At 39.4% G+C, this 144179-nt stretch overlaps 2 protein-coding genes and 1 pseudogene across 4 annotated transcripts; 1 reads left to right on the forward strand and 2 right to left on the reverse strand.

The window, feature by feature from the left end:
• Positions 1-2082: 2082 nt before the first annotated feature.
• Positions 2083-118590, reverse strand: GLCE (glucuronic acid epimerase). 3 transcript variants are annotated; one of them, XM_034660762.1, is made up of 4 exons: positions 118389-118590; positions 14672-15267; positions 11249-11494; positions 2083-6081 (listed from the first exon to the last, which is right to left on the reverse strand). In XM_034660762.1, exons 2-4 carry the CDS (start codon positions 15252-15254, stop codon positions 5057-5059), a joined length of 1854 nt encoding a protein of 617 aa, XP_034516653.1. In that variant the 5' UTR covers positions 15255-15267; positions 118389-118590; the 3' UTR covers positions 2083-5056. The 3 variants fall into 3 exon arrangements, with proteins under 3 accessions (XP_034516653.1, XP_034516654.1, XP_034516655.1); XM_034660763.1 differs by lacking the exon at positions 118389-118590 and adding an exon at positions 87512-87676; XM_034660764.1 differs by lacking the exon at positions 14672-15267.
• Positions 23841-25724, reverse strand: LOC117802445 (annotated as a pseudogene).
• Positions 74124-74690, forward strand: LOC100479733 (peptidyl-prolyl cis-trans isomerase A-like). The gene has a single exon (XM_034661696.1). It carries the CDS (start codon positions 74124-74126, stop codon positions 74688-74690), a length of 567 nt encoding a protein of 188 aa, XP_034517587.1.
• Positions 118591-144179: the final 25589 nt, after the last annotated feature.

The following is a 144179-nucleotide window of genomic DNA, read 5'->3' on the forward strand; positions in this document are numbered from 1 at the left end:
TCAAGTGTAAATTTCTGCCCACCTAATGTCCCCTAAAGTTCTCGGAGTTTTGGCCTTGGCTGGTTATCGACTAATTAAATGGCAATGCTTGCTCATTCCGTTTCTTTGCACTTAAGAGTGAAGACTGGTTGTTATGAGCCTTACTTCCCCCAAAATCCATGTTGAAGTCCTAACCCCTAGGACCTGATTGTGACTGTGTTTGGAGATAGGACCTTTAAAAAGGTAGTGAAGGTAAAATGAGGTCATATGAATGGGCCTGAATTCAATATGACTTGTGTCCATATAAAAAGAGAATAGGACACAGACGTGTGACCATGTAAGGATACAGCAAGGCAGCCATCCACAAGCCAAGAGGCCTCAGAAGAAACCAAACCTGCTGACACCTTGATTTTGGATTTAGCCTCCAGAGATGTGAGAAAATACATTTCCGTTGCTTAAGCCACTTAGTCCGTGGTATTTTGTAACGGCAGCCCTAGCAAATACAGTGGTCCAGATTGGAGGAAAATGTATGTAATGCAGAATTTACATTATACATTTCTCTGTAACACACTGTGTTATTAATCAAGGCTTGTTATTTAGAATAACTTAGAGTAACAGAAATCAAATCCAGCCAACTTCAGCACACGTAAGGAATGCATCCTAAGGGTACGCTGGTAGCTCCCGACACTGGAGGGACACAGCTGGCCTCAGAAAGGCACTGGATCCAGGGCTCGGAGGTCTGTCAAGATTGTTTTCACCTCTGCTGTTCACTGTGTATCTGGTTTCAGTTTTCTAATCTATCCCAATTTTGGGTTCCTGGGGGAGACTCATTGGCCCGGCTTGAGTGAGGAACTCAGCCCTAGCCCGATGGTCCTGGCTAGAGACGGCAGGGTCACAGGGCACACAGCGGCTGTCGGGCCCCATGGAGGAGGAGGAGGCATTCTTAGGAAAGAAGAGCTCATCAGACTGTGGAATAAGCCCTCCACGGCACGGAGGGTCTGTCCCCTCTCAAGGGCAATGGGGAGGCAAATATATGATGTTTAGTGTGCGAAAGCGGAATGGCCAATGAATGTATCAAGTTTGGTTATAAATAGCAAAATCAAAGCAAGAGCAGACTCAGACCTCATCCATACCAAGAACTGCTTGCAACCTATGGCTGTTTCCCAACTGAGGAGAGAGAAAAAAGAGACGCCAATGATGTTGACAAAATAGGTATACCCATCAGCCAGAAGTTGGTTGGTGATCCACTGGAATTCCATTATGCAAAGGGTGCAGAATGCTTATAACCCCCAAAATAATGTGCAAGTTAACATAACATAAACTCAGACTGGCCTCCGGTTTTATATGTATTTGGGGAGCCTATATCATTACTCTGAGAAGAGGGGGAAGATTAAACAATGCTTATCGTTCTGGAGAAGAGGCAAGTATAGAAAATAAAGGAAGGACAAACTTTCAAATAAATCCAAACCAGACAAAAATGGTGACCAGCCTGAATGAGCCTAGGAAAGGGCACCCTCACAGTTGCCGTGCAACCTGTTTTTGCTCCCGTTACCCCCTCTTCTTCTACCCGGTACCCAGGCCTGAAGCCCCCACTTAGGCTCTGTCTCCTCCACACCTTCCCTGACTGACCACATGATCTGGCATTTTATCTTTCTGAAACTGTTCTGTGGACACTGTATCCCCATGTACCTTACACCTCCTAGGGCTGAGGACCACGTGACAGGGTCTTCCCCACTTTGGCTTACAGGGCCTCATACACCTCTTGTGAACATCTGCCACCTGACTAGATGTCACCAGTTGAAGAGAAAATGATCAGAAATTACTTGCTGGGGGACGCCTGGGTGGCTCAGTCGTTAAGCATCTGCCTTCGGTTCAGGGCGTGATCCTGGAGTCCTGGGATCGAGCCCCGCATTGGGCTCCCTGCTCTCCTGGGAGCCTGCTTCTCCCTCTTCCACTCCCCCTGCTTGTGCTTCCTCTCTTGCTGGCTGTCTCTCTCTCTCTGTCAAATAAATAAATAAAATCTTAAAAAGAAAAAAAAGAAAAAATCTACTTGCTGGGCACAAAAAAATCTGAGATTAGAGAAGGAACAAGTATCCAGGTATATTCCTTTTAAGATAAAAACTTTATTTTACAATTTTATAAAGCAGCTTACATGAAGCACAAACAATCCATTTACTTTGTATAGAAACAAAATACCTTTCCATCTGCAAAAAATCAAGTTTTGCTGTATAGAAAACTAACATGTGCACATTGTGCTTAAACCGCAAAGTCTGTACAGCTTTACAAAGGACCACCCTTCAGAAGGGCATCCAGTAAACACTTTATTGCATATTTGACACATGGTCTCTAACCCACATGTACAATGGAGGAGAAACAAGAACAACAATTGCAACAAGGATGAAAACAGCAGCTTTCAGCGAGAGTCCACGCGCTGGCGAAGGAAAGGACTGCCACATCTGGAGAGTTGTGCTTGTGCCATTTGTGTTTTTGCTCATGTACACTGGATGGTTTTTGGATGAAGCCTTTATGTACAACAATTCTAAAGGGTCAAACGTGACCTTTATCTGGAAACTTTTGGCTGGTTTTACAACTGAAGTGGCAACATATTTAATTTAACATCAAAGTTAACTCAAGGTACTGTAAAAAACAACACCCATTATCTGGAAACAAAGAAGAATTTAAAGAAACAAAACAAAACTTTAAAATACCTTCCCCATTCTCTCTAAGCTCAGAATAAGTAAACATTTTACATGATTTAAAACCTAAAGAACGCTGTAGGTGTTTCAGAACAGAAATGCAATCGATGGTCTTGGGCAGTGTTCCTCCACGTCTGCCCCGCAGATCACCTGCAGCCAAATTATCTGAATGCTTGTTAAAAGTGCAGACTACCATGCTTCGCAGGCAGACTTAGTGACTTCCGGCATCTGTAGCTCAGTGAGCTCCCAGGTGACTCGGAGGCACCGAAGGCTGGAGAACCACTGGGGTACACTGGCGCGGCTGCCGCAGGTTCAACTCATCCTCTTGGAAAATTCTGGGATCACAAGAAAAATCGAGTTGCTGTTGCAACGTGGAAGGCAGTGTGAAACCAACAGCAGTGAAACAGCAATGCCATTTCTAGATCAAAATGTCTTTCCTTTTTCAGTGGAAAAGGACAGCCACATTGTTAAGGCACTGATAATTTGTCGCGGAAGCAGTACCATGCTGTTTTCATGGATTCCCTTCGTCTGAAGTACCAGTATGCCAACACAAGGCAGAAGTCTGGACCGCTCTCACTAATAACAAGATGAAGGGCAAAGGGTTTCCCGACTGGAGAAAGTTTATGTTGGGGCACTGAAATAAAAAAAGGAGTCCGGATATTCTTGTAGAGATATCTAATCATGTCTAAGAACGACAAAGATCAAAAGCCAGGGGGAAACTTAATAAGCCACAACTGTCACGTTGTGGGCAAAAGAGAGTTGTGGTCACGTAACTTCGGAGTTTAAGCTTCCTTTTCCGTGGCCAGTTTACTACTGTCTTCAGTGTACATCCATATTGTCTTCTCTGTTCCTGCTCCCTCTGCCACGAATACATATATTTTGCATGTTTATTCTATTCATATATATGTATATATTTTCTGGTTTCTAAGTAGTGTTGGCAGGCTGAGTTCAATTTAAGATGCAGTATGTAGGCAAGTGCCCACGTGGCTCCTGATGTGCATTTAATACAGGTCACAAACTGCGATGTGTTTGTCAGACTCAGTCTCCTGAAAGTGTGGGGTCTCATATTTCAAACTGTAAGTTACAGTATTGATTTAGTGTACTGTCATACATTCAAACAAAAACAACAAAATCAACCTCGCTTGATTTTGAGAATGCCTGAAGCCCTATAGCAGACACTGCCCAGGGGTACGAGGGCTGTGAAACCTATTTACGTGAGGTAAGGTATAGTGGGATAGAAAACCCAAATAAAGGTCTGGTTACACACGTGCAGCAAATGCGGTAGCATCAATCACTTCTACCCAAGAGCTGAAATAATTTAAAATTAAAATTGCAAAGTAAAAACTCATGTGCAGAGTCAATGGTCTGGAAAGTTGATGACCAAGAATGATCTAAAAGTAGGGGAAAAACCTGCTATGATTCTTTTATGTAATATCTGACATAGTGTTTTTCTTTCAAGAGGGAAAAAAAAAGCCTTGAAAGGGCAGTGGGAATGGATTAGCTCCTTTCTCCAATAAAATTTCCACAACGTCCCAAAAATGTCCCCCGAAAACAGATAAAACTCTCAAGTATAGTCTGAAATGAAATACAGAATTTTAGACAGTGACAAAAAGAAACCATCACAGTGGGGGTGGGGAGGGATAGACTGATTATCAAATCTTTACTGATTGTAGATCAAGTTTCATAAAACATAACATTTTTGTGATTTCTTGTGCAGTCAACAAGTTTTGTTTTAGTTGTGCTTACATTATATAACTGTGAAGCCTGAACACTGGTTGTGTTTTTAATTTACACATTTCAAGAAAACCATACATTCAAAATATTCTTCATATATAACAAATTCAAGAAACGCAACACGAAATTCGCTAAGAAATTAATCTGTAGAAAAGAAACATCATTTTTAAAAGTTGCACACAGTCAACTATTCAGGCTGCGAGTACACATTTACTGTATTACAGCACATTATTTTTTTAAAGTTTGCTTCCAACATAAACATAAATCATCACATTTTAAAAGAGACCCATACTAAGTTTTCAGGTAAGTGCCGGACACTTGGCCAGTAACAGCTACTTACCAGTGTCTTCCCCAGACCCAGAGGGACTGGACTGTTTGTGGAACTGTAGACGGTGATAAGCAAGACAAAGTTAAACATCTCTGTTCAGCCGTCGAGTAAACACTTTTCTGCTCCAAGCGCCACCTATATTTCGAAACCCCCAACTCATAGAATGCAATTATCTCAGAAGACTGGTTTCATTTATCACTTTGATGTAATCCACAAAAACCCAGTATACAACCTTTTAAAATGCGCCTAAGCTCTGCTGAGATAGAGCCCATGGTTTTTGTGTACAACAGAGGCTGAAAGAGGATTTTGGTTCTGAGCTCTAGTTGTGCTTTGCCCTGCTGCCTTTAAGGTAGCTTTTCCACCTCTTGACAAATTCTTTGAAGATTGGGGACTCATCGATGGTGCTGAGTAGCTGCAGCTGATTGATGTGGGTGGTGTGGTAGTCCCAGCGGGCCAGGTTGGGGGCAATGCCAAGCATGAAGTGGCGGAGGTCATAGATGGTCCCTGAGCCAGTGTCATACAAGGGGAGCATGGCTTTAAGAGATTCCATGCCACGCTCGTACAAGGACCTCGCTTCTTTCCCGAGTTTTTCCCCTGCGGTTTCTTTTAAGTCATACAGCCCAATTAAAGAGTACATAAAGCCATTTAAAACGAAAGAGCTTGGTGTGGTTGGATATTCTTCATACCAGTCGTGTTTATTCATAAACACAGCCTTAACTCCATGCTGCTCTGACAGAAACTTGTAAGGGGCTGTTGCCCTTAAAGCTGAACTGAGGAATAAATGGTCTTTTGTCAACAGATAGGCCCTGACTAATGTAGAAATGGCTTGCCCTTGGGCCATGGCAGAGTACCACCCTGGCTCTAAAGACTTGAACCCCTCTCCTAACTTACGGGTCACCATAATTGGCCAGCCACCCTTCTCATCCTGGTTCCTCACCAGCCAATCACTGGCAGCAAAGAATGCAGCCATGTGGGCTGTGGTGGAGATGGTAATGTTGTCGAGGAATCCTTTCCCTTTTGCAATCAACCTAACCACCTTTTTGGGCATGATTTTGGTTGGCTTGACAGCTTTTGTGTTGGAAAGACCCACTCCTTTCCTGAGGTCAGTGACCAGGTCCCTTGTAACCGTGCTCCATGAAGTTCTAGGCCCAATGCCATAGTATATGTCTCTTTCTTTAAAAGCAATTAGTTGGGTATTTGAGACATAATGTACAGTGAAGAGCTGATTCTTTTCTGTGGTCTCTAGAACCACGGACACACTTCCATTTGTCAAGAACTTGAGGTCAAATGAAATAATAAAATCTTTCGTGTTCCCCAGTTGCAAGGATACACCTTCACTGGTTTCTGTAGGGGGAAAATATGCCAACAAAGACTAGTTAGAAGGAAAGCTCTTTGTATTAAAAGTTAATTGCAATTCATCTTTGATAACCACTAACCATACAAAATTAACACTTAAAATATTTTGTGTCCGATCATCATCATCACTACTTATTTTACTAAAGTTACCATAAACAATTGATAGAACTGATGAGTTCATGATGGCTTGCGAGCATCAGGCCCGTCTAATTTACATTAGAGGGTTAAGAGCTAATGGATAAGGTACTTTTGCTCAAACTGCCTTTTCTAGATCAAATGCTGACTGATCAATAATCAATGACTGTTCTAATATATCCATTTTATAAAAAGAAAAAAAGAACCAAAATTGGCTCAGCACATATTGTGAAAAGCTAGAAGGATGGCTTACATATGAATTAAAATTGCTTTATTCAATTAATATTCAGGAGGTATTTATTTACTATGTTCTAATTTGTATATTATATTAACTCATTTAATCCTCATAACAATTACAAGAGTAGTGTTATTATTACTCTTACTTTATGGCTGACAAACTGAGACACAGGCAATTTAAGTAACTTGCTAAGATACAAAATGTTGAACCTAGGTTGCCTACTAGTCTGGCTCCACAATACACACTCTTCTTTCTTTTTTTTTTTTTTTTAAAGTTTGTTTACTTTTTTGTTAATCTCTATACAATGTGGGGCTCGAACTCCTGAACCCAAGATCAAGAGTTGACATTCTCCAGGCTGAGCCAGCCAGGTGCCCCTTCACAATACACACTCTTAATTACTAACTGATGCTGAAAATGATAGGTTTGTTTTCAGATATTTGCTGGAATTGTGAATAAAATTTCTGAAAATTAAGTAATGGGCTCAGGTAGTCAACAAAAAGTGATGGATACTGGGAGAGGATGAGGAGAAGCATAGGCTTTGGAGTTAAAAAAAAAAAAAAAAAGCCCAAACCGCACAAAACCTTGTTTGAATTGTTTCTCTTCTACTTCCTAAGCTTTGAGATGTTCAAGAAGAAATAGCTCTTTGAACTTCAGTTTTCCTCGCATGTTAAATAGAGATAATATTACTTTGCAAGGTAATTGGGAGGATTAAAAAAAAGAAGACAGTGGCTTAGAACAAAGTGCAAATTGATAGTGATTATGATGATTATTATTCTGAAGCCATTGGCCTTCAGAGGCTGATAAAATAGCAACAGCTGTTTTGTCTGGCAAATCATCAAATAGGAAATTTCTCTTGCGTATCTATAGTACAATAATGGTGGATACCAGGAAGTTGACTTTCTGAATACTGTTGGTCTGAATACCAAGAAAACAAACAGCATATTATAACCTCACAGCAGCAGCAGCAGCAAGAACAAAGACAACAACAACAACAACAAATAGGCAGTACACATTTTATAAATAACCTTGAAGGTAAATATGAATTCCTTGATCTCTATGAAACTTACATTTTCGAAACACATTCACACGTGTTATCTCATAGGAATCTTAGAATAATCTGAGGCTGGTAGAGCAGGAACTAGTACTTCCATACTAGAGATGAAGATATGGAACCTTTGCACGGTTTAAAGTTTGCCCAAAGCCAAATGCTAATTAGTGGCAGAGTAGGCACCAGAAAGCAGGATTCCTAGACCCAAGTTCAAAGACTGTGAAAAAGGAATGATACTGGAGATGGAATTCTCATGAGCATAATCAGTGGAAGAGTTATTTCTCTTAAACATAGCCACAGAATCAGATTCACTTTGAGTCTTCGAGGAAATCTTCAGTGTGTCACCAGAAGCAAAGACGAAACGTGGACTGATGATAGTGTATTCAATGTAATTAGCTTGGAGAGCCTTAGCATGTTAAGTCAGTTGCTCAACTCCCCCACCACCGGACTCTACCCGTGTGGATATAATTGATCCAAGGCCCTTAATGATTTCATTTGATGGAACAGACAATCATGGAAGTTGTATAAGGAATGAGAACATCTTGATAGACTTATAGATCAAATGATGCTTTGAGTGACTTTTTAAAAAGTGATTTCAGAAGCATACTTTTGATAAAAATCCATTTTATCTGGAAAAATGTCAACTTGCAATCTCTCTCTTAAGCATTTTCCTACATCTATAGTAAAATGGAATCTGACGCTCAACACAACATTTCTGAAACACTGCAGGATTCTGAACTGACTGATGAATCACTCAAGTTTCAATTATATTCAGTAGAGAAGGCCATCTTGAATGCTACTTATTTTTTCATTCTTAGGGTGATGCCTCATTAATAACGCAATATTACTAACCACGACATCCATTCTCAAGAAACTGGATTAACAGTGATCCAACTTTAGAAGTCCAAATGGAAGGAAGCTGAAGAATTACCTATTTTCCTGCCAGAATTCCATTCTAATTCACTTTATGAATACAAATCTAATGAAAAGATATGGTCTCAATTACCTTATGCTTCACTATAACAGATGAGTTCAAAGAACTCAGTAACGAAAGATGCCATGGGATGTAACCTTTCAAAAAAACTATTTTCCTAAAACCCCAACACCACCAGAGGGGGTTACTGAGCCACAAAGAAGGAGACGAAGTCCCAATCCCCTACATGAATCAACCAACAGACAATCCTAGTCTTCACAGCAGTCTTCTAAGTCCTTTAATTTCCATTTTCTAGATATACAGGTTAAAGTAGTCAGCATCGCCCAAATGTAGCAAATGTGATGTGAGTGTGGTTGTGGCAACCACTCTGGAAATGTAGCAGGCAAGGTCTGAACTCTACTGAAGGTATTATGCTATCTGGAGACCCCTGCTTTAAATCTATTAGTAGAAAGTTCTGGGTTTTCCATTTTTTGAAATCCATGACTCCTCCTCTCTCTGAGCAGTTAAATCTGGGAGTCACTACAAGTGTTTATTTTTGGCATATGTGGTACTGTATATGTCTCTTTAGGCAACAAAGGATGATAAACATTTAAGAATAATCTTTAAATCAATGTTTTCACCTGTAACACAAACCATTATCATTCATTTGTTTTAATGAACAGGTTTACCAGGTGCAGTGAGAAGTCCTCTCTACTCAGAACCTTGAGGAATAATACCAAGAGATAAGGGCCAACCAGAAGAAAAGAAGCTCACAAGAGATCTGAGAAAGAACGGCTACACAGAGACAGGGGAGAAAGTGAGGTCATGGAAATGAAGTGGAGAGAGTGCTTCTGGAAAAGGAAAGTTAATTTAATAGAGTACAACAGGTATAAAGTTTCAGTTCACTCAATTTTAAAATTGTGCAGGAGAACAAAACATTATTCAACAACAAAACAATAAAAATATGATGTAGACCCATGTTCCGGTTCTTTCTCCTAGATAACTTTATTTCCTTTCGGGGAAAAAAATTCAAGGCCCAAAAAGAAAAAAAGAAAAGGCCAACAGCATTTGGCTCCTGGTCCTCCAGAGACTCACCTCATTGAGGCCTATGCTTTTATGTACAGTTTCAATTTCTTTTCCACAGCGATTCCCTGAATCTATCTCCCATAAGTCTATGCCCTCTGAAAAGCCTCATTTCCCTATACTTGTGCTTCAATACAATGTCTCACCTCTTTGATTCCTTTCTCCTGCTCTGAACAACAACTCCCATGTAATTTCAACTCACTTGCCCTCAAACACGTGGATCAAATCCACCTCCAAGCATGCCCAAGATATCAGAACAAGCACCCCCATTCCAGTTAGCACACTCCCACCAACAGGGAGTTCCAACTGTGAGTAGCTTGTGTTCCCCTGGCAGAGTGACCGTTACAGAGTTCTCTCCCCCATCTATGTAAAACCACCTTAGGAAGCAGTTTTATCTCCAGCCATGCGCTGCAGAATGAAGAGGTAAAGGGCGGGTCCCTCACATAGATAAGGAGACTTATCTTTTGTATTATCCAGGGCATCCAGAAGTACACAATGAAATCTATTGCTTTAAATCAGATAAAGTTCAAAGAACTGTTCTGGAAAACTTCCTAGCATTTGCGGAGATCAAGATGAGGACTGCTGTTTTCCACCCTAATCCAGACATTATTAATTAGTGCAAAAATTAGCTCCTCAAGTACAAACAAAACAAATGTCCTTTTGCAAAGTCTAATTTCCTGCTACAATAACCTCTTAGGTATCACAAACTACATATTCTTAAAATATCTCCACATACTTTCTCACCAGTCAAGCAGAGATGCTCTATGTAGTGGAATATCACAGAATACCATAGGAGAAAAGAAGTTCTAGTCACAGAATAAAAACTAAAGGTCACCCATTATTTGCACTGCATTAAGCACTCATAAATCCATTACTTAAGGCCATCTAGAATGAGTAGATTTGTATTGTGGCTTTCAAGGTCTGTGAATTACACAGTCATCAATAAAGGAGAAGGAGAGAATACAAAAGAGGTCCTATAACCTTTTCTCTCATTTTATTTACCAACTGCAAGGTTGGTGGGGCGGGGGCTGGGGGGGTAGAAGGAGTTCTGTTCTTGACAACATTTCCCCACAGAGAATTAAGCCTACGGTGCTAACTAAAATTATTTCACTGTCTTTTTAAGTAATGGACTCATTAATTCTCATGGATATTGATTAGTGGAGAAAAATACATTACATCCTAATTAATGAGACTGTCTTACTAAAAGGGGAAATGTTGCATAAAGTTAATTTGATTTTATAAATGATTTTATTAATGAAATGGTTTTATATGAAGTTTGAGACAATCTACTACATTAACAAACCTCAGCAGGAGAAGTAGGCCTGGTTGCTAATGCTGTAATACCTTGAAAAAATAAAAAGCTGCTGATAAAAAACAGGCAAAGGAAAGGATGGCTCACTCTATAAAGAAAAATTTCCACCTTAATGCAAAATAGTTGAAAAGTTAAAGTATTATGGGACACAGATCCTTGGAAGGAAATACATACCATGTAGTAACCTGGATCTTAATATTCAATCTATGGTTTGGCTTTTCACACAGTAAATATTTTTTTATAACCTTGAATTTTTAGCTGTTCTTTTTCTAGGGATTTCACTTGGGTGACACTATTTGTTTCTTTATATAGATATAAAGGGTCTGCTAATGTGCTTTTTAAAACCATAAAAACAATTTTAAGGGAGTATCAGGTGCCATAAATCAACATAAAATTAGCGGGCATATATAATAATACATCACTTACCTGGAGCAATGAACTGTTTAACATTGGTGAATCTAGACTTATCAGCCACACTAGCCATAAAGCACCCCTTTGGCACAGTCCAGTCATTAGGCTTGCTGTTTTTGTCTCTGTCTTCTGCTGTTTCATATACCTCTATGTGAGGGGGTTTCTCAGTTAGATTCTTGCTGTAATGACTTAACCCATACTGTGCAATCTGGATTGGGTAGAAATAGCCTTGAGGTCCCCACTGTGTAGATAAAGGTACACCTATAAAATAAAGAAACAAAATAAATAATCATGTCTGGACACTGACAAGCGTATTCTGAACTCCACTCTACTGGTTTACCTCTGAGGCATGTTATAGGCTTCTCTGCAACTTTTAAGCTTCTGTATTATACTGTTTTCATAATTATTAAAAACTAGCACTAAATCAGATATGAAAAACAAATGAAGGCTTATTCACTCTCATTTCATATTTGTTGACAGACAGCAATGCAATGTTGTAGATTATCTTTTAAGGACTGACTTTTTACATGTGTAACTTTTGCTCATAGGTATAGATGTCCTGTTTCATAACCCTGTTTGACACAAATTTTGTACAATTTAAATACATGTAGATAATGTTACCACAGGTTCACCCTAAATATTGTGAAATTTACTTAAATGTTTGTATTAATATTCAAGTTAATTACATACTCATCTCTCCCTCCAAAGTCAAGACACGGTCTAATACCTACGTCATCTGATGACTAAAGTAGTTGCTTAAGGAGCCAGTTATGACTAGGCAACTTAAAGTATAAACACAGCTCGTAATTCTTTTTCATATTCTTCATGTCAAAATGTAATTCTTGAGAACAAGGTGTTTTTAATGAATTAAAATTGCCCATTTAACTATAGATTTTTGACGTAATTCATTAATGGATTACCTCTTATAAGAAGGTTCTAAGCAAAACTTTTAAATGTTCGGTATTAGTGTTTTAGTAATTTTCTACATGGGAAATACAGTAATATTACATTGCACAGAGTACTGTATTGTTGCATCATGGTCTATGTGTTGACAGATGAGATCCTCTCTGTAGTTCTAAAATAAATTAACAAGCATCAGATGGGCATAGCAGAAGCTAAGCACCTACAAAACCATATGTGTGATGTAGTTTCAAAACAGTTTAAGGATTTCAGAACCATAAGGGCTAAGAAACCTAAGCTACAGATAAGCTCTTGACTTGTATTTTTTCTCCAAGGGGAGGCTTTTTCCCCCCAAAATTCAAATAGAATTATTTTCACTTAATGAAAGGAAGGTTTATACAATATCTCATTAAAGATGGGTGAAAACTGCAACAGTGTGCAACCAGCATAAGAACTGATAGACTGATCAATGAACAAGAATAGTAGGCCAGAAACATACTCTGTTATTCAAAATGTTTTAACATAACGATAAAGACTGCATCATGAATCACGGGGGGAAAAGGTCATTCATTATATGTGAAAGGAAATATCTGAAATTATGCCCTGACCTTGTACCATTTACCAAAATATAAATCAGTTTGGCTGGCCTAAAGAGCTGAATGTAAAAAAACATAATCCTAATACAACTATTTGAGAAAATACGATGAATAGCCAGCTGATCACCGTGTGGCAATGACTTTCTAAGCATAAAAGGAGAAGTACAAAAATAAAAATAAAAACGTGTGTAAGTTCAATAAATAGAACTAAAAACTTCTAAAACTAACAAACCATAAGTAAAATGAAAGACAACCAAATTGAAGAAAATATCTTTAACAAATGCAACAAAGTATCATTATCCTTACGATATATATAAAAAAGGTCACATGATATTTAAAGAACCCACTAATCACATTAGAAAAAGGGGAAGTGAGACAAAGATTTTATGAAAAGGGTATGTGTCCTCACTGATGGTTACAGAAAGAGAATGATGAGATCCTTTTGTAAACAACAGATTAAAAAACAATGTCCCGTGACAGCAAGAACGGGGTGACAAAAACACCTTACGCTCTGCTCCTGGAGGCACAAGTAAGTTCAACCTTTTTGGAAAGCAGTTTAACAAAATAGATCAATTTATATTATTTGACATGGCCGTTTATTTCCTAGGAAACCACTCCTAGACTATAACTAAAATAGCAAACAATGAATTATGAATATCTGTACCATTAAGTATTAAAGCGAAAAAACTGGAAATGACCTAAGTAGCTAAAGAGAAGGTCTGCAAGTATTACACGTACCATGACATATTCTTACTATGAATACTAGTCATTAAAATATTCAATATTCAATAATAAGGGGAAATAATCAAGATATTTTAGATGAGAAAAGGAGAATATAAAATAAAATCGACTATACAGTATGATCCCAACTTGTTTAAAAAATGTATCTCTACAACTACAAAAAGATTGGAAAAACATATCAAAATATTACTTAACAAATGTTATGGGTACTTTTTATTTTTTCTTTAGCATCGAAACATCTACTAATTTTACACATTTTACAAAATTTATGTGTAAAGTTTTGGTGAGGGATATCTTTGAAATCTCTAAGAAAACATCGCCATCCTGAACACTGTGTATCATTACAACTACTTTAAGACACAGGCCTACGTACAAAGACCTCCAGACAATATACAAAAATGGTAATAATTACCTTGAAGTGGTAAAAATATAAGTGAATTTGGTCCTTCTTGTGAACATTTGGTAAAGATATTATAAAAAAACTTAAAATATTAAGATATTGAAATCACTTTTTATAGACTAAGGAAAATAAAATGAAATTTAAACTAAGCAATCTTAAAACACACTAAGCTTTTTCCTCTGGTTATATGCTATATTTTAAAGTCAAATTCAATTTGGCTTTCTGATCAAACTTCGGTTTGAAATATGAATTCTAAAATGTACTGATAATACCCATAAGAAAGATTTCAAAGACAATGAATGAAAATATGTAATAGACTATAGGAGTGTAGTAATATAAAAGTTCAGAGAAAATGGTGCCTATGTGTTGTCTTGTTCTGAGGGCTTTAAACCTCCCTCCGGAGATGATACCTGGCTGAATGTGGCAACAAGACTGAACTGGATAGGCCCACTGGTCTCTCACGTTCCCATCTCCTCTCATAGGACAATTACTGTATATTTTAATGCAAAATTTTTGGAGATGCTGTGCCTTCACCTTACTGGTGAGAATTTCAGATGCTGAGGCAGGTTAATGGAATAATCCTATTTGAGTAGGTATGCTCTTCTTGTAGCCCTTAAATCACATCATCTAGAAAATTGCCCCAGGTTCAGACTTCACCTGTTCCTCCTTGCTAAGTCAGAGTGACAAATGGTCTCTTGATAGTAAGCTATGTATGTATTTGCTAGATAATTAACACCTACAACTTTTTATTCCTCAACACAATCAGGACAGAAAAATGCAGTGGAGCAGACAGATACCAACCTTCAACCCCACTTATGCACTTGACTCTGTCCCGGACTTCCACATTGTAGCCTTCAAAGGACATAAACACACCATCAGGGTGATACGGGGCTCTCTGTGCATAGACTTTGGAATAGCTATGAGAGAATTCAAACCGATCATAGCCATCATACTGAACCACCTTTCCATATACATCAAAATATTTCTCTACCCAAGTGAATGGAAGAAAGACTTCATTTCCCTCTCGTCTCCCTTTAATTGTGTGTTCATCATTTATGAGACAGTCAATTTCTTCATATTTGAGCCCTAACACCTTGCTTCCCCCATTGCTGTTGAAGCTCCCAACAACAGGGGGTGCTTTCTGCTGTTCCTGAGGGAAAGCCTCCTCAGACTGTTTGGCCATGTGGTTCACATAGTTGTTACTCTCAGATGCTGCTGCTCTTTTTTCTAATCCATCCACTCTGAAGCCACTACTCAAGTGCCGTGGAAACTGGATCGCTTTATCACTGGAACATTTATTCCACAAAAGTACTGTGACCAAAGTGAAGAGTGTGCAGATGATAATCAAAGTCTTATAGTTGACCCGAGCTGCCAAGCAACGCATATTCAGACCATACCTATGGAAGCAAGAAGAAAAATTCATGCAAAGATGTACTGCAGACATTTCACAGTCTAAGGTTTTATTTTTTTTATATTGAACTACATTAAGGCAATTTTATCCACTGTAGTAATCTGATCAGATTTAAAATTACTAACTCAAACTTTTCAGCAGAGACAAAAGGCAAGAGGAGCTTCCCCCTCTTAAAATAAGACACTTTAAAACAGATGTTCTCAAACTTTGTTTGTGATTCTCTTGGTATCTTAGTAATTGTTTCAAAGTCTCTGCGCCAAAAGAAATACCTAATAATTTCATTTATTAAGTAGTTGGGCCCAAACAACTTAAGGCATTATTTTTGTCCCAATAAGTTAGCTGTTTGAAAAACATAACAGGTACTGTTAAGGTAAACATTGACATTCATGTTGCCAAATCCAACAGTGAATTTTTAGTGCTCATCCTACTTGATCTCTCAGCAGCATGAATAGTCAGTGACTCTTTCCTACTGGAAACACTCTCTTCTCATGGCTTCCAGGGCACCATCTTCTTGTGGTTCTCCTTACACGCCACTGGCTGCTCCTCCTCAGTCATCTCTGATCATTCGTTCTCATCTCCCTGAACCTTAAGTGTTAGCATGCCTTAGAGTCTCAGTCCTCACGCCCCTTTATCTCTATTCACTTCTAGGTGATCTCACCCACTCTCATGGCTTTAAATACAATTTATATGCTCACTACTTCCAAAATTCCATCTCTAAGCCAGACCTTTCTTCAGAACTGCAGACATACATATCTAAGTGCCAATACAAGTAGCTGACATCTTTACTTGGGGTCAAATGGACTTCTGAAACATCCAAAACTTAACTCCCAGTCTCTTTCCTCATCCTGTTTCTCTTTTCCTACTGCTCAGACCAGAAACCTCTACTTTTTTTGCTCACCCCATAACCAATCTGTCAGGAAATGTTGTTGGCTCTACCTGCAAATTATACCCAGAATCTGACCTCTTTCCCCTAATTCCATTATCACCACCACATCCGAGCCACTGTCATCTTTTACTTGGAATACTGCAGTGATGCATAAACTGGTCTCCTTATTTCTACCCTTGCTCTACTATTCTACCCCCACGTCTGTTCTCAAAAACAGCGATCAGAATGATGCTTTTAAATAGAAGCCAGATCATGTCACTCCAGTTATGATGGGAGAAGAATCTGATGCAGTTGCCCCTGCTGGCCATATGGTATCTCAGTCAGTCGTGACTGCAATTAAAAGTAGTCCTGAATTGCCTGTTGCTGAGGTCACTGGGAACTATGGAAAATTATGGGATTAGTCTCCTTATTATTTGCTACAGTAGTTCTATAATTTATTCTACGGTGTAAATCCACAACGACTTGCTTTTTGTTTGTTGTACTTACTTGACCGTTTGTTAATTCTTCATCCCCTTTTCTCTCTCAATAAACCCTTTTGGCAGCAATGAGATTTTTTAAAAAATCAAAACTCCAAAATGAAAATGTTTACTGAAATTACACAGTAATTTTCTATTTTTTAAGAAAGCCAATGGTGAAAGTGTAATTCCTTATCTATCTAAAGTAAGATTTACACCCAAGGTGGGGCTTGAACTCATGACCCCAAGATCAAGAGTCGCATGCTCTACAGACTGAGACAGGCAGGTGCTCCTCACTCATTTCTTTTAATTCCAAAAGAAGGTAGGTACCTTTGAGTTCTTGTATGTCTAAAAAAAACTTCAGTCTGCTCTCACCTTTGATTAACAGTTTGGCAAGATATAGAATCCCTGGTTACACATTATTTTCTTTTGAAAAGTTGTAGGTAATGTTTTATTGTCTTAAAGCATTAAGAGAATTACTGATGATAGATTTGATTTCAGTCTGATGCTTGTCACTTTGTACATGGCTTTCCTCTGGATCTTCTGGGTGTTCTTGGAATTCGGCTTCCCAAGATAGTACATATGATATCTGATTGACTATTTCAGCACTTGCTGTGCCCTTTCAATCTGAAAACTTGCGTTCTTAATCTTGTTTAATGCGTGTAGAATCTTCCTGCAGCCCTGAGTATATCAGAGTTCATTTCTTGTCAAGTTCTCTCTGATTAGCTCTATTTTCTCCAGGAGCAATTTTTCTGCATCTTAGTCTCTCTTTCATGCCATCAGTTTTCCTTACATCCCTGGTGATGCTGGTTGCTTATTTGTATTTACATCTGAATGACTCATCAGCCAAGCCAACACAGCTTTTCTCTACCATTGCAGAGATGGTCTGATTTTTGGCTAGATTGCTCTCCTGAGGAGGACTCTGTGTGGGCTATGTACAGGCTGAATGGCAGTGTTCCTTTAGGGTGCATGGGTAAGGAGCCAGCAGGCCCTCTAAACGCCAGAATGATGGAGTTTTTCTTTTGTTCTGGAGACATAACTTGTACTCTAGAAGCCTTACCTTTTCCCATTTTCTCTAAAGGAAATCTGTTTGACGTTTTGCTTGGGGGTTATGCCTATCAATAGTCCAAGTGCAGGGATGAGAGCGGTATAGGGAGATGAGATGGTAGAGCTGTGCCTTCTAGTACTTCAACAGAGATTCAGAAATCTGTTCAGTTATCACTCTTTCGTAGTCTTCCTACTTATTGTTACTGGTTTCTTCATTTCTTATTTCTATACATTTTATTTCAGTAGGGCATCAGGAGGGAAAAAGGCAAAGACAGGGTTTGGTCCATCTTGGACACCTTACACAGATTTAAGAGCCAGAATCCAGTAATACTTTTATCATCTGCATTAAGACTATGAGAAAATGTCTTGAATGCTAAAAAACCAAAGCATGGTACAAGGAAACCTTCAGAAGTCACACATTTATAAAGGATTTCCTCATATTGTAGTACAGGCAAACCGATAACACTAAGTGGTGTTTCTTAAAAAAAGCAATCCTTCTTTAAGCATTCCTTAAAAACACTTATGTGCCAACATCTGAATCATTTGTCAGCTATACCTAACATTCAGATCAATTAAAATAGAAATATAAAGATTCTTTTTTTTTTTTTTAAAGATTTTATTTATTTATTTGACAGAGATAGAGACAGCCAGCGAGAGAGGGAACACAAGCAGGGGGAGAGGGAGAGGAAGAAGCAGGCTCATAGTGGAGGAGCCTGATGTGGGGCTCGATCCCAGAACGCTGGGATCACGCCCTGAGCTGAAGGCAGACGCTTAACCGCTGTGCCACCCAGGCACCCCAGAAATATAAAGATTCTGTCCCAACTTTGAGAAGTGCCCTTCCTCCATGACTCAAATGAGAGAATACCTGCTTATGGAACAAGACTACCATTATAATGAGACACATGATGGGAAAGTAACATAAAATGAAAATAAAAAGCTTTTATTAACCTTTATGCCCAGATTTTGTTATCTGATACCACTCCTAATTAAAAGCAATGACAGCTTCTTAGAGAAATGGATGATTCCAGGTCTAGGGCCTTGTTATGCCAGAAAATAAAGAAAACTTTCAAATATCAGTGAGATCATAATCCAGGGGATCAAAAAAGCAGTAGGATATAGAGAAAATGAGACTGGAAACACTGCTATTTGCTGAAGCTGAAAGATACGTTGAAGGTTTACTATGTTACTCTCTGTACTTTTGTTTGTTTGAACATTTCCATAATTAAAAACATAGTTATCACAGCAAAAAGACACAAGAATCAGCTTGAAAGTCCTTTCCCCCTTTGAAAGTCAAAGTTGTAAGAATTATGACTGATGGTGACTGAAACACACTGGAAGAATAAAAATCCGCGAGTCTACAATGATACTCAAAAAAGAGAAAACCAGAAAAACAAAACCAAAACAAACTCTTATACCACCTTCTGACTGAGCGGGTTAAAAGTGGTAACTAAGTGAAATTATTTATTACCTATCTGGCCTCTGCAAGAGAACTTCTAACCAATAGCCCCAGATGATAAAGAATTCTGTTACAGAAAAAGGGTGGTTAATGATGTAGAAGAAAAAATTTTTTAAATATCAGAAAATTAGCATTACGTGATCCCTCATGAAATTTACAAATTTAGACAAGTATTATATTCAGGTATATGTTTGATAGGGACCTACAGATTCATACAGCACAAAGTAACACCAAATACGTTATTTTCTCGTAGCAAGATAAAAAAGCTGAAACTCTACAATGAAGGGATCAGATTCGTTACCCTAATTCAGGCCTCAAATTCAGTCTCAGTAATGGTGACTCATCCAGACACTGTGTTTTTTGATGAGTTAAAATAAAAAGTAAATAACTTGTCATATATCCCAGCCAAAAATGTTTAATATGGATCCCTTAGGCCTTACAATTGGACTTTTAATTAATAGGAAATACATGAGATAGAGGAACAAGTTAAATGCAGATGTAACCAGACACATTTTTTTTTTAAAGATTTACTTATTTATTTGAGAGAGAGGAGGAGAGACCAAGTGTGAGTGTGAGTGGGAGAAGGGGCAGAGGAAAGGAAGAGAGAACCCTCAAGCAGACTCTGAGCATGGAGCTGGACGCGGAGCTCCATCCCAGGACCCTGAGATTATGACCTGAGCCAAAACCAAGAGCTGGCCACTTAACTGACTGAGCCACCTAGACACCCCTCAACCAGACACATCTAGAAGGCAAGACATCCTACAGGAGATGTAGACTGACCTCAATAAGTCAGTCAGTGGTATGAAAAGTAAAAGAGGACTAGGTCAGATTTTTTCCCCAAAGAGACTTATTAGGGCGTATGACAAGCAGATGTTAGACTTGGTCCTCCACTGGGAAATCTGACTGCGGACTTGAAGATGGAAGGACATAGAGAGACTGTTAATTGAAAAAAGGAGGCTGCAAAACAGCACACATAGAATGATCTCACTTTAATAAAACAGGGTACACTGAGGTCTTTATTTTCTCATTTCCCACATTTACTGGGTTTTTAAAAATCATTAAAATAGAAAACTAAGTCAAAGTCACTTTTGATAAAATATTAAAGGAAAAGTAAATTTTAAGTTTAAAAAATGTCTACAAGTATTTAGTTTTCAAAATACAGGAGAAAGGAGGATGGAAAAAAAAAAAGAAAACTCTGAGTATTGACATGTACTATTAACTACTAAATAGGTTTATCTAAAGGTAAACATAATAATTTTATTATAACATTACTCAAATTATAGGAAACTAACCAGAAACTTTAAAACTTCCGAAAGTAGACTGTACTGAATTTTGCTAGTACAATAACAACAGGACCTTTAACAGACCAAGCCAGGGTTTTCTGCTGAGTGGTGATAAGCTTCCTACTTATTTTAAAGCTTTTGCCACATCTATAAACCAGATTAACCTTTCAAGTTAAAAAAAAAAAAAAGTTTAAAAAAAATCAATAAATTCAAAAACCTTGAAACCTTATCTACTGCAGAGCCTAAAGATTTATTTCTTTAGAAACATAATCCAATAAAAATTGATTTTAGTACCTTTAGAGATCTAAAACAGAAAATAACACTCAGCATCATAAAGAAACTGTGGAATATATTCTTTGCAGAAATGGTTAAAAATGAGGGAAAACAAAATATAACTTAGTTATCCTTTGGGAAAGCAAACTGTTCTCTTCTAAAATGATTTATAATTCAAAAAACCCTATGGTGTAGATACTTTACTTTTCAAATTCACTTTTCCAACTGAATATTTCAAGTAGCCAAGTCATTCAAAATATTAAATCACGGATATCACCATGAGTTTTTAAACTATGAAGGTCATATTTCAGTTAAGAACATTTAAATAAATTCATAAAAGATTTCATTGAAAGAAATTTCTTTCCTCTGAATAATGTAGACCAAGGCTTGCTTGATCATTATTTTCTCTTATTTACTTATATATATCTAACAATTTGTATTTCTTATGATACCTTGGTACCAAGTAAACAGAAAAGTGGTTGTGCAATAGATAATCAAACTGACTGATCGGTTCAATCAGCATCTATTCAGCACCTATGTGGCAGGTAAGACACTATTTCTGTCCCTGAAGGCCAGATTATTCGGAAATATGCACATAAAAACAATAATGCTGCGATAAGAACTATAAAAAAGTTACATACAATATGCTATGACACACAGATAAGAAGCCCTATAATTCTCCCTTAATTTTTTAAGGTGTTAAGAAAAGCTTCAAGATGGAATGAACACAACACTGACAACTAAGCAAGCTCCCAAATCAGGTACCTGCACTTGCCATGCCCTCTGCCTGGCATTGTTTCCCCAGATATCCATTTGGCTTGCTCCCTTACTTCTTCAGGTCACTGCTTAAGTGTTAATTTATCAGAGAGGGGACGCCTGGGTGGCACAGCGGTTAAGCGTCTGCCTTCGGCTCAGGGCGTGATCCCGGCGTTATGGGATCGAGCCCCACATCAGGCTCTTCTGCTGTGAGCCTGCTTTTTCCTCTCCCACTCCCCCTGCTTGTGTTCCCTCTCTCGCTGGCTGTCTCTATCTCTGTCAAATAAATAAATAAAATCTTAAAAAAAAAATTTATCAGAGAGGCCTTCTTTCCCTGACCATCTTATCTAAAACAGTATGTCTCACCCCATCATTCTCCAGGTCTTTACTCAGCTTTATTCTTCTTCATAGCATTGACCACACTTGGTATTATACATATTTAGCTTATTATCCGTCTCCAATCCACTAGAATCTAAGCTCCACGAGGACTGGGATTTTGCTTCTTCTGGTCACTGCTGGATCCCCAGTGCCTAGAAATGCGTCTGGTTCACAGTAGGCTTCAATAAAGATTTGTTGAATGAATATATATTGTTAAGTATGCAATTTTATTTTGTTTATTTATTTAAGATTTTATTTATTCATTTGGGGGGGGGCATGACTGGGGTGAGGGATGGAGGGAGAAGGACAAGCAGACTCCCTGCTGAGTGTGGAGCCCAACACAGGGCTCGATCCCATGACCCTGAGATCACGACCTGAGCCGAAATCAAGAGTCAGACACTTAAATGACTGAGCCACCCAGGTGCCCCAAGTGTGCAATTTTAAAAAATAACAGACAACTTTGCTTTCCTTCCTATATTTGGGTATTCTGAAATCATAATCCAAATAAAAATGAACATAACTGAGACAACAGAATATGGACTGTGATGCTGTATATTGGCCAACTCTTTAAAATAGATTTACAATTTAATTACTGCTGTTAGAAATGTTCCATCTGTTTACTGCTTGATAGACCAAGACTTAAATTACACAGTCAAATGGCTGAGTACTCTGTGATAGCTCTAACACAAAAGAGAAATGCCTAATATTTTTGGTGATCAGACTCTTCTAGTAATGCAAAACAAGTAGGAGTATTCTCACTATATGAAGGACAAGATGAGAAGGTAACTTTGGTATCCCATTTTTTTCAAATAACGAAGTTAAAATAATCTATGATATAACTGGCTCACAATGCATCAAATAAGATTATATTTCTAGGCAAACACCCCAAAGAAATTGAGTAGGGGGTATAGAGTACACAGGCATACCTCGGAGATACTGCGGGTTAGATTCCAGAACACTGCAATAAAGCAAATATTACAATACAGCAAGTAAAACAATTTTTTAGCTTCCCAGTACATGTAAGTTTGAGTACACTAGATAATAGACTAATATGATTAGTAGACTACAATGTAGTCTATTAAGTGTGCAACAGAAATACATCTAAAAAAACAATGTACATACCTTAATTAAAAAACACTTTATTGCTAAAAAATGCTAACCATCACATAAGCTTTCAATGAGTCATAATCTTTGCTGGCGGAGGGTCTAGCCTTGATGTTGATGGCTGCTGACTGATTAGGGTGGTGGGTGCTGAAGGCTGGGTGACAATTTCTTAGAATAAGACAACAAGTGAAGTTTGCCACATCAACTCACTCTCCTTTTCACAAATGATTTCTCTGCAGCATGTGATGTGTTTGATAGCATTTACCCACAGAACTCCTTTCAAAACTCGAGTCAATCCTCTCAAACCCTGCTGCTATCAACTAACTTCATGTCATATTCGAATCCTTTGTTGTCACTTCAACAATTTTCACCAGAGTAGATTCCATCTCAAGAAACCACCTTTTTTTGCTCATCCATAAGAAGCAACTCATCCATTAATTACAGTTTAGCTTGAGATCGCAGCAATTCAGCCCCATCTTCAGACTCCGCTGCTAATTCCAGTTCTCTTGCTATTTCCACCACATCTGCAGTTACTTCCTCCACTGAAGTCTTGAACCTCTCAAAGTCCTCCATGAGGGATTGAAAACACTTTTTCCAAACTCCTGTTAATGTTGGTATTTTGACCTTCCCCATGAATCATTAATGTTCTTAATGCCATTTAGAATGCTAACTTCTTTCCAGAAGGTTTTCAATTTACTTTGCCCAGATCCATCAGAGGAATCACTACTTATGGCAGCTACAGCTTTATGAAATGTATTTCTTAACTACTTCTTTTTTTTTTTTTTTTTTTTTTTGAGAGAGAGAGAGAGAGAAAGAGCACATTGTGTGAGCATGAGGCAGGGGTAGAGAGAGGGAGAGAAAGAATCGTAAGCAGTCTCCATGCCCAGCATGGAGCCCAATTCAGGGACTCTTGAGATAATGACCTAAGCAGATATCAAGAGTCGGACACTTCACTGAATGAGCCACCCAGCGCCCCTGAAATGTATTTCTTAAAATAATAGGACTGGGAAGTTGAAATTCCTCTTGACCCATGGGCTGCAGAACAGTTGTGCTTGCAGGCATGAAAACAACATTAATCTCACTGTACATCTCTATCAGAGCTCTTGGGTGACCAAGTGCACTGTCAATGAACAAATAACATTTTGAAAGGAATCTTTTTTTCCAAACAGTAGGTCTCAACAGTGGGCTTAAAAATAAAATTCAGTAAATTGTGTTGTAAACAGTTGTGTTGTCATCTAGGCTTTGTTGTTCCATTTATAGAGCACAGGCAGAATACATTTAGCATAATTCTTAAGGACCCTAGAATTTTCATAATGGTACATGACTATTGGCTTCAACTTCAAGTCACCAGCTGCTTTAGCTCCTAACCAGTCAGCCTGTCCAAAGTTGAAGCTTTGAGGCCAGGCATTGACTTCTTTCTGGCTATGAAAGTCTGAGAAGGCATCTTCTTCCAGTATAAGGCTGTTTCATCGACACTGCAAACCTGTTGGTTAGTATAACCACCTTCATTAATTATCTTAGCTAGATCTTCTGGATAACTTGCTACAGCTTCTGTATCAAGACTTGCTGCTTCACCTTGCGCTTTTATGTTATGCATATGGCTTCTTTCCTTACACTTCATGAACCAACCTCTGCTAGCTTCAAACTTTTCTTTCATAGCATCATCATCTCTCAGCCTATGTAGAATTGAAGAGATTTAGGCCTTGCTCTGGATTGCGCTGTGGTTTAAGGAAATGTTGTAGCTGGTTTGATCTTTAATCCAGACCACTAAAACTTTCTCCATATCAGCAATAAGGCTGTTTCATTTTTCTTATCACTCATGTGTTCCCTGGAGTAGCACTTAATTTCCTTCAAGAACTTTTCCTTTGCATTCACAGCTTGGCTGACTTGTTTGGCACAAGAGGTCAGCTTTTGGCCTGTCTCTGCCTTCAACGTGTATTCTTAAGGAGATTAATCATTTCTAGCTTTTAAAATGAGAGACATGTGATTCTTACTTTCACTTGAAAACTTAGAGGCCATTGCAGGGTTTTAATTGACCTAATTTTGATATTGTTGTGTCTTAGGGAATAGGGAGACCCAAGGAGAGGAAGAAAGAATGGCCAGTCCATGGAGCAGTCAGAACATATACAACATTTATCAATTAAGTTTGGTGTCTTATATGGGCATGGTTCATGGAGCCCCAAAACAATTACAATAATAACATCAAGATCACTGATCACAGATTACATAATAAATTGAAAAAGTTTAAAATATTGTGAGAGTCATCAAAATGTGACACAGAAACAAGAAGTGAGCAAATGCTGTTGGGAAAATGGCACCCATAGACTTGCTCGATGCAGGGTTGCCACAAACCTTCATTTTATTAAAAAAAAAAAAAACACCACAAACTGCAATGTATGTGAAGTGCAATAAAACAAAATGCAATAAAATGAGGTAAGCCTGTATTACATGATTCACATTTTACAGACGAAGAGACTAGGACATAGTAACCCGCAAGAGATTCGCTAACGAGAACAGGGACAAAGCCAAGATGGGTGAGAACTTAAACGTGCTTAAAAATTGTGTTTCTTTGTATTTTACAGATGATGAAACAAACAAGCTTTGTAATGTTAAGTAATTTACCCTAAGTTACATGATGTTCACTTGAAATTTTAACTCATTTGCTTGACTCCAAAGCCTGTGCTCTGACGTGCTATAAACTATCTTTGAGCAGTATATATTGTATTTCAGAAGCTGAATACTATCCTTCTTCAGAAGATATTCTAATTTATAACAGGTTACCAGACTGTGAATTGGCCTCGCCATCAAGGGTCTTATTCTAGACAGAGTTGAGTTTTGACCAGGAATCAATAGCCTGCATAAGTAAAATATAATTTTAGGAAAAGTTACCTAGTTATTCTAAAAATTTATTAATATTTCTGAATGAAGCTACCGGAATTACTAAATTTTCTTCAAATATAACAGTATAATTATATGACATATTAACATTAGAAAAGAATAGAAATGAGTCATAATTATGAATATACATGTATATATCATCCAGTAAAGCTACCTGCTCTCCACATGTATTAGAATAATCAAGCCCTTGAAAATAGGATCACCAGCAGCCCCACAAATCCAGCAACAACTTACAAATGCATTACAACAGCTCATTTCTGCTAATAATTATTGTGATGTACTGGGATAACTTGTCCAAGCAAAATCTTTCTCTAAAGAGAGAAATGGAACTTAGTAACAGTTTCATTAGTCCATGTTAACCTGAGGCTTTGAGAATAATGTACTGGTGTCCTAAAAACCCCAAGGCGGCAGTATATAAGGAAAATAACTAGCATCAATATAAGAAATTAGAGTATAAAAAAGTAGAAATCTTAAGTAAAAAAAAAATTTTTTATTCCACGACTATCTTTTTATTAGCAATAACAACCGCCACCAAACAAAAAGAAAAAAAAAAAAGAAAAAGAAAGAAAAGACAAAATCTGTTACATAAATGCTTTAACTTTTTTTTTTTCCTACTTAGTCTTGGATACAGGTTGTCTGTAATCACCTTCAGAATGAAAATTACCTATGACATCAAAGTCCAAATTTATCTGCTCAGTTACTCAACACAAATATGCTTTGAAGCAAGTTAAACCAATACTTCTGCTTTCTCTATTTTCTTATAAACCTATCCATTGCCAGAAAAGGAAAAAACAAACAATAAAGATGAAAAAGTTAAACCATAGAGATGAAGGAGAACCATCTAATGAAAAATACATTAATTGTATATGTAAAAACTTGGGGCGCCTGGGTGGCACAGTCATTAGGCGTCTGCCTTCGGCTCAGGGCGTGATCCCAGTGCTCTGGGATCGAGCCCCGCATCAGGCTCCTCTGCTAGGAGCCTGCTTCTTCCTCTCCCACTCCCCCTGCTTGTGTTTCCTCTCCTGCTGGCTCTCTCTCTCTGTCAAATAAATAAATAAAATCTTTAAAAAAAATTGTATATGTAAAAACTCAAAACAGAACTCGGCAGTTGGGAGAAGATAAACTTGTGGTACTGTGCTCTATTTGCAAGGAGACCTAAGACCACCTGGTGTTTTCTATTAGCCCAGAGTGTAGAAGCTCATATTTTTTTCCAATTTTTTTTATTGTGCTAAAATACATGTAACATAAAATTTACCATCTTAACCATTTTTTAGTGTACACTTAAGTGGTATTAAATATATTCATAATGTGCTACCATCGCTAGCATTCATCTCCATAACTCTGCATCTTATAAAACTGAAACTCCTATGCCCATTAAACAATAACTCTCTATCCCTCTCTTCCCACCAGCCCTGGGCAACCACCATTCTACTTTCTGTGTCTACGATTTTGGCTACTGTTAAGTATCTTACAGAAGTGGAATCATACAGTATATGTCTTTTTTGTGACTGGTCTACTTCACTTAGCATAATGACCTCAAGTTTCATCCATGGTGTAGTAGGTCAGAATTTCCTTTCTTTCCAAGGCTGAATATTTTATTTTATACACACACCACATTTTGCTTATCCATTCATCAGTTTATGGACACTTGGGTAACTTGTACTTCTCAGCTATTGTGAATAATGCTGCTATGGACATGGGTATGCAAACATCTTTTCAAGACCCTGTGTTCAATTGTTTTGGATATATGCCTAGAAATAGAATTACTGGATCATATGGTAATCCCATTTCTAAGTTTTTGAGGAACGACCATACTGTTTTCCATAGTTGCTGTAACATTACATTCCCACCAACAGCGCACACGGTTCCAGTTTCTTCACATCCTTGCCAACTTGTTATTTTCTGTTTGCTTTGTTTTTAAATAGTCCCCATCCCAACGTGTATGAGGTAGTAACTCACTGTAGTCTTGAAATGCATTTCCTTAATTATTAGTGTTGCGGAACGTCTTTTCAAATGCTTATTGGCCAACTACATATCTTCTTTGGAGAAATGTCTTTTCAAGTCCTTTGCTCATTATGAATTGGGTTTTGTTGTTGTTGTGTTTTTGTTGACTTTTAGGAGTTCTCTATATGTTCTGATATTAATCCTTTATCAAACATGTGATTTGCAAATACTGTCTCCCATTCTGTGGGCTGCCTTTTTTACTCTGTTGATATTGTCTTTTGGTGGACAGAATTTAATTTTCATGAGGTCCAATTTGTTTATTTTCTCTTTCGTTGCCTGTGCCTTCAGTGTCATATTCAAGAAATCACTACCAAATCCAATGTCGTGAAGCTTTTGTTCTGTTTTCTTCTGAGTATTTCATAGTTTTAGGTCTTACATGTAACTTTTTTTTTTTAAAGATTTTATTTATTTATTCGACAGAGATAGAGACAGCCAGCGAGAGAGGAAACACAAGCAGGGGGAGTGGGAGAGGAAGAAGCAGGCTCATAGCAGAGGAGCCTGATGTGGGGCTCGATCCCATAATGCCGGGATCACACCCTGAGCCGAAGGCAGACGCTTAACCGCTGTGCCACCCAGGCGCCCCTACATGTAGCTCTTTGATCCATCTTGGAGTTAACTTTTACATATGGTGTTAGGTAAGGGCCAGAACTTCTTTCTTCTGCACATGGATATCCAGTTTTCTCAGCACTTTTTGTTGACAAAGACTGTCCTTTCCCCACTGAATGATCTTGGCACTCTTGTCAAAATTATCTAACCATATATGCAAGGGTTTATTTCTGGGTTGTCTACTCCATTGGTCTATATGTCTGTCTTTATGCAAATAATGTACTATTTCGATTACTGTAGTAAGCTTTGAAATTAGGAAGTGTGATTTTTCCAGTTTTGTTTTTCTTTTTAAAGACTGTTTTGGCTATGTGGGGTCCCTGGAGATTCCATATGAATTTTAGAATGAGTTTTTCTGTTTCTGCAAAAAACACCTTGAATTTTGATAGGGATTGCACTTATTCTGTAGATTACCTTAGGTAGTATTGATGATACCTTAACAATGTTAACTCTTTCAGTCCACAAACATGAGATATGTTTCCATTCACTTATGTCATATTCTAAGCCAACTGGGCCCTCCACCTGACACACTACTTTTGTAGGAAAAGTTTACTGTGCCAATAGGACACCAAAGCAATGCATTTGCTAAAATGCAGCAACCACAAACTAGACAGAAAGAATAATACAAGGAACGTTTCTTTAAATAATTTTAAGAAGTGAAGTACAGACGTCGACTGGTACCAGATCAACCACCTTTCCATACTACTGGAAAGAAAGAAACTCTGTTTGCATAAAAATACTAAATTAATGAAGTAAAAAAGGAAAACCCCCAATAATTCCTACAGTACCAGTTATGACAATGAGCTAGTGAACAGATTAGTAAGTATTTTACTTGGTATTACTATGTATATAATTTAGCCTAAAATCTGACACTGAGGAAAATATAAAATGTTTACATATGATTCCGTCTCTCAAATGACTTACAACCTCAAAGAGACAAGATCTGAATGTATGGGAAACTAATGAAGTATAAATTTATATTGAAAAGGTGTTAAAATAAATGCAATCATTGAATTCACAAATCAAAAAGTAATGTAGCAGGTAGGTAAGGGAAAGGTGCCTGAAAGAGATGCATGGAAGAACATATACTAAAGCAGAACACAGATGATATACTCGCAGCTATGGATTTCCATATCTATTGTACAAAGTACTTTTATTTTCATTTTCTTCATTTAATTCCTCCAACAATCCAATGAAATAATTCTCTACAAAAGAGAAAACTGAGGCTCAGCAATAGGTTGTCAAAATTGATAAGGTGGAGCCAAGCACAGAATCTAGATCTTTTGATTCAAGCTCTACTTTACCCGTCATTTCCTAACCAGCATATCAATCTCTGGGCTGAGAATGGATGGTTCAAGATCTTCACAGGTGATTCTGATGATTAATTAGGTTTGGGCACCAATATACTACACCAGTAGTTCATTAAGTTTTATTGAGCATCAGAATTACCTAGAAGGCTTGTTCCAACACAGATTGCTAGGTCCCACTTCCATGGTTTCTGATTCACTGAATCTGGGTGAGCCCAATAATCTGCCTGTCTAACTATTTCCAGGTGAGAAATCTATGCTGCTGGACCACACTCCGAAAATCACTATAACACATACACATTAAGTTTATCTAACTAGTAGATACTATTTGCAAATGATAAAATAGGTGTGCTGCCCAAACTCAGAACCATTTTAGGCAATTGTGAAGATTAAGATCATTAGCACACTGATTTTTACAGAATAATTATCCACACACCAGAGAGAATGAATTCAGTTAATGCCTTCCTTTCTAAAACTGACGAACAGTGACTCAAGAGCTCCCTAAACCTGAAGCAAAAAGTCATACTTGGAAAAATGTTCCAACTTCTGGCTTTTGCTTGTATACTGAAGAATTTCTCAGTCAGCTCGAGTATGTTTTTGAACTAATTCTTTCAGAAGGGTAGCTGTGTGGTCTATACTTTGAAACTTTGAGAACTGAAAAGGTGTATTGCTTTGTGGCTGCTAACCTGGCTGGATAAAGAACCCGGGGACCTAAACTTGTCTACAGAACTCCGTAAACAATGCTCAATTGTCCGCTGATGTTTAATTATAAGAACAATCTAAGGCTAGGAGTCTGCCATACTCCCCTTGTGAATGAATAACTTTTGTGTATTTGTTTTCCTCTTTGCCTGGATGCCTCATCATTATTATTATTTTTAACAAGGGTAAGTACAAAGTTTCACCAGGACAGGTTTAGTTGTTAGTTTCTTTTTATTAAATTCTCTTGGTTTTTGGCAACAGGCCTGTTTGAATTACAGACTCAGGTCATCTTTAGCTCAGGAAAATGTTTTTCCTATAGTGTGTTTAATAACTGTTCCTGTTCAATTTGTTTTGGTCTCTTGCAGAATATAAATTATCTATATGTTAGTTCTCTTTCACTCTATCCTTTATGTCTATCACCTGTTCTTCATGTTTTCTTTGTCCATCTCATTTCCCTCTTTCCTCTGCAGCTTTCTAAAATTTCTTTGTTACTGAAGTAATCTTTAATATCAAGGGTATGTTTTTGCCCTGTATTGAGTGCTATGTTCTTCTTTTTTAGTGGTTGTAGGGTCTTATCTCAGATTCCATTCCCAGGTATTTCCTGTAAACCCGCAGTGAGACCTACAGCTTGCTAAAAGTAGGGCTTGATTTTTCAGCAAGAATACTTCATGGTAGAGGCGTGAACTTTCATCAGAAAGCATATAATGTCTGACAGTCTTTCTTTTCGTTATGTTAGGATTAATCTGTATGTTCATGTGTTGTCACATTAATCCAGCCATTTTAAAGTTCCCCGTTAGCAGCCGTCTAATAGTTTTAGCAATGACGACTGTTTCATCAGGGGTTGCGAAATGGTGATATTCTACCAGCCCTTCTTAATATATTAGCTGACATATTTTTGTAAAGAAAATCTTGCCCTTCTTTACCAATGGTTTGGTAATCCTGAGGTATATAGTCTGTACAGTCAGAATTAATGCCTGAATCTTTCCTTTTATTTACCAATTCAAAACAATGAATTGGCTCCCTAATAACCCCCAAAATAAACGAGTTTTTTAAAGTAATATATGAATGAACTCATGAATATTAAATATATTTAATGTGCTTCAATCCATTACAGTTGTTTTTTTTCTCCAAGATTTTATTTATTTATTTGAGAAAGAGAAAGTGAAAGACTTCACAAGCGGAGGGGGAAGGGCAGAGGGAGAGGGAGAAGGAGACTCCCTGATGGGCACGGAGGCGATCTCAGCACCCTGAGATCATGACCCAAGCAGAAGGCAGATGCTGAACCGACTGAACCACCCAGGTGCCCTGAAGTTACAACTTTTTGATGCTCAAATTATCCCATCTTTATTTAGTCAGTGCAAGTCTTTTCAATTTGGCTCCTAAGTCCTTGTGACACAACCCAAGTAGCTTCTGATAGCTTTCTTGCTTTCTTGTATGACAAGATACGCCAGGTTCATCACGTATACTTCTTGCCAAACACACAGCCCTTTTTCAAAGAGTTCTAGCTCTTATAGTGGGAATACCTACATTATTTGATAGAAATTTCTTGACATTTCTGTATTTCAGGATAAGAACACCTCCCCTTTTCCATGTTTAAGTGTCGTACTATTTTATTAAGATATATTTAGTCATTTCAAAAGTTAGTAGATGTGGAGTTAGAGTCAGATGCCTGCACCCAGACTGCTATCTGTTAGGATTAGGTTCTGCGGCTAGTAACAGACACCAGAAATAAATCCTTGTATGCTCCAGCTATAGTTATTTTTCACTCATGTGAAAGAAACTCAGGAGTAGGTGATCTGAAACTAATATGCAGCTACATTATCAAGGACCTAGGCACTTTCTATCTCTTTCTAGCTTTCCACACCACACTACGGCCCAAGACAGTGACTTAAATTTCAGCCATCATGGCTGTTAGAGCCTAGAAAGAAGAGGAAAGGCAGAAGGGCAAAAAGAGTGTAACTCTTAGTTGAATGTCTTACCCACTTATAGGAAGTACTCCAAAAATATTAAATTAGGAAGTGCCTTATTCAGTCACAGTGTTTCTGGTTGCATACACTTTCAATCTCATCTATTGGCTTGTGTAACCTACATGGCAACCCAGTCTTCCCACAGTCTACAGCTTGTGCTAAATATTATCACAAGCAATCATAGATGGGTAGGTCAACCCCGCCACCTATTATCACAAGCAATCATAGATGGGTAGGTCAACCCCGCCACCTCATCTATCCTCAAACCTTAAATGAGACAGACTTAGCCTTAAAAAACAAACCAACAAACACCAAATTACATTTGAATGATAAAGGAAGTTCTTTGGGTTTGAGGGGGAAGAGGGTAAGCTTACAGGGAAAAGAAACATTTAAAGAGTAGTTTTATTATATGCCAGGTGCTATGCACATTTCAGTTACTGAAATCAAACCCTAAGGAGTTCTTGTTATCACCAGCATATAGTTGAAGAAACTGAGTAGTTTTTAAATCTGCTGAAGAAAAATTATTAGCAAGCACATAGTGGGACTTAAACCGAGATTTGCCTGGCTTCAAAGTGTTAGGTTCTTCATATCACTCCACAATAGTATATTATCTGGCTCCAAATCACTATTTACTCTCTTACCAACTAGACTAAGAGCAGAATGATTTGCCCTTGATTTGTGCAGACAGCTTAAACTACTGGCACCTTGCAGCAGCTTCTGAAACTAAAATTCATTTCTGAACAGAGGTTCTAATGTATTCAGCTTAATTCTTCCTAACATTGAAAGCAATAATATAAAGTACTAGGATAGGAATGTTTTTTAAGGAGCAAAGAGCAGCTTTTGTATACGGAAAAGCTGAAGTTACAGTGTAGCTAAAATGATCTTTGAAGTATTGTATAATATTTAAAAAAACTCTGCTTCTTCTGAACAATGTGTCAAACTAAGCATATGTTATGTAAATAAATCAGTTCAAAAAGGAGTCCCAGGCTTCTCCAGCTGTGTAGCATTTCTCCCCTCATTAGGAAAGCAACAGAAAGAAAACCTAATGATGTGTTTACTCCGCATGGTTCATACACAGGAGGATTTTACAGCACAGAATGGTTGAACTACCCTAAGAAGTTCTACAGAATAGCTGTTGATAATTACTTTTTATCAAGTTTGGTGCAAACCTGCAGAACAGGAATGGCAGAAGGGGAAAAGTTCATCAGTTGCTTGCTTAGAGTAATTTTAAACAATCATAAAGTATAAAGTATAGTCTTGACCATGTAGAAACTATGCGGAAGAAACCATATGTGGGCACTGGCCCCAAATGGTGTTTAAATATGACTTATTACTGGGGTAATTGTTAACACAGAAGTAATAGAATGCAGTTTTGAGCTACTTTATAAGCAAAGCAGAACATATCACATTGGAAAAAAATGATTAAGGGAATGTGCTAAAAGGAATCACAGAAGAACAATCTGCTAGGTTGTTAGACTAGACTGAATTCTATTTGCTAGTGGAGTGTTTTTCTAATATTTATAATAAAAAGAAACATCTAATATACTAGCCTTCTGACGTTATATTATCTTTTGCAATTAAAAAGACATTGTGAGCGGGGTGGTACCTGGGTGGCACAGTTGGTTAGGCATCTGACTCTTGGGTTTCAGCTCAGGTCATAATCTCAGGGTTGTGAGATCGAGCCCCACAATGCGCTCCAGGCTCAGTGCAGAGTCTGCTTAATATTCTCTCTCTCTCCCTCTCCTTCTGCCTCCCCGGCCCTCTCTCTCAAATCAATCAGTCAATCTTTTAAAAAAAGATATAAGATTAGCACCCACATTTTAGATTTCTCTTAATAAATATTTAACAGAATTGCAGGGCAGGAGATAGGGAAAGAAGGGCCTTTATAAGAAGGGAAGGAGAGTAAGAGACTGGCAGCTCTGAGTCCTTATTAACATAATCACATTTAATTCTCACAACTACAAAACTGGGTATTATCTTCATCTTCCAGATAAGGAAACTGGTATGGAGTCAGTTGTTGAAGTACCCGCCTACTTACTGGCTTTGCTACCACTACCAGCTACTTCTGTGGATCACAGTTTCTTCCTCAGTGCAATAGGACGAGTACTAGTCTACCACATAGGTACCTCGGGGTGTCTTGAGGACTGAATGAGCTGAAGTATATATCTAAAAAATGTGAAAACCTCGGCTCCATCTTTCTTCTTCAGAATGGTTACTAATTTGTTCAAAGTCACAATTTATCCAAAGTCTAATAAAAGATACAGCTGGAAACTAAACCCACATTAAAGGACTAGAAATCAATTTTCTCTTAGTCCAGTGTTTGCCATTTTACTACATTTTCACTGTACTTGATCTCATATCGTTTATCTTTATACTACTATGGCATCCTAATTTAAAAAAATATGCCTCAAATACCAGAGTACCTTCCCAAATTTTAAAAACAGTCAACAACGTTCTTCATTCCCTAATTTCTAATAGAGTGCTCAGAGGCCCCCAATGAAGTATCCCGTATTTTACATCATCTAAAACTAAGTAATCTATGAACTGGTCATCCAAGAGAATGTCACGTCACTCAAGATAATGCCATACTAACCCTGAAATTTTAAAACTAAACAGGTTAGGAATATGAATGTCTACAGCACTTATTCATAATAATCTAAAACTAGAAACAACCCAAATGTCCATCAACTGGTGACTGGATAAACAGTGGTTCACCCATATAATGGAATACAACTCAGCAATCAACCAATACTTGGTATCTGCAACAATATGGATGAGTCCTAAAAGCATTTTGCTAAGTGAAAGAAGCCAGACACAAAAGATTACTTAATATATGATTCCATTTACATGACATTCTGGAAAAAAAGCAAAATTACAGGGATAAAAATTAGATCAGTAGTGGCAGGAAGGGACTGATGGGCATGAGGGACTTTGGGGGGTAACAGAAATGTTCTAGATTTTGACTGTTGTGGTACAGGTTACATGGCTATATACATCTGTCAAAACTCATCTAACTGTACACTTTAAAAGGGGTGCATTTTGGGGTACCTGGATGGCTCAGTCGGTTGAGTGTCTGACTTTTGATTTCAGCTCAGGTATGATCTCAGGGTCATGAGATTGAGCCCCACAATCGGTTCCGTGTTCAGTGTGGAGTCTGCTTGAGATTCTCCCTCTCCCTCTCCCCCTCCCCCTGCTCTTTCTCTCTAAAATAGGGGCACCTGGGTAGCTCAGTTGGTTAGGCATCTGCCTTCAGCTCAGGTCATGATCTCGGGGTCCTGGGATTGAGCCCTGCATCAGGGTCCCTGCTCAGCAGGGAGACTGCTGCTCCCTCTCTCTCTCCCTCTGCTGGTGCACTTTCTCCCTCTGTCAAATAAATAAAACCTTCAATTTAAAAAATAATTTAATTAAAAAAATAAAAGTGGTGCATTTTATTGCATGTAAATTACACCTCAATAAATCTGATTTTTAAAACCTGTAATCTGTAAAATTAGGCAAGAATAAATGCATTTCTATAGTTTTTTTGAGTAATACATGCTATGAATATACAGAAGTAACTTATAAAATAGGCCATAAACAGAAGGAGATAGTGTCTTTTGGGGGAAAAAGGGCCTAAATTTCAATAGTGGTAATCTGGGCAATCTTGGACAAGTTAGGTAATCTCAATTTTCTCATATGTAAAGCTGAGATAATACCTTCTACTTTATAAAGTAGTTGTAAGATTAAATGAACACTTAATTTGGTTCCCACCACATAGCAAGCAAAGGAAAATGTCTACGGATGAAGTGATACCTTTTTAAAGTCAATAAAGAGTATAAGCTTCACTTAGCTATATCAGTGCATTTAATTAACATATATTTGTTAAACATCTATTATATGGTAAGTTACCATTTTCCCAAATAAGCAATCTGAAAAAAGACATAAGTACAAGTCTCTCCCCCTGAAAAGAACACCTTCCTCTAAGCTTCTGTGACTTTTATTATCTCATAAAAGTTGATAAGAACAGCAATCAAGAAACAAATACAATCTGCCTTTCACAGAATGATATATCATTAGTAAGGAAAATACATTTTATCAGCAATAAATGTGAATTAAGTAAGATTTAGCCTAAGATTTCCCAAATGTACAATTTTCTAAGCAAATAGGAAGGTTACCAAATTGAATTAACTTTAGCACTGTAGGAACTTTCATTTAACTCCTACTGAAGACCTCACTGCATGCTGAGCAAAAGGTATGGATATTTTCTGTTGGTTTTTATTTTTATTTTTTTTTTTTTTAATATTTTATTTATTTATTTGACAGAGATAGAGACAGCCAGTGAAAGAGGGAACACAAGCAGGGGGAGTGGGAGAGGAAGAAGCAGGCTCACAGCGGAGGAGCCTGATGTGGGGCTCGATCCCATAACACCGGGATCACGCCCTGAGCCGAAGGCAGACGCTCAACCGCTGTGCCACCCAGGCGCCCCTCTGTTGGTTTTTAAATTTGAGATGAATGTAAATTACCACACAGAAATCCATTTACCTAAAATAAGGCAGCTGACATAGAAATGAAATGTATCATGGGGCGCCTGGGTGGCTCAGTCGTTAAGCATCTGCCTTCGGCTCAGGGCGTGATCCCGGCGTTGTGGGATCGAGCCACACATCAGGCTCCTCTGCTGGAAGCCTGCTTCTTCCTCTCCCACTCCCCCTGCTTGTGTTCCCCCTCTCGCTGGCTGTCTCTCTCTCTGTCAAATAAATAAAAAATCATTAAAAAAAAAAAAGAAATGAAATGTATCCAAAATAGTATTTCTTAATGAACAAAAACATATTTCTATACATTTTTTAAGGATTGAAACTAACTTTTCACTGACATTTATATGAAGTCTCAGATCTTGGCACTGGGACTATTTATAAAGGTGAAACCTGAATTACAAATATATATATATTTTAAAGATTTTATTTTTATTTACGTGACAGAGAGACAGCCAGCAAGAGAGGGAACACAGCAGGGGAGTGGGAGAGGAAGAAGTGGGCTCCCAGAGGAGGAGCCCGATGTGGGACTCATCCCGGAACGCTGGGATCAGGCCCTGAGCCGAAGGCAGACACTTAATGACTGCGTTACCCAGGCGCCCCTGAATTACAAATATTTGACAAAGCAAATGATATCTTCTGGAATTTTTTCCCCAAATCAAAATCCTTTTCTCCATATATGTGTGTTTATCATATGTATTTCATATACATGTACATATATTTTTTCTTCCAGCAACAAAGCCTATTCTATACCACACACATTGCTTCATGTTTTAAAAAAATTACTCCTTCAGAACAGACTTATTATCCCGGGGTGCCTGAGTGGCTCAGTCGGGTAAGAGTCTACCTTCAGGGTCCTGGGATCAAGTCCCACATCAGGCTCCCTGCTCAGAGGGGAGTCTACTTCTCCCCGTCCCTCCCCCCACTCATGCTCACTCGCTCGCGCAGGACCATGCGTGCATGCACGCGCTCTCTCTCTGGCAAAAATAAATAAAATGTTTTTTAAAAATACATAAAATATTATCCCACATCTCATGACTTTTAGGTTTCTAAGTGTGACAAATACTGATTCAAGAATAAGAAATTAAGGGGCGTCTGGGTGGCTTAGTCGTTAAGTGTCTGCCTTCGGCTCAGGTCATGATCCCAGGGTTCTGGGATCCAGCCCCGCATCGGGCTCCCTGCTCAGCGGGAGGCCTGCTTCTCCCCCGCCCTCTGCCTGCTGCTCCCCTTACTTGTGCTCGCTCTGTCAAATAAATAAATAAAATCTTAAAAAAAAAAAAAGAGTAAGAAATTAAGATGATACACAAATCTTCTCTTTGCTCTTAAGCCAATCACAAAGCAGATATGGCCTCCAAACATCCAATATGAATCTGGGTTATAAACCAAGCTTCTCCTATCATGTCCTAAAATGCACATTTGTAATAAGGATAGAGATCATTCTTCTTTGTTAGTGCTAAACTCCACCTCTAGGAAGCAGAGTGAATTTAAAAAGCTTAATATTGGGGCGCCTGGGTGGCACAGCGGTTAAGCGTCTGCCTTCGGCTCAGGGCGTGGTCCCAGCATTATGGGATCGAGCCCCACATCAGGCTCCTCCACTATGAGCCTGCTTCTTCCTCTCCCATTCCCCCTGCTTGTGTTCCCTCTCTCACTGGCTGTCTCTATCTCTGTAGAATTAAAAAAAAAAAAATTAAAAAAAAAAGCTTAATATTACATACTGAATTTGAAGACATGACACCGATGATTTCAACCTCCTTACTATTCACTGCCTGGGGTAGGGAAGGGGAAAGGTGTTCAAGTATGTTATTGACGTCTGTTTCTTGACTGAAAATTAACTTCTAGCAGTTTCTTGGTATCAATTCACAGTCTGAATGCAGGAATGAAACAAGGGGACTTTATTTTATAAGCTAAAAACAAAGTCAATGAAGCTTTTATTTCTTATTTTCCACTTCAGTCACAAGAATTGGCTAAGGAGGTTACAAGAATTTGGTGGCTTCAAGACTTTTGGGAGTCAAACGGAGTCTTTTACATGCCTTTCATACACTCTTAGAAGTGAAAGAGCACCTTAAAGTTAAATATATCCAACCTGAACATACTTCTCTGTAAGGAACTCCTATAGAGGATTCATAAAATTCTAAGCCAGTATACCTTCCTGCAGTGCTTCCAGGAAAATGAGAAATTATTCTAAAATGCCCAAATATGGATATTCTACAATCTTTTTTTTTTTTTTTAGTTTTATTTATTTATGAGAGAGCATGAGAGCAGGAGGAGGGGCAGAGGGAGAGAAGCAGACTCCCCACTGAGTGCGGAGCTGGGTGCAGGGCTTGAACCCAAGACCCTGAGATCATGACCTGAGCCGAAACCAAGTCAGACACTCAACTGACTGAGCCACCTAGGCGCACCTACAATCTTTAATAATGTCAAATAAGTTATTTCTTTATATTAGAAAATTATTTCTAACTCGGATATTGTCTCATTCCTGTCTGCTGCTCCTTTCCAAACAGCATATCCTCCACTAAAACAGAAACCTTCTCAATTAGTTTACAATTTTAAACTAAAGCTTCTAATTCTCCAAGGATGAATTTCTTATACATCCTTGGTGAGGCATGTATATCAAAAAATAAACTCCTTGAAGGGAGAAACCATGTGTGAATGGATTTTTCTCCCTCCTGAAGTGCCTAAGACAATACTGGGTTTGTTTTCTTTCCATATGATAGTCTAATTATTCCTGAAGTACATTTGAATAAATTCCTATGAATATAATTCCCACCTCAAATTCTACTTTGCTATCCTAAACACTTTTTGTTCTCTGGAAGGAGAAGTAACCAGTTTGGCATATATAAAGGATCCCAAGCTCTGCAACAATGAAATACATTTAAAAGGCAACACATTAACTAAAAAAAAAAAAAAGTATTTGAAATCTTTAAGATAACTGGCATAATAAGATAAAAGTACAACTGGCAATTTCTACTTTCACGACAAATAAACCTAAGAGGAAGGAAGGAAAATGGGTACAAGTTTATACACACACACACACACACACACACACACACACACACACACACACACAACTTCATGTAGTCACACCAATCCCACTGTACCGAGTGACAAACCAAAATATTTACTCGGAAAAACATTTTGTAAATAACACAATATTATGTATCTCATTGAAGGTGCTACTACCTAGAAATGTCACTGATTATTCATAACATAATATTACACCTGGATCAGTGACTATTAGAAAAGCATCAATAACTGTCCGACCACACTGTACTCTTCTACCAGACTGATACTACTGGTTTGACATACAGACGTACTGGATACACACATGAAGTTGCTCTCTAGCTTAAATAATTAGAATTACGTTATTTTTATGCAAATTAAATGAACTGTGATCACTCAGACAACAGCCTGTTTTATTCCATCCAAAGGTATGTATGAAAAGCAGAAAGGATATATGGGAAAAACTCATAGGCATATATAAAGATACTGAGAAGGTCTTTCAAGAGCTAAATGACAACAATGATAAAAGTGAAACGGGGGCACTTGCTGTGTGTTTCAAGGGCGCAATGAATATTCCGCCAAGTCACCTAAAACATGATTTTTTAGGAGTGACTGGAAAAGAAATGCTAGGTGTGGCAAAAACAAAACTCCTGTCTGCTTGGAAAAATTTGGTAAAATTTAGATATTTTGTCTTCAAAAATCTAAAGTATAATGAAATCTGTCTCACCATCCACTTACCCACATCCAAACACAGCACCAGGAGAAAAACTGATTTTTGTCAGAACTGAAAGTGGATTTGAATTCTCAACCATTTGTTTTCTTTTTCAAAAATTTACTCTCACTCTCTCGTTGAATTATCTATAGCAAGTACTCCATCTGAAATACAGGCCTTTTTACTTTAGAAGAGAGCCATGAGCCACAAAACACAGACAGCCTCTAGAAACTAGAAATGCGTGTAATTCAAGTAATAGATACTTCCTAGAGCCTCAAGAGGAACACAGTTCTGCCAATACCTTGATTTTAGCCCAACGAAAGCCACTTTGGACGTCTGACTTCTACAACTGTAAGAATAAATTTGTGTTGTTTTAAGCTACTACATGGTAATTTGTTATAACAGCAAAGAAAACTAATACAACTAGCAATCAGTAAGTCCCAATAAATTACTGTTTTCACTGATCCTTGGTTGGGGATACTTACATAGAATCTACACCTTAACAGCACTTTGATAATCAGGTTTCGTAGGCATAATCTTTTGGCTAATGAGAAAGCAAATGTCAAATCAAAGAAAACATTAAAACTAAAAAGTGGTGATAAATAATGCCTCTCATGGCAGAATACAGTTCAAACATATTACTGAGAGAATGAGGAAATTTGCAACTATAATTGTGCATTTGTCTACTTCTCCTTATAGTTGTACTGCTTTTCCTTCATCTATTTTAAAGTTTTATTACTGGATGCCTACAGATCTAGGACTGTTGTAGCCAGCCTCTTGACGAACTGACCCCTTTTACATTATGAAATAACTTTTGTATTTCTTGTTCTGAAATCTACATTATTAGATATTAATATAGGAACTCCAGCTTTCTTGTGATTATTGTCTACATAGTATATTTTTTCTCATCTGTTTACTTTTAACCTGCATCTTTATATTACAAGTGTTTCTTGTAGACAGTATGTAATTGAGCCTTACTTTAAAAACATCAGGCAATCTCTTAACTGGAGCCTATAGACCATTTACATTTAATCTGATCACTGATATGGCTGGATTTAAATTAAATCTCTGTCTTGCTATTTCTCTATTTGTCTCATCTTTATTTTGTTCTCTTTTTCTTTTTTTCCTGCCATCTTTTGGTGAGTATTTTTTATGATTCCATTTTAGCTCTACAACTTTTAGCTATACTTGTTTTTTTTAATTTATATTATAAACACGATATATTTTTATTCTTGTTTTAAACAATTATCTTGTTTTTCTACAGACTTTTCTATCCATACACATATTTACCATTTCCTATACGATAAATTTCTTTTTGTGGATGCAAATTTCCATCTCATAGCATTTTCTTTCAGCCTGAAGAACTACTCTTAAACATTTCTTATAGTGTAAGCCTGCTAGTAACAAATTCTCTCAGCTTTGCTTATCTTTTATTTTACCTTCGTTTTTGGAACATCCTTTTTGCCAGGTACAGAGTTTCAGGTTGAGTTTTTGATTGTTTCTTTGTTTTTCTTCTTCCAGTAGTGTAAGGATATCATTTCTGGCATGCACAGTTTTTGCCAAATCTGTAGTGATTTTTAAATATTTGTTCATCTGTTATTTAACGTGGTATATTTTCCTCTGGCTGCTTTCAAAACTTCAAGACTTTTGTCACTGGTTTCAACAATTATTGTACCTGGTTCTTCTGCTTGGAAATTTGTAAACTATTATCTGTGGATTTACAGTTTTCATCAAACTTGGTAAATATTTACCTACTATTTCCTGAAATAACTTTTTCTGTCTCCCCGTCTCCTTCTGAAACTTGTTATACTTGTGTTAAATTGCCTGATGTTGTCCCACAGCTCACTCGTGTCTTTTTCCAACTATTTTTTTCTGTTGGTATTTCATTTTAGATAGTTGTTACTGCTATGTCTTCGGGTCTCCTGCAATGTCTAATCTGTTAATCTCATCTGCTGTATTTTCCATTTCAGAAATTTTATTTTTCATCTCTGGAAGTTCTATTTGGGTCACTCTTTTAAAAAATAACTCCCACATCTCACATTGGCATGTTTGTTTTCCTCTACTGTTCTGAACATAAGAGTATAGTTATAATCACTGGTTTAATGTTGTCAGCTAATTTGATCATATGTATCATCTTTCTCTCTTCCAATGCCTGATTTTTATCAGTTATGGGTCATATTTTCTGCTTCTTTGCATGTCTGGTAATTTTTTATAGGACGCATGACATTAAGAATTTTACATTGTTGGGTATTGAATTTTTTTAAGTTTGTTATGGATATATTTATCTTTCATGCTTCATCCGCACTATATGGATATACTGCATAGTTTTAAAGCAGAAATGGTATTTATAAGCAAATATGAATTGACAAATCAATTTGTGCATTTTATCCACAAATTTTTAAGTGTATAGTACAATATAAGTACAATGTTTTACAGATTTCTAGAACTTTTACAATTTGCATAACTGAAACTATATACCCATTATCCTCAAGGTTCATCTATGCTGCTGCATGACAGAATTCCTCCTTTCAAGGACCAACTAATATTCTATTGTACGTACATACCACCTTTTTCTTTATCACCCACTGACAGACACCTGAGTTGCTTCCACCTCTTGGCTTCTGTGAATAATTGCTTCAACAAACACATAAATGCAAATCTCTCTTCAAGATCCTGATTTCAATTACTTTGGATAAATACCCAGGAGTGAGATTGCTGGAACATATGGTATGGATTTTTTGAATTCTTTTAAGTGTTTTTGAGCTTTCTTTTGGGAGTAGTTCAATGGCTAGGAAACAGTTTGATAGTTTCAGGGTTTACCTTTTAAACTTTGTTAGGTGGGACCAGAGTACAACAGTCCCCCCTCATCTGTGGGAGATACCTTTCAAGACTTGCAGTGGAAGCCTGAAATTATAGATAATACTGAAACCTATATATGTTTTTTCCTATATATACATGCCTCTGATAAAGTTTAATCTATAAATTAGGCAGATTAAGAAATTAACAACATAAACTAATAATAAAATAGAGCAAATATAAGTATATTGTAATAAAAGTTATGTGAATGTGGTCTCTCTCAAAATATCATACTATACTCACACTTCTTGTGATGATGTAAGATGATTAAAAAAATTCCTATGTCATGAGAGAAAGTGAGATGAATAATGACATAGGCACTGTGATGTAGCATTAGGCTACTACTCACCTTCTGATGATACATCAGAAAGAGAACCATCTGTTTTCCCACCACAGTTGACAAAGGTAACGGAAACCACAGAAAGTAAAACCACAGATAAGGAAAGGCTACTGTAACTTTTAGTTTAGGGCAACGTTCTTCTTAAGACTATCCAATGCCTTTCTATTAGGAGGTCTTTCCACTTTGGCTAGTGTGGCTACCAGTATTACTCTCTGTGATCTCTGAGGACTTTTCTTCCTACACTCTCCAGTGGCTCTTTTCCTAGTGTTGAGTAGTTATCTCACATGTATGCACAGATTGATAGCCAAAGACTTGAAATGGCACTTTCCAGGTCCCTGGAGCTCTCCAATTCTATAGTCCTTTCCTTTCTAATATTTTGCCCTCAAAATTTGAGCTTGTCATCTCTAAACCCCAAACTCAATCCTGTGAGACTCCTGGGCTGTTTAGGTTCTCTCTCTCAGCACTGTGGCTTGGAAAAACTATGGGCTTACCCCATTAGTTTCTCTTCTGTTAGAGGTCATTATCCTGGATTGACTTTTACCCAGTGAAAAACCACAAGTAGGAAAGGAAGTAGTAAAGCTGAGAAGCCAATTCTTATTATTAATAAATTCCATTTAATTATTATGCCATTGTTTTGCTGCAACCTAAAAAGCCTCATTGTATTTGTAGCTGACTTCACAGGGCCATGTGTTAATTACTGAACTATTGCATAGAGTGTTATTATTCTACAAAGTACATTCTAAATCAAGCATGACTGAGAAGGATAATCTCCATAGAAATGTAAATTTTTCTTTATCTCTTCTTGTCTTACAAACTGAACAGGTTCATTTTTGGCTAACTCTCCAAATATCATTTTCGTTTTTTTAATTAAAGATTTTAAATAAACTTTTTATCACAGTATAATAAACTAGTGTACAGCTTAATTTTCACGAAGTTAATGCACCTCTGTAACCAATACCCAGATCAAGAAATACAGTACAAGAACACAAGACCGGCTTAACATTCAGAATTCAAATTAAAAGCAAAAGAGAGGAAAATTACATCATGTCAACACCTTTTATCAAATAAAAGCATCTGATAAAATTTACCCAGTCATGATTTTATTAAATGCTAATGACAATCAATATAATAGAACTTCCTTAACCAGCTACACAGAAGATCCCATTATTTCCCTAACAAATCTTTCCCCCAACGTAACAACTCTCCTGACTTCTAACACGATAAATCAGTTTTGCCTATTTTTAAATTTTATATAACTGGAATCACAATGTGTACTCCTTTGTGACTGGCTTTTTCTACTCAACATTATGTTCCTGAGGTTCACCCATGTGGCTGGAACTACAATAGTTCATTCATTCTCACTGCTGTATGGTATTCCATTGTACAAATATACCACTATTTAGTTATCCAGTTTGCTGTTTTTGAACATTTGGATTGTTTCCAGTTTTTGCTGTATGTATACTGCTCTATAAACACTCTTACACATTTGTTTTGGAGAACACTTGTTAGCATTTCTGTTGGATATATACCTAAGAGTGGAATTGTAAGGTCATGTATGTGGTACAAGTATGAGTAAATTCAACTTTAGTGAGGGAAAAAAAAAAGTACTAACCAGAGTGATAAGAGCCATTTATATTCCTACCAACTGTGGAAAATGAGTTACAAATGCAACACATCCTCATCAACATATAACACCATCAGTCTTTTAATTCAAGCCATTCTGTAGGGTAGAGTAGTATCACACAGTAGGTTTAATCCGTATACTGCAGATGACTAATGAGATTGAGGATCTTTTAATATGTGTGCATGCTCGGGGCGCCTGGGTGGCTCAGCGGTTAAGCGTCTGCCTTCGGCTCAGGGCGTGATCCCGGCGTTCTGGGATCGAGCCCCACATCAGGCTCCTCCGCTATGAGCCTGCTTCTTCCTCTCCCACTCCCCCTGCTTGTGTTCCCTCTCTCACTGGCTGTCTCTATCTCTGTCAAATAAATAAATNTTGTAAAAAAAAAAAAAAAAAATTTTAAAAAAAAAAAAAAAAAAAAAAAAAAAAAAAAATATGTGTGCATGCTCTTTGAAGATCTTCTTCTGTGAATTGAACATTTAAGTGTTTTGCCCATTTTTTCTATTGGGTTACCTGTCTTCTCATTGCTGTTTAGGAGTTTTTAATATATTCTGGCCAAGTTCTTTATCAGATATATGTAATGCAATTTGCAAATACTTTTTTTTCCAACTGCAAATAACTTTTTCCCACTCCGTGGCCTGCCGTTCATTCTTAACTGTGTATTTTAGTGAACAGAATTTCTTGATTTTTATGTAGTCCAATTTATCATTTTTTCCTTTTATGGTTAATGTTTATGTATTCTGTTTAAGAATCTTTACCAACCCCAGGGTCATGAAGATAATGTTTTCCTAGAGCCATACTAGAAGAATATTATGGAAGAAAAAATTTCATTGGTAAAAGCAAACATATAATAAAAGTAGTAGATCGATCACTTATAAAGCAAGTATGAAGGCCAAAAGACAAAAGTAGTAAAATCAATTACATCTATAATAATTAGTCCAGGATACACAAAATAAAAAGATGTAAAATATGACTTTGAATACATAAAATGTTGGAAGGGGGTAAAAATGTAGTGCTTTTAAAATGTGCTTGAACTTAAGCAACCACCCACTTAAACCAGACTGCTGTAAGGTGCCAGGTGGCTTAGTTAGTTGAGCATCCAACTCTTGGTTTCAGCTGAGGTCATGATCTCAGGGTCGTGGGTTCTAGCCCGGGTACGGCTCCACGCTCAGAGGGGAGTCTGCCTGAGAGCTTCTCTCTTTCCCTCTCCCTCTGCCCCTTGCTCATTCTCTCTCTCAAAATAAATTAAAAAATAAAATAAATAATTTTTTTGAAGGACTGCTAAATATATATGGTGTTATTTATGAACTTTATGGTAGCCACAAACCCAAAACCTATAATAGATACACAAAAAATAGAGAAGGGAATCCAAGCATAACATTAAAGAAAGTCATAATTTCACAAGGGAAGAGAGCAAGAAAGGAAAGAACTACAAAAACAACCAGAAAACAATGAACAAAATGGTGTTAACTACATGACTACCAATAATTAAGTATAAAAGGACTAAATGCTCCAACCAAAACACACAGGGTGACCGAATAAAAAAAAAAATAAAATCTGAATATGCTGCCTACAAGAGACTCATTTCAGACCTAAAAACACATACAGACTGAAAGCGAAGGGATGGAAAGATACTCCACGCAAATGGAAAAGAAAAAAAAAGCTGGAGGAGTAATACTTACATGAGACAAAACAGACTTTAAAACAAACATTGTAACAAGAGCCAAATAAAGGCATTACATAATGATAAACATGTAATCTTCCCAGATGGAATCAGGAAGAAACAGAAAATTTGAACAGATTATTGGTTATAAAACTGAAACAAACAAAAGTCCAGGACCAGATGGTTTCACAGGTGAATTCCACCAAACATTTAAAGACTAAATATCTATTCTTTTCAAGCTATTTCCAAAAAAGTGGAAGAGGAAGAAATGCTACCAAATTCATTCTATGAGGCCAGCATTACCCTGGCACCAAAACCAGACAAAGACACTACAAAAAAAGAAAATTATAGGTCAATATTCATGATGAACATAGATGCAAAAATCCTCAAGAAAATATCAGCAAACGAAATTCAACAATACATGAAAAGGATCATTCACCACCATCAAATGGGATTTATTCCAGGGATGCAACATGGTTCAATACCTACAAATCAATCAATGTGATATACCACATTAACAAAACAAAGGATAAAAATCATATAGGCATCTCAATAGATGCAAAAAAAGCATCTGACAAAATTCAACACCCATTCATGATAAAAACTCTCAACACACTAGATGTAGAGGGAATATACCTCAACATAATAAAGGCTATATATGACAAGCCTACAGCTAACATCATACTCAATGGTGAAAAGCTGGAAGATTTCCTTCTAAGGTCAAAAGAAGACAAGGATGCCCCACTCTCACCACTTTTATTCAACATAATAGTGAGGGTCCTAGCCACAGCCATCAGACAAAAAAAGAAATAAAAGGCACACAAATTGGTAAGGAAGAAGTAAAACTGTCACTACCTGCAGATGACATGATACTATTACCCCAAAGATTCCACCAAAAAACCATTAGAACTAATATAAATCCAGAAAAGTTACAGGATACAAAATTAACATACAGAAATTTGTTGTGTTTCTAGACATTAATAACAAAGTGGCATAACAATCCCATCTACACTTGCATCGAAAAGAATAAAATACCCAGCAATAAATTTAACCAAGGCAGAGAAAGACCTGTACTCTGAAAACTATAACATACTGATGAAAGAAAATGAAAATGACACAAATGGAAATATATATCATGTCCATGGATTGGAAGAATATTGTTAAAATGTCCACTACCCAAAGCAATCTAGAGGTTCAATGCAATCCTTATCGAAACTCCAATAGCGCTTTTCACAGAACTAGAACAAATAATCCTAAAAATTGTTATGGAACCACAAAAGACCCCAAATAGCCACAGCAATCTTGAGAAAGAAGACAAGGCTGGAAGTATCACACACCCACATTTCAAACTATACTACAAAGCTACAGTTATCAAAACAGTACAGTACTGGCACAAAAAGAAACACATAGATCAATGGAACACAACAGAGAGCCCAGAAGCAAACTCATGCTTATATGGTCAATTAATCTTTAATAAAGGAGGCAAGAATATACAATGGGGAAAAGACAGTCTTTTCAATAAATGGTGTTGAGAAAATTGGACCAGTATAAGCAGGTACAAAATGTAAGCCTGAAACCATAACACTCCAAAAGAAAACAGACAATAAACTCTTAAACATCGGTCTTTTTAATATTTCTTTGGATCTGTTCTTCAGGCTAGGGCGACAAAAGCAAAAATAAACAACTGGAACCACACCAGACTGAAAAGCTTCTTCACAGTGATGGAAAGCATCAACAAAATGTAAAGGCAACCTACTGAATGGCAGAAGATATTTGCAAATGATATTCTAATAAAGCGTTAATATCCAAAACATACAAAAAATTCATATGAATTCTCAATACCAAAAACCCTACAATCTGATTAAAAACTGAGCAGTGAACCTGAATAGACCTACTTCCAAAGAAGACATAGCCAGGAGACATAGCCCCAATATGAGGATTTTTAAAATAACTTTATGCCAATGGATTTGAAAATTTAGGTGAAATGGACAAATCCTTAGGAAAATAGAACTTATTATTATTTTTTTAAGATTCTATTTATTTGACAGAGAGAGACAGCCAGCGAGAGAGGGAACACAAGCAGGGGGAGTGGGAGAGGAAGAAGCAGGCTCATAGCGGAGGAGCCTGATGTGGGGCTCCATCCCATAATGCCGGGATCACGCCCTGAGCCGAAGGCAGATGCTTAACCGCTGTGCCACCCAGGTGCCCCTAGAACTTATTATTAAAACTTAAAAAAGGGTGCCTGGCTGGCTCTATTGGTTAAGCATCTGACTCTGATTTCAGCTCAAGTCATGGTCTCAGTGTCCTGGGATCAAGCCCCATACATCAGGCTATATGCTCAACATGCACTCGGCTTCTTCCTCTCCCTATCTCCTCCCCCTATTTTTTTTTTAAGATTTTATTTATTTATTTGACAGAGAGAGACAGCCAGCGAGAGAGGGAACACAAGCAGGGGGAGTGGGAGAGGAAGAAGCAGGCTCATAGCGGAGGAGCCTGATGTGGGGCTCCATCCCATAATGCCGGGATCACGCCCTGAGCCGAAGGCAGATGCTTAACCGCTGTGCCACCCAGGTGCCCCTAGAACTTATTATTAAAACTTAAAAAAGGGTGCCTGGCTGGCTCTATTGGTTAAGCATCTGACTCTGATTTCAGCTCAAGTCATGGTCTCAGTGTCCTGGGATCAAGCCCCATACATCAGGCTATATGCTCAACATGCACTCGGCTTCTTCCTCTCCCTATCTCCTCCCCCTATTTTTTTTTTAAGATTTTATTTATTTATTTGACAGAGAGAGACAGCCAGCGAGAGAGGGAACACAAGCAAGGGGAGTGGGAGAGGAAGAAGCAGGCTCATAGCGGAGGAGCCTGATGTGGGGCTCCATCCCAGGACTCTGGGATCACGCCCTGAGCCGAAGGCAGACGCTTAACGACTGAGCCACGCAGGCGTCCCTGTAAAGGGTTTAGATCAATGCCAGGCACATTGAAAGTACTAAGTGTTAGTAAATCACCACAATCCATCACCTTAAGAAAAAAAGTGAGAGAATTTTTAATAAAAAAGTCTAAGTTCAAAATTTGAAATGTCACAGGAAGTTGTTCATATACTTTTAACCTAATGTCTACCAAAGTTTCAAAACCTTTTTTACTCCACAAAACAATATTATTCCTTATACATGATGACCCAATCAACAAGTATTTATTGAACACCTACTAGGCACTTGGACATCAAGATAAGAGGCATTACAACTGCTGTTTAAAACCTTATAATCATTATTAACAAAAAATTATTTAGAATATAAGACCATCTATAATTAGATGCTGAATTCTGTGGTAAAGAACACACATCTGGGGCGCCTGGGTGGCACAGCGGTTAAGCGTCTGCCTTCGGCTCAGGGCGTGATTCCGGCGTTATGGGATCAAGCCCCACATCAGGCTCTTCTGCTATGAGCCTGCTTCTTCCTCTCCCATTCCCCCTGCTGTGTTCCCTCTCTTGCTCTGTCTCTATCTCTGTCGAATAAATAAATAAAATCTTTAAAAAAAAAAAAAAAGAACACACATCTTGACGAAGGCAACAGAATTCCATGAGAGCTGATGCAAAGATGCCTAGTGGACTGGAGATACTCCCAGTACTAAGGGCTTACTCCACATTATGCCAAGCCTAGAGAGGTCCAAATAATCTAACCCTCCCCTATCTCCTTCCTGCAGAAAAGAAAAAAGAAAAGCTTATAAAGTATTTGGCTAATGTTATAGTCTTTTATTCCTAATGGCAAAAATCACACTTTTTTATGCATTGTGTTAGTATACATTTATATAGTACCATAAGCACTTAAATTCCACCAGCATAGTTGTGCTGGGCTGCTCATTTTGAAAACAAAAAACAAAACAAAAACCCCTATTTACTGGTTGAGAACCAGAAACAAAAGCAGACCAACTGTACCTTTTATGTTAAGTTTAGTACTGACATAATTTCTGGCCTAAGAATCATAGAGCTAGGAATAATCTTAGAAACTACAGTCCAATTACTTAACTTACAGACAAAAAGGAATTCACATCTAGAGAAGTTTAATGATTTGTCCAAAGTCACACAACTAGTATTGGCTATACCAACATTAGAACTCAACTATGCTGATCTCTAAGGGTCTGCTCTCCATTTCAAACTACTGCCTGTACTATCTCTGTGCAACACCAAAATGAACAAATAAATAACTAAATAAACAAATAGACTCAGGTAATGCTTTTACATCATCTTACTTAATATTATAATATACTTTTGCCCTAAAATATAACAAAAGAAATAATGAATTCTGGAGTTTTTCCTTACCAAATATCAACTAATATTTAGCACTTTTTAAACAAAAAGTATAACTTGACTGCTTATATATACTGAAACAACTTCCCATACAATTTTATCATATTTGAAATATTTTCTATGTTTATTGATTTGAGAATTTTAATATGCTAGAAATACTAAATAACTAATGACTTGCCTATAGATGGATTTACAAATGTACAATAAGACCAGTAAAACAATGAACATGTTAAGAAAAACTCTTCAAACCGACAACAATTCTACATACAGTCATTAATTTTGACAGTATAACCTCACTACAGGGTAAAATACCATTAAGATAAAGACAGCTTAATCACTGCACAAATGGAATTTATTGATCTACCATAAAATGAGTTTATTGACCAAACAGTTTAAAGCATTATTTGCAAGCTATACAACAGTTTGTTTTGCAAATGTTATACTAAGTATCATTTCTAAGAGTTTAATTAGACTAAAAGGTTACTAGTACTACAAGTGTGAATTTTTGAGACGAATTATTTTTACTAATAGCAATTCATACATGTACTATTTCTGATTCATACATGATTTTATCTTCAAGAATGCTATTAATATTGTTAATATCATTAGAGAATCCTTTTTGAGACATATATTAGAGACTCAATCATATAATTAGCATTCATGAGTATTCTGTTGGTGGTTCCCTCATGTAACAGGTATAAAATAAGTCTTCTAAAAGTGAAGTCCCTTAAAGGTTGAAGAAAAACTACAAAGGTTGAGATAATGTAAGTCTTATCTAATTATTAGTTTCTCTCCGAGAGGCTTAAAACTTTAGAGAGATTTTCTAATAATTTTCACTATTTTTCTAATTTTAGGAGAGGCAATATAGTATAATGGATAAGTGTTGACTTTTAGCTCAAAAAAAAAAGTTTCAAATTTTGATTCTGCCACTACCAGCTGTGTTACCTTGGATGACTTTATTTGTAAAATGTGGGTAATTATACATACCATGTAGGCTAACTGTGAAGACCAAGTTAAATAATATGGAAATAAAAGTACCTGGTTTGGAGTCAACCAAAGAAAAGCTGCTCAAAAGAAATTAAACTCCTACTTCCTCAATTCCCCAAATTCAGAAATGGTGTTTGGGATTCCTGGGTGACTCAGACGGTTGGCACCCAACTCTTGATTTTGGCTGGGGTGGTGAGATTGAGCCCCACACTGGGCTCCACGCTCAGTGGGGAGTCTGCTTGGGATTCTCTCTCCCTCTTCCTTTGCCCCTCCCCCCACTTGCACACATACTCTCTCAAATAAATCTTAAAAATAAAATCTTCAAAAAAAAGAAAGAAATGATAATTTCAATACTGGAAGATAAAACTGATATTGTCAATCGTTATACATGCACAACTGCTTGTGGCTGCCACTTCTTGGGCTCTCAAGCATACTCAAATCAAGTTGCAAAGTTCACCTTCCTAGTCTTCTATAAATAAGGAAGAAGCTACCATCAACACTTTAGAAAACACCCCCCTTCCTCTTTTTTCCCTGCTGTTCAGGAAAATGGAAGAAGGAAATAAAATATATTTATAGCATTAATATATATATAGTATTTTTTCCCCCTTTCACAAGGCTACTTTGTGTTAACCATAACAAATTTACAAAGAAAGCCTGAAAAGTAGGTCAATATAAGTTATACACAGTGACCAGAGCAGCCACTACAGAAAGGTCTGTATTTTCCAATTTAAAATTTGCTGGTTTGGAGGTGCCTGGGTGGCTTAGTTGGTTAAGTGTCTGCCTTCAGCTCAGGTCATGATCCCGGGGTCCTGGGATCGAGCCCCATGTCAGGCTCCATGCTCAGCAGGGAGTCTGCTTCTCCCTCTCCCTTTGCCACTCTCCTTGTTTGTGCTTGTTCTCTCTCTGTTAAATAAATAAAATCTTTAAATATATAAAAATAAATAAAATCTGCTGGTTTGAATTCAGACTGCCATGAGCATAATAGTAACAACCACCTTGGCTTCAGCCATTACAATCAGTAATGTAATCACACTATCAAACAGGATATTTAAAGAGATAGGCTCATTCTAAAGCAGACAAGAAAGTCATCTTCCCATCTGTAATGACTTCTAATAATACTATTTCCATAATCTGAATATGTAAATAAAATATTCCTGGCCTTCTCCTGCTGAAATTGGGAATAACTCACTTTGTTAACTAGAATCCACATCAACAGAATCAATTATAATTACCCAAGTGATGTGATGTGACAGGAATGTTATCCTTTAAGGCTTATATATATTTTAAGCATACATTTTATGTAATAAGTCCTGAAAAGGTCTTTATATAGCAAACAAACATAAAAATCTATTTAAATAATTTGGCATCCCTGCACATAGCCTAATAGATTAGATTAAACATAGGCCTTTACAAAAGAGAAACAGTAAATATAAAGCTCCAATAGGGTAAAAATCACTCACTAAAACTGTATGTCTTCATTTCATTCTGATAGAAGCTAAATTTAAACTAAGAACTCAGTTACTGAATTACAGGGTTTTTTAACAGTAGTCTTTGAAATGCAAGAAAGTAGATGATGAGTATTCCACACATTTTCATTAATTCAGTTCAATAAAGCAACATCGTATTTTCAAGCTGTCAATTTAAATGTTTATGTAAATTGGGGCAAATTTAAAAATATTCATTTCTAATCTCTTTCACCTAATATTAACTGATTAGTTATAAGAATATAACAAAGGCTGAATATGTTGAAAGACATCCCAAGAAATTATCAGGTTTGCTTGATCATTTGATAGTCAAAGGGGGAAAAGATCTCACCAAAGACTCTAAGATTTCTTTTTCTACAGTGACATTTGTCAATCCAAAGCAATCTTTAACACTAGAAGAATTTATTGCATTCTCCCTTGCCTTGCAAGTGTTTTTAGTCACAGATGTAATCTATGAATAGATTATTACAAAGCAGTCCAGCTTTAGACAATAATGAAATTATCATTCAAATGCTCAGCTATATAAAAACTTATATTCATTCCACTATAAGTACAGAAAGCCAAAACTCATATATGGAAATGTGTATTTATTATAAAATATAGCTAAATAGTAAGATGATAGCAACTAGTTCAATCAAAACTATATTGGAAAAGACTCTACCCACCTGGTTGATCATAAAAGGAGAAAATCAAGAGAAATAAAAGGGACCAGCTACCCATTCACAAACGTGGATAGCATATTATTAGTCATTTGGGAAATGCAAATTAAAACCGCTACACATGTATTAGAACAGAAAAGACAAAAACGAATTGATAATACCAATGTGCTAAAGAGGATACAGAGCAATAGGAACTCTCATACTCTGGTGGTTAGAATGCAAAACTGTATATAGCCACTTGGAAAAAAGTTCGGCAGTTTCTTAGAAAATTAAATATATACTCACAATAAAGTCCATAATCACGCTCCTAGGTATTTACCCAAGTGAAAACAAAACCAAAACCAAAACCAAAAACCACTCACAAAAAACACACAAAAAAAGAAAAAAAAGCCTTCATGTAAATGTAATAGTAGCTTTATTCGTAATTGCCCAAAGTTGGAAACCATCCAGATGTCTCTCAACAGGTAAATGGATAAACAAACTCTGGTATGCTACAATGGAACACTACATGGCAGTAAAAAGGAATGAGTGATTTATACAATAGATAAATGAATATTAAATGCATTATTTTGTTAAGTGAAAGAAGTAGGTCCTAAGAGGATACACATAATGAGATTCCATTTATACGAAATTCTGGAAAAAGCTAACCAAAAGCATAAGTACTTGCTAGGCTTTGGGAGAGGTGGGAAAGGGGTTGACTACAAAAAGGGCAACACAAGAACATTTTGTGGGCAATAGAACTCGTTAGTAGATACAGAACTCTATGCATTTCCATAGAACTTTTGACAACACAAGGAGTGAATTTTATTGAATACAGATTTTTAAAAAACCAGAACAGAGTGTCTGGGAAACTGAAGATGGAATGCAAACTGTGATAAACTGAACCTACCTGTATTACAAATGAATGACATAGCCAACTGAAGGGGATATAGGAGAAAACACCTGAATTAACGAGCTTTGGAAAAGAGCATTTTGACCGGATTCTGTGAGAATAAAGACAAAAAGAACTGTACACAAACAATGTATTCCATTTGGTAAATTTGTTTCTCACAGGAGTATGGGTAAGCAATTCTGAAACTACTATACATAGATATATAATTATACTGCAGATACTGTGAGTCAGGTTTCTGTGTGCAAAATAAGTTACAAATAAGCAAAAGGAAAATGCTAGAATAATCCCTATGGTGCAAGACTGGAGCTGGAAGTATCAGTATCAAATAACATTTTATGTATATACAAACAGTACATACAGAAATAAACACAGATATGTGTATATATGTGGGTTAGTATAACATGCATACATTTCCTAGCTCTGAAAGGCCTAGAAGCAGTCAACGCCTAGGTAGCAATGAGCACACCAGGCACCCAGATGTTGGTTTTTAAATACTATTCTCCAATAAGATGGACCTGGGCTCCTTGGAGATGTGGGTGATTTCAGGCCTGGGGAGGAAGAATGTCAGAGGAGCCTGGAGCATCTTGTGGGACCAGAGAGTAAGGAACAACAACAAAAAGACCTGTTGAAAGGACACAGAAGCAAACTCCAAAGGGCTCCCAGTGACCAAAACAGAAACAATCTGAGCAACAAAAGACCTCAATACTAGTACTGATCCTAATCCAGAGAATAAAATAAAAATCCATGAGTGTGTATGGATGTAAACAAATGATTAAATAAAATAAATCAATGTGGGGAAGGACAACTCTTTCTTACAGAAGAATTATAACTAATAAATGTACAAGGAGTGGAATAGAAAATCACCATCAAAACATCAGACTAATCATTGCTTCGGGCAAGATCCACCAATTAATGCTAAAATTAGAGGCCAAATTTTTAAAAGGAACAGGACATTTGTGTAACTTCAAAGTATTTTCACCAAAATATTTATTAAGGGAAAAACAGTAACTTTACAGTGGAGAAATCTGGCAAACACCTCCATAACCAGGTGATAAAGGTTAATTAAATCACCAAAGAAACATGCTGACATCACATAACCCCTGATTATGAAATGCTGAAAGGACACATCACCTCTCTGGCATTCTTTTCCAAAGTCTCTAAGTTCACTTTAACCATTAGGAAACGCCAAGAAAACCACATTGAATGACACTCTACAAATGTCTACCTAACCAGTCATCTTCCAAAGTGTGAATGAAAGATAAGGAAAGACTGAGGAACTGTCAATAATTGGAAGAAATGAAGGAAACATAACAAATAAATGTAATGTGGGAAAATGTTCCAGGGAAAAAGAACATTAGTGGAAACACTGGTGAAATTCTAATAAAGTCCACAGTTTAGTAGTCTATGTTGATTATTTAGTTTTGATCACTGTACCAAGGTTACATAATATGTTAACATTAGGGAAAGCTGAGTGACTAATATAGAAAAACTATATACTATCTTTAGAACTTATTTTTTTTTTAAGATTTTTTATTTATTTATTTGACAGAGATAGAGACAGCCAGCGAGAGAGGGAACACAAGCAGGGGGAGTGGGAGAGGGAGAAGCAGGCTCATAGAGGAGGAGCCTGACGTGGGGCTAGATCCCATAACGCCGGGATCACGCCCTGAGCCGAAGGCAGACGCTTAACCGCTGTGCCACCCAGGCGCCCCAGAACTTATTTCTACATCAAAAATTATTCTAAAGTAACACACTGTTTTAAAAAGGGAGGATCTTAGCTGTAAGTTAAGGTGGCGGAGGAGGAGGGGACCCCTTTTTCAGCCGGTCCCTTGAGTTGAGTTGGATAGGTACCAGACCAGCCTGAACACCCACAGAATCAGCCTGAGATGCAGGAAGATACATATGGATCTCTACAAATGAACATCTCCAGAGCTGAGTACTGAGGTACGAAGCGGGGAGCCGTGAAACCACGCACAGATATCGGAAGATAAACGGAAGGGGGAGCCACCGTGTCCGGGCGCTGGGAAACGGTAGCCACCTGCACGGGGGAGCGGGTGGACTGTGGACCCGCACCCTTGAGACAGCAGACTGAGACCGTGAGCCGGGAGCATGTGCGCTACCAAGCATCTCACAGAACTCTGGAACTCCGGAACTCCGGTGTGCTCACTGGATCCAGACTGAGACCGGGAGCTCCAGAAGTGCGCATGGGGCGCCTGGAGGCTGGTGGGCCACCTGCACCGGGGAGCAGGAGGACCGCAGACCCGCACCCTCGAGACAGCAGACTGAGACCATGAGTCGGGAGCGTGCGCCACCAAGCATCTCACGGAACTCCGGTGTGCTCACTGGATCCAGACTAAGAACGGGAGCACTGGGGGAGTGCGCGGGGCGGCTGGCAGGCCACCTGCACGGGGGAGCGGGCGGACTCGCAGACGGCACCCGCGAGACAGCAGACTGAGGCCGGGAGCTCCAGGAGCGCGCGCGGGGTGGCTGGCTGTGTTAGAAACGCAAAGGACAGAGACGTGCCGGCCCTGGAAGTGAGGGCTGGGACGTCGGGTGTGGGGCGCACAGCCCGGGATGCTGCAGGGTGGAGCAGCACCAACAGAAACAGAGTTAAAGTGGCCAAAACATCAGTGGAGAATGGACCGCAATCCCTCTGTTCTGTGACAGAGGCTGAATTTCAGCCGCTGCTGCTCTGACTCTCAGAAGAGGCACAGCAGACTGCCAGGGAAAGCCGCCAAAGAACAAAGCCTGGAAATACCGGCTCACAGCGTGCCCATCCCCATCCCCCCTCACAGGGGACACGGAGACTACCCAAACAGGGTTTCCTGAGTATCGGCGCAGCAGGCCCCTCCCCCAGAAGGCAGGCTGAAAAATTAAGAAGCCCACAACCTGGGGCGCCTGGGTGGCGCAGTCATTAAGCGCCTGTCTTTGGATTAGGGCGTGATCACAGCGTTCCGGAAAGGAGTCCCTCATCGGGCTTCTCCGCTGGGAGCCTGCTTCTTCCTCTCCCCACTCCCCTGCTTGTGTTCCCTTTCTTGCTGTCTCTCTCAAATAATAAATAAAATCTTTAAAGAAGAAGCCCACATCCCTAAGATCTCTATAAAACAAGGGCACACGGCCTGGGTCCCAGTCAATAATTTGGGCTCTGGACGACCCCGCAATCTCTCCTCATCAGAATGACGAGAAGGAGAAGTCCCCCCCAGCAAAGAAAAGACAATGAGTCTGTGGCCTCTGCCACAGAAATAATAGATATGGATGTAACCAAATTATCAGAAATGGAATTCAGAGCAACAATGGTCAAGATGATGAGTAGACTTGAAAAAAGTATTAATGAAAATGTTACTGAGAATATAGAATCCCTAAGGGCAGAAATGAGAGCGAATCTGACAGAAATTTAAAATTCTATGAGCCAAATGCAGTCAAAACTAGAGGCTCTGACGGCCAGGGTCACCAAGGCAGAGGAACACATTAGCGAATTGGAGGATGGGTTAGTAGAAGAAAAAACAAAAATAGAAGCTGGTCTTAAAAAAATCCACACCCACGAATGTAGATTACAGTAGATTACTGACTCTATGAAACGATCCAATGTCAGAATCATCGGCATCCCTGAAGGGGTGGAGAAAAACAGAGGTCTAGAAGAGATATTTGAACAAATTGTAGCTGAAAGCTTCCCTAATCTAGCAAGGGAAACAAACATTCGTGTCGAAGAGGCAGAGAGGACCCCACCCAAGCTCAACCACGACAAACCTACGCCAGGTCACGTCATAGTGCGATTCGCAAATATTAGATCCAAGGATACAGTATTGAAAGTGGCCAGGGCAAAGAAATTTCTCACGTACGAAGGCAAANCTACTCATCATCTTGACCATTGTTGCTCTGAATTCCATTTCTGATAATTTGGTTACATCCATATCCATTATTTCTGTGGCAGAAGCCACAGAAATCATTGTCTTTTCCTTGTAAGCCAAGGATCCTTTATCCAGCAAGGCTGTCATTCAGAATTGATGGAGAAATAAAGACGTTCCAGAATCGCCAGACAATAACCAATTTCGTAACCACGAAACCAGCCCTACAGGAGATATTAAGGGGGGTTCTATAAAGGTAAAAAGGCCCCAAGAGTGATACAGAGCAGAAAGTCACAACCGATACAAACAAAGACTTTACTGGCAACATGGCATCATTAAAATCATATCTCTCAATAATCTCTGTCAATCTAAATGGCTTGAATGCTCCCATAAAACGCCACAGGGCTGCAGATTTGATAAAAAGACATGACCCATCCATTTGCTGTCTACAAGAGACTCATTTTGAACCCAAAGATGCATTCAGACTTAGAGTAAGGGGATGGAGTACCATCTTCCACGCAAATGGACCTCAAAAGAAAGCTGGAGTAGCAATTCTCATATCAGATAGACTGGATTTTAAACTAGAGGCCATAGAGAGAGATACAGAAGGGCACTATATTATTCTTAAAGGAAGTATTCAACAAGTGGATATGACAATTATTAATATATATGCCCCCAACAGGGGAGCAGCAAGATACACAAGCCAACTCTTAACCAAAATAAAGAGACATATAGATAAGAACACAGTAATAGTAGGGGACCTCAACACCCCACTATCAGAAATAGACAGAACACCCTGGCAAAAACTAAGCAAAGAATCAAAGGCTTTGAATGCCATACTCGACGAGTTGGACCTCATAGATATATATAGAACACTACACCCCAGAACCAAAGAATACTCATTCTATTCTAATGCCTATGGAATATTCTCAAGAATAGATCATGTTCTGGGACAAAAAACAGGTCTCAGCCAATACCAAAAGATTGAAATTATCCCCTGCATATTCTCAGACCACAACGCTCTGAAATTGGAACTCAACCACAAGGAAAAACCTGGAAGAAACTCAAACACTTGGAGGCTAAGAACCATCCTGCTCAAGAATGACTCGATAAACCAGGAAATCAAAAAACAAATTAAACAATTTATGGAGACCAACGAGAATGAATACACAACGGTCCAAAACCTATGGGATACTGCAAAGGCAGTCCTAAGGGGGAAATACATAGCCATCCAAGCCTCACTCAAAAGAATAGAAAAATCTAAAATGCAGTTTCTATATTCTCACCTCAAGAAACTGGAACAGCAACAGAGGGACAGGCCTAACCCACTGACAAGGAAGGAGTTGACCAAGATTAGAGCAGAAATCAATGAATTAGAGACCAGAACCACAGTAGAGCAGATCAACAGGACTAGAAGCTGGTTCTTTGAGAGAATCCATAAAATTGATAGACCACTGGCAAAACTTGTCCAAAAACAAAGAGAAAGGACTGAGATTATTAAAATTATGACTGAAAAGGGAGAGGTCACGACCAGCACCATTGAAATTGCAAGGATTATTAGAAACTTTTATCAACAGCTATATGCCAAAAAACTAAACAATCTGGAAGAGATGGAGGCCTTCCTGGAAACCTATAAACTACCAAGACTGAAACAGGAAGAAATAGATTTCTTAAATAGGCCAATTAACTATGAAGAAATTGAGTCAGTGATAAACAACCTTCCAAATAATAAAACTCCAGGCCCAGACGGTTTTCCTGGGGAATTCTACCAAACATTCAAAGAAGAAATAATACCTATTCTCCTAAAGCTATTTCAAAAAATAGAAACAGAAGGAAAGCTACCAAACTCATTCTATGAGGCTAATATTACCTTGATCCCCAAACCAGGCAAAGACCCCCTCAAAAAGGAGAATTACAGACCGATTTCTCTAATGAATATGGATGCCAAAATCCTCAACAAGATCCTTGCTAATAGAATCCAACAGTACATTAAAAGGATTATCCATCATGACCAAGTGGGATTCATACCTGGGATGCAAGCATGGTTCAACACTCGCAAATCAATCAATGTGATACATCATATCAACAAGAAAAGACTCAAGAACCATATGATCCTCTCAATTGATGCAGAAAAAGCATTTGACAAAATACAGCATCCTTTCCTGATTAAAACCCTTCAGAGTGTAGGAATAGAGGGTACATTTCTCAATCTCATAAAAGCCATCTATGAAAAGCCTACTGCAAGCATTATTCTCAATGGGGAAAAGCTGGAAGCCTTTCCCTTAAGATCAGGAACACGACAAGGATGCCCACTCTCGCCACTATTATTCAACATAGTACTAGAAGTCCTTGCAACAGCAATCAGAAGACAAAAAGGGATCAAAGGTATCCAAATCGGCAAAGAAGAAGTCAAACTGTCTCTCTTTGCAGATGACATGATACTCTATATGGAAAACCCAAAGGAATCCACTCCCAAACTATTAGAAGTTATAGAACAATTCAGTAAGGTGGCAGGATACAAAATCAATGCCCAGAAATCAGTTGCATTTCTATACACGAATAACGAGACTGAAGAAAGAGAAATTAGGGAATCCATCCCATTTACAATAACACCAAAAACCATGCGTTACCTTGGAATTAACTTAACCAGAGACGTAAAGGACCTATATGCTAGAAACTATAGATCACTTTTGAAAGATATTGAGGAAGACATAAAAAGATGGAAAAATATTCCATGCTCATGGATTGGAAGAATTAACATAGTTAAAATGTCCATACTACCCAGAGCAATCTACACTTTCAATGCTATCCCGATCAAAATACCGAGGACATTTTTCAAAGAACTGGAACAAATAGTCCTTAAATTTGTATGGAACCAGAAAAGGCCCCGAATCTCCAAGGAACTGTTGAAAAGGAAAAACAAAGCTGGGGGCATCACAATGCCGGATTTCGAGCTGTACTACAAAGCTGTGATCACAAAGACAGCATGGTACTGGCACAAAAACAGACACATCGACCAATGGAACAGAATAGAGAACCCAGAAATGGACCCTCGGCTCTTTGGGCAACTAATCTTTGATAAAGCAGGAAAAAACATCCGGTGGAAAAAAGACAGTCTCTTCAATAAATGGTGCTGGGAAAATTGGACAGCTACATGCAAAAGAATGAAACTTGACCACTCTCTCACACCATACACAAAAATAAACTCCAAATGGATGAAAGACCTCAATGTGAGACAGGAATCCATCAAAATTCTAGAGGAGAACATAGGCAACAACTTCTATGACATCGGCCAGAGCAACCTTTTTCACGACACATCTCCAAAGGCAAGAGAAATAAAAGATAAAATGAACTTATGGGACTTTATCAGGATAAAGAGCTTCTGCACAGCCAAGGAAACAGTCAAAAAAACTAAGAGACAGCCCACGGAATGGGAGAATATATTTGCAAAGGACACCACAGATAAAGGACTGGTATCCAAGATCTACAAAGAACTTCTCAAACTCAATACACGAGAAACAAATAAACAAATCATAAAATGGGCAGAAGATATGAACAGACACTTTTCCAATGAAGACATACAAATGGCTAACAGACACATGAAAAAATGTTCAAAATCATTAGCCATCAGGGAAATTCAAATCAAAACCACACTGAGATACCACCTTACGCCAGTTAGAATGGCAAAGATAGACAAGGCAAGAAACAACAATTGTTGGAGAGGATGTGGAGAAAGGGGATCCCTCCTACATTGTTGGTGGGAATGCAAGTTGGTACAGCCACTCTGGAAAACAGTGTGGAGGTCCCTTAAAAAGTTAAAAATTGAACTACCCTATGACCCAGCCATTGCACTACTGGGTGTTTACCCCAAAGATACAGACGTAGTAAAGAGAAGGGCCATATGCACCCCAATGTTCATAGCTGCATTGTCCACAATAGCCAAATCATGGAAGGAGCCGAGATGCCCTTCAACAGATGACTGGATTAAGAAGCTGTGGTCCATATATACAATGGAATATTACTCAGCTATCAGAAAGAACGAATTCTCAACATTTGCTGCAACATGGACGGCACTGGAGGAGATAATGCTAAGTGAAATAAGTCAAGCAGAGAAAGACAATTATCATATGATTTCTCTCATCTATGGAACATAAGAACTAGGATGATCGGTAGGGGAAGAAAGGGATAAAGAAGGGGGGGCAATCAGAAGGGGGAATGAAACATGAGAGACTATGGACTATGAGAAACAAACTGAGGGCCTCAGAGGGGAGTGGGGTGGGGGATTGGGATAGACCGGTGATGGGTAGTAAGGAGGGCACATATTGCATGGTGCACTGGGTGTTATACACAACTAATGAAGCATCGAACTTTACATCGGAATCCGGGGATGTACTGTATGGTGACTAACATAATATAATTAAAAATCATTAAAAAAAAAAAAAGGAGGATCTTAAAAAAAATAATAGTCTTTATTCCTCTCTTTCAAAAGTATGTACACCTTCCTTGATAGCAAACTTAGTGAATAAAAATTAAGAGTTTATTTGGTAGAAAATAAAATATGTATAAAGAAAGGCTTTAAAAAATATATCACTTAAAGTTTAAGAAAATCCCATAGTGACCAATTAAAGTAACATGTTTTTGCATTATCTCCTGTGAGGATAAACCTTAAAGGTTCATTTCCATATTAGTTTCTTTACTGCCCTAAAGACTATTCAATGACATTGATCAGGATCTTTGGAATTAAAAATTTGACCGAATGTTTGTCTCCCCCAGAAATTCATGTTGAAATTTTAACCCCCCAATGTGATGGTACTTGGAGGTGGGCCCTTTGGGAAGTGATCAAGTCATGAGGGGAGAGCCTTCATGAATGAGATTAGTGTGCCATTATAAAGGAGGCCCCAGACAGCTCCCTCATCCTTTCCACTACGTGAGACACAGCAAAAAGACAGATGCTTATGAACCAGAAAGCAAGTCCTTACTAGAAACAAAACCTGCTGGCACTGATCTTGAACTTCCCAGCCTCCAGAACTCTGAGAAATAAATTCCTATAGTTTATAAGCTATCGAGCTTAAGTCAGTTTGTTACAACAGCCCAAAGGGACTAACACATTGACATTCAGAAACAATTCCTAACTAGTCCACCCAAGCCCTTTCTTATCCAGACATATATAACTCTAAACAAGAAGCATATTCAATTTAAAGAAGAAATTCTGACCTGTCTTCAACACACATATCTAACTGCAGTGATACTGTCAAATTAGCAATGACTCAGTACCTGATTTTTAAAATGAAATCTTTTATGACCTAGAAAAATCTAATCGAAGTTTGTATGGAAGGACCACGACAAAACATAAATCAGGGAAGTTAAAAAAAAAAAAAAAAGACATCTACAGATCTGATTTTGATAGAAGCAAAAAGCTTTAGCAGTACCTTCTTATATCATCCATCATTTAAAAGGGAATTCTTACTCATAAGTCTCAGTCTATGAATCAGAGAGGTACTTTCCAAACCAATTCAGTTTAGACCACAGTTAAACATGCATTATACTAAGGTGGCCTCATTCACATATTCAAGCTACCAAGAGACCCATCAATTCTTCCGCAGTCTTATTTTATCCATCTTTCATAATTCAAATATATAAGTACTCTAATAAAGAAAGCCTTGAAATCTATACTGATTTAAATATAAAATGACAATATAAAATAATGTAAAATACTTTTTTCCTATAAATTTCTAGATTTCTCTTCCTTTAAAAAGTAAATTTTTAAAAGTTTTAAATTCACTTTATAAAAACACATCTACCTCACACAGGTCTATTAGAAAGCCAAATGTATCTCAGCTTCATTCATGATATGAGAATGTTTTTCAAATCAAATAGTTCTTATGATATAAAGATTTTAGAAACTTATTTTATTTTGTTAACATTACCTAGAAATTAACAAAAAAGAACTTATTTTTCAGATTTTGTTTTCCAAAAAAGAGTAATTCCTTTATTTGATATTGCTTGGAAATTCTAATTTATATGTCCATGTATAAAAAATATGTTTTTCTTTAGCCAAGAGAATCCTGAGCAGCCTAGCAAACATTTTATAAAGTGTCTAAGCTCAAATTTTGATTTCTCCTTCTATCTTATGTTTTTTAAATGTTCATAATTTTAGGAATCACAAACAGGTATAAGTGATTCAATATAAATTTTAGAAACATAATTCCAACTTTAGCCACTAAAAAAGTTTTATGTCAGAATCATTCTTACTTCAATTAAAACTTTATATACTCTAAAATACTTGTGTTACTAGGACAGATATTAAAACACATGACTTATGATTACTTCCAAAATATTACTAGTTCTGCTTAAATTTCCTAGGAAAGAAAATAAAACTAAATACATTTGCGTGAATTTCTTTAGACAGGAAGAAGCTTGACCTTTATCACATAAACTTTTATTTTTTTAAATATAAGCAAAATAAAGTCTTCTCCTGGAAATAAGCACTTGGCATTTAACTGCACACAGCACTGTCTTATTTTTAGTCAATTACTTCAGAAAATTAACACCTCTTCCTAAAAAATAATGACTAGTTTTCATACATGATGACACTTACTGATAGCTAATCACTTAGCTATCATTTCACATATAATTACACGGCATAGCAAGATACTCTGATTCAGTTTTCTAAGCCAAAAGTCAGCAAACTTTTCTTAAAGAGCTAATTTTAGGTTTGCAGGCAGAGACACTGCTGCAACTAACGAAATCTGCCACTGTAGTGTTAAGGCAGCCAGAGACAATACATAATGTATGGGTGTGACTATGTTCTAATAAAATTTTATTTACCAGAACAGGTGACTGCCTGTGGGCCATAGTTTACTGAGTCCTGTAGCAGCTGTGGCAATGGAGGCCCATCAGGATCCTAAAACTCTTGAGGAAGGGGAGACCTTCTTCTCTGATTAGAGGAGCTACGGTCCAAAGAGGATGTGGTGAATCCCTGTTTGGTTTTTCTCTGTTCTGCCAGTTGGCCCTGGACTTGGGCACAGTTGTAGGGAGTGCACATTAGAGAAGAATAAAGAAAGCTCCACCTTTCTGGTCAGAGAATAGAAAAGGGAGCTGGTCAGAGAATAGAAAAGGGAGCCCCAAGGGAATCAGAAATTACTGGGAGATCCCAGAGAAGGAGTAGCTTAGGAAATCAATGCTTCAAGTTGTTTATGAACTCCCAGGCTCACCCTCAAGCGGCCCATGTGTGGGTCTAACCCGAATAAGCACACGTAGACTTGGAGACTTGAACTATAATACAGACCACTACCCAAGTTCCAGAATGACCCATGTGTGGTGCACATGTAGGATAGATCCAAATAGCATGGCAAAGGCTTTGAAAATTCAACTAATGTTGTAAACACAACTCACAGGAACTACAGTCTTAACCTAACAGGGTTATTTACCTACTAAAACAAATATATCAACATTCTGCACAGAATATGAACAAGAAGCAAAGTCTCATAACATAACAGTCAAACTGTCCAGAATATAACCCAAAATTACTTGGCAAATAAAGAACCAGGAAAATCTCATGCCTACACCAAGAAAACACAGACAGTGGAACTGAGGAACATATTAAAGATATGACAGCAACCATTATAGAATGCTTCACCAAGTAAGAACAAACATTCTTGAAACAAATGGAAAAATAGAAAGTCGCAAAAAGAAGATATAAAAAAAGAGCTAAATACAAATCTCAGAAGTGAAAAAATATCAATAACCAAAATTAAAAGCTCACTAGATGAGCTCAATAGAATAGGGACGACAGGGCACCTGGGTGGTTCAGTAGGTTAAGCATCTGCCTTCGGCTCAGGTCATGATCCCCCACCCTGAGTCAGCCCCAAGCCCGGCTCCCTGCTCAGCAGGGAGTCTGCTTCTCTCTCTCCCTCTGACCCATGGGTTACTTACAAGTGTGTTTTGAAATTTCCTGATCTGTGGAGAATGTCTTGTTATCTTTCTGTTATTGGCATCTAGTCTAATTTTGTTACAGATAACATCCTTTTGTATGATTTAAAATTTTTTGTTTGTAAAGGTTTGTTTTACGACCCAGTGTATTATTTTTCTATTGCTGCTTTAGCAAATTACCACAAACTGTGGTTTAAACAGCACAAATTTATTGTCTTACAGTTCTGGAGCTCAGAAGTTTGAAGCCCATTTCACTGGGCTAAATTTCAGTGGTCAGCAAGACTGTAACTTCTTTCTGGAAGCTCAGTGGGATAATTTATTTCCTTTTCTTGCCACCTTCTAAAGGTGCTCACTTTCCTTGGCTCCTCACCCCTTTCAGCAGTGGCTTACTACTTATGCTATTATAATTAAAGAAAGTTTCTTTGTACTATTCTTTTTTGACTTTAATCGGTGTGTTTAGATCATTTTCATTTAATATAATTATTGAAATATTTGAATTTACCTCTACCATTTTCTTATTCTTTTCTTCCATTTGTTGCCTCTGTTTTTATTTCTCTATTTTTCATTTCCTGCTTTCTTTTGGAGTATTTGATTTGTGTGTGTGTGTGTGTGTATTAGGTATTCCATTATAATTTGTTGACTGTGTTATTACAGTTTGTCTTTTAGTGGTTTTTTAGTGTTTTTAGATATCACAATGTACTTTTCAGTTTACTTAGAATAAGATTTTACCACTTCATGTGGCACATAGAAACTGTACCACCATACAGTCCCTTTACCACCCCTCCCACGTTATGCTATTGTTGTTATATATTATGTTGTATGACATATATTGAAAGCTCCATCACACAATGTTATACTTTGTGCTTTCAACTATCAAACATATTTAAAAAACTCAAGAGGATAATAATGGTCTATCATATTTAATTAGATATTTGACAATTACATTGCTTTTCTTACTGATGTTTCAAATTTCCCTTATGGTGTTATTTACCATCTGTTGGAAGAATCTCCTTTAGCAGTTCTTTTAAAGCACTCCTGCTGTCAACACATTCTTTAAGTTGTCCTTCATCTAAGAATGTCTTTATTTCACTTTCATCTCTGAAGGATATTTTTGCTGGATATGGAATTCTGGGTTGACGGTTCTTTCCTTTCAGCACTTTAAAAATGTTCTACTTCCTTCTGGCCTGCGTGTGTTCTGAAAATAGATTCACAGTCATTTGAACACTTTTCCCCTCTAAGTAATACTAAATTTTTCTGGCTGCTTTCAAGACTTTTTGTCTAAAGTTTTCTGAAGTTTTGTTAGTATGTGGCTGGTCATGGATTTCTTTGTATTTATTCTGTTTGGGGAGTTTGCTGAGCTTCTTAAAACTATAAGTTTGTCTTTCAGCAAATTCAACAAATTCCTCTCTTGTTGGGATTCTGGTATCACAAATGGGGGATCTGAGGCACTCTTCTTTTTTAATTTTATTTATTTATTTATTTATTTATTTTTAAAATTTATCTGACAGAGAGACAGCCAGCGAGAGAGGGAACACAGCAGGGGAGTGGGAGAGGAAGAAGCAGGCTCCCAGTGGAGAAGCCCGATGTGGGACTCGATCCCGGAACACCGGGATCACGCCCTGAGCCGAAGGCAGACGCCCAACTGCGCTACCCAGGCGCCCCTCTTTTTTAATTTTTTTAAAAATCTTTTTCTCTGTTGTTCACATTGGATAATTTCAGTTCATCTATATTAAGTTAATTGACTTCATCTTTTGTCATCTCTTTTTTAAAAAGATTTTATTTATTTGAGAGAGAGAGCGAGTGAGAGAATGAGAGAACGAGAGTGCAAGTGGCAGGGAGAGGCAGAGGGAGAGGGAGAAGCAGACTCGGAGCCGAGCCCGTGGGGCTGACTCAGGGTGGGGGATCATGACCTGAGCCTGAGCCGAAGGCAGACGCTTAATCTACTGAACCACCCAGGTGCCCTGTCATCCCTATACTATTGAGCTCATCTAGTGAGCCTTTAATTTTGGTTATTGATATTTTTTCACTTCTGAGATTTGTATTTGGCTCTTTTTTTATATCTTCTTTTTTGAGACTTTGTTTTTCCATTTATTTCAAGAATGTTTGCAAAGGACATTACTGTCTACACAGAAAATTCCAAGGAATATAAACAAACACCAACCCCCCCAGAACTAATAAGTGAACTTATCAAGGTCAAAAAATACAAGGTCAACACCAATTATATTTCTGTCTACTAAACAATGAACACTTTGGAACCCCCCCCAATTATTAAATAATGCATTTATAATAGTTCCATAGAAACAAAATACTTAGGTATAAATCTGATAAAACATGTACAGGATCTGTATGCTCAAAACTACCAAAAGCTGATGAAGTAAATCAAAGAAGACGTAAGTGAATAGAAGGATATACTGAGTTCACAGACTGGAAAACTCAAAATAGTAAAAATGTCAATTCTCTCCCAAACTGGTCTACAGATTTTAACACAATTCCAATTGAAATCCCAGTATTTTTTGCTGTTATAGCAAGCTGATTTTCAAACTAACATGGAAAGGCAGAAAATCTAAAATAGCCTAAACTATTAAAAACAAATATAAAAAAAGAAAACTGGAGGAACCATACAATCCAATGGAACAGAATAGTGTCCATGAATAGCTCCACACAAACATGACCAACTGATTTTTAACAAAGGTTCAAAGATAATACAATGAGAAAAGGATAGCTTTTTTGACAAATTGTGTTGGAACAACTGAGCACCCAAATATAAAGAAAAAAATGAATTTCTACCTAAACCTCTCACTTCATATAAAAATTAGCTCCAATGGATCATATGTAAAATATAAAACTATAGAACTTTTTACTCCCCCCAAATAGGATAAAATTTTTGTGATCTAGGGCTAGGTAAAGAGTTCTTAGATGTGACATCAAAATACAACCTAAGAAGTAAAAAAGGATAAATTAGACTTTATTAAAATTAAAAACTTCTGCTCTACAAAGTTACCTAACACAATATAAAGACAAGCTATAGAGAGGGAGATAATGTTTGTAAATTACATATTCAACCAAGAATTTGTATCCAGAATATATAAAGAATTCTCAAAACTCAGCAGGAAGAAAACAATCCAATTGAAATACGAACAAAAAGCACACTGATTAGAATGGCTAAAATTTAAAAAACAAACAAAAAACATAGCAATAGAAAATGCTGCCAAAGATGCAGAGCAACAGAAACTCTCATTCACTGCTGGTGGGAATGAAAAATGGCACAACCACTTTGAAAAACAGTTTGGCAGTTTCTTTTAAAGTTAAATTTACACTTATACAACCCAGCAATCAAACTCCTAGATTACTTACTCAAGTGAACTGAAAGCATATTCACACAAAAATCTGTACATGAATTTTTAATAGAAGCTTTACTCATAATCACCAAAAACTGAAGGAACAGGTTGCTAAACACAAACAAAAAATGATTAAAGGAAATAATTTAGGTGATACAAACACATTTTATTTAACACTTTATGAGGTGAACGGTCTCCATTCCAGGAACTGAAAATGGGGCAGAAGACAGGAAGCTTTTAAAGGATAAAGAATAAAGAACAAGGAAGAGAAAAATGGAAAATATCTGATTGGCTAGAACCACACAGTCAACCTCACTTGGGGTGAGAAGGCCCAGAGTTGGCTTGGTGTTTGGGGATTGTTTGACTAGAGAGCCTGCGTCTTTCGTGAAGTGGAGCTTTTATAGAGACACAGTTTCGGCTTCCTGATGTGGCACCTGGAGCAGGAGCAGCTCTATTTTGGGCCTAGAAAGTTATTTCAACAAGATGAATGGATAAAACAACTGTGGTAAATCCATACAATAGAATACTCTGCAGGAATAAAAAGGAGTGAACTACTTGATTCATAAGACAACACGGAGAAATCTTAAATGCACTTGGCTAAGTGAGAAGTCAGATCCAAAAAATTACATATTATATGACTGCATGCATACGACACACTGGAAAAGGCAAAACAACATGAAAAGAAAAGAGATTAGTGGTTGTTGGGGATTGGGGATGTGGGAATGGCTAACTACAAAGCAGGTGTGTGAACTGAGGTGTGGGATGGGCAGTCCTATGGGACTGAGCCCTTAACCTATGGAATCTGATACTATCTCCAGGTAGATGGTGTCAGAACTTAGTGCAATTTTGTGATTTATAACAAATACATATTTGGTCATTCAGATAACCAAAACACATTTTTCATATATATTTGGACTTCATCCATGGTTCCTGGCTCACAGTTCACAAAACCCTTGGAACTTCCTGAGCAATAAGAGAAAAGGGGAACATCCTTTGTTACATTTGGTCTCTTGGCCTCAGTTCCTATAATCACTTCAGAGCTCTAAAGGTGAAATGGGTATCTTGTTAACTTGTAACAAGCCCCTTTCCACCACAACTGGGTTTTCGTTAATGAGGTAACTTACAGAAAGTAACTAAGTAAGGATGGAGGCTGGTTTCTGGAAGAACCAAACATGTGATTAGGGGGTTGGAAATTTAGTTCCACCTCCTGAACCTCCAGGTGCCAATGGCCAATGATTTAATCAATCGTGTTTATGTAACGAAGCCTCCATAAAAATACAACAGGAAGGGTTTCAGAGAACTTCTAGGTGGTGAATACATGGGCAATTGGAGAGTAGTATGCTCTTAGAGGGCATGGAAGTTCTGCACCCTTTTCCCACACCTTGCCCTAGGCATTTCTTCCATCTGGCTGTTTCTAAGTTACATACTTTTTTAATAAGCCAATAATCTAGTAAGTTAAATGTATGAGTTCTATAAGCCACTCTAGCAAATTAATCAAACCCAAGGAGGGGGTCACTGGAACTTCTGATCAAGAGCTGGTAGGTCAGAATCACTGATGACGATCTGGGCTTACAACTGGTGTATGAACTGAGGTATGGAGGGCGTAGTCATATGGGACTGAGCCCTTAACCGATACTATCTCTGGGTAGATGGCGTCAAAATTTAGTTGAATTGTAGTACACCCAGCTGGTGTCCCAGAGCTGCTTGTTGCTGTGGGGAACTCCTCTGCCCTCTCCACATGCACACATACACAGGTTATAACTCGGTCCAGAACCTTTTAACAGGAGAATATTCAGAGCAATGAAACTGTCTGTATGTACTGGGATAGTGGATAATGACCCTGTCTGTGCATTTGTCAAAACCCATAGAACTGTACATTGCAAAAAGTGAATGTTAATGTATGCAAATTTTTAAAAATCAACTAACATGCTAGAGAAGCTTTAAGATAGGATGCAGTGTGTGACAAATGAATCAGACTGCATTGCAAATGAATGGCAAAACCCCACTGAAGAGGTTAGAAGGAAAATGAGCTGACCTAAGAAACTCTGGAAAACAATGTTTTAAATGAAAACTTTAAGGCTAAATACAAAAGGACCCATACATAAACACTGGACTCTAGCTGGTAAATTTATTTCTCATGGGAGTAATGATTAATTCTAAATTTACTTTTTACATGTATACTGGGGTGGAACAAATAAGTTAATAAGCCAGGTTTCTCATTCTCAGAGAAGTTAGAAGTTAAGCAAAAAGGAGAAGACTAGAATGAACCTTATGGTACTGAAGCAGAGCCACAGACGTTGATATGAATTTAACATACATACTGTTTAAAATATAATACAGATGGATAAATACAGAAACAATTATAATGTGTACAGACACACAGATTAGCATACAGTATATAATTTCCACCTTCATCCTCTGAAAAGGCCTAGAAATAGTGACATCCCAATAGTAAGGAGTACACCTACCACCCAGGCACTGGTCTCTGAACACAATTCAACACAAGAAACCACAGCTCAGAGAAATGACTGATTCTAGGAACAGAGTGGAGAAAATACAAGATGAGTCTGGAGCATCTTATAGTGCCAGAAATCAATGCAGTACTCAAAAAAATGTCAAAGGAATACAGGACTCAACAATCAAATAATTTCAGCAACAAAACAAGTAACATAGCATTCATTGGATTACAAGCCAATGTATAAAAGTATACATAATGACCTAAATGAATGAACAAACTAACTAATGAATGAAAGGTAAGGGACAAACTTCCTTATGGAAGAATTCCTAATAATATATGTAGACAGACCCTTATTCATAAAATGAAACCGTCACCCCACCTCCTTGAGTGCAGGCTAGAATTAGTGATTCACTTCCAAAGAACAGGTGACGGAAAGACAAAAATAATGACTTTACAGTGTAGAAACCTAGCAAACACTGCCTTAACCAAGTGATATTATCATATACTTCCTGCTAAAATGTGACGAGAAGGGTACTTCACTATCATACCTTTGATAGTCTTCCCTAAAACCCTTAACCTCAGTCTAATCAGGAGAAAACATCAGATAAACACAAATTGAGGGACATCCTCCAAAATACCTACTAGTATTAATACTCAAAATGATCAAAGTCATGAAAAACAAGACTAACAAACTGCCACAAACCATAGGAGACTAAGGAGACTTAATAAATGCAATGTGGAATCCTTGGAACAGAAAAAGGAGACAAGCGGACAATCTGAGTTTAGGATCTGGAATTTGGTTAACACTAAGGTACCAATGTTGGTTTCTTCATTTTGATAAATGTACTTGGTTGGGTTTATAAGATGTTATCACTATGGGAAGCTGGGTGAGGGACATACAGGGATTCTCTGTATTATCTTTGCAACTTTCCTACAAATCTAAAATTATTCCAAAATAAAGTTTCCATTATTTTAAAAAATGGACAAAAGACTTGGACAGACCCAAAAAGAATACATGTATAACAAAAAGGCAAGTGACCAAGTATTTGATATCGTTAACTATTAGGAAAATGCAATTTAAAATCATTATCAGATATCATTCCAAATCTATTAGAATGGCTGTAATTAAAAAGAATGACCACTTGCAGATGCCTCTGCCCCAGAGCTGCCTTGTGCCCGCCCAGCTGTGGTCACCCCACTGTGTTCTTCGACATCACTATGGACAGCGAGCGCTCTGGCCATGTCTCCTTCAAGCTGTTTGCAGACAGAGCTTCAAACACAGCAGAAAACTTTTGTGTTCTGAGCAGTGGGGAGAAAGGATTTGGTTATAAAGGTGCCTGCTTTCATAGGATTATTCCAGGATTTACATGCCAGAATGGTGACTTCATATGCCAGAATGGTGACTTCATATGCCATAATGGCACTGGCAGCAAGCACAACTATGGCGAGAAATTTGATGATGAGAATTTCATCCTGAAGCACACAGGTCCTAGCCTCTTATCCATGACAAATGCTAGACCCCACACAAATGGTTCCCTGTTTTTCATCTGCACTGCCAAGACTGAGTGGTTGGACAGCAAGTATGTGTTCTTTGGCAAGGTGAAAGAGGGCATGAATATTATAAAAGCCACAGAGCACTTTGGGGGCAGGAATGGCAAGACCAGCAATATGATCATCATTACTGACTGTGGACAAATCTAATAAATTTCACTTGTGTTTTATCGTAACTACCAGACCATTCCTTCTGTAGCTCAAGAAAGCACCCCTTCACCTCCACCTGTTTGAAACATCTTATAACTTTGTGCTCTTGCTGCAATTCTATAGGTTTCATGTTTTCCTTACTCCCCTCCAAGTCTATGGATTACAGTTAACTTTATGATTATGAAATAAAAACTAAACAAACAGAAGAATGACCATGCCAAATACTGGCAAATAGGCAGAAAGACTAGAACTATCACACATTGCTGATGGGAATACAAAGTGGTACAACCAATTTAGAAAACAGTTTGGCAATTTCTTATTAAGTAAAATTATACAATTACGAATAATCTCACTACTATGTATTTACCCAAGAGTAATGAAAACTCGCATTCACAAAAGCCAACAAACAATGTTTATAACATCTCTATTCAAAATAGCTACAAACTTGAAACAACTCAAAAGTCCTTCAATGAATTAAGGGATAAACTGCGGTACATCCATACAATCAAATGCTACTCAGCAATAAAAAGGAATGAAATAATGACATACAAAACAACTTAGGTGATATCTTAAGGCACTATGCTGAGCAAATGCATGTGTAACAATCTCAAATAGCTATATACTTTATGATCCCATTTAGTGGACATTTTTGAAAAGACAAAACTAAATGACAAAGTGGTTGCCACGGATCATGGGTGAGGTAGAGAGAGTACAACTACAAAGGGATAGCGTAAAGGAGTTTTATGAACTGATGGAACTATTTGGATATCCGGATACTGACTGTGATGACTGTTAAGAGAAAATCTACACATGTTAAAAGTTCATCAACTGTACACACAAAAAGTCAATTTTACTGCATGTTCATTAAAAAAATTAATTTCTGATACTTAAACAAATAACCTTTAAGTCATCAAGATTTTTCCAGAATATTTAGTTTGGACTTTACAGTCTATAAAAATCCTCTTGCTTATTCTGGCTACTTTTAAGATAGAACGAATGACAAATTTCTCAGCTCAATCCTAACATACAGAATCACTAGGGTACCAATAGCCTAACAGTTATTTAGTCAGTGTGTCACGTGACCTGCAAAGGAGTCTAACAATCACAGTCCCACCTAACTGAAGAGTAAATCCTGACATGTACTTTAACACCATCGTAAAAGAACTTTCATTGATTTTTTTAAAAAAAAGAATACTGATTTATAGCCAGAGAATTCCAGGGAGGGAAAAAAATGTGATTAACTCTACTTCAAATGCATTGAGAACATTCTAAAAATTGGAGAGCAAAACATAATCATTTGTTTCCACCTTTATTATCAGGGGAAAATTAATTGCTTTACTTGAATAAGAAGGTGAAGCAAGGATGTAAATCAGTTAACACAATATTTCAGAATTCTACTCTTCTGCAAGAGTTTTACCTCAACTAATAAAGTACTACTATAAGCTTCCGTTATACTATACATACACATAGCACAAAACATTCAAATCATGCGCTACGACAACTGGTTTAAATTTAAAAATCTAAGTAGAAAGTCACTACCTTTCCTGAAAACACCTTTATTATTATTTAATCTACCTGATTCCTAGGTTTATCTTAGGTGTTATTTTTAAAAATCATATTCAGGCAAGTATTTTATTTAAATAAAACTCACTGGTTACTTGTTTTTAAAGCATACAATTGTTCTCAGTTGTGCTAGTAAATTTAGCAACAATTTTACATTGCTATACTTTATTTAAAAGAATCGAAGATTTTTTTATAAAGCCAATCTCCAACTGCATTAATTTCAAATGAAAACAGAAACCTCTGTAAGGAACAGTTTTTGCCTTAAGGCTTTCTGTTTTCCTAATATTACATTCAATTAGAAGTGAAATGGCCTACTTCAAGAACTTAGGTTTATTTTCCCCAGAAACAACAGATTTGGAAAAATATATGGCTTACATCTGAAACCGTATCCTCTCAAACTGAAGCCATTTGTATGTCATGGTAATAGTTCACTAAGGCCAGTTTCGTTTTAACACCCAGTAAAACAAGCGCCTACTGCAAATCAGTATGCTTATTCCTTCATGTAATCTTCTCAGCAAATGCTCAATTTACTAAACAAAGGCTGCTTTAGTAATTCAAATCTGACGTCTAAAGATGCAAATGTACCTGTCAAAGCTTCCCGTAAGTCAGCAAATTCCATCTCTCTGTGGCACTGCATGTATTTAAGTCACTGCCACATTTTAATGTCCAAAACCACAGAGGGGGTTTTTTCCCTTCTCTTTTTACAAAAATCAAAAAAACCTCAGTTATTTTCATTATTGTATTGTTGTATTTCCAGCCTCCTTCAAAAGTTTCCATTTAATAAGAATTCTTGCACATGAACAAAATCCAACAGGATGCTACACTTTCCTAGACACTGAAGCATTAAAAAAAAAAAAAAGCCCACAAAAATCAACATTATCTGTTAACACTTTCATGATTACAGGGCATTAAACCACCTCTATAAAATAAAAGTAGCTATCACCTTCCTTGACCCACATTAATATCACCGAAACTTAATAGGACAATACCCATCTTAAGCAAATGAAATGAATTTTTCATCCACTGTTCTAAAATTTCTTTTATCAGAAATGAAATTTCATATAAATATCCTTAGGCTACTTGTTTGGAGACATGAAGGGTCATATGGATAAGATATCATCCATAAATAATGTTAAACTTCCAAAGAATCATGAAGGAATTTTGGTTGGAGCTCTGTATGTACCGAAATTAAGAAGGTGCCCTAAGACCCCATTTGACATTTATGCTTTGTAGCTCAAACATGTGTAACAAGTATATTTAACCACTTGCCAACTGTTCTGATAAAAAGTTCTGTGATGATCAAGTTTGATATTAATGCTGGTATATTATCTCTATGTCTCACATACTCATGTTTATTCCAACCCATAATTACTAAAGTTCCTCATTGCTGCTCTGGGATATTACATAGCCATCACTGAAAAAATTAAGAACCGTCTTTAAAAGTCTTTGAACAATTGGTAAGAATCCTGCGGTTTTTCAGAAAAAACCAGACTGACACTCAGCACAGAGTGGGAACACAACAGGGAGCTGTATATGAAGAAGACAGCTCTAGGCGTAGTTTATTTTATTTTAATTAATTCATTTATTTTTTCCCCATTATTTTAAAAGGCTATCCATCCACGGAAAAGCCACATTGAGAAGTTTATTTTAATGTGCTTCAGGGCTGGCAATTCTTCACTATCTATTGATGAATACAGGGCTTAAAGCAACTGCTGATTTTTTTTTAATTGGGTAGGTACTTTCTGGCTTTCGAACTCAGGGGGAAAAAAGCAAAAGTGACAATTTATATGATGACAGCATTTGTAAAGCTGACTCTGCACTTTGGAGGTTTTTTTTTTTTAAAGATTTTATTTATTTATTTGACAGAGATAGAGACAGCCAGCGAGAGGGAACACAAGCAGGGGGAGTGGGAGAGGAAGAAGCAGGCTCATAGCAGAGGAGCCCGATGTGGGGCTCGATCCCATAACGCCGGGATCACGCCCTGAGCCGAAGGCAGACGCTTAACCACTGTGCCACCCAGGTGCCCCTCCACTTTGGAGTTTTAACTCAGAAAAGGAAGACGGAGTACATGATAATTCTTAAGGCCTTTTACAAAATTCTGCAACAGGTATCTGATTAAATCTTAACTTGTCATCTGAGCCTGGACTGAACTCAAAATTCCTCACTGCTTTTAAAGTAGAAAATATCAGAAAAGAGAGATAAGTCAAGCTCCTAACAATGCAAAGGAAAACCAAAGTAAGCCTTTTGAACAGTATCTGTTAAGCATCTAAGATGTAAAACACTGGTCTAGTGGTGGGACGAGAAAAGGGCCACAACAAAGAACACTAGTACCTGCTTTCAAAGAACTTAACATAAATACAAAGTACATGAAGAATCCTTTATAATGCACTGCTGTGTTTTGTTTGCTTTTGTAGGAATGCTGCTATATACATTCAGGCAGGGCAGGGAATGTGTCTTGTCTTTTTTATTTCAATAGCCCCAGTGCCTATTGCAATGCCTGGCACAATGTAAGTAATCAAAATTTATTTGTTGGACAAATGAAGACTTTCAACAGCTATGTCAATACTGACATTTGCTTTCCTTAACTCCAGGGACCTAGCCCCTTTTGACAGACAGAACGGCCCTCCAAAGATGTCCTTGCTCCTTTCCCTCCTACCCCCAGCCTAGCTTTCCTTACATGGCAAAAAAGACTTTCAGTTATAATTAAGATTAAGGATGCTAAGATGGGGAAATTGGCCTAAATTATCCAAGTGGGTCCAATCTAGTCAACCACAAGAGTCCTTTAAAATGGAAGAGGAAGACAAAAGGTGGATCAGAGAGATGAGACAGAAGGAGGAGGAAATACCTTACGTGTAAAAGGGCCTTGACCTGTTGTTGCTGGCTTTTAAAATAGAGGAAAGAATGCCACGAGCCAAGGAATGAGGGTGGTCTTTAGGGTCTGAGAAGGGTCCTGATCTGACAACCAGCAAGGCAACTGGGATGTCAGCCCTACAACTGTAAGGAAAAGAATCCTACCGGCCGAAATCTTGATTTTAGCCCAGCTGGACCCTCATGTTGTCCTACGGACCTAGAGAATGTAAGATAATAGATGACTGTTGTTTAAGCCACAAAGTCTGTAGTGATTTGCCACTGCAGCAATAGAAAACCAATGCACCCCTATAACCTCTACCTGAATGTATAGCCTCTTGCCATCACCCTGACACTACTTCACAAAGGTCTCAAATCCTTAAAGGCTTCAATCTCATCACAATCTCCTATTAACTCTTCCTACTTCGTGCCGCTGGTACCTGTCATCATGATGGAAATATCTTGTTTAAAGGAAGGGATGTTCTGAAACAAGATGTGTGGTTTACCCACCCCAAATTCCATTTTCTAGTTACAGTGTTCAGTCAGCATCCTACCAAAGAGTGCATGACTGCCCCCACAGAATGGTTATAATAAAACTGCAAATTTCACATTCTCTGCAACATGCAGTACCAAGGACATACACAGAAATGTGTTATTAAACAAGCCAGTGTGTCAAATCCGGATTAACTTACTTTCAAAGGAAAAGCCTTTTGTTTTTAAATCTGGAACCATTTCTTTGCCTCTTTATATTTATACACTTGATGTAAAATATTAAAAACCTCATAAACAATCTGTTCAACAGTAATTAGAATTTTATCTGGTTAAAACAACAGCAGAGCATGCCACAACACAGATGGCAGAAGACTTTCTCCTTGCCTGATCAGTGTCAAAGAACTGTTCTCCTATTTCACGATTAAGAAGAATTCTGTTGCAGGGGCATCTGGGTAGCATAGTCGTGAAGCGTCTGCCTTCGGCTCAGGGCGTGATCCCGGCGTTATGGGATCGAGCCCCACGTCAGGCTCCTCTGCTATGAGCCTGCTTCTTCCTCTCCCACTCCCCCCTTGTGTTCCCTCTCTCACTGGCTGTCTCTCTCTGTCAAATAAATAAATAAAATCTTAAAAAAAAAAAAAAGAATAATTCTGTTGCAGGCTATCTCATTTACAAAACACACGCTAGTGAGTGAAAGGACAGCTTTATTAAGAAAGTCTTTGTTCAGCAAAACTCTTGGCTATTTCTCAATGTAAAGATTTTTCTTACTGCTCAGATAAAACCTAGCCAAATATATGATTAAGGAATCAGAATGGACGGAAGTCTGTACTATTGATCTCATTCTGGTTCCAAGTCCTTAAGCACACTCATTCCTTGTGCAGCAGGTTTCCAAACTTGCAGCTTTTAAAAATCTCAATGTTCAACTTACACCCCATACCAATGAACTCAGAATATCTGGGGATGGGACAGGCATAAGTATTTTTGAAGATACCAAAGTGGTTCCAGTATGATTTATTATTAGTAGTGCAGCTAATACAAACAGTAACTCCTCGCATAAAATATATGGCTCCCAGGACACCCAATTCTCCTGGTTTTCATCTTTCTTATTCTCTTTATAGTTCACTTCTCTTCCCCGTAATTATAGAATGTTCAACTTCAGTCCTTGGACCTCTTCTCTCCTGTGTGATACTGTAATTTATAAAAAGAAATATATATTCGGTCTTCTCCGTTTCTGGCACAAAGCTCCTAAAACTCTTGGAATCTGGAATTTCCTAAGAGATGAGAACAATAAAGGTATCTTTTGTTATGTTAATGAGGTGACTTTTAGAAAGTACCAAGGAAGGGAGCTGGTTACCAGGAGGACCAACCCTGGATTAAGAGGGTTGAAACTTTCAATCCCACCCACTTGACCTCTGGAAAAGAAGAGGGGTGGGTCAGAAGCACAGGTTAACAACCTGGACTTGAGTCTGGCACCTGAGAGGGGGGGTTACTTTTGTGGGACTGAGCCCTTATCCTGTGGAATCTAATGCTATCTCTAGACAGATAGTTAGAATTGAATTGAATTGTAGGACATCCAGGTGGTATCTCAAGAACTGCTTGGTGTAGGGGAAAAAATGCACAGTCTCGAACTGGGTACAGAATAGTACTTCCCATCTACATTCAACTCTCTAGGTGGTCTCCTCCAGCATGAGGGCTTTAAATACAATCTATAAACTGACAACTCCCCAAATTATTTACTGGTAGATAAACAGCCTTGTCTTCACCCCATAATTGTCTTCTAATACATCTGAATCGCCTACTCGACATTTTTTACTTGGAATTTAATAGGCATTTCTTAGCAGGTTCAAAACCAAACTCCTGGGGCACCTGGGTGGCTCAGTCAGTTAAGTGTCTGACTTCAGCTCAGGTCATGATCTCTCAGGGTCCTGGAATGAAGCCTGCATCAGGCTCCCCACTCCCTCTCCCTCTTCCTCTCTTTCTGCCCCTCTCCCCACTCATGCTTGCACGCTCTCTCTCTCTCACTCAAATAAATAAAATCTTTAAAAAAAACAAAAACCAAACTCATAATTAACCTCACCATCACCCAACCCACAAACTTGCTCCTCCTTCCACAGTCTTTCATCTCAGTAAATGGTCACTATAAGCTTCTAATAGCTTAGGCCAAAACATGTATGTACTGTTAGCCCTGCTTTCCCTCTCCCTCTTATTTCTTATCAGCAAAAACTGTTGGCTTCACTTTTAAAATAGAATCCAACCATTTTTCATCATCTCCTCTGCTACCAAGCACACAAAGATTATTGTGATAGTCTCCTAAATTACCTATTTCTGCCTCAAACCCCCCCACTCGCCTACCTCTGGTGATAATTTAATTTAAAAAAAAAGTCAGGCCATGTGATCACTCTGCTCTAAACTCTCTAATGGCCTCCTTTTCTCAGAATAAAAGGCAAAGTCCCCCTAAGTTCAATTAACTAGCTTGCCATTACTTCTCTGACCTCATCTAATACTTTCCCCCATGCTCACTCCACTCAGTGGCAATGGCCTCCTCCCTGTTCCTGGAACAGATGAGGCACACTTTCCTTAGGGCCGGTGAACTTGCTGTTACCTTGGGACAGGAATACTCTTCCCTGAGATAGTGGTTTGTATAGATTGCTCCTTCATATCTTTGTTCAATCGTTGCCTTCTTTCTCTGGCCTGCCCTCCACCAATCCCCATGCCTCCCAAGATCCCCCAACCCCTTTCCATCTCGTATTTTTCTCTACAGACCTACTGTTATCTGGCATACTATGTATCTTATCTGTTATTTTCTGTCTCCCTTCACTAGAATGTAAGTTCTACAAGAACAGGAATTTTTGTCTATTTTCTTTACTGTTGTACACTGCTGTAGAACAGTGCCTGATAATAGCAGGCACTGTTATTAATATTTTTGTTCAATGAATGACTGAACCAACCAAGGGGATTCTCCAACTGATCCATTCTAATATCGTTAGGGGAATAATCTGAATAATTCCAAAGGTACCAAAATATTACATCCATATTTCAATCACTATGATTTAAGTTCTGGCAGATTTAAGTCCCTAATTATATTCATATTGGGCTCACATTCGTTTGCATTCCCTTGGAGGCATACTAATTATGTGGGGAAGAGTAGTACAGAATCATCTTAAACAAGGAGAACCCAGATTGATTTTTTTTTTTTAAGATTTATTGATTTATTTTGGGGGGGGAGAGAGGGAGAGCAGAGGGAGACAGAATCTCAAGCAGATTCTGCACCAACTGCAGAGACTGAGTCAGGGCTCCATTTCATGACCCCGAGATCATGACCTGAGCCAAAAACAAGAGTTGGACACTCAACAGAATGTGCCCTCCAGATTGATTTTTAAAAATAATTTCCCATAAGGACGCCTATGGAGGCTCAGTAGGTTAAGCATCTGCCTTCAGCTCAGGTCATAATCCTGGGACCCTGGGACTGAGGCCCTCGACAGGCTCCCTGCTCAGTGGGGAGCCTGCTTCTCCCTTTCCCTCTGTCTCTACCCTCCACTTGTGTTCTCTCTCTCCCTCTCTCAAATAAAATCTTTTAAAAAAATTTTTCTCTATAGATAATCCAAAGTGGAAAATCCATACACAATATTTCACAGAATATAACTGTTAAGAATTTGCAAAGTCTAGGAGTAGAGGAGAGGTTTAGTAAAAATTTCAATCATTGGGGGTCCCTGGGTGGCTCAGTTGGTGGGGCGTCTGCCTTCAGCACCATGATCCCAGGACCAAGCCCTGCGTCAAGCTCCCTGCTCAGCAGGAGCCTGCTTCTCCCTCTGCCCTCTTGTGCTCTCTCTTGCTATCTCTGTCACTATCTGTCTCCCTCTCTCAAATAAATAAATAAAATCTTTAAAAATTTTTTTCAATCAAATTTTACTAGTACAAAAAAAACTACTTTAAGATTTTATAAATTTTTTCATAGGTCATTTATAACCTTTGCCTAATACAATATCATGTATTCACCATCTATACTCCAACTTACATTTTCCTTTTTCTAAACTATCAATGATAAAACAAATGAACTATTTAGACAAAACTAACAGATTCTCAAAGAACAGGATTTGATTGAGCTGAGATAAAATAATTTTATAACTACATTTTTATATTTGTTTTACACATTTTCCAAAATGCTTTCACATCTATGATCTTCATACTGATATGTACAATAGGCAAGCAGATACTATCACACCCTCCCCCACCTCCCACATACTTACACACTCTTTACAGATGGAAAAAAAATGAGTCTTAAAGAGATTAACTGACTTGCTCAGGGGTACAAAGCTATATAAGTGGTTCAGCCTGGACTGTAACCAAGTTCTTTCCAATCCAAGTCTACTGTTTTCTATCGCAATGTATTACCTCACCCAGTGATTAAAGAAAGGTACCACAGCCTATGTACAAAACTTGACTGTAAAAGCATCTTCCTTCAGGATTGGATTATTCTGACATTCCAACCTATTATAAAATGCTTTGCAGATGGTACAAATGTGCTAACACTCTCACAGGAAAAAATGGAGAAAAAGCCCAAGAAGTCAATAAAATCGAGTAAAGAAAACTCAGTATCCAAAGCAGTAGTAACATGAGATTAATGGTTAGTCTCTGCACATAAAATCGATGTTTTTGAACCGTTCAACTATCAAACAGATACTTAATACCACTGCAGCCAAAAGAAGCTATTTAACAAAACCCATTCCAGGCAAAAATCACTTATTACTGCTAGAACTCATACTAGGTCCCTATCTGAATAACCCTGGAAATCTGGAATGAAAATAAGAATGAATTATTTTTGCCCTTCTCCCCTAAGGCTTAACTCAGGTTTAGATTAACAAATGGCTCCATGTCTCATTTCATCTGGACTTCCTCCTGGTCTCGTCTCACATTCTAAGATGAGGAGAGAGATGGATTCCTTTATCATTCCATCTGTACCCTAAAGCAATATAAAAGTGGGTCAAGAGTTGAACTCAAAAAGAGTACATTCCGTGTGAGATTAAAAGCTTTGTTCTTTCTATCAGAACGTAATTGTGTGTCTCTGACCCATATTAAAAGTTCTCCTTGGGGTGCCTGGGTAGCGCAGTCATTGGGCGTCTGCCTTCGGCTCAGGGGCGTGATCCCAGCATTATGGGATCCAGCCCCACATCAGGCTCCTCTGCTGGAAGCCTGCTTCTTCCTCTCCCACTCCCCCTGCTTGTGTTCCCTATCTGGCTGGCTGTCTCTCTGTCAAATAATAAATAAAATCTTAAAAAAAAAAAAAAAAGTTCTCCTAGCAGAAATCTAGGTTCATTTCTGAAGCCAAGTCAGGTTTACTTGGGACTCTCAAACTGCAAATATGGCTGCCAGCCCACTGAGCAACAGCACATAGGAATTGATAGAACCTGGTCTAGGTAGGGAGAGCCATTCATTTCCAGGGCCAAAAAAGACAACCTAAAAATAGGTAATACTTCACTACACATGGTTTGGTTCTGTGAAACAGTATTTGCTACCACAGATACTCTTTTGTTGCTTCCATTTTTCAGCCAGTACCTAGGGACTGACATGTTACATCAGATTTTATTTGCAGTTCCTTCAAGAAAATAAATGGCTGGAGAGAAGTTAAAATAATTTAGTATGACGATAAAAAAAGACTTAACACTTCTCTAAAGGAAATATGTGATGCAGCTAATAGTGGTTTGGGATCAACGCCCTAAGTAATGAAAATAATCTTTGTCTGGAATATCCCCTGCAAAGTCTGAAATAGAGTAAGACAAGCAAGGTGCCTAGGGCACAATATTTAAGGAGGCTCTGACTCTATAGGCAGTTCAAGTGCAAGACTGGCACCTGGGCGTGAGTGCTTCCCAAATTTTGTATCATAGGTGCCCCACTGTTCACCAATTCAAAGCCCTGATCCACTGTGATATATATTCATCAATAAAATAAATATTCATCAAATATATATATTTATCCACTGTGATATATAAATGTATACATGTTCATCGAGGGCACAGTGGAAGATTCTGTGGCTTTAAGAAGTACCTAAGCAGAATATGAAGTTTGAAATTCTGATCACATTCATCATGACTATCTTCTGAATATAATAAGAAAAGGAGAGGCTTGACATTTTGCACATATTTTGAAAAATGACAATTGCACATATCCTTAGGAAAAGGAAAAGCTTATAGTGTAAGTGGAAAAGTTTAGTGTTTATAGAGATTTCCACTTTGAACATGAAAGACAAAGAAGATCTGAATTATTCTTCTGCCTAAACAACTATAAACTGGACAAAATATAGGAAACAACTGTTTTCAAACACTGAATAAAGGCGACACAGGACTGTGATCCCAGACTACTGCTCTCAAAGGGCAATAAGTCAGAGAAACCTCTAGTTTTCCACTTGGAGGTTATTTCCAGGCAATGGTACAGAGAAGAATAACCCCAAAAGAATCCAGCACTATTGCTGAGTTGAAAAGACACAGATCAAAGTTTAGAGAGGCCAAGGCAGCTAGAATTTTGTGTGTGGGTGCAGGATACAGACTAACTGAGAGGAGAGATCTACCTAAAGAAAGAGGTCCAAAAAAATGCCTGAGGGTCCTATTGGATCTTTGGCTGAATACAATTTGCGCATGTAGAAAGTGAAACCGCAAGAGGCCAGGCAAAATCAAAATCAACCTCTAAGGAAAGAGTATTACCAGGAAGCTGTTAGATAAAAATTGTAAGAGCTCACAAAGGGCCAGGAATTGTTAAAGTTTCCCGTATCCAAAGTGGAAAGATCTTGCTGAACATGGAAGCCAACAGTGACCCCAGAAGGGCCATGCCTTAGAAATGAAGTTAAATTAGTCCCACCACGGGGGCACCTGGGTGGCTCAGTTGGTTAAGCACCTGCCTGTAGCTCAGGTCACAATCCCAGGGTCCTGGAGGCCCTGCCTCAGGCCCCGCATCGGGCTCCCCGCTTAGTGGGGGTCTGCTTCTCCTTCTCCCTCTGTACTCTCTCTCAAGTAAATAAATAAAGTACTTTTAAAAAAAAATAAAAATAAAAAAATAAATTAGTCCCACCGTAAAGGCAATTCTGGGTTTGCCCTGAAACTGCTTAAAAATAAGCCATGAAAGGACCAAACTTACCTGCAAGTAACTTAGCAGTATACCATAAAAATTATGACATTCTTTAATGTAATACAACAAAATCCAGCAAACAACATAAAACAATGATGAGCATATAATAATCAAAAATATAGTAATTATACGATAATCAAAATTATAAAATACAGCATAAAAATAGGCTTATGGGTAAGCAATAAAACATGACCCGTGAACTAGAAAACCATAGCCAATATTAACAGAACCAGAAATGAACAAGATGAGCAAATCAGGAGACGAAGATGTTAAAACAGCTAAAATAAATGTATTTGCTCAACAACATAATAGAATATCTGAATATAATGAGGAGACCAGGAAACCTATAAGAACGAATCAAATGGAACTTCTAGAGATGAAAAATATAATGTCTGAAATAAAATATCATTGGAAGGGATTTATTGTAGATAAGCCACTGCAGAAGTAAACCTGGAGACCGAAGAATAAAACTATTCAAAAAAGGAGAGAGAGGGGGAGCAAAGATGTTCCCCTCCCCCAAATGAACAGACTCAGTGACCTGTGGGACAGTACCAGCAATCTAACATATGTTTAACTGAAGCATGAAAACAAAAGAGGTAGAGCAAGGTTGGAAAAAATAATGGCTGAGAAAATTTCAATTTGTTGAATACCTCAAACGCACAGTTCCAAGAAGTTCAAGGAATCCCACACAGGATAAACACAAACATACATTCACACGTACACATAAAGTACATCATAAACCAATTACTGAAAACAGTGATGAAAAATCTTAAAAGAAGCTGGAGGAAAAAAGGTACATTACATACAATGGAACAAAGATAAGAATCACCACAAATTTCTCCTCAGAAGGTATCCAAGCCAGGGGCGCCTGGGTGGCACAGCGGTTAAGCGTCTGCCTTCGGCTCAGGGCGTGATCCCGGCGTTATGGGATCGAGCCCCACATCAGGCTCCTCTGCTGTGAGCCTGCTTCTTCCTCTCCCACTCCCTCTGCTTGTGTTCCCTCTCTCGCTGGCTGTCTCTATCTCTGTCAAATAAATAAATAAAATCTTTAAAAAAAAAAAAAAGAAGGTATCCAAGCCAGAAGACAACAAAATAAAATCTTTAAAGTTCAAAAAGGTAAAAACAAGGCGACCTACTATGCAGAAGAGAGTTCACATAGCAAACTCAAGACTGCTATCCTTAGAAAACATTCCCTAACTAATACAGGTGGTTTACTGTGCCTACAGTGTTTGTGTAAACAATATGATTCATGCTAAACACCTGCTTTCCTTCTGGAAGACTGGTATTTTGATGCATGCTATGCAGAGGATGCTCACGTGACCAATAAAAACTTTGGATGCTAAGTCTCTAATGGGCTTCCCTGTTAGACAACATTTTTTCACGTGCTGTTAAACATGTCCTGTGTGACTCACTGGGATTAGACTCTTGGAAACCTATACTTTGTTTTCTCCAGACTTTACTCATGAACCTTTTCCCTTTACTAATTTGGCTTTGCATCCTTTCACTGTAATAAATCGTATGTCCTGAGAATTCTCCTAGTGAACTACCAAACCTGAAGGCAGTCCTGGAGACTCCTAACACACTAAAATTCAGTGTCAGAAAAAATAGCTTTCTGAAATGTTTATAAAATACTTTTTTTAGACAAATAAAAGCTGAGAGAATTTGTCAACAGACTTGTACATTAAAAAAATGCTGTGAAAGAATTTCTGCAGAAGAAAAATGATAAACAAAAACATGAATCTATATAAAGGAATGAAGAGCACTAAAATGAGTAAATATGTGAATAAAAATAAAATAGATTTTCTTTCTTATTTTAAAAGAATAATAATCTATTATGGGATTTGTAAAATATACAGAAGTAAAACATGACATTTGGAAAAGTGATGGGATAAGGAAAAATATACTGTGCTTAAAGTCACACATTATATGTAAAGTGATAGATTATTATTTGTAGGAAGACTGTGATAAGTTAAAGGTGCTTATTATAACCATGTCAACCACTGAAAAAGAAAAAAAAGGAAAAAGAGTTACAGTTCATAAGGCAATAGTGCAGATAAAATGGAATACTAAAATGTACTCAATTCAAAAGAAGGTAAGAGTAAAAAAAGCAAAGAGATGGGACATGGGAAACAAATAGCAAGATGGCAGACATAAGCCCAATCACATTATATAACTTAACCTGACTGAAAGGAAGAGATTATCAGATTGTATAAAATGTTGTCTAAAAAGAAATCCATTTTAAATATAAAAAACAAAAAGGTTAAAATTAAAGGATTATAAAAATACACCAGGCTACCATTAATCAATAAAGAGCTGTAATAGCTATCTTAATATCAGATAAAGTATATTTCACAGCTAAGATACTTACCAAAGATAAATAGGGTCATTTCATAATGATAAAGGGATTGACTTAATCATGAAGATATAAGAATTCTAAACTAAACAGCTTCAAAATACATAAAGCAAAAACTGATAGAATTACAAGGAGAATAGACAAATCCACAATTACTGTCAGTGATTTCAACACTACTGTTTCAATATGTGATAGAACAAGTACACAAAAAATGAGTAAGGATATACCAGACTTGAACAATACTATCAACCAATTTGATCTAACTGAATTTAAAGGACATTCCACCAACAGTGGAATATACATTCTTTTCAAGTACACACAGAACTATTACCCAAGAGACTACATTCTGAGCCATAAAACCATTTTCAATAAATTTTAAGAATTTTAAATCATAAAAAATATATTCTATTATCACAATGGAATTAAACTAAAAATTAAAATCTGAACATCTTTAAAATCCCCAAACATCTAGAAACTAAATGATACTCTGTTATCTTAAAAAAGGTCTGAAATCAATGACCTAATCTTCCACCTTAAAAAATTAGTAAGAGTACAGCAAAATAAACCTAAACAGTAAATAAAGTGTTCTCTCCTTTTCTTTAAAAAAAAAAAAAAAAAAAAAAAAAAAAAAAAAAAAAAGTAAGCAGAAGATGAGGGGTGTGGGGGATAAGAAGAATAAAAGGTTACAACCAAACAGAAAACAGGTGGAAAAAAAGTCAATAAGACCAAAAGCTACTTTTTTGAGATTAGTAAAACACAAAATGGTAAAGACACTTTGGAAGACAGTTTGGCAATCTTATAAAACGAAACATATTCTTATACAATCCAGCATTCATACTCCTTGGGTACTGACCCAAATGAGTTGAAAACATATCTCTACACAAAAACCTGGATATTAATATTTATATAAGCCTAATTTGTAATTGTCACAACTTGAGGGGTGCCTGGGTGGCTCAGTCTTAAGCATCTGCCTTCAGCTCAGGTCATGATCTCAGGGTCCTGAGATGGAGCCCCTTATGGGACTCCCTGCTCAGCGGAGAGTCTGCCTTTCCCTCGCCCTCTGCCCCTCCCCTACCAGCTTGTGCACACTCTCTAATAAGTGAATAAAAATTTTTTTGGTAGTAAGTGAATAAAATCTTTAAACAAAACAAGACAGAAACAAACAAAAAATTTGAAAGCAACCAAGATGTCCTTCAGTAGCTGAATGGATAAACTGTGGAACATCCATACAGTGAATTATTCAGGGCTTTAAAAAGAGCTATCAAGCCATGAAAAGACATGGAGGAAACTTAAATACATATTACTAAGTGAAGGAAACCAATGTGAAAACGCTATACACCATATGACATTCTGGAAAAGGCAAAACTATGCCAGGAGTTGGGGAGGGAGAAATGGAACAGGAAGAGCACACAATTTTTAGGGTAGTCAAACTACCTATATATATGCTATGATGGTGAATACATGTCATTAAACATTTGTCCAAACCCATACAACACCAAGAGTGAATCCTAACGTAAACTATGGACTTTGGGTGATAATCATGTGTCAGTGTAGATTCATAGAGCATTGGTGGTGAGAGAGGTTGTGCATGTGTGAGAGCAGGGGTATATAGAAAAATCTGCACTTTCCACTCAACTTTGCTGGGAACCTAAAACTGCTCTAAAAAACAAAGTCTGTTTTAAAAGAAAATTTTAAATCCATGAAACCAAAAGCTGGTTCTTTGTTATAAGTAAAACTGATAAACCTCTAGCAGATTAATCAGGAGGAAAAAAGGAAAAGAGGCAAAACAATATCAGAAATAGGAGGGAGAAATTATAGACATTAAAAGAATAAAGGGAGGGCACTTGTGTGGCTCAGTTGGTTGAGTGACTGTCTTGGGCTCAGGTCATGATTCCAGGGACTTGGGATCCAGTCCCACATTGGGCTCTCCCTGCTCTGTGGGACGCCTACTTTCCCTCTCCCTCTGCCTGCAGCTCCCCCTGCTTGTGCTCTCTCTCTCTCTCTGCGTCGAATAAATGAATAAAATCTTTAAAAAATAAAGAAAGAAAGAAATGTTATGAACAATTCTATGTCAATGAATTTAACAGTTCAGATGAAATAGATAAATTCCTTGAAAGACAAACTACCAAAGCTCACTTAAAAAGAAATAAATAGAATAATCCTTTTATCAGTTAAAGAAATTGAAACTAGTTTAAAATCTTTCCATAGACAGAACTCCAGGCCCAACTGGCTTCATTGGTGAATTCTACCTGAAATATAAGGAAGAAATAATACCAAACCTAAAAAACATCCAGAAAACTGAAGAGGAAGGCGAAGATACTTCTCGACTCATTCTACAAGGCCAGCACTGTCCTGATATCAAAACCAAAGGCATTCTAAGAAACTATAGACCAAATCTCTCATGAATACAGACACAAAAATTCTTAACATTTCTGTAAATCAAACCCAACAATACATAAAAAGTATAATGCATCATGACCAAGTGGTGTTTTTATGAGAAAAGCAAAGTTGGTTTACCAGTTAAAAATGAATTAATGTTTAAAAAAAAAAAAAACCTTTATTTAAGATTCTATCCTTTAATGTGGAATACATGCTCTCATTTTCTTATTCTTTATACACTCATGTTAACACTCTTCTTCATTTGCAAGAAGAATAAAATCTTCCTCAAAGAAAAGATGTAATGATTACATGAAAGGAGTATGAGAAATATAATGAAGGGAGGAGTAAGACAGGGAGGGAGAATGTGATTGATTCCTGGGTTGCAGTAATTTTAAGGTTAGTCTCTAAATTTCAGTGTTTTCCTTTACAAAATGGGGACACTAATACTCTTACATCAGGTTGAAGGAAAAATAAAGTGCATAAATGTTAGGTACTTGGTATGCTTGTACAGAGTAACGAAGTCAACATACGTTAGTTCCCTTTTCCTTTTGAAATCTATATACAATATTTCTCATATAAAAGAAAAAGGCAAACTGCAGAACTAGTCTTCTCATTTAGAAAAGAGATTGCCCCAAATACAACATGACAGACAGAAGCAACTAGGTCAAAACAAAAAGGTAAATGACGTTAATTCAAGAAGCACCTATGTTTCGTTTCACATTTTATTGTAATAAAATACAGAGAGAAACTATATTTAACATAGGTTATTAACATATTCAGATTCCACTTGTACATTAACCTAATGTTAGACATGATGAATATATTAAATAGCATTTTAAAAGTCAAATTCCTCACCATCATCTTAATTTCATTCAACTCCAAATAGGAACTTTTGCCTCATCAGAGTTCTCAGCAATGAATTGCAAATCTCCTTTGGCAATAACAATCAAACTCCACCCACATTTCTGTGGGAGACCTTAGAGGTCTTCAAAAGAATAATGTCCCAAGAAAGCAAAAGTGCATTTGAGAAAACAGTCAATAACTGGAATAAATAAATAAATGCATCCATCATACTCTGCAAGCCGCATAAAGCACTATAGCTTACATTTACTCTATCGCTGCTACCTTCAAAAACTGCTTTAACCAAAACACCGGGACAAAAATTTGAAGTAAAAAAAACTGTAGGCAATACCTGAAAAGTTGCTACTAGAATACACTTACTAGACTCAAGCATTCAAACAGCTGTTTATAATAAAACATCTTTTACTCACTGGGCATCTAATTTCAAAAAAGTTGCACACACCCTTATCTTCTACTGATAGATCTTGAATACTCAAAATCTAAGATCAATTATTTATTTTATAGGACCAGAATCTCCTGTTATTTAGGTTTTCTCCCTTTAAATGCCCACCAGTCTTTAATTAGTGTAAAAATTAAGACAATTTAAAAATGTGTTACTCTACACTTCTCTCATTTCTTTCACAACATTTTACTTGACTCCCATATAGAACTTGGGGAGAAGATACTTCAGCTTATAGAGAAGACAGCTGAAGGTCTGAGAGATGAAGTGATTTGCCCACGATCACACATAACTGGAAAGCAGTGAAGCTAGAATTAATTAGAACCCTAATCATTAGCCCAACTCACTTTCTACTTTATCACAATGCTCCAGGCAATTTTTGAAGAGAGAAAGGAGATACAAATCAAATCACTAAAGTCTCTATGTAAATGGCAGCTAAGTCAATTATCTGTAGGTGAAAGAGGTTAAAACTTATTGGTTACAAGGAGATACAGATTCAAATTTGCCAACTATCTCCAATCTTTTCACTATTTCAACATTCTCTCTTTAAAGAAAGGAACGCTTAATAACTGCCATATTGCTTTATATGACAGAAAACTCTGAACATGGGCAATTAAATCAATAAAATATGACTAAGCACAGTTTGACTCATTATAAAAGTCTAACAGAAAAAGAATGGGTAAGAAACCTCAGAGCACTAGGACACAACCAAAGCTGACACTGTGACTGCTCCAATATCCATTCCACAACTCTAAGTGGCAGCAACTAGGAAAACTGACTTCAGCTCAAGGGTGGGCTTATCACCATCCTCGCTGCCAGAAATTCAGAAATGAGGAGGAATCATGCCAATGAGACATAAAGAAAAGTTTTCTGGTGACGCCTGGCTGGCTTAGTCAGTTAAGTGTCTACCTTGGGCTCACGAATGGGATCAAATCCGGCATCCATTCCGAGTCCAAGCCCAGCTCTCTGCTCAGCAGGGAGCCTGCTTCTCCCTCTCCCTCTGCTGCTCCCCCTGTTCGTGCTCTCTCTCTCTCTCAAATAAATAAAATCTTTAAAAAAGAAAAAAAAGAAAAGTTTTCTGGTAGTTTCTGGTTAAGCCTGTCCTTTCTGTTCAGAGGAAGCTGTGGGGTGTTCCACTGGATGGGGAGGCCACCAAACGTGGGGTGCTCTGATTGGGCGGAGGCTGGTGGCTCAGATGGTCAAAGAATTCACCCAAGGCAGAACAAAGGAGATGAAAGTTTACTGAATTCACAAGGGAGCCACAGGCATGGCAGCAACAGAGCGATTGTCTATGATGAGGTGGTGTAAGGGGCCACAAGTCACAGGGCAGAGTGAGGGAGTATGCAGACATATGGAATTTTCCCTTTTTTGGTAAACTTAGGAACTGCGCCTGGCTGTAATATGTAATAGGTCAGTTAGGGCCTACGGTTATTTTGAGGTGGGTCGCTCAATGAGCCTGTTTGCATTTAGCTCAGTGGTCACTGTGGGCCCTTTTACCTTACTCAGGTTTCCATTGCTTGAACTTGTGGCCTAAAAGCAGCCTCTACAGACGCCAGACTTTTCCTCCTTGTAAAACATATGGCTCCTTACTGGCAACCATCATACAACTACAGAGAAAGTCCTGCCTCTGCATAAAGCCAGTATTATGGAGCCTAAAGTACAATGCAAAGAATCTGAATTCTTGGTGTCTTCAGTAAGGTAGTGACGAACTAATCCTGAAGATTACTGTCCTTTAAGACTTGATTTATGTTAAGACAAAAAACTTCCTTGTTGTGTAAGGCTGTTTGAAACGGGCCTTTGATACTCACATCCTAAAGAAGCCTATCTGAAACAGACACTGAGATAATACATCTAGCTGATGAATTACAAAAGGTGCCTAAAAACTAAAATGAGCTCCTGGATTTTTAAAAAGATTTAAGAGCACTTATTCTATTAGTAGGTAATTTAGATATAGTAATATAAAATGAAATATAGAATTTTGGAAAAGAAATGGAACAACTCTATGCTTATTTTTAGAATTAAAAAATGTACAAGTAATTTTTAATTAATAAAATTTCAATTAATAAAATTAATAATTTTATTATTAATATTTTCTGACTTGGATATTCCTGGAAGATATGGAGGCAGAGTCCATGAGGGGGAGAGGTGTCATTATTTTGCACTGTGATGCCCAACAGCTACAACTAAATTGAGGAGGTGTTTGGGAATCTGCAACAAAAATCATTGTTAATGGTTTAGGATCAGTCTTGGGAAATATTAAACCAACTATTGATTTCAGTCTTGGGTCTGACGTTCATTTTTATGAAAAATTTCTGGATGCCAAAATACAGGAAATGCTTATTAATTCCAAGTGCTACTAAAAGAAATAAGTCTACAAAAACACTGTTAAAAAAAGAAAACCACAGGCCCAAAATGGCATCACTTGGGCAAGGCAAGTAACCAAACCAGGGTTTTAACACCTAACCTAACTACAGTTTCAACCTCCCACAGAAATTAAGTCTTAACCTCTCCATCAGGAATTTTTTGATAAGCACCAGTGAGGAAATCTGTCACATGAGCCCTCTCCACCCCCCAAAGAAGGATGAGGAAATCCACCTAAATAATACCCCTTGCCCTTCTACCCAAGGGAAGGTGACCTTGCCTGGAACAATCCTTTCTTCTTTCACTAACAACTTTCTTGCTCCACTCTCCTTCCTATAAAAAACGTCCAGTTTGTACAGACCCTGGGAGCTCCCCTCTACTTGTTAGACGAGATGTTGCCCAATTCATAAATCACTTAATAAAACTAATTAGATCTTCAAATTTACTCAGTTGAATTTTGTTCTTTGACAATATCAAACAGGGATACACTTAAATTCCTAAACTACACTGCAATTTCTGCTGTTCTCCCACACCAGGTACCTTCTATGCCTCTGTTTATGATATTCTCTCCCTATTTGGGATGTTCTTCACCCCCTCATCTGGCTAAAATGATTCTTGCTCTAACCACCACTTGGCTCTCCCTTACCATGGCTTCCCAGAATCTTTCTCTAAAAGTATAAGGAAAAGGAAATGAGAGGGAATCAAAATAGTACGCTAGAAAAAATAAACACAGAGGAAGGCAGTAATGGAGGAACTGAAGAACAAAAGGGATATATATTTTTATTAAAAACACCTTACCTATAATTACTTTAAATGTAAACAGTTTAATTCTTCAATTAAAAAGAAGGGATTGGGGGGCACCTGGGTAGCCCAGTCGTTAGGCGTCTGCCTTCAGCTCAGGGTGTGATCCTGGCGTTCTGGGATGGAGTCCCACATCGGGCTCCTCCACTGGGAGACTGCTTCTTCCCCTCCTACTCCCCTGCTGTGTTCCCTCTCTCACTGGCTGTCTCTCTGTCACATAAATAAATAAAATCTTTAAAAAAAAAAAAAAAAGCAGGGATTGGGGGTGCCTGGGTGGCTCAGTCAGTTAAGGGTCTGCCTTAGGCTCAAGTCATGATCCCAGGGTCCTGGGACTGAGCCCACATCGGGCTTCCTGCTCAGCTGAGAGTTGGCTTCTCCCCCTCCCTCTGCTGCTCCCCATGCTTGTGCATGTACTCTCCCCCTCCCTCTGTCAAATAAATAAAATCTTAAAAAAAAAAAAAAGGCAGAGATTGTTAGAAAGGATTTTAAAAGATGATTGAACTATATGCTGTCTATAAGACTCATTCTGGATCCAAAGATTCAAAGAGGCTAAAAGTAAAAAAATGAACAAAGACATTCCTTACAAACGGTAACCAAAAGAGAGCTAAAGTGGTTATATTTACATCAGACAAAATAAGACTTACTTTTTAAAATTTATTTGAGAGAAAGAGTACAAGCAAGAGAGCACAAGTGGTGGGGGGGGGGCAGAGGAGGAGGGGGAGAGGGAGAGAGAGAAACCCAAGCAGACTCCAGGCTGAGCGCAGAGCCCCACTCAGGGCTCCATCTCCTGACCCTGAGATCATGACCTGAGCTGAAACCAAGAGTTGGATGCTTAACTGACTGAGTCACCAAGGCGCCCCAGACAAAATAGACTTTAAGTCAAAAATAGTTGTAGAAGACAAAGGAGGGCATTATACATCAATAAAAGGTAAATCCAGCATGAAAATACATCAAATATAAACATATGTACCTAACAACAGATCTTCAAAATATATAAAGCAAAAACTGACAGAACTGATGGGAGAAACATTCTATAGTAATAGCTGAATACTTCAATATTCCACTTTCAGTAGAAAAACCAGGCAGGTTTTTCTGGAAATAGGAAATAGAAGACGTAAGCAACCCTATAAGCCAACTAGACCTAACAGATATATACAGAACATTCCACTCAACAGCAAAACGGGGCATTCTGGAATATTCTTCTCAAGTCCACATGAACACTTTTTTTTTTAAAGGTTTTATTTATTTATTTGATAGAGAGAGAGCATAAGCAGGGGGAGCATCAGGCAGAGGGAGATGGAGAAGCAGGCTCCCTGATGAGCAGAGTGCTGGACATGGGGCTCAATCCTAGGACTCTGGGATCATGAACTGAGCCACCCAGGCACCCTGCATATGAACACTTTCAAGATAAACCATGTTATTAGGCTACATACAAAAATAAGTCTAAATAAATTTAAAAGACTGAAATCATACAAAGTACATTCTCTGAACACAAAATTAGAACTCAGTTAACGGAAGGAAAACTGGAAAACTTAAAGGTATGTGGAAATTAAACAACAACCTCCCAAACAGACTCGAACAACTAATTTATATTTAGTGCAAATATCTACGGTAAAAAAAAAAAGTTTTCAAGTCATTAATCTAACTTTACACCTTACGGAACTAGAAAAAGAAGAGCAAACTAGCAAAAGAAAGGAAATAATAAAGATTAGAGTCCAGGTAAATTAAACATAGAATAGAAAGACAACAGAGAGAATCAATGAAACCAAAAGTTGGTAGTTGAAAAGATAAAATGACAAACTTTTAGCTAGACTAACTAAGAAAATAACAGAAAAGACTCAAACTACTAAAATTAGAAATGAACATGGGACATTACTACTGACCTTAAGGAAATAAAATGGATCATAAAGAATACTACGAACAACTGAATGCCAACAAACTGGAAAACCGAGATGAAATGAACAAATTCCTAAAAGACATGACCTATAACAAGAGACTGAATGAGTAATCAAAAACCTCCCAACAAAAACCTCCCTCCAAAAATTGAAGGAACACTTCCTAACTCATTTTACGACACAAACATTGCCTTGATACCAAAGCCAGACAAAGATACCACAAGAAAACTATAGATGAGTATCCCTTTTAAACAGAGATGCAAAAGTCTTCAACAAAATACTAGTAAACTTAATCCGGCGGCATATTAAAAAGACTATATGCTTTGAGCAAGTAGTATTTATTCCAAGATTGCAAAGGTAGTTCAACATCTGAAAATAAATCATAGTAATACACCCTATTAATATAATGAGGGGGGGGGGAAACATGATCATCTCAATTAATGGAAAAAGGGCATGACAAAATCCAACACCCTTTCACAATAAAAAAAAAAAAATGCTCAGCAAACTGGGTGGGGGGGAAGCTTTCTCCCTAAGATCAAAAATAAGATAAGGATGCTCACTTTCACCACTATTATTCAAACATTATACCAGAAATTCCAGCCAGAGCAATAAGGCAAGGCAGAATAAAAGGGATCCAAATTGGAAAGAAAGAAGTAAAACTATTTCTATCTAGAGATGACATGATCTTATACATAGAAAATCCTAAAGACTCTACAAGAAAAATTATTAGAGCTAATAAAATTCAGTAAAGTTGTAGAGTATAAGATCAACACATAAAAACCAGTTGTATTTCTACACATTAGCAAAGAACAATCTGAAAAGGAAATTAAGAAACAATGTCACTTGCAAGAGCATCAAAAAGAATAAAACACTTAGGAATAAATTTAACCAAGGAAGTACAAGACATGTACACTGCAAGGAACAAAAGACTGTTGAAAGAAATTAAAGAAGACCTAAATCAGTGGAAAGACATAACATGTTCATAGGCTGGAAGACTTAAAACTGTGGTGATAAAATGTTCTAGAAATAGATAGTGGCAATAGCTGCACAACACTGTTAATGTATTAAATGTCACTTATTTGTACACTTAAAAATGTTAAATTTTACGTTATGCAAATTTTACCACAATTATTTTTTAAAAGACTCAGAACTGACACAAATATTAGAATTAGCATACGAGGACATTAAAATAGTCATTATAACCACATTCCACATGTAAAAACTTAAGGACATGGAAGATTTTTTTTTAAGAGTATTTATTTATTTATTTGACAGAGAGAGAGACAGCCAGCAAGAGAGGGAACACACGGCAGGGGGAGTGGGAGAGGAAGAAGCAGGCTCCCAGCAGATGAGCCTGATGTGGGGCTCGATCCCAGGACTCCAGGATCACATCCTAAGCCAACGGCAGACGCTTAACAACTGCGCCACCCAGGTGCCCCATGGAAGATTTTTTTTTTTTTAAGATTTTATTTATTTATTTGACAGAGACAGAGACAGCCAGCGAAAGAGGGAACACAAGCAGGGGGAGTGGGAGAGGAAGAAAGCAGGCTCATAGCAGAGGAGCCTGATGTGGGACTCGATCCCAGAACGCCGGGATCACGCCCTGAGCTGAAGGCAGACGCTCAACCGCTGTGCCACCCAGGCGCCCCCCCATGGAAGATTTTTTTTTAAATGAAAATGTTAGACATGAAAAGTAGAAGGACTTCATCACAAGCAGACCTACATTTTTTAAATGTTAAAGGACATTCTTTAGCCAGAAGAAAACTCCAAATACAAATATGGATCTACATAAAGGAATGAAGAACACCCGAAATGATCATTTCAAGGGTAAATATTTAAGATTTTGTTATACTATTTAAATCTCTTTAAAAGATAATTGTTTAAAAAATAGTAACAATGTAATGAGGTTTTATAACTTGTAAAAGTAAAATGGATAACAATGGCATAAAGGCTAAGAAAAGACAATGAAAGTATACTTTTGTATGGTTCATAATACTATACATAAAACATTATCTTTGAAAGTAGCGAAATGAAAGATGTATACTATAAACATTTATATACTATAAACCTAAGCAACCACTAAAATAACCAAACATGCGGTCACAGCTAATAAGGCAACTGATGTGATAAAACAGAATCATAGAAAATACTCAAGTAAACCAAAAGAAGACAGAAAAAAGAAGGAACACAGAACAGGACAAATGCAAAACAAATAACAAAATGACAGACTCAAACACAACTACATAACCACATCAAGCACAGAGGCATACCTCTTATTGTGCTTCACTTTACTGCACTTCACAGATACTGTGTTTTTTTACAAATTGAAGGTTTGTGGCAACACTGTGTTGAGCAAGTTCATCAGTGCCATTTTCCCAACAGCATTAGCTCACTTCATGTGTCTGTGTCACATTTTGGTAATTCTCACAATATTTCAAACCTTTTATTATTATCCTATTTGTTACAGTGATCTGTGAAGAGTTATTACAACACTGAAAGCTCAGATGATGGTTACCAAGTTTAGCAATCAAGTATTTTTAAATTAAGGTATGTACATTGTTCTTTTAGACATAATGTTATTGCACACTTAATAGAGTACATAGTATATTGTAAACATAACTTTTATACACACTGGGAAACAAAAAATTCATGTGACACACTTTATTGCAATACTCACTTTACTGCAGTGGTCTGGTACTAAACCCACACTATCTCCAAAGTATGCCTGCATATGGTCTATAGACTCTATTTAAAAGACAGATGCTATCAGACTGGATAAAAAAGCATGGTCCAACTAGAAACTGCCTATAAGAAACACTTTAAATATGAAGACACCGAGGCACCTGGGTGGTTCACTTGGTTAAGCGTCCGACTCTTGATTTCAGCTCAGGTCATGATCTAGGGGCCCTGGGACTGAGCCCCGTGTCAGGCTCCACACTCAGCAGGGAGTCTGCTTGAGGCTTCTCTCTCTCCGTCTCCCTCTGTTCCTTCCCCCCCTCATGCTCTCTCTCTCAAATAATAAGTCTAAATAAATAAATGAACAAACAAGAAGATACAAGTAGGTTAAAAATATAAAGACGGAAAAAGATAAATGGAAAAAAAAGCTGGAGTGGCTATATTAATATAAGACAAAGTAGATTCTTATAGCAAAGACTACGACCAGGAAAAAAGACAGTCGTTTCATAATGATAAGCAAGTCATTTTATGAGGAAGATCTAACGAGCCTCAATGTTTATACACCTAATTAACAGAGCTTCAAAATACATGAAGCAAAAACTGACAGAACTGCATAGGGAAACAGACAAATCCATAATTATTACTGTAAGAATTTCCAATACTTCTCTCTCAAAAATTAATGTAACAAATAGGTTTTTTTTAAAAAAGGAAAGGAAAATAAAAATAGCAAGGATAGATTTGAACAACACTATCAACCAACTTGATCCGGTTGACGTTTCTAAAACACTCTACCTGATAGCAGAAGAATACACGTGCTTCTCAAGAGTACAGAGAACACATATTAAGAGAGACCATATTCTGGGAAACAAAATAAGGCTAAACAAATTCAAAATGATTCAAGTTAGACAAAGTATGTTCTCTGCCCCCAGTGTGATTAAGATGGAAACCAATAACAGAAAGATCCTAGGAAAATGCTCAAATACTTAGAAATTAAAGAAAACACTTTCTACATAATTCATGGGTTTAAAAAAGGAGGGAGGCAAATTAGAAGGTGTTATTAACTAAATGAAAAGAAAAGCACAACATATCAGAATTTATGAGATTCTGCTAAAGAAGTACTTAAGGAGAAATTTATAGTAGTAATTGCTTATATTTGCAAGAGAAGTTCTCAAATTAATTATCCTAAGTTTCTAACCTTTTAGAAACTAGAAAAAGAGTAAATTAAATCCAAAGTAAGCCAAAGAAAGGAAATAATAAAGACCAAGGCTGAAATAAAAAACCAGGAAACAAAAATAATAGAGAAAATCAATGAATTCAAAAGCTGGTTGAGAAAAGCAATAAAACTATTAAACATCTACCCAGACTGAGGAGGGAAAAGAGAAAGATACACCAATATCAGAAATGAAAGAAGTGACAGCATTACAGAATCTACAGATACTAGATGGATAACAGGAAACCATGATAACTTCATGCCAATAAGTTTGACAAGTTAGATAAACACACAAAATATTTGCAAACCACTCTATGACAAATGACTCATATCTAGAATAGATAAAGAACTCTCAAAATTCAATAGTAAACAGAAAATTCAATTAAAGAGGCATCTGCGTGGCTCAGTCATTAAGCGTCTGCCTTCGGCTCAGGTCATGATCCTAGGGTCCTGGGGTTGAGCCCCACATCGGGCTCCCTGCTCTGCTGGGAGCCTGCTTCTTCCTCTCCCTCTCCCCCTACTTGTGTTCCCTCTCTTGCTGCCTCTGTCAAATAAATAAAATCTTTAAAAAAAAAAAAAAAGAAAATTCAATTAAAAAAAATGAGAAGAGGGGCACCTGGGTGGCTCAGTCGATTGAGCGTCTGCCTTCGGCTCAGGTCATGATCCCAGAGTCCTGGGATCCAGCCCCACGTTGATCTCCCTGCTCAGCAGGGGAGCCTGCTTCTCCCTCTCCCTCTGTCCCTGCTGACGTGCTCACTCACTCTCTCTTTCTCACTCACTCTCTGAAATAAATTCTTAAAAAAATAATAATTTAAAAATGAGAAGACATGAGACATTTCACCAAAGAGGATATAGATGGCAAGAATAATAATGTTCAACATAATTAGCCATCAAGGCAATGCAAATTAAAACCATAAAGAGATACCTCTACACATCTATTAGAACACCTGAAGTAATAGTGACAATATCAAATGCCAAGGAAGACAGAGAAACTGGGCCTCTCATACAATGCTGATGGAAATCTAAAATGGTATACCACTCTGGAAAATGGGTTAGCAGCCTCTTAAAATACACTTTACACTTTCTTAAATACATTTACCATAATACCCAGCAATTCACACTCCTGGACATTTACCCCAGAGAAATGAAATCTCATGTCTTGCACATAAATGTTGATAACAGCTATTATTTATAATAGCCAAAACTGGAAACTTCCCAGATGTCCAACAATGGGTGAAGATTTAAAAAACTCTGGTACACACAGACCTGTACTGCTGAAACCAATAATACATTATATGTTAATAAAAAACAAAACAAAACTCTGGTACATCCATACCATTGGATATTGTCCAGCAATAAAAAGGAATTACTGATACATGCAACAACTTGGATGGATTCCAAGGGAATTACACTAAGGAAAAAAAAAAGTCAGTCTCAAAGGTTACATACGTTTTTATTCCCTTTATTTATCATCTGGAAATGACAAAGTTCAAAAATGGTGTACAGTTTAGTGGTTGCCAGAGGTCAGGGGGATGGATGGGACTATAGGATGGACGGATGGGGTAGCACAAGGACCTTTGGTGATAGAACAGTTATGTATCTCAGTTGTGATGGTGATTACACTAATCTACACATCTGATAAACCTTGAAAGAATTATATACACACACAAATGAGCACATATAAAACTGGTGAAACCTGAACAAGATCTGTGGGTTGTACCAATGCCCATTTCCTGGTTTTTTTTTTTTTTTTTAAAGATTTTATTTATTTATTTGACAGAGATAGAGACAGCCAGCGAGAGAAGGGAACACAAGCAGGGGGAGTGGGAGAGGAAGAAGCAGGCTCACAGCAGAGGAGCCTGACATGGGGCGATCCCACAACGCCGGGATCACGCCCTGAGCCGAAGGCAGACGCTTAACCGCTGTGCCACCCAGGCGCCCCTCATTTCCTGGTTTTGATACTGTACTACAGTTACCTGAGATGTTACCATTGGGGAAAACTAATAACCTGAATGAAGGGTATGTGGGACCTCTCCATACTAACTCTGAACTTCCCATGAATCATTACAGACTTCAAAATAAAAAATTTTTTTCCAATACAATCTTGACCAATACACACACACACACACACACACACACACACACACGCACGCACGGCATAAAAGTGTACTCAGGCAAACCAAAGTCTTAATGGGATCTCAGACTTCCAACCTCCTAACCCCTCTCTGGAAGCAACTACTTCTTTTCTTGTGTATCCTTCCACAGAAGGAAGGATGTTCATAAACACAGAACCATAAATGTGTTTATTAATGTGTGCATATGTATTTGCATATACACCCACATATACACAACTTTTTTTTCACAACTTACTTTACAGTAATGTCAGCATACCATAAGTACTGTTCTGCAACTTATTTTTTTTCACCCAATAATATGTGTTAGAGATGAACTCATGCAGAAGTACTCCTTTTTTCTTTCTTTTTATGGCCGTGTGATATCCCACGGTATGGCTGTACAATCATTTATTTAACCCATATTAAGAATTATTTAGGGCTTCTGGAAATATAATTAACACAATAATAAACAAAGATAAATTCTTTAAAATTACTGAGTCAGAAAGTATGAACACTTATAATTTTAATAAGTCCTCCAAAGAAAGGCACAAATTTACATTCCTGCCTAGAGTGTATGAGTGATTCTATATATCCTTACCATTGTTCTGTATTATCAAACTTTTTAATCTTTAACAATCTAGCAGCGAAAAATGCTATGCTGTTGTTTAAATTTGTGATTGCCAACATAATAATATGTTGTTACTAACATTTAACACTATATAAGACCATATGGTTCTGAGAATAAGTGATGTACCCAAGAAAATTTTGCTATGGGGAATTATAACCAATGAAGAAACAAAAAAAGACTGGGGGCACCTGGCTGGTTCAGTCAGTGGAACATGTTACTCTTGATCTCAGGGTTGTAGGTTCAAGCCCCACGCTGAGTGTAGAGATTACTTAAAAATAAAATCTTTAAAAAAATAAAAAATAGGAATTGGAAAAGTCCTTAGAGAATAAGAATAGCTTGATTAAATGCTATTCAATACATACTTTACCACGATAATGAGAAACTGTCCACTCTATTTTTATTTCAATTGTTAAAAACATCTTCGTTATGTGCTGATACTTCCCTTCCTCTAACTTTCATTCATTGTTCCTAGTTCTGTCCTCTGGGGATACAAAAGATATATTTAATCCCTTTTCCATGTCCTATTCCTTCATGTTTTTCACAGAATCACAGATGTGAGTCAGGAAGAATATTAAAGATCACTCGATTACCCAATTTGAAAAGCATTACCATAACCGCACTAAAGTCTTCTTTATTTCCAGGCTGAAAATCTCAAATATTTCAATTATTCTGCAAATATCTGTTTCAAGACACTGCTTCATTCTGATCGCTCTCTTCCAAACACATTGTCTATCAACATCCTCCTCAAAAAGCCGCAAACAGAACTGAGAACACTTAGCTAAACGCAGAGTAGAAAAGGATAATCAACTGTGTTTTAAACAACCTGCTTCAAAATAATTTAAGTGAGTATGAGATTCTTTGACTCATCAACTTCAGACAAATAAGGAGACCCAGCCAGGCACACACCTACTTAAAAAGAACAACACACCACCTGTTAGCCTTCCAAGTCTCCAACCCTGTAATTGTGCAGATTAAAAAAAAAAAAAAAAATTACAAGGCTTTGTCTGTCCCTAGCAAATACATACATGTCAAATATAAAATTATTATAACAAATATTTTCTTTCCAATTATTAAAATAAAGAGGGAGGATCCTGATTCAGTCACGTTAACATACTAGCACTCCCTTCCAGTTTGTAATGGATAAACATTTTAAATAGGACATGGGGGAAGACAGGAGCTTGAGGGACACCACTAAGAATGAACTACAATTTAATTTTAACATCAGCCCATTAATCAATCACAAATCCACCTATCTATGCAATTATTCAGACTACATTTCTCTAACTTGTCTATAAAGATATCATAAAAGGCTGTCAAATGCTACCTGTATAACCTCGGGGGGTCCCTTCCCTCATTTGTAAAACAGCACTAAATGAGACAATCTATGTAAAGCATTTAACCCAGTGCCCAGAACAAAATTAAAAATCCAATAAATGTAGCTGTAGTTCTAGATATACTATGGCCAGAGTATCTCCTGTTGTACCTACCAGGTTACTCACCCTATAAGAAAAGAAATGAGGCCAGTCTGACATGACTTGCTCTCTGGGAACCCATGCTGGCTCCTAGTGGTCAGTACCTTCTTTCTTAAGTACCAACAACACATGTTAAAAAAAATCTGAGCATTTGTTCAGGAATGACACCGAGCTCAGCAGTTTATTATTATCTGCAACCTTTACTTGTTTTCCAACACTGTATACACTTCAGCAGCTAAAACACTCCTAAAAGAGTGTAGAGGTAGGTGCTCAAAAATAATTTTTTTTGAGTTTTCTTTTTAAAATCAGGATGAATTTCTTAGTTTTGATAAAAGTATCATGGTTATATAAGATGTCAATTAGGGTAAGCTGAGTGAATGGTATATGGGAATTCTCTGTACTATCTTCACAATTCTCCTATAAATACACTAAGTTTTTCAAAATTAAACATTTTTTAAAAATTAAGATGATTTTTCTCTCCTCTGATAAATTCATTCTTAAAATACCTCAAATATTACCAACCACTATTAGGTACAAATTCTTTAGCAGCCTTTACAGCCTGATAATATCTGGAAGAGAAGGTATGAATTCCAGCAAATAGGAACGTTCATAATACCCCTACTTATCTTGGGCCACAACAGAGAGTTAGTATTCAGTAAACAATAGTCATCCCCAAATTTCCTTTTTGGAAACAAGAGCCTTAAAAAAAAATCTATCCCCAAAGCAAGTATCCTTATTAACATTATCAACATTAACAAGTTTTCTTAAAAACATTAAAGCTCCATAGAATCCAATTAAAACCTCTGACTCTTATTCTTCAAATCACTTATTTAGGAGTAACACTCAAGTCAAGCTTAAAATCTCTGATGTATGAGACCATTACTACCATATAGTACCATTAGCATGGAAATCATTTTAAAAATATATTTATATGATGGATGATTGGTTTCTGAATTAGGTAAATAAGAGTTTAGGAAAATGATAAATTTTATTTGTAGTAATTGAAGCTCAAACTTTCAACGTCAGGCAACAGAGTCATGAAAATTCTGCTAAAACTTGAACTGTCAAGCAGGGAAATCCTAAAATACCTAAGAATAAAGTGTCTTTCCCCCAAATGCCACCAAATAGGTTTTGTACTTTGAAGAGTTTCTTTCAGGTATCAACTGTCTCATTTTTATTTTTTTTATTTTATTTTTTTTTAAAGATTTTATTTATTTATTCGACGAGATGGAGACAGCCAGCAAGAGAGGGAACACAAGCAGGGGGAGCGGGAGAGGAAGAAGCAGGCTCATAGCAGAGGAGCCTGATGTGGGGCTCAATCCCATACGCTGGGATCACGCCCTGAGCCGAAGGCAGAAGCTTAACCGCTGTGCCACCCAGGCGCCCCAAGTGTCTAATTTTTAAAAACCTGGCTTTCCTTTTTGGAACAGTACTACAGAATTGGTACTATAAACAGAAGTGCTATTGTCAAAGAATCGATCCAATAATAAAAAGAGCTAAGGCCACTTGTCTTATAGGAAATTACTGCCAAATGCTGCCAGACCCTGCTTTTCTTCCTTCTGGGCTAGTAGCCAGATACTAATCATTTTTAGACCCTTTCTAATTTTTAGTACACAATTTAGTACATAATACCACATCTGGACTAGACAGTATTTTAATGAATGTTCTCCATAATTTGTCTAATGTTTTGGCATACAAATACACACATACACACATACATGATCTACCATACCTCTGGAAGTACATATAAGAAAGTGATTAACAGTAGATGCCTCTCAGGCAACTGTGTGGGTCCAGGAGTTTTGTGTTTTTGTAAAAACTATTAAAAAAATTAATGTATCCATTAAAAGAAAACATTAATTCCAATTAAAATATTTTACCTTACAAGATAATATATAAGGGATTCTTTTAAAGATATTTTTAGGGGCGCCTGGGTGGCACAGTGGTTAAGCGTCTGCCTTCGGCTCAGGGCGTGATCCCGGCATTAATGGGATCGAGCCCCACATCAGGCTCCTCCGCCATGAGCCTGCTTCTTCCTCTCCCACTCCCCCTGCTTGTGTTCCCTCTCTCACTGGCTGTCTCTATCTCTGTCGAATAAATAAATAAAATCTTTAAAAAAAAAAAAAAAATAATAATAAAGATATTTTTAAAATATTTTAATATGTATGTTTTAAAAACAATTTACAATGTTCGACTTCACTTACAACCAAAAAAACACAAATTAAAGTAAGATCATTTTTGCTCACCAAATTAGAAAAGCTGAATACTGGCATATAAATTGATGCATGACCCTTCTAGAAAGCAATATGGCAATATCTAATCTTTTTTAGGGTCTTACCTTTGACTGAACATTTTTATTCCTATCCTAAGAAAATAAGTATGGAGAATGACTTATGCAAAGATTTTCTTCAATGTCATCAGCAGAGGAAAAAAATGTTCAATAATTGGGAATGGTTAAATCACTATACATCCACTCAACAGAAGTGTGCTACTATTAAGTTAGATTTTGAAACAATTTTAATGAAGTAGAAAAGTCTTCACGATATAATGCTTGGTGGGGTACCAAACAGTATACATATGAATAAATATATTCATGTATTCATGGGAGGAGGAAGAATGTATACCAAGATGATAGTAATGCTTATATTTGGGCTGAGCTTATTTTGCCTTTCTCCAAGTTTTTAAAAGAGTACCTAGAATTTATATAATCAGGGGGAAAATACAATATAAATATATAAAACATAAACGCATACCTTTATTCTTAAGTTTATAACACTGCAAAACCGATGTAGTATTTAAACAGTTGAAATACTAAATCAAAACCTTCTAATTAATACCATTTAGGGAAACCAATGAAGAGTAACCCAAATTACTATGTCCCATTAAGATCACTCCTATCATGCAATAAGCACTATCAGCTAGCTCATTTTTAAATCAATAAAAAAAGAAAACCTCAGACTATTATATTGGTACACAAATGGGCAAAAATTTAATCCCATCAAACAGGGTTAAGAATTTAATTATGAGATAAATTATATTTATTGGGATAAATAATATCCCTGGAAGAAAGAACTGCTTAAATTAACATATAACATCTAAATTAATAAATATAACCAAACTTTTCCTTTAAATGCACTGAGTCTGATACTGGGAAAAACAATAGCTGTTGATGAATAGGTAAATTATCAATTCTCAAACATTAATCTGCATGTTTCAAATGCAGATGGCATACCCCACCCCTAAAGATTATTTCCACCACTACTGCCCACTTAAATCACAAGTTCACTATTACTCTTGGCACCCTTCAGTGGATCACCGATGCCTTAAACCCAAATTCCTTCAGTTGGTTATAAGACTCATTGGATGGTCCTTGCTTTCACTCCCCACTCCTTCCTTTTCATTTGCTTTCTACACCTGAACCCAGGAGACTGCAAGAAAGTTTGATCCTTGAACCAGCAACATTTCCATCACCTGTAAGCATGTTAGAACTCTAAATTCACAAGCCACACTCCTACCAGGAGATTCAGATGCACATTATAGCTTTAAAACCACTGCCCCAGCCTTCCTGAATTGCCTGCAGACCCCCAAATCTGCCCTGCTCCCTCTCTGCAAATGTAGTTGCCTACCTACAGTGTTCTTTTACCTCACTCCCTCTGAGGTGCCCTATTCACCTTGTTTCCTACTCATCTTTCAAGTCTTAGCTTAGAAATCACTTCAAAAGAAAACTGTAAACTTTCCCAGAATTAGAAAAATATTACTCAAGATTTTTTCTATTATTTTAGCTCTCATTTGCATTCTTCACCAACTAAAACCATTTCTAGAATTACTTAAGGCCATCAAAGAAAGCCTTTGCTTAACACACCCCAAAACATAACCAACACATGACAAAAATAAAAAACAGATTCACAGCTTTTCCAGCTGTGTTATGAATGTGCTGGTATAACTGATTTCAGAGTGTACAGAATATTAGAAAAAATATCTACAGTAGAAGCAAACATCAGAAAAAAATGACTTATTGTTGAATAATTAAAGAAAAATAGCCAACCAGTTCTGAAATTCACAACTTGAAATTAATTTGAATTTTCTCCTTCCTGCGCATATTTCTCCCATTTTCTAGAGGAGGGAGAGCAAGTAATAAGAAATATGGCTTTAAAAAAAAAAAGCAATCCCAGATGAAAGAGAAATGTGTAAAGCCTGGATAAAGCCATATTTTAGGTCAGATATAAGAAAAAAGTACAGACTAGAAATGGTTCTCCAGGAGCACCTGGGTGGCTTGGTCAGTTGAGTGTCTGCCTTTGGCTCAGGTTGTCGTTCCAGGGTCCTGGGATCACACCCTGGAGTCGGGCCTCCCTGTCAGCAGGGAGTCGGCTTCTCCCTCTGCCCCTCCTCTGCTTATGCTGAAGCGTGCTCTCCCTCTCTCATTAATAAACAAATAAAATCTTAAAAAAAAAACCAAAAAACAACTCCCCAATATTTTTAATAAGCTTGAGATAATCTCACAGTACATGATTAGTTACTAATTTATCTTCAATCATTTAATGATCATCTAGCACGTGCTAAAAACCATGTGCTTTAAGAATTATGTCTATCTTAGGGTACCTGGGTGGCTCAGTGGTTAAGCGTCTGCCTTAGGCCCAGGGCGTGATCCCAGAGTCCTGGGATCGAGCCCCGCATCGAGCCCACATTGGGCTCCCTGCTCCATTGGGAGTGTGCTTCCTCCTTTCCCACTCCCCCTGCTTGCATTCCCCCTCTCCTTGGCTGTGTCTCTGTCAAATAAATAAATAAAATCTTAAAAAAAAAAAAAAGAATTATGTGTATCTCTATATATGTGTGTGTGTGTGGAGATGAGGTTAACTGCTAGTTATTTAGCCAAGAAATTAATCTTTTTTAAGATTTTATTTATTTTTGAGAGAGAGAGAGAAAAAAACAAGCATGAGTTGGGGGGGGGGCAGAGGGAGCAGCAGACTCCCAGCTGAGCAAGGAGCCTGATGCAGGCAGAACTTGATCTCAGGACCCTGGGATCATGACCTGAGCCAAAGGACGATGCTTAACCAAGTGAGCCACCCAAGTGCCCTGCTTAACCGAGTGAGCCACCCAAGTGCCCTAATCTTTTTTTTTTTAAGATTTATTTATTTATTTGAGAGAGAGAGAAAGAGAGAGAGAGAGGGAACATAAGCAGGGGGAGGGGCAGAGGGAGAAGGGAGAGAATCCTCAAGCCGACTTCCCGCTGAGTGAGGAGGCCCACCCGGCTGGATCCCAGGATCCTGAGATCATGACCTGAGCCAAAATCAACAGTTGGATGCTCAACTGATTGAGCCACCAGGCGCCCCAAGAAAGTAATCTTTATGCGCACCAAAAGACAGGTACAAAGTTGTTCACAGCAGCTTTGTTCATAAGAGCTAAAAACTGGAAATGGCCCAAATGTATCAACAGAAAAGAAAAACATATGTACTCAAACAATGGAATACTACACTACAATGAAAAAGAATGAATTGCTGTTAACTTAAAAAAATACGGATGAACTTTACAGACACAATGCTGACCGAAAGAAACCAGGATGATTCCATTTGTATGAAGTTCAGGAAAATAAAACTAATCTGTTGTGATAGAAGTCTGAAGAGTGGTTACTTTGGGGAAATACTGACTAGGAGAGAACCTGAGGAAGGTTTCTAAGGTCCTAGAAGCGTTCTGTATCTTGATCTGGTTGGTGACTACATGTTTACACATGTAGAAATACCCTGAGCTGTTTATAATGTCTGCACTTACTATATAGGATATTCTTTATTAAAGTCCCATAAATTTTTTAGAAAATGGAAGAGAAAGTTCTATTCCTCTATGCCAGCCAGGAGAAAAAGAAGAAAGGAAAAAAGGAAGGAGAAAACGTTAAATCAAATAATTTTCAAATTCCTGCTTTAAAGTTCAATTGTCTTATTCAACAAAAATTTGAGCACCTACTTTGTAATAGGTACTGTTCTTGGTTCTGGGTATATAGGACTGAATAAAATGGGTAAAAATACCTGCCCTCATGGATCTTAAATTATAGTAGGAGTGGAAGGACAATATAAATATAAAGTATGTTGGATAGCTGAAAGAACAAAATAAAGAAACAAAGCAAGGAAGAGAAATAGGAAAATTATGTGTGGAAGGGCTGCTATAATTCTAAAGAAGGGGGCCAGTAAAGGCCTCACAGAAGGGGCAATATTTTAATTAAGACTTGAAGGAAGTAAAGGAGGGAGACATGTATGTGTGGAAGAACATGTTCCAGGTCTTCTGAAGCAGAGAGAAGGCCACTGTGAAGTGAGGGAAGTGAGCAAGAGTAAAACAAAATAAAATAGCAAGAATTTCAATGAGCTTAATTAAGAGTTTTACTCCAACTCCTTATTTAAAGATTAACTTAGGGACACCTGGGTGGCTCAGTCAATTAAACATGTGACTCCTGGTTTCGGCTAAGGTCAAGGTCTCAGTCATGAGAATGAGTCCCCTGTCAGGTTCCACAGTCAGCATGAAATCTGCTTAAAATTCTCTCTCTCTCTCTCTCTGCCCCTCTCTCCCACCCCCTTGTGCTCTCTCTTCCTCCCTCTATTAAAAAAAAAAAAAAAATTTAACTTAAATCAGGATGCCTGGCTGGCCCAGTCAGTAAAGCACTCCACTCTCGATCTCGGGGTTGTGAGTTCAAGCCTCACCTTGAGTGTAGAGATTACTTAAAAATAAAAATCTTAAGGGGCGCCTGGGTGGTTCAGTCAGTTAAGGGTCTGCCTTCGGCTCAGGTCATGATCCCAGGGTCCTGGGATCGAGCCCGCATCAGGCTCCCTGCTCAGCGGGAAGCCTGCTTCTCCCTCTCCCCCTGCTTGTGTTCCTTCTCTCACTGTCTATCTCTAATAAATAAATAAAATCTTTTTAAAAATTAATAAATAAATAATAAAAATCTTTAAAAAAAAAAAAAAGGTTAACTTAAGTCAAATCTTTTCTACACAGAAATTTCTGTAACCACTAGCTCAATCCACCCTTACTAATCTTCTGAGTTCCTACAAATGTATCACTCATGGCATTTTTACCTACTGCCTTGCAATTAAATATCACTGTCTCCCACTTCCAAATAAGATAAGCCTCTTCAGGATAGTGACTAGATTTTATGCTTTTTTGTATCTCTGTTAGTTGGCTTATGGATAGCACTTAAGTGGTTACTAGTAAGGCTGATGCTAATAACAACTTCACCAGGCATAAGATTAGTTAACTGTGGAAAGACTCTTAAAAAGAAAAAGAGGAAGGAAAGAAACCAAGACGAGGGAACTATGTGAGTAAAGGCACTGAGGCGTCTCCATGTGTCATGATCCAAAGTCTGGATTTTCTCTGAGCCATGTCCTTAAGACTCTGAGATCCTCAACATCACTTTTCTAAAAGCCACTCCAGGCTTTTTTTTTTTTTTTCCGGGGGGAGGGGACCAGGCAGCTGGTATTCCTTTCAAATAATGGTTTTATAACACCAATGTGCATAACTAGCTTAACAAAGAAAATCTTAACCACTTAGCCACATGATCTTGAGCAAGTCATTCAATTACTCTTGTGTGTCAGTTCCCTCATATGCTAAAATGAAGAATTGGATTAAATGATCTCTAACATCCAAACCATCTCAAATTCTCTAGCTTTTTTGAAAAAACTGAATGAATAAACATTACAACCTAACTTCTTCAATTTGTGAAATGAATAAAATATCTACTATTAAGTTTAATACACTGAATAAGCAGTCATATTCAGAAAGCAGTTTAGTATCTGGAAAAGTACAGAACCAGTGCAACAGACCTGAATCTAGTTATAGCTTGTTGCTTAGGAGATAATGACCCTGAGCAAGTTATTAAATCTTCAGCCAATAAACAGACAATATAAAGACACACACACGTTGGCAACAATCATGTCCCATACAAAAAGCAGCCAAGGTAAAAATATCTACCAATCACCGATATCCAAGATCTGAAGTATCAAATTAGTTTATAACTCTCCTAGCAATTTTAGTTAGAGGAACTAGTGCGTGCCTCAAAATCTGCAAGTTTAATAGAGTAACCTTAACTTGTATAGTGCTGGGAGTCTTAACTTCTTAAATAAGAGGATAAGAGCCATAGATCTAATATCAGTTTGTGGTCATAGGGATAAGGGTAAAGTATCTTATTCTATTAATAAGAGAAAGCCCAAAATTTTAGAAAAATAGGTCAAGACCAAGATTTGGGCTTAACTTGGACATTACAAAGATATCAATCTTGGCACTGAGGGTTCCAACCTGTAATGAGAGCCAGCTGTTGTAAAATAAGCAATCGAGGTTCAGAAAGTAGTAAGACAAATATAAACCAGGTTTTGAGTCCAGGAGGACCCAGCAACAGACATAAATAATTACAGCATACTAGCAAACATAAGAGAATGAATGAACAAGACATAGAAAGTGAATAACCCAGTGAGGTAACGAAGAGGGAGGACCAGATGACACAGAAGACTTAAAAAGCAGATAGTGCTTAAGTTGTATCTTGAAAAATCAGTATACTTCGTCAACAAGACAGGAGAAAGAAAGGCATTCTAAGCAGTGGGGAGAATATATGAGAAGGCTTTGAGTCAGGAAACAGTATGACTCTTTCGGTGAATTAACTAGATTAGTACAGTTGGAGCTTCAGATTTACAACGGGGGAAATGCAGGAGATGAGCCAGATGATGAAGGGCCTTGTAATGATAAAGAGTTAGAACTAAACATGTACTGTAGGTAAAGGAGAAGTACGGATTTTAAGAAAAGAAGTTTTGAACAGATCTGCATTTCAGAAAAGTCACCTTGGCAGGAGTGTAAAGGATGGATTAAAGGCGGTCAACCACTAGAAAGCTCATTCTACAACCCAAAGTTAAATAAGGACATTACATCATCACATAGATAATCAACCAGAAATCAGAAATAAAAATAATAATGCTTTAACAAATAAAGCTAAATTATCAAAAGAAAATCATTTACCTTCATGAATGTATAATCTGGAATTAAATATTTCCAATATATCTTAAAAAGGAAGAAGTTTCTAAAATTAGATATCCTAAATGAAAATTACATGGAACTAGTTGTATCCTGAGAACCAGCTACTCTTCAGTCACCTATCCCTTTTTGTAGACATAATACTGCTGACATGCAACATCAAAATCAATGCAATAGAATCCTTGGAACTGGAGCTTACACTGATTATTGACAGGGACTTCTCTTTAATTTTATACATATGGAAACTGAAGCCCTAAGAGTCTAAGAAATTACCCAAGGTCATACGTTAGTAGGACAGTGAAGATTGGAATCCGTGTCTTACGATTTCCTTTCTAGAAACTGCTTTAGTACATCATGCTTATAATTCTAGAATTTTGAATGATAATCCAAATGACACTCTGGTAGTACCATTTTCACTACAGTAAAATGAAATATAAATAGTAACACTAAATTATAGCAATAATGAACCATAAAATTATTTTTATGTTTCATATGCCTCAGAAGAAAAACAAATCTAGTAGATGTATCCAAACATTTGACAAAAAAATCTCTTCTAAGTCTGTGCATCAATAAGAACACCTCCACCCCCAACACAGAGACATAAGGTATTCGTATTCTTGTCTAAGGAGTTGAAAAACTTCCCTTCTCAAATTTGGAAATAATTAAATTTGAAAAAAGAAAGGCCTTAGATTAATTTATCTTTATATAATTAAACATCCGACATCTTTAAAACGTTTTAACATTTTACTTAGGTCTCAGTATTCTTATTCTGTTGTGCTCCCCACCCCCTATAATATTAGATTCTTGAAATATTTTTTCCTTTACTAGTACACACAGTGGAAGGGGCAACACTGACAAAATGCCCTATAAATACTGTACATTTCACAAATTTGTACAGTGACCAAAATGTTTTAATTTTTAGACTTCTCTAATTTGTACTTATGTCTACTCATTGAAATAGATTCAAACAATATAAAAGCATGAAATTAATAACTATCTTCCATGCCTCTACAACCCTCTCTTAAAGAATCCCCCAAACACTTGTAAGTTTGATGTGTATCCTTACAGACTTTTTAATGTTTATACAACAAAAGGTGCTAATCCTCAAAGAGTCAGTATATATTTAACACCCAAACTGTACTGATCATATTTCAATCTTTCTTTAATAATTTAGAAGGTAGATCATTACCTTATTTGGTTTCTGGTTATCACGACAGACATCAATTATATTATTATTTAGGGTTATACAAAAAAGTGAGCTGAACCCCAAGTACCCTGTTTCTTCCTTATCAACATCTCAATTATTTTATGTATTCATTTTATTTGCTTTCTCTCGGTACAGGTTACATGTCAGCTGCAATCACTGTACCTCCAGTGCTGTGACACCTACCAAATAATCAAATATTTGTTCATTGATCAGTATGTTTATTTAGAAATCATGAAAGCTGCTTTTTTTAAAAAAATCACTGAAATTTGCTTAATTTATCATTTGTCTTTCAAAAGTAATGGGGAAAACAAAGGTCTGTTTAGGGTTTTTTGGCTGTAGGTCCAACCAAATATCTGCTCAACTGATCAATTTTTATAGCTATAAGAGTCAATCAGGCAAAAACGAAAAACAAAACAAAAAACTTAAGCTCCTCAATGGGTTAAATATTGCTACGTAGAATTCCCCCCCCCTTTTTTTTAATGATTGCAATACTCAAGGATTAAGTACATTTCCCCTAATCTTTCTGGTTCTAAGATCAAAAGAAATCTCAATCTTAAAAAAACTGTTACTAAGAAAAAGACTAAAGGCAGGCAAAATTCTTTGCTTTGGCATAGTCTAATTTCTCTGTTGACCCAAAATGAGAGAATTGCTGTTAATATGGGTTCCACTGCCTGCCACATCAGACTTCATTTACAGGCCTCTGTGATGAAGTAGCTATCTAACCTGAAGAACTGTCAAGTAAATGCAGACTTCCCAAAGCCATACATTTTTAAAAAACCATGTACACATATACAGAGGTCATTTTAGTTGAATTTCACCAAAGTCTGGGCTAGTTACCGAGAGCTCTGCATTAGAGTCAAGACTAACTCAACCTTTACAATAAAACTGTTTAGCAGGGTTCTCTAAAAGAGCTGTTAGCCATCCTTACAGGTCTCAAATGACGCTTCTGCAGAGCTCTAGCTTTGGGACTTCAAATTCCGATACATTATTTGGAGACTGAACTTCAAGTTATCCCTCTCCACGAACGTTTTGCAAAGGACAGAGAAGCCAGAATGCACCTCCCATCACTACTTGACTCTGCCTAACACTCAGGCAAGACTTCAGGATAGATCTAATAATAATGCAGGATCAGCAAAGCAGACTAAGAAAGCGAAGCCAAAACCACACAGCCTTCCCTATCTTCAGCGGCTGGCGCGCTCAACCTTAGGACACTCGCCTGCTAAAGAACCTCGAGTTTATACCCACCCAAGGTGCTGCCATTCTCTCGCTCCCAGAGCAGCGAGACCAGCACGCCCCCACAGGGATCCCAGGGCAGGGAAAAGAAAACTGCAGAACCAACCCACGATTTCTCCAACTAAGAAACAACGCGTATCAATCCTCCCACTAAGCACCGAATAGATCTCACGTGGAGAGAGACCTGTTCGAGGATGCTGACCAGCCACAGACTGTCTACTGGACGGGCTCCGGATGCCCCTAGAGCCCCCTCCTACTCCGAGCCGACCCAGTAGTGCCTGCTGAGCTGCGCCCTCCAGTCTAGATCTCCCGGAGACCCTCTAACTCGCCCTGTCGCCCCCTTAAAGACTGGAGACCATGCCAAGTTACCGCCCCCCTCTGGGCAAAGCAGAAACCCCAGGAAAGACACCGGTCTCCGCCGAACACCCTTCCGCCGCCAGCAGCCCACCAAGGCGGCCCGCCGGCCCCTGTAGGACCACAGACACATCGCCCTCTCCCCCGGACACCCGGATAAACAGAGCCCCCTCCCCCGAACCCTAATACGCTTTTGTCACCCAGGGATGCGAAACACTCCCGCTCAAAAAACCCCCAAGACCCCAATGATGTGCCCCTTCACAGACTTAGGACCTGCAAAACTGAATTCTCTGCCCCCACAGAGCCTGCGACCACGGTAAGAGGACCCCTTGTTCCGGAACCCCGCTACGCCACCTCCAGGAACCCCAGGACCCTGATAAATCTCCCTTGACCCCGAAGCGGGACCCTCTGCGCCACTACCCACCCCCATGCCAAGCTGGAAGAGCCCCAAGACCCCCCAATAAACCGCCCCCTCACCTCAGGAGCCCCTGCACCCGCCACACCGCCCTTGGGCGCCCGCACTCGAGTCCCACCCCGCCGCCTCCTGCCCCCCGCACTCCCGAGCCCCGCCAAGCCTCGCGCCCACCAGGCAGCGCCGCGCAGCCCGCGGAGCCGCCCCCGTCGGGAGCCAGTCCGCCCCGGCTGCTCCGAGTCCCCGCTCCCCGACCGCTCCGCAGCCGAGACGCGCTCCGGACTTCCTTACCTGGGAACGCCAGAGGGCGAGCGGACCGAGGAGCCCTGAGGAAAAGAAGGCGGCGGCAGGGAAGAGGCGGCCCAGGCCTGCGACTGCCGCAGCTCTAGCCTCTCCGCGAGGAAGCGCTCGTGTGAGAGCCCTCCCGCTTCGCGCGCAGCCGGGAGACCAAGCTACAGCCGTGCCCGCCGCTCTTCCCGCGAGATCCCAGCCACGGCGAGGGGCGGCCGCGGCGGCTCGAGTGACAGCCCGGAGAGCCTGTCGGCGACGGCGCAGGAGGCGGGACTCGGAGCCCATTGTAACCAGTTGTAAATTAGAAAAGGTGATTCGTCCCGCCCACCGTCTCTCCCCTCCCCCGCCCCTCACAATTAACTAGGGGCAATAGTAGCCGTGACCTTAAATAGAGGCGGTGGCGGATCGCGGCAAGTTGTTTCTGATGGCGAGGCTGGGCTCGTGTCTGGTCCTGTTCAGCCTCCGTGGACCCACCTGGTTCAGGGAAGAAGCAGGTCTTCACACTAGTGTAGGCTGAGGCGCCGTTACCCTTGGTTACAGCGCGGCCCGAAGTGCACAGAAGGTTCTCACCTTCCTGGTTGAAGGCGCACCCTCCTGGGGTTACCCGGGTGTAAACCTTCCCCCCACCTCGCCTCTCTTTCCTCTCAGCCTCAAACAGGGCGCCATTGTTGAGATGCCCGTGTTTTCCAAACCCCAAGTCGGGACATCTGGTCTGACAAAGGACTCTCTTCTGATTCGTGCATTGATTTCTACTTGAAGCCTTCTAGGAGAGTAAAAAGTAAATCTCACTTGAGTCCCAGTATAACAAATTCCAAAACTGCATGAAAAGTCGCATCACTGTAGACCCCAGTGTCTGGTACACGCAGGGCACTGAATAAATGTGAAAGGAATGAATGAAGAATGATATGTGAATATTTGAAATCTAGACCTGCCCCAGAAAATTCGGGATTTCTTAGCCTTTTTCTCTGCAATGACAGCCAATCTCCTCATCATAAGTCCAATCACTCCATTTTTATGCCTATCCTGTAGCCTTCATTCATCTTCCCGCCCTCCTTCCGTTGCCCACAGCAAGAAGCGCCCTTTCTCCTCATCAAGGTCAACCCCTGCACCTGTGCACTGGATCGCAGCCATTCCCATATTCTGTTGAATCATCTATCCCTTCTTTCCCCACTATCAATTTTCCCTCTAATCTGGCTCTTTTCTCCTACAAACACACTCAGTCCCCTCCAACCTTTGAACAGAACAAAACCACCCTACCTCTTCCACCCTCTAAAGCTACTCTCTCTCTCTTCTCAGAATCACATTTTGAGAGACATTAAAGTATGTTTGCTGTCTCTACTTTCTCATCTCTTATTTTTCCCACTACAATGTTGCTTTCACCCACACAGTCTGCTCTTCTCTCAATGGTCACAAAAGACCTCTTTCCTAATGGGCAAATATTCTATTTTTGGGCATCTTTCCCAATGACCTCTCTGCAGCTTTTGACAATGCTGGCCATCTCCTCCTTGGGTGCCTGCCTAACTACATTCTTCTCATTCTCTAGCTATTCCTCCGACTTTGGGGGGGAAGGGGGAGGTCCCCTTTCCTGGTCCGAAAATGATTATGTATTGATCTTTCCTTATCTTATAGCCATATCTTGTCCGTAATAAGAAAAATGGCCACACATAGTTGTACACTTCGAATGCCAATAAGTGGGTTAGAAGAGGCCAGAGGAATGCGACATGTGACACATTCACTGAGGCTAGGTCTTAAAACAGTAGTGTGGCCCATACAAATGCAGGACAGAAATGGAGGCCTTTCAGAGAAAAATAGTGTGAACCAAGCACAGAGGAAAGGACGTGGGCCAAGCCTGGCTACGGGTTGACCAGTTTGGTTGACAGAAGATTCTTGCAGAACAACAGTGGGAGGTAAGATTAGAGAGGACTCAATTTTAAAAGGTCTTCCAGGGGAGCCTGAGTGGCTCAGTCGTTAAGCGTTCTGGGATCAAACCCCACATCAGGCTCCTCCGCTAAGAGCCTGCTTCTCACTTTCCCACTCCCCCTGCTTGTGTTCCTTCTCTCGCTGGCTGTCTCTCTGTGTCAAACAAATAAATAAAATCTTTTTTAAAAAATAAAAATAAAAATAAAAAAATAAAAGGTCTTCCAAACCAAGCCAAGCAGGTTCAACTTGGTTCTGTGTTACATAGGGAGCCAGAACCAACCCTGACCTTTGTAGGGTCCACAAAAAGGCTACGTGTAGAAGCCCACAGCGAAATGTATACATATGTAAAAGTTGTAAAACAAGCTAACAAACTGTGAAATTTAATATATATATATATATATTAAAGGATATGTGTGTATATATATGCATATATAAAAGATATATATCCTTTCACTTGGAAAATATACTTTCAATACAACTTGGAAGACTACATTTGGACTTCGAATTCTGGGACTTCTCAGAGTTCCTTGCTAGAACAGGGACAGCTGATTTCCACACAGAGCAGCCTTCCCCACTTCACTTCCCACAGCCAGTTAAGCCCCACACTCCATGGGCACTCCAGCCCACACGTCCACTTTTCCCTCTACAGAACTGCCATTTCTTGGCCACTCCACAGGTCCAGGAGTACATATCAGAAGATCTAGGAGAGAAGCCCACACAGGCCCTGGAAGTGGGCTCACAGCCATTTGGGCAGAGCATTCTGGCTTCTGGGTATCCAGAGTGAGGTCTGAAGAGGTGAAATTGGCTCCAGATGGACACATTCCTTTGGCTTGATGGCCTCCAGCTCAGTATGTAGGAATGCAGCTGGAGAAGGGCCAGAACAGAGCCCCTTAAAGACAGGCCCCTCCCACCTGTCCCTCAAGGTGGTACCAGCACAGCCACCGAATTTCTTTAGGAGGCTAATGACATATATAGTAGGTCTGTATCTTGAAGTATAAATCTGTGTGTTCTCTAGATTTCCTACCTCCTCTTCTCTTGCACTGGTATCTTAATGGCAGGAATATTCCAGAAAGACAACTCTTCTTAACACTGTGGCTATGTGGCATCTTCTCTCTAATGCACAGTTGCATAAATTGTACCATTGTATGATTCCGTTATCAATCAGTATATCAGAAACCTGGGTTTCTCTAAATGTGAGAAAAGAGAAAAGCCCTCTTAGCCTGGACTACAGCTTGGAACACTTACATTCGACTTCTAAATGAAAGTGCTTTGGAAGTAAGTTCTGAAAGAGGCCGTATGTGAAGGGTACACAGGCAGGATGAGTATTGAAAAGGCACTAAAGCCACTGCAGACAGGGGCACCCCTCTCACCATCTGTCTCTGTGGCATGATGCTTCACTCTGTGGCCTGACAGTCATGCTCCATCTCCCAACCTCTCCCCATCTGGCCCCAAGTGCCCCCTTCCTCACGTCGTGCACTCAGGGCTGCCAAGCAGCCAGAGCCACCATGGTCTCTGTTTTTGAGATCCAGGAGAAGAATTCCGCCCATGAATCCTCGCATCTCTTGGTGGTACTGTGGGTGATTTCCGCAGGGCGTTGGCACTTGCTTGATCCTAGGGCTGGAGTCTGCTCACAGCTTCACTCTTACCATCTGTGGCTGGTCTTTTGCCAACCAGCAGTAGAGCAGAACCAGCTAGCTTCTCACTCAGCTCTTGCCATCTGCTGCCTGTATCTGACCTATCCTTCCAGGTGAGTGCAACCAAACACTCCTATCCCTGTTCTGAGTCCATCCTTACTGGTGTCCCACTCTCTGAGCACGCCCTGGGAAAAGCTACCTCCCGGCCACTGCATATTCATGAGGGACATAGAAGACAGCATTCTTTGAGAGGCTGGAAGAATGGGTCTCTCTCAGGCCCAAACTCCGTTCCATCCTTGTACAGCTTCTGGGGGGAGCACCTATCTAGTTAGCTTGGAAGGCTGCAATTCTGCATAAATTACCCCAAGAATGAAGGAGCAGTATTCATCTGTCCATTTGCTGACCACGTACTAAACCTCTGACTTTGGTTTGTTTTTTTGCAGATACCCCATCACAAAGGCAGAAAAATCAAGAAAGTTGTAGTGGATTTAAAATATGCTACAAATTCTACAAATACACATCCCTTCAAGAGGGAGAGCTTAATTCCCCTCCCCCTGAGTATGGCCCAGACCTAGTGATTCACTTTGAGCAAAGAGACTATGGCAGAAATGACAACGGATGACTCCCGAGACTAGGTTGTAAGGGGCACTGCTGCTTCTTCTACGGTTTTTCTCTTTACCCACTCATTCTGGAGGAAGCCAGCTGCCATGCCATAAGGACATTCAAGCAGAGGCCCACATGGCAAGAAACCTAGGCCTCCAGCCAATAGCTGTGTGAGTGAGCCATTTCGGAAACCCTAGTCCCAGTTCAGCTTTCAGATGCCTGTAGCCCCAGCCCGCACCTTGACATAACCTCATGAGAGACTCTCAGCTAGAACCACCTAGCCAAGCCTCGCCCAGATTCCATACCGGAACTGTGTAAGATAGGACACATCTCTTGTTTTAAGCCAGTTCTTTTTCGACATCATTTGTTACACAGCAATAGATAGCCAATACAAGAGCGTTAGAGTAGTTTGGTCTTCTCCTATTCCCGGACAAAAATCTAAAAACTCACATCCTGCCAATCATCAGGCACTAATGTCCCCTAACGGGCAAGAACGCTGAGTTTGTAGCCATACTTGCTACATCTACAATTCAAGGGGTGCTGCTCCAAGAGAAAGTGAAAGAAACCATTTCTTGGTGGGAACAAAGATTCCAGTGCCTTCAGACTAATTTAGAGCACCACAGCAATTAGAGGTAACAACTGTGCCATTTGGAGGCAGTTAATAGTAGGTCTTGAGCAGTAGGCAAACTTTTCACTCAAAAAAGCCTCCAGCGCTTTACACGTCCTACTGTCATCCAATCTTATGGGAAAGTATATGTTTCCATGAAAACAGAGAGGAAGAAAACCCCTCAAACATCCTCTTACCCATCCATATTAACTAAATATGAAAAGTTGAACATTCCATCGATAGGGGCCCTGTCAAAATTAAATTGACATCTTGACACCATTAAGTGCCCATGTGAGAGCAGAGTGTGTTTGACAGCAAGAAGATTGAAATTCTTTCTGAATAAAAAACTGTTTCTGAAGTCTTAACATTGTGAATTAAGATTCAGTGGGAGAGCAATTTCCCTATTAAGTAAAAAATCCGGAAAAGCCATTGAAAAGGGACACCGAGTTCGCCAAATTACCTACACTGCCTGTCTAAATTCATTTTACATATGTAAGAACTATCTAGATGGGCCATAGCGACAAAGAGTCAAGTAATTTACAAGTTGACTGAGAGAGAACTTACAGCCAAGAAGATATATTTGAGATTCATTTGCATCTCCATGATTCAAATGACTGTAACACAGATGTGGGGATCTTCCACTTCCCTTAGCAGCGAGGGCAAAAATGAAGTCTTTACATAAGATCTTAGAAAGACTGAATTCTACACCCTTCTCTCAACCCCTCACCATCAAATTGTGAATATCAGCCAATAGCTATTGAACAGCTACTAAGCGCAAGGCAATTTAAATCGCAAAGCATAAGCCACAGTTCCTGCCATAAAAAAGAAAAAGTCATATGGACTAGATGAGAATCAGAAATACACAGTGCCTTGCATCTGGTTAAGTTCCCAATCGCTAGCAGATAAATTGATAAAGAGGTATCCTAGGCAGCCACTCTTGGTGACCCAGCCAACAGCAAGGACCTCACCCCTTCCTTCTTTCCTTCTAACAAAACCCTGCTTTTGTTCAGCGATGTGCTCAGCCCCAGGAATGAACATTTCATCTGCACTGATCCAATCTCAGCTATTCCATTCCCCTTTGCCTGACATTCATTTTCCCCGCCTCTTTGCCAAGTGATCCAAATTTCTCAGATGGCCTGTAAGGAAGCTTTCCTTTCTCTGGAAAAGTCCTCTCTCCACCTGCCCCCTTCTTCCTTCTGCTTGGAATTCTGGCATTACGTTGTGCTGTCTGGGGCTGTGGCAACCATCTAGTGACCATGGGGAAATAAATACATGAATAGGGTAGCCAGGAAGAGCGACAGAAATTTGGAGCCAGGAGAGACCACACGCATTTGGAGGGGTAGGATGGATTTAGGCTGTCTTTTGCCTGCCTGGCACCCATTCCTCCTTCTTCTTGTAACCGTTTCTCAATTTTCCTTTGGGGAGCCACCCAACTGTCGCTCTCCATGCATGCAGGTCTCTGAGGCTGACCCCACCCATGGATCCCAGGAGCGGACCCATGACCCAGACCTGGTTAATTAGAGCCCCATAGCGGTAGGTTCAGGATGGGCGTGTGACCCACCCTTCCCTGGGACTTCTGTTAGAACTTTTAAGAAAGATAAGTTTGTTTTCCCTGAGGTTGTCAAGCTGGTAGGATGTAAGCCTTGAGTTTCTGGGGCCACCACATGGACCTTAGCATTGCCTGCTCCACCTAACTCAGGGCGAAATCAACAGATTAGAGCAATCCACAGAGGGGCGCCTGGGGTGTCTCAACTAAGTGTCCAACTCTTGCTCTCAGTTCAGGTCTTGATCTCAGGGTTGTGAGTTCAAGGCCCACATTGGGCTCCACACTGGGCATGGAGCCTTCCTGGAAAAAAAAAAAAGGAAAAAAAGAAGAATCAGTAGAATCAGAAGAGACCAAGATTACTAACGATGTTTTACCTAAAATCATACTTAAAGTCTATCACGGACTTATGGATGACACGAACTAATATATATATATTTTTTTACTTAAACCAGTTTGGGATCTGCCTCACTATTTGCGACTGAAAGAGTCCTAATACAGGTGACTAGGACTACTATACAGAGAAAGTGGGATATGAGCTAAGCTCTCCGGATGGATAGAAGTTTGATAACAGAATAGGAGGCGGAGCTTCTGGACAGAGCAAACACTACAAACAAAAGCTTAGAGCCAGTGAGTAAAAATGTGTGGTGGAACAAACAATTGGCTTTGCAAAGGAAGTGAACACAGAAATGTAGGTCAGAATCAGATTACAGACAGGCTTCAATGCCAGGTCGAGTCTGAGCTGTATTCTGTAGCCAACTCCACATCAGAGGCTTTTAGCAGAGAGTGATCTGGTCAAACCAGTGTTTGGGGGAAGATTAATCCAGTAGGATCTCACAGGCTGGACTGCAGTGGGCAAAGCCCAGGTGTGAGGCAGTGAAAGCAAAATCCAAGTGCAAAGTGCCCAAGATGAGATGACCTCAACAGTAAGTGGCCACCCAGCAGGGCAGAACTGATCAGTTTTTGGTTTTTTTATTATTAAATAGTAAGGGAACTCTGGATGAAGGTTTGACTTAGAGACAGAATACTTATGTTTGGTCATGCATACATTCCACAGAGTTTCTGTGGTGTCTATAGGTTGACTATTTCTTTTTCCTTTAGGGCAGCCAGGAGTGCCTGAGGAATGTCACGTACCNGACAGCTGTGAAGACTAGTCAATGAGGTATACTTCCGTGAAATGACTAAAGATGATTGTGATAGGTGCTATGGCAATTATTAGGTGCTGTGAGATCATGTATCAGGGAACCTAATCCCAACTTCATTTGGTTCCTAGGAGTCAGGGAAGGCTTCCCGGAAGAAGCAACATTTAAAATGAGACCTGCAGCAGGAGGAGGAGTTAGCATGGCTGAAGGGGTTGACAAGCAGAACACTTCAAGCAGAAGCACGCTAAGGTGAAATGGTATTTCTACCAAACATCTGACGAAATTCCAATGTGGCTTTCCTGCAAGGTGTAGAAAGAGTCTAAAGAGTTAAGCAGAAGGCTACACCATGCAGCGTCTCAGGTGCTATGAAAAGGATTTGGAGCTTTATCCTAAGAGCAACGTTAGCATGCTTTCCTGAGATGGGTCAATTCTGGTCTCTGATTTGATCACAAAAAGGAGCCAAGGAAAGGGCCAACCTCATGCATATTCTAAGTGGGTGGTCACCAGATGGTGGGACTCTAAGGTTTTGTGAAGGTCCTCTATTTTGCAAATTATCTCCCCTGCTTGCAAAATGATGTTGAAAATTTCATGAACAGAGAACCATTTGCTACAACAATGAAAGATCAAATGTCAAATGCTAATTCCTCCAGGAGGAGAAGCGCAGCAACTCACGTTTGCTCTAAGGGGCACGTAGCTGATAGTTGAACTTCCCCGAGAATAGGTTTTGAGGTCAAAGAGAAGCAGAGGACAGGAGGAAGGAAAGCGGGAAGCAGAAAAGTCACAGAGAGGAGAAAGGGATACACAAAAGAAACACGGGAGGCATGAGAGAGAATGCCTAGTCCATAGTACATGCTTAATGATGAGGGAAGAGAAGGCAAGCTGAGGACAAAGCGGAAACTGACTCCCTGCAACCCGCCCCCCCCCCATGGGATGTACGTGACATTCCTCAGGCACTCCTGGCTGCCCTAAAGGAAAAAGAAATAGTCAACCTATAGACACCACAGTCCTGTAAGACTTGAGTCTCCCTCAGTTTACAAATGTCTTAGTGATCTACAAGAACGAAGCATTTCTGTCAATAACCTAGCTTCCAGAAGGAAATGTAGATACAATTAAATGTCCCTATAACCTGCAGCCTTCAAGAAGTTCCCAACTATCTTCATGTGAATGCCTTACTAGAGCGGTAAACAACCTTAACTTAACTACGTCAAAGCCTCCAGTATCCTGTGAGTCTTCTTTAACATATGAAAGTATTTTCTCAACCTCCCTTTTTCCTTACCTCCCCCAACCCCATGGTATATAATCAGCCACCCCTCACAACCCCAGGGCAGCAGCTCTTTCTGCCCATGGGTCCTGTCCCTGTGCTTTAATAAACCACCATTTTGCACCAAAGACGTCTCAAGAATTCTTTCTTGGTGGTCGGCTCTGGACTCCACCCCACCGAACTTCACCTGTATTCCACAACCTCATCACTTAACACATGTTTGTAGAAAGAAATGGAAAAAAAGGAAAAAAGAAAAATCGTAATTCTATCAAGGCTTGGTATCTATTTCAGGCAACCAGATTGGCTCTCCTCTCCCTGACGCCATACATGTCATGTGATGGGAAGACCAGTGGCAAGGAAAGGAGAAACCCACTCTCCAGAAGTCCAGAAGCATGCATGAAGCATGGCTTGTGACCCAGCTGGTTCCTGGGACCAGGCTTAGACTATGGCTTTGCCTTATGATGAGAAGGACATCCAACTTTTCTCCAGGAAGGCTGGGAACCTGGGGAATGGGCAGGGACAGAGCCCCTCAAGAGAAGTGAGCAGATAACCGTGGCAGACACCGCATTTCCACACCTGCCAGGTGGGGGCCCAGCAAGTGCACTGTGTTGACCCCACGTCTCTGAGGCCTCCCTTGCAGAAGCCATGGCCCTCGTCTGACATTTTTTTAGTAGCACCTGTTCGTTTGTAACCCCTAGCTTTGTTTAAGTATTTGATATTGAATCATTATTACTGACCAAGAATTATCCCCACCTATAGATTTTTTCACATATGTTGGGGCAGAAGAGTCAGAGAAAAACTGTTTTTCAGTAATTAAGGATGGTTTCTTTTCTCCTTTCCGTGCAATACAAAAGATAAGCTTCCGATATTCCTTGTGCGTATTTCAAATAAATATGTATTTTTGCCATATTCGTGTAAGCCTCTGCCGTCAGAATAAAAATCCTTCTGCAACACCCTAGTAAATGCACCGTGTTATTGGAAACTTGACCTTTCACTGATTTCAAATTAACCAACAGGGAAACAGTAAGTTACCTTAATTAAAGCATTATCTTCATTAAAGGTTATTAGATGGGTAAGAAAAGGCTCCCTGCAAACCAGCATGTGTTCTGTGGTTAGAACAACCCAGCGTCTTGAAGGTAGTGCGATTGAGGGATTGTGCTGAGAAGCCGGGAGCTAGGATATTGAATGAAGGCTGTGCAGCTATGACCCGCTGAATGAGGGGGTAGCAGCCACCCACGCAGAGACAGCAGGTAGCCCGATAGCATCCAAGCTGCCACTTTGGGGAAGTGAAACATAGGGGATCGTTTTGATTGAAGGTGCGGTTTTGATATACCTACCTGAAGGAAGTAAAGTCACAAGATTTATGACATCCAGATCCCAGAACCAGGGGTGGGAGTGGACAATGAGCAGGGGCAGGGTGGGAAGGGCAGTCCTGGGTCCCAGGCCAAGAGCGAGCAAGATATAAGAGAGCAGGGTGGCAAACACCTATTACTTATAAGATAGTTGGGGCGAAGGTCACCAACTTTTCACAGGCTCAGCTCTTAAGTGGTTATTTTGTTGTATTATTTAAAACAATTTTTTAAAGTTTTTATTTATTGATTTCGAGAGAGAGTGAGAGAGCAGGGGGAGGGGCAGAGGCAGAAGGAGAGAGAGAATCCTCTCTGGACTCCCGGCTGAGTTCGGAGCCCAATGTGGGGCTTGATCTCACAACCCTGAGATCATGCATGACCTGAGCCGAAATCAAGAATTGGATGCTCAGGGCCCCTGGGTGGCGCAGTCGTTAAGCGTCTGCCTTCGGCTCAGGACGTGATCCTGGCGTTCTAGGATCGAGCCCCGCATCAGGCTCCTCCGCTAGGAGCCTGCTTCTTCCTCTCCCACTCCCCCTGCTTGTGTTCCCTCTCTCTCTGGCTGTCTCTCTCTCTGTCAAATAAATAAATAAAATCTTAAAAAAAAAAAAAAGAATTGGATGCTCAACCAACCGAGCCACCCAGGTGCCCCTTCAATGGTTATTTTAAAAGGTGCCCCAGGAAGAGAAAAGGAGGAGGGCAGGAATCTTCTAAGGAACCTTGGGGGAGGAATCCTAAGCTTAGGTTATCTAAATATCCAGACTCTGGGTGTGAGCAGGGTTGTCTCTAAAATGCCTAGACAGCAACTCAAAATAGCTGTTTTTCCATCACAAAGGTCCAGAATTGAATTTGGTGATTGGATATCTCTGCAAAAATGAACCATGTTAACAATGATTCCTTCTCTCCAGTGTGTTCTAAAGATTGTTTCCATGGCAATCTACATTGTTTTGTCTAAATTATTCTTCATGCCATTTTTTCCCTTCCATCTAGATATTTGTGAAGCACCTATCACTTGAGTATCTCTTCTCTGAACAAGTCCCCAGGAGGGGAAAGAGAGTATTTCTTGGAAGAAATGAAAGGCTGACGCTTGTCAGAAAGAGCCCAATTTGTGAGATGACAGAGGCCCTGAGGTTCTCTGTAGAGGGACTCCCCTGCTGGGATCCACCTTCTGCGCAGGGAGTGGGAAGGCAAAAACCCTGGTCCACGTCTTCCATCACCTCTGAGATGTCTTCTTAGGAGTCCAGTCCTTTCTAGGTTTTGGTGAATGATAAGCTGGAGTAGGCATGGTGGGCTGGATCAGGAGGAGACGGCCCTTAGGAAACAGACTTCTCCACCGCATAGCCAAGACAATGCTACTTGTGCACAAAACAATGCCATTTTCTCCTGGCACCAGGAGGACTTCCTTTTCTGGGTGCAACCAGGAACTAGTTCCAGTCCGTATAAGGGTAGAAGCAAGGAACACCATCTCTTGGCCAGGTCTTAACAGCTCCTGAGATATCCCTTGCTATATTCATCTCCTTCCATTTACTGGCTGGCTGGATCCAGAGGAACCAGTTAAGGATTCCAAGGGCCGAGAAGCTGGAGGGGCCCCAGATGGGAGGGGTGGTCCTGAGTCACCGTGCGGTAGACTGCCAACACTTGAATTGATGTGAGTGAGAAATAAACCTGTTATGTGTTAAGCAACTGAGATTTGGGGTTGTTTGTCACAGCAGTTGGCCCACCCTGGCATTGACTGATGAGATATGGCCGGTTGCGGGGCAGACCCAGCCACAGATGGCAGCAGGAGGTCTAGGCAGGGAACTAAGCGCAGTGACCAGAAATAAGATGGAAAGGAAAAGGGTCTGATTCCAGATCAGGGTCAGATATGAGCAGCCATAGCCTGACATTCGCTGAGCATAGCAAGAGGAGGTCTTGGGATCCAAAGACTAGGGCTCCCCCTGGACTCCAGCCTCTGGGGCACAGTTAGCATAGGGAGGGCAAAATGGAGCCTTCATTCTGAAGGAATGTGGAAGCAGAGCAATTCAAAAGGAATTGGGCAGGGCAGGGTTTCGAGCAAGGATAAGACATAGAGCAAGTAGGACCGCAGCACGAGACTCAGTGGCAGTTTTCTGGGGTAATGCTATTTGGGGAGGGATGGGGTAAAGCTGTACTTAGTGAAGGACACAGAGTGGCCTTGGCAACCAGTCAGAGGACAGCAGAGCACGGAGAAAAGGCATTCAGCGCCGTGGGAGATCAGGAAACCAGAGCTCAGGGAGTGAGAAAAGAGTGAGACCATCTGTGGGGTCAGGCAGTGAGAGACGGTGGGAAGAAGAGGTTAGAAGAACAACCTAGAAAAAGCAGCAAGAATGGAGCTTAATGATCAGGCAACTGCCCTCTAATACCAGGCCAGGCAGACTTCAAGGATGACAACAAGTGGGAGATGAGAAGGGGCGCTGATGAGCCCGCAGGTCAGGCAGGACCTGACCCCTATCCACAATCAACAAGGGAAGGAAACCCATCACCCAAGGAAACACGCTCATTCCCCCCTGGCAGCTCTGTGAATGAATGGTGTCCGCATGCCGGTAAAACCTGGCTTTCCCCAAACTTCACTATAACCTACATGCTCTCACGTTGAGAACCAGCACTCATCTCATTCAGCTAGGAAGAAGTGGAATTACCACTCTAGCTGCAGGCACTGGACAATCGCCTGTTACTTAGACACCATAAAAGAGTTTTTATAGGCAATGAGCTATGAGATTGTTAACATTTAGATTCTGCCCCATGCCTAGGAGTTTGGCTTGTCGTATGTGAAGTGTAAGAGTTCTGCCCGTTGATCATTATGGGGCATACTGTATTTTATTGGGAGAAATGGTTGGCAGCTTTTAGGATAATTGCAGTCTCATGGAGACAACAAGGGAGCTCAAAAAGGACCAGGGACAGTACAGGCACATTGAGTTGGGCAAATGGTTAGTTCAGCCCCAGATTCTGACTCTGGTGAAGAGTGATAGATATTTCCCTGTAAGACTCTCACTGTGGGCCGGGATGTCATTGGCCATAGGAAGGATCTCCACAACAGCCTAGAGAGATATAATAACCTCCTGTTTTATATGCTGAAATAACATTTCTAATATAAAAAAACAACAACCTCTCCAAGAAAGAACACACTAGCTTCTAGGCTACAGATAATTTATTTACACTGTAGTGTATATGACTGATAGCAGGCACTTCCCAGAGCAGATTTTAATTGCGGAGAGGCAGAGAGCAGGGTTTCAGAACTAGAGGTGAGGTGGGACTATGAGGAAGGGGAAGCTCACAGGAAGGTGGGTAGCAAGGAATGCTAATGACACTCTTTTACAACGTGACCTCCACTTACTTCTCTAGCCTCCTTCCCTGCCGTCTGGCCATCTTTCACACCTGTCCCCCAACACTGGCCAGATGCCTACTTTTTTCAAGACACATCATATCCTGTTATGTCTCTATGCTCCTGTGTGTATCCCCCATGCTCGGAACTCTTCCCACCCCACAATCTTTGCCTAGACAGCTCTTGCCTCTCCCACCAAAGCCAGGTTACATGTTTTCTCCCCTGTGAAGCCTCCAGTCTGCCAGGCAGTGCCTGTTACTGCTTTCTCTGTGTTCCATTAGCACTTGATTCAGGCTCTATTTCAGCACTGGTTGTTTTAGAGAGCGTCTCCTTTGGGCTGTGAAGCTCTCAACAGCAGGGACCATCATTGACTTGTCTCTGGATTCTGTGTAGAACATAGGACCAGGCATTGTCACTTCCCAATAGATGGCTGCTGGATCAATAAACAATTTTCTATTTCACAACTTCCCCCAACGTCTAATTCTTCTCTCAGGCTCCACCCTGTCCCCTTGGCTCTCTCTTGGTCTCTCAGACCTCATTTTTCTCGCTGGTAAATTGGAAGTAAATACACTTAGGTATTGTGAGAATGAATAAAGAGAAAAGTGAACGCCCAAGTAGGAACGATCAAAGCCATCAAAGCCACCTAAAAGAAGTATTTATATGGCCTTGACTTTGGAAAGGATTTAATGTTGATTCATTAAAACACAATAAAACAATCATTTACTAAGTACTGATTATGCGTGGGATGCTGGACTGGAGCCTAGCCTTTTACCTTAACTTTAACGGGATTTATATACATTTTCATTCCAATTTTCTGAGAATAGATGAGACCAAATGTTTCATCCACAAGAAGATACTGGTCTCCTGGGCTCGTCACACACCACCAAGATGAGGATTCATATTTGAATCAGTCCATTCACTAAATGAATGACCAGCTAATTCAGAAAGATAAAACCCTGATCCAAAAGCATCATGGTAAAGTGGAAAGACTGCAAATCTGAAGGAATGGTTCAATAAGGTCTGGCCTTAGGCGATGCATACCAATTCTTGGTCTCTTCGTCTTTCAAAAGAGGAAGGCTCAGCAGACTGTATTTTCCAAAGATAGCCATAATATTATGGCCATCCCCTTTTTTTATAAAAATATTTTATTTATTTATTTGAGAAAGAGAAAGAGAGCATGCATGAGTGAGTGAGAGCAGGGGGAGGGCAGAGGGAGAGAGAGAGAATCTCAAGCAGACTCCCCGCTGAGTGCAGAGCCTGTCTCAGGGCTCAATCTCATGACCCTGAGATCATGGCTTGAGGTGAAGTCAAGAGTCGGACCCTTAACCAATTGAGTCACCCGGGCTCCCCCATTATCGCCCTTTCTATCCCATCTTGTCCTCTTCCTCGATCGTGGCTGAACTTGGGGACTGCCTCAATCAGTAGAGCACAGCAGAAGCAACCTTTTGGGACTTACACCGTGCAATTCTGCCCTGTTCTTGGGACACCAGCTCTTTGAACTCAGCTGCCACAGAGAGGAAGCTTAAAGGAGCCCATGTGACAAAAACCACAGAGAAAGGCCATGCATAGGTGCTCGGTCAATAGACAGATGTGAGTGAAGACACATCCAGATGGGACTAACCCTTGGCCATTGAGAGACCCCCAGCCTTTAAGTCTTCCCAGCTGAGGTCCTGGACATTAGAGAGCAGAGAAAAGCACTGCTCATTGCGCCTGTCTGAAATCCTCACCCCAAGAATTTGTGAACTTGATACAATGGTTGTCTAATGTTATCGAGTTTTGGGGTGCATTATTATGCAACAACGGTCACTGGACTAGAAGATGGTATCTGTCCTGACTACTACTATCTGTTTTCACAAAGTGGTGAAGATTAAATTAGATTAGTACGTAAGATCATTCTCTGCACATTTTTAAGTAGCCTGTGGATAAAATTCAATAAGCTTACATGAAGTGGCTGTGCCTGGCATTTGCTAACCTCCCCCTACCCCTACCCTCGCAGGTTCTGCGGCACCACCGCGGCACAGTGAGACCTTGAGGAGCCCAGTTTGCAAACCACTGTTTTCATCCAACCTATGATTCTTACAGATGAGAACACACAGGCCCAGAGTGACTTGTCCAAAATCACACAGCTAGCTAAGTGCTTGCTCCAATCTGTCATGCTGCCTCCCAAAAGAGAACTATTTAAGGTAGGACCATCCTTGTCTGAGAGCCAGAAAGTCGCAAGCAGGGACAAGCGAGATCATTGTGCGATATTTCTTTTCAAGTCTCAAGCAGACACTTTGAACTGTTGCCCAAGCATGCCAAAGACAAGCCTATTTCATTTCCCTCGTTCCCTCCCCGGCTCCTCTCCCACTCAGTCCTAGGAGCATAGATCATTTCGCTGGGTGAAACAGAAAGACCGAGCTGCGTGCTGTACACTGAGCTCTGCAGGCTGTCAGCTCAGTGATGAATGGAGAGCTGAGCTAATGCAGAGGTCGGTCTGGTTTGGGTGAAGCTCTGTTTGATCACCCATCGTTGGCATTCACGGAGAGTTCCTAATGGTCAATTGGTGATGCCGTGCCGCCCTGGAGTCGAGCGTGGGGGGACCTCTCTCGGTTATTAACCTTTACGTTGCTCCTGAAGCAGGGAGGGCAAAGGCAGGCTGGGCTTCTGATCAAGTTACATTTAATGCACTGCCTCTCTTACTCAGCTAATACCTCAACTATTTCAACGGAAGGGAAAAAATTAATAAACCCCCAAACCAAACCAAGCAGGAAGGATCAAGGTGAAAACTATTGACCTGAATACAGTAATGTCTTTCCACCTGATGTGATCCGTTCTTCTACCTGGAAAGGCCCTGTGGGTATTGATGAAGGACCCCTGACATTCTGAAAGCCACAGATGCATAAATCACTGAGTTTGAAAGAGGCTTTGGTGCTTGTCCCCTGAAATAAGGGTGTCGTTCATTTAGGATTTATGGCTCTGGGGAAGATGATTTATCTAAATGGCTACAGAGAACATTAATGGGAGACTTCAGTCTTTCTGATCCACCAAGCTGGGAGCTTTCCATGGGGACCCAGGAGTATCAGGTTTAAATGAATCTTCAAAAAAAATCTATGGATGTGGTAATCACCAAACAATCGTTCGGTTGGAATATTAGTGTCTGCATACTCGAGGATGAGCTAATGAATTATCTCCAAAGGCAAAGCAAGATGTTTATTATAGTGTTTCATGGCAGAGTACGGGGAGTTTACATTTTAAAAAGATTAAAAATGAGCATTTTTATTACTATAAAAGTGCATGTGCACTGAATAAAACCTGTTAAATATAGAAAAGTCTAAAGAAAAAATTAAATCACCCCCGCCCCACACTGCAGTGATAATCACAGCAGATATGCTGGGTGTCTTTCCTTCCAGTGTTTTTTCTTGTGTACGCACACACACACACGTGTGCTCACATACTTGATTTTATGTCATATGAATAGATATAGTTTAAAATTAAGAACTTACGTACTATTGATTTGCATTCTGTTTCTTTACTTTACATTATGTGATATCATTCTTCAAAAGTACTTTTTGTAGAAGCAACGTAATATTTAGTCCTAGGTCCCTACCATGATGCATTCAACGAGTCCCCTATTATTAGACATCTGGCTGTTTCCGGCTTTCACACTGTCTCTGAAATTTTCTCTAGAAATGAGATTCCTGGATGAAAAGATACATACTTTTTCACAAGGCCCTGGGCACAAGCTGCCTCTCTCGTGTTTGGTCACTTTACGTTTCTTTTGCAATGGGCCACGTGTGAGCTCTGGGGCTTCAGCCTGGTTTTTTAATCCCTCCTCCAAGGATGGCTCACTGGGTACATCATCCACCCCCACTAGTCCGCAGTTCCCTAATTCCTAATTTGGTTGTTTGTCCTTGTGTTTATTTACTCCCACACCTTTCCTGCAAGTCCGTTTACTCAGTGTTCCCTGAGCGCACATTGCCTTTGTCATCTGTACCCACGTTCCCCTCGTCTCCCCCTCCACGCACCCCACCCACCCTGAGAGTCCAGCTGAACTCTCTCCTCCCCCACCCAGCCCTCCTGGACCACTCTGTCCCCAGGCTTCTCTCCTGAACTGCCCCATAATTTATTGTCTTCACACCACTCCTCCCACAATTAATCACCACTTACCAGCTCTATGACCTTCAGTAATCCCAGAAGCTTGTCGTGAGAATTTAATGAGATCAAGCCTATAAAATAAATACCTATCACAGAGTGGGGCACACATTGCAGCTGAGCGATAAATGGAAGCTGTTATTATTATTATGGCCAGTTTGCTTGGTGACATTTCTTCGGTTTCAGGTTGCACACACCTTCCCCCACTGCTATTTAACTGTGTGTGACCTGGATTCCAAATTCCCCGAGGGCAGGCACCTCGAGCAGAGTCCTTTCAGAAGAAGCTTTCAGGGAACTTTGCTGCTTGTGACCAGGTAGTACGGTCATTCAAATCTCTCTCCCTCACTTTCCCCAGCTAGTACAGCTTCTTAGATGGCCTTGGAACCCCCAAACTCTGAACGTGTCTGCCTCTTGAATGACCACCTAGGCTGCTGATACATACAGCAGAATTCAGCAGGAGGCAGTGGCTCAGTCAGGGCCAGGTTTATATTTATAATCTGATTGAAACGTGACCATGTCGGTGCATCAGTTTGAGTTTCTGAGTTGGAAGACGGCACAGAGGTCCCTTGTCCCTTGCACCCATTTCCTGGATACAAGATACCCTAGTGCTGTGTCTGGGTTGGTGGCCATGAGACCTGGGTTCTGGCTCTTCTCTGTCTGATGCTTTGAGTCCTGGACAAGTCACTACTCTTTTTTGGTTGGTTTTTAGCTTCCACATCTCAAAAATGAAAGGGTTGGACTAGAGAATATCTAAAGTGCCTTCCAACTACATTTTATGATTCTATGAAGCAGAGAGGTTAAGAAACATGGAGAGCAAAGACTAGAATAAAAATATGACTTACAGCCTAGAACTTGGTCAGTCTGCCAGTTTATCTTGCCATCTAGTACCCGGAAGGATCACAAACAGGTAAAAGTCAGGGGGCCAGTTCTCCCAGAGCTTATAGTCCAGCTAGGAACACAGAAGCAAAGAGAAAATTACAAACCTGCTGGGTTGTCCCCCAATACCTATTCCCCCTGTTCACTCATGCCATTAATAGAACTCCCAATTTTAACTGGATATATAGTGGCAGAGTAAAGTTCAATGTCTGGAGCTTTGTTGCAGCTAAGTATGGCCATGTGAATGAGTTCTAGTCAGTGCGACCTGATCAGAATTGCTCTATGCAACCCCTAGGTCATTGCTCTCCTTTAACTCACTTTCCCTTTTCCCACTGGTTGGAATAAAGGCATGGGGACAAGCCATCTTGGGCCCACTTGAAAGAAGACACTATTCCAGGAATGAGTGCAAAGATAGCGGGAGCCTGTGTCCTTGGTGCCCTGGGGCCACCACAGGACGGAGTTTTCTTGCCCTGTTAAGAAAGGCAGACGTATATTTCTGAGTGTTAAATGAGGCAAAATTCTTATTCTGGGGCACTGTTACAGTTTCAAAACGTACATCTTAACTAATAGATGTAATAGTTGAGGGTCAAAGGTGTTCATGGAATACAGGTAAGTGGGCCATTCCTGGAAACTGGTGGTCAAGGTCCTCAGAGAGGGGACAGAATGTGAGCTGAGTTAAAGGAATTATGGGTGGAAACAGGGAATGAAGTCTGTGATCAGCCACATCACAGAAATGGTATTACAGGTGGTAACTGAGAAAGGGACTAAAAGGAGGGTTTGTGTAAGACAATGGTTTCCAAACCAACTGGTCATCGTCATCCCCTGGGAGGCCTAAACACAGATTCTTGGGTCCTAGCACCAAATATTATGATTGCAGTAAAGTAGGGATAGGGTCCCAGAATCTGTCTTTTAAAGCTTCCAGGTGGTTCTAATGATGGAAAGCACTGTGTCTGCACCAAGAAGCAGTTAGAATTGGACCAGATCGTGGAGGGTTTTAAAGACCATGCTAAGAGTCCATTGTTCCCCCAGACCATGCCGGGCACCCCCTGAACTTCTTAGATTGGGCTTTTATTATTTTTATTTATATTTTTAAAAGATTTTATTTATTTATTTGACAGAGAGAGAGACAGCTAGAGAGGGAACACAAGCAGGGGGAGTGGGAGAGGGAGAAGCAGGCTCCCCGCAGAGTGGGGAGCCCAACGTGGGGCTCGATCCCGGGACCCTGAGATCATGAACTGAGCCGAAGGCAGATGCTTAATGACTGAGCCACCCAGGCACCCCTTAGATTGGGCTTTTAAAACTAATTGTCAGGGAAGAGGAATTCTAAGAGAAAGCCCACACGGTATTCTAGAAATAAGTCAGACCTGGGCTCTCATTGGGGCTCTAGCCCTTGCCAAGCATGTAACCCGAAGCATGAGTCTCAATTTCTTTATCAGGAAAAATAGAGAGTGAGCGTTGCTGTGGAGATGAAATGGGAAAGTGTATGCACAGATATCGAGCTCAGCGTAAACACCCAGTAATGTCACTGAAATGTTAGTTTCCCCTCCAGGCGCTGAGCTTATGCTCTGCCCGCTGTGCAAGAGGCAGAGTGGCCAGATGAAGTGGGGATGGGGGTCTAGAGACCAGGACTGCAGTCCTGCCTCTGGCATCTAATCACCTTGGACCTTGGGCCCTTGGGACACTAGCGCTCTGCCAGGAGTGGGCTATGCCATCATGAGTCACTGGCCCCTGGATCAATAATTCAACCTTGTTATTATTTAGCACTCTGTGGTCACTGCTGGAGACCCGCCAAAGTCAGGCCTGGCCTCTGTGACACCAAAGGGCTCTCGTGGGCATCCCTGCAAGCTCAGCCTTCAGCCTTGATTTCCATTAGTTCAGGATGGCAGAGAAAGGGCACATTCTGGAAGGTCCCAGGGTTCTGCATTGTGACTCGGTGAAAATAAAAGGGCTTAATTATTTTGGGCTAAAGCGCGCAGGCATTTGACATTTTGAAAAATGGTTTTGTGACATTTCTTTGATAGGTCTGGACCAAAGGCAGCTGCTTACTCTTTAGGGAGGTGACAGAAAAGGAGAAGGGGAGAGAGCAAGCGAGGGATCTTTAACAATACTCCCGTATATTTACAGAGGGCTTTATACTTTGTAAGGCAGCTTTTCATTCATTACCAAATTATCTGATTTGTACAGTTACTCAACAAGGGAGAATAGGGGGTGAGGAAATACTGCCATTCACTAACAGAATGAACCTTGGTAAATTGACTTCTCTAGCCTCAGTTTTCTCTCCTTTGAAATGGGGGTGTCGCCTGCTGCGCAGGCTAGAGGTGACAAAGAAATGAAATGCAAACTGTAAAGGACCTCAGCATAGCTGCTAGCACAGAGTTTCCATATTCTCCCATTATATAGGTGAGAACCAAGGAGAGAGAAATAAAGGGATAGATAGGACCCAGTGTCTGGGTCATGCTTGGTCCAGGGATTTTTCTTACTACCATGTACGGACTCTCAGAAAAAGCCATTTCACGGAATACAACAAAACCCTGTTTCTCTTATTTCCCCCTAAGTTCCATCCCGGGAGAAGAGTCTGAAACGGCATTGTGGGGCCCCTAATATGCAACGTGAGAGGTGACTGGAAGGAAAGCAGCTTCCCATGAAGGCAACAGCCTAGGAGGGGTGAGGGGAGAAGGAAGCTCGTGCAGAGTCTGGCTTTGGGCAGGGCGTGTTCTCTGCCAGGCTTCCAGGGGAAACAGCTGGCAGAAGGCACAGATGAACAGCGTCCCGAGCGAGAAGAAGTTCCCACACAAGGTTGGGAGGACCTGCCGAGGCAATACATCACCAAATCATGGCTGGAAATTATCTAGACAGATTGAGTGAAATGAACAAGACGCAGTGCAAAAGAACGAAAGCCAGGGTCAGGCGTGAAGCTTAAAAACCCAATAAAACAAACTACTAAAGGAGAAAACCTGAGCCGAAAGCAGAAGACGCCGAAATGACAGCCCATCAGAAGTTAGTCTGGTATAGTAGAGAGAGTAGCGGATCAGGACATAGGCGGTCCCCCACTCCGACTGTGGCACTTCCGGTCACGTGTCCCGCCCACCCTGTAGAAGCTGCGAGTCCCCTGAGCTCTCTGGGCCTCAGTTGCCTGTAAAATTAGTGGTTTGGACTATTTGATCATTCTAAGGGTTTATTTTAACCTTCACGTGCCACTCTAGCTCATATTTTGCATGCCAAGAAGACTTGGTGGTCTTAGTTGACCGTAAATTCAATAAGAGGTAATAGTACTCAAAAATGTGGTCAGTGTGAACTTAGGATGTCCAAATAGGTGTGTGGTGGTCATTTGCGACAAGGCAGGAGCCCAGCCGACCTCAACCGCTGGGCAGACCTCTTTGTAGCAGACAGCTTTGGAAAAAAGCACATGTTGAGAAGTCTCTAGGAAAACTAGAGCCTGTCCAGAGAAAGTTTGTCAGGATTGTGAGAGGCCATACTTGAATTTGGAAAATTTGAGAAACTAGAACTATTTACTCTCAAAAAGAAAATCCTGGAAAGGAACCTAAGAGCTACAATCCCAATATCTAAAAGGCTGCAGCTGAAAAGATGAATCGGGATTATCCCGAGCTTGCTAACTTCTGCAGTCTAGACGAAGTGGGTCAACTTGAGCTTCCCATGCGAGCCTGCCGCCATGGAGCTGGGATGGGAGTGCCGTGACACAGAGAGAGGTCAGGCTGCTGCCGGAGGTGTGGGCCCGTGCCGCACCCAGGGCCCAGCGTCAGGGAGGCGAGCCAAGGCTTCTAACTGGGAGCTCTCGAGATTCAAATCAAGGAAGCAGCAGGAGGGACTGGAGATGAGATGCTGCATGATGAGAGCAGCAGGGGGAAAGGAGGTAATGAGGAGAGAGGGCCTGGCCGCCTCTAGACCTGCCGCATCAATTACAGGGCCACGGCGGGCAATTAACAAGTGGGCAAGACACAAAGCAGCGTGGCCAGTGGGCTGCCGTCCACACCCTGAACGGGAGGCAGCTGACGAGGGTGTGCAGAGCTCGGTGGTTTCTGGTGCCTGTCGGTCTGGTCTTGGAGATTGTTGCACCCCAGAGAGCAGGGGCTTGTTTATATCTTTCTGCTTCCCCGTCGGTTCGCTCCTGGCACCACTACAGACGCGCCACCAGTGCCCAATAAACATCTTGTCAAGTGCCTGCGTGAATGGATGGAGGAACAGCTGGAGCTCAAGAAAAAAGAAGAAGAAAGAAAGAAAACAAAAAAAATTTTTTTAATTAGAAATAAATATATAGCTACATTTTCAGGGAAGTCCTCATGAAAGGTGGTAGGAGTGGGGGGGATTAAATCTAGCTCTTACAGGAGGCCGGGATTAGAACTTGAAGACAAATCTGGGTTTGGGTCTGGGCTCAGTCCTTCCCTCACTGGGTAACCCTGGCCGCGTGCCTTTTCTGAATCTGTTTCTTAATCTCATCAAATAGGACAATCATATTCCCTTTTTGGACTGTGGTCCCGGCCCCCTCACCACCCATCCCCCACCAAGTGCCCACTGAAGTGTCAGAATTACAAGACAATTCCTTAATGCTAATTCTGAGATCCTTGACGTCCTGACAACAAAGAGGGATTTTTGTAACTCATTTGGCAGCCACATCTGATCTGACCTGGCGAACTTGGTGATAGAACCCGGCCTGAATTAATGGTCTTATTTATTTCACGTGTATATTTCACAACACAAAAAATTAATGTGTTTGATTATGACATACCACCTCGACCCCACAGGGGGTGATATATAACACACTATATATTCTGTATTCTTATACTAAAATCTGAGCAGTTCTGAGCTCTGAAACACCTCTGGCCACAAGACACCTGTATTACTATCACAAAGACTCAGCTAAGAGGAGAGCAGCAAGCATTTCCAACCCACTAACCCCTGTGATAGTGACAATTGCTATGGAGGGCAAGGCTTGCAGATTATTTTCTGTAGAGGTCCACGTAGTAAATATTTTAGGCTTTGTGGACCATATATGGGCTCTGTTGTGACTATTCGACTCGGTAGCATGAAAGCAACTACTGCAAATGGCATGGCTATGTTCCAATAAAACTTTATTTACAAGAACAGACAGTTAGCTGGGTTTGGCCCGTGGGCTGTGATGTGCCACTTCAGATACAGGGGAATGGGTCTGAGAACTAGAATGAGCCCCAAAGTCACCGACTCCATCCCACTCCCATTCCACAGTCTGGACTCTGAGAGGGGCAGGAGAAGGCAGAACCGAGTCCAGAGTCTAGGTCTGTGGCTCTCTCAATACCCACGTCATTGTGGTACATTCCTGAAGTGGACTCTGTCCTGCTCCACAGCCCTGTGACACCTGGGAGCAGGACAGACGGCCAGGGAGCCTCTTTGATCCTGACCCAGAGCCAGGGAGCGCTGGGAGCCGACGAGAATCTGAATGTCCGCATTCAACCAAATGAAAACGCCGACTCAGAAACCAAAAGCAATGAGAAGTATAAAACCCAGGCTCTGTGCTCTTCGTCTCTACAAGACATTTGACTGACTGCCTGGGCTGCAGGGGGAGTGTTGCCGGCCAAGGAAGGCCACAGCAGGAGTGAGAGTGGCAGATGACAGCCCCCTGGGGTCCAGAGGCAGGTCAGCCCTGCTCTCCATCTGCCATTTACGCTCCTTCCCCTTCCTCGGTCGGATAGAGAAGAGCCCTGACTTTCGGCCACGTCCCAGCCTCATGCCAAGAAGCAGGCATGCAATGACAGATGCTCACTGACGGCCCCGGGATGGGGTAGAAGCCGCCAGCCCACGCCTGCCAGGAGAGGAGCAGCTTGGGGCAGAAGCTGCAGAGCCAACCTGTGTCCAGGAAGCCAATGGAAAGATGAGGCTCTGGGAGCAGTGAGGGAATCACAGAGCCTAGCACAAAGGAATTTAGCAATACTGGACTTCAACCCCTGCTGCCATTGGACAGATGAGAAGACCGAGACCCAGCATCACCCACCTGTGAGCAGCAAAGTGGAATCTATGCGCCCTGTGTCCTGATTCTTGGCCCTTTCCACTGAATGCACTTCTTACCAAAAAGGCTTTTGTCCATGGGAACTGTGTCAGTCTGGGAAAAGGGACGTAACAGTAGTGTACCTACTTCATGGGGTGGTTTTTAAGGTGAAATGAATAACCGTAAAGTAAAAGCTTTTGCAGAGGTGGGTTTCATTACTTGGGCCGTCGTGTTGCTCCTCTTTGTTGGTTCAGACTAATTGATTTTTTTTTGTGGATGAAAAGAACGCTCTGACCGGTCATTCATTGGCTCGGCATAACGACTACTGCCTTTGTATTAGCCAAGAGGGGGGGATGACACGCTGCTGACTATATGTATATATATCCATCCATCTGAAAAAGAAATTAAATGTTAGCCAAACCTTCCTAAGAATTCTGTCCGCTATCTATATCCTCCAGCTTCTTGATAGTCACGTGTACTCACACACACACGCACACTCACACAACCTTGTCCTGGAGACCTGCTCAGAAACAAATCAAACCAAATGGTCACCTTCCAGAGGCTACCGCTCCCTCCCCAAGAACAGACAGAGTGGGTCGGTAGCCTGGAAAGGCTTCTCAGGCACCCCTCCCTCTGCAGTAGGCCTCACTCTCAGGAGCCCCAGGGGGCATCACCAATGGCCTAGAAGCTCCACCTTCCTCTTACGCTGGCTCCCTTTCTCTATTATCCTCACGGAGACAGCATCCCACAGGGGCTGAGGATTCAGGGGCTGGGAGCCAGGATGCTGGGTTCACATTTCAGCCCTGCCATTTACGCAGTAGGTGACCTTGGGCTAGCTAACTTTTCCGGATGCCAGTTTCCCTATCTGTAAAATGGTAGCTACCTCATGGGATTGTGAGAATTCACCGGTGAATACACTCTATGTCCGTGCGAAGCACCATACGAATGTGGGCTAATAGCATTCCATACCCGCGGCCAGCACCCTTGCTTTCCCCAGTCCCAAAACATGGGCCAGGCTTGGCGCTTATCAGACTGGGCCCCGATTGGGCCCCAAACCTGCTTTAGACCTTCCAGCTTTGCCCTTGCCTATGCCACCCCCACCCTGCCTCGCCTCTCCGTGGTCCTGGAGGCCCCTGCTGAGAGTGGGCTTTCCCTCCTCTGAAACCCTACGGTTCACCAACTCTGCCCTTCTCAGCGTCCACCCTCAGGCACCGCTTGCCCTGCTGACTTCCTTCTGTTTCTCTTGAAGAGGAAAAGCTTGCTTTCCAAAATTTTTATTTTGGGACCCTTGAATATAACTTCCTACCATGAGCCAGCTCTCCTAACGAGGTCAGTCACTGTAGACAGTCCCACCTTGCCCCTCCTTCCTTCCTTCAATGTTTAAAACCAGTGGTCAGCTTTCAAAAGT

This window comes from Ailuropoda melanoleuca, chromosome 5 (genome assembly GCF_002007445.2).
Source record: "Ailuropoda melanoleuca isolate Jingjing chromosome 5, ASM200744v2, whole genome shotgun sequence".
Classification (NCBI taxonomy): Eukaryota; Metazoa; Chordata; class Mammalia; order Carnivora; family Ursidae; genus Ailuropoda; species Ailuropoda melanoleuca.

What these genes read in the sequence shown, in the direction of transcription:
- GLCE (XM_034660762.1), bottom strand. Translation starts at nt 15,254, where the DNA reads ATGCGTTGCTTGGCAGCTCGGGTCAACTATAAGACTTTGATTATCATC. An exon ending in GTGCATAAGTGGGGTTGAAG is followed by an intron (nt 11,495 to 14,671) that starts GTTGGTATCTGT and finishes TTTATTTTATAG; the next exon opens with GTGTACCTTTATCTACACAG. An exon ending in TAAACAGTTCATTGCTCCAG is followed by an intron (nt 6,082 to 11,248) that starts GTAAGTGATGTA and finishes TTCCCCCTACAG; the next exon opens with AAACCAGTGAAGGTGTATCC.
- LOC100479733 (XM_034661696.1), top strand. Translation starts at nt 74,124, where the DNA reads ATGACCACTTGCAGATGCCTCTGCCCCAGAGCTGCCTTGTGCCCGCCC.